Here is a 144,179-nt window from a genome sequence, read left to right as displayed (position 1 = left end):
TGATTAGGAGAGAGACTACATGAAAATCCTGATGATGAGAAAAGGCAACGCATAACCTGAAGGAGTAAATACCACTACTAATAAAGATACCAGGTGGAAAGCAAGACCAACCAGACCAGCAGAGAGAGGCTGAAATGACAGGATAGAAGTGAGATGATACAGAAGGTCAGTTTAAAGAAGTAAAAAGAGTAAAAATGTTTTCCTTGAGCAGACTCAGCATTTTCTTTTCAAAATTTGCCACAGTGACAAAGCATGGACTTGCTCCCCTCTACAAAAGACTGAGAGCATAGTGCCTCTACCTGTTACTATAAGAGATGTTATATGACTCCAGCTCATAAAAGGTTCCTCACAGAGGTGTGCCTGTGTCACAAACTGAAGCCTTATTTTCTTTAGAGAGTTGGGGGGGGTTGGTGTTGTGTGTATGTGTCTGTTTTGAGTTGGGTTTTTTGTGGGTTTCTTTGTGGTTTTCTAATTGATTTTGCGGTTTGTTTGGGGTTTGGGTTTTTTTGGTGGGTGTTTTTTTTTTTTTTTTTTTTTTTGTTGGTTTGGTGGTGTTGTTGTTGTTTTTTTTTTTTTAGGGGGGGAAGTCTGTGTTCCTTTGATTTTGGTGGGTTTTTTTTGTGAGGGTGGTTTTTTTGTTTGTTTGTCGGGCTTTTTTGTTATAGACCTTGGAGGAAAGTTCCCAATATGATATTCAGTAGGTTTCTCATCTCTGCATAGTATGATACAGGAAAGATACACTTCTCCTGACAGACCAGGTTTCATATTCATCAACATAGTCTTTGATATTCTTCATATTATCTATAGAAAAAGACAAATTTACTTTCCCCAAAAAGCCTTCATAGTAAGAATATATTAGCTAGCTTTATTTTTAATGACAAATGAAGCAAAGAGATAAAGGTATCCTTATTTAGTTACCAAACTGAGGTATCCATTTTTTTCAGAATACTCCACCAACTAAAAGCAAGAGCTCCCAGTAGTCCCAGATATAGCTCTGAACACTGAGTACTTAGCAATATCAACCTGCAGAACCATAAGCTGTACACCACCTCCCCACAGAGGCAGAAATGCTACCCAAGTGAAAGGTACTCTAGAGGTGACTAGTCCAGCATCACACAAACTCTGACTAATAGTTGTGGAACAGCTTTCACTGTCTTACTTTAGTTATTGCCTTCAATTTCAACAGATAGCACTGCAACATGACAGAAAATGGCCCTCTCCTTTACTACAGTTTGCAAAATTAAATTCTGGACGTTACAAGATGGGAATCTCATTGAGGCAAAATAGCATATAATCATGGGAATCGTATATCATTGTGCCTGCATAGAGGGGAATTAACTAAAGACTATATTTATTCTTTTGCTTCTTAGTGCCTGGCTGCCCGATTCCTTTCATTTTCCTGTGTTTTTTTCTATGTTGTGAAAGTATCGCTTTCTCCTGGAAGCACGGAAAGCCAAGGCTCTGGCGGCAGCGCTCTCCGCGGCTGTGCCGAGCAGGGAGCGCCCTCTGCGGGCACCGCACCGCGCTGCAGTCCTGCGGCACCAGCGCTGCGATCAGGGGACACGGCTGGGGACAGCCCGATCAGGGGACACGGCTGGGGACACGGCTGGGGACACGGCTGGGGACACGGCAGGGGACAGCCCGATCAGGGGACACGGCTGAGGACAGCCCGGCCCCGGGGACACGGCAGGGGACAGCCCGGCCCCGGGGACAGAGCTGTAAGGCAACACGGGGTTAACTGTCCCCATCACACCCTCAGCGCACGCATCGATCACCTACAGCAACTGTTCCTCCCTCCTGTGAAGGGAGCTGTAACAGGAGCTGTAACCCATCAGTCTGCAGCACAGGGGAATGCAATGGAGAGTTCTCACTGCAAGGGAATCCTGGAAATTCAAAAGATTTTTAACACGGTATTTTAAAATTTGGAAAAGCAACTGTAATATCAAAGCATTTTCCTTACACAGAGAAAGCAATTAAGTGTGAAACTGTTATATTTAACATAGAACCTAAAAGATTCCTTTCAGTGAAGAGAGATGTCCAAGCAACAACCCTAAGACTGCAGGATCACAATACTAGAAAAACTATATTCTTGAGAAGTAACACAAACTCTGTACAGGAACAAACTAAATAATTAGCAAAATCTGGTATCTATGACACTGCAAATGGGAAAGCTGCTCTATAAACTAATAAAACTCAGAAAACTTCAACTGAATTTTTGAAAGAGGAATTAACTTTGGAATTGTACTGAAGGAGTTATTTAAGCCAAGTTACTTTAAACAGTGAAGATAAAAAGAACAGCAATGACACGGAAAGGCTTACTTTAGATAAAACAAAATTTTTAGAGCTCTAGATAATCCCAGAGAAGAGTTCAACAGACCTTTTCATATTCAGCATATGGTAAAGATGATCACCCAAATCACCAGACAGATGAGACCTCAGCTTTGTCAGTACTTCAGGAGAGTTATATACATAGTTCCTTGCACATGTTCAACAGAAGAGGCTGAGAGACATCAATTCTCTTCCTGAGCATGAAGCAACACCATTGCTAGAAAACTTTTTTTTTAATTGTTAAGAAGCTAAGGAAACTATCTCTTTTAGCTTTATCATTTTCATATTAAATAATCCTGTTGGTATTTTTTGCTAAAGAGAAAATCCTGAATACTGGTCTTGTTTTCCTTGTTTTCCTAGCATTGCTGGTAGAATACAAACAGGTTTCCTTAAAAGATGATGACCACCTTCCCTTTTCCAATACAAAGCACAGAGTTCTTCACTGTCTCTTCCCATCATGTACTCTGGTTTTAAACACTAAAAAGTTACCTATACGCTTGTAATCGTCACTTATAAACTAGCAGTCTACTCAAGTGGCTGTATCACTTCCAAACAACCTGCATAGCAGCAGAGAAGTTCAACAGCAGCAGTCATGAATCTCCTCCACACCTTAACTAATAAACCACGACATGCTCCAGCTGGCACTGAGCATCAACAGCTCAAGTGTTTGTGCTAACAACAAACAATCCAGAACCCAGATAAGTTATTCACATACAATGAATGTCCTTTTCTTTTATTCATTGTTACCACAATTTAACATCCATGAATACTGGAATTACTAGCACTTGATTTATGAGAATAAATCAAGTATCTAATACCTTCTCTGATTTTTCAGAACACAAACATTGTTATGTCTTGAAGACAGCTCTGGACTTTGATCAGTCCAAAGTGATTTATTACTGTAGACGCCAATACTCAGAAAACTGTAATGAGTTTATTGGTTAAGTACTGAAAATATAGAATTGTGAAATGTGCCATAAAGAAATCTAAATACAGATCAGTTGAATGGAAAGCAAGACAGGAAAGGGAATTCCTGATGTTTCTGAAGTACTGTATTTAGCTGCTCACATAAACATTTGTGACACTAGTTGTGTGAATGCACAGTGGAAAAATGGTGCTTCACCCAGAGCTTTACTTTTGATTTCACAGATATATTACACTCACAGGGGAAATGCAAAACCCAAAAACTGGGTCCATGCTCTAGAGGAGAGTGTTTTCTAATCATGCACTTAGTTTACCTGTGAAGTCTGGTATTTCTAAAACCCTCTTCCAGCTCAAAGCCACTTCAGTCTACTACTTGCCTTCCTCATCTGTCTTGAACCCTCAGCTTCATCATGCCCAATCTACCCTTGTCCTTTAACTTCTGGAATTTCTGTGTTCAGATCTCAACTTTTCTTTCCTAATACAATTCATTCAATCATTCCCAAACAATCCTAATTCCATTCTCAACACTCCAACCATACTCAGCCCACCCCAGACCCTCACACAGTTCATTGACTTTCTCCTGTTCCTTGACTTTCACTGCAGGGTACACTTCCAATATTTTCTCTCCAAGTTCATCCCCCTGGACTCTGCAAAATCTCTAGATTTTCTGGTAACTTGTTCAGTCACAATCTTCTCTCTTTACCTCAGCTGTTCTTTTCATCTGATCTCAATTACAATTTATCCAAGTCAAACCTTTCTTTCTTCTCCCTAACTCTAATTCTCAGATTCTGCTTTTCTTCTATAGCACCACTCTCAGTCACATTCACTCTCTTCCATTCCTCCCTGTGTCATCAGGTCACAACCCACAAATCCTATTTTTAAGCAGAGGGTACTGGAGAGAGATGTTCACTGGCAACATGGAGCAATTTGCTCTTGGTACCAGTACCTACACAGCTCTGTTGGACAGCAACTTGTAGCAGAAATTGAGAAAGTCATGTGTATTTTTCACATCCCTTAACTGCAGCACATGGCATTGCCACAGCATACCTGCTAAGCACAAAACTTTCAGAGATTTTTATCAGTAAGGCCAGTTTCTGCTGGGCCAATTTCAGATTAACAAAGAAGTGGAAAAAATACCCAATTTGTGTCTTGACCAAGGTAAAGATGAAAAGGGTATCAGGATACATAAGTACAACTAGCTGCCTGTGAAAGAATTCCTGTACAGTTCTCTTTTGTTTAAATACAAAGCAGTCATTCATAAGCACTCATTCATACATGGTGCATCAAATAGCAATGAAACCCACTCAGAAGTTTTCAAAAGTTAGCACAACAGGGTATGATTGTAGGAATTTTAGATTACAACCTGATAAATGTTTGAAAGCCATGTTATTCTAGTGATCATTAATAATGATCATTATTTTAACCACTGAAAGTGCACACCATTACTGGAATGATGACTACCTCTCATAGATGGTTTTTAAAGTCAGGTGATCTGGAACACCTTCAGTCTCTTCAAGATGCAGGATAAGCCATGATGTTCTATATGGCCACTGCTCTGTGAGATTGATCCAACTTGCCAATCTGTCCCAATTGAATGTGATCTGATTAGCTCTCAATAAACGACCTAAAAGAACAAGGAAGGAGAAAAGAAAAGGGTTAGGGTTAACTCACTTCAATAAAATTCAGTAAAGAATTTAGAGGATTTTTTCTCCCTTTTGAAAGATACCTTTTTTCCCCTCAAAGTAGTAGTTATTTTACTTTGTTGTTACCTGATCTGTGAACTTCCTCTATTATATTTTTAGCTCAGCAAATTCAAAATCATCGCAAGCTGCATCTAAAAATATCTTTTTACAATCTAATAAAAATCCTTGCAAATCCTGGTCAAAATATGAGACTCTCCAAAACTGTCAACTTCAGCCACAGGTTAAACACTAATTACTATGATCCTGCTACTGGTGAATCTTAACCTTCTACAACAAAATTTAATAAAGAATTTCACAAAGCATTAATTTCTCCATCTAAACACATAATTTCATGCTAATACTTTGACAGATCTTCTATGCATTGGCATATGAAATGTAGTCAAAACAAGTTAAGCATACAACTGCCAACTTTGATGGCCAATACAGTAAAATTCAAAGCTATAAAAAAGACTGTTTTAAGTTAGTAAGGCAAGGTATACATTACAAATAAAGTTATTTTAAAAAACAGAAAAAGTTAATGATTCAATTTATGTATTTGAAGTTTCAGCAAATTGTCTATAATTCCTTTATTAATATCAGTAATGGCATGTGACCTACAGCCTGAAGGCTCTGTTGATAAAGCTGTTTATGAAATCACATCCAACCACAGATTATACTACACTAAAAGTGCTCTTGACAGGTCTTTTTTTAGTTTAATTTTACAACTAACATTTTGTGATTTTATTATACTTTCATAACTGCACTATAATTTGTCAAAGCAAGATAGGTTACATGCTACAAATAGCAGTGACAAGCTAAGAGACAGCACACTTATTTAAAACATTAGCCCAGAATTTGAGTCTGTTGCAGATTTATGCTCTTAACTATACACAGTGTGAAAAGTAACTCAATTTCTTTGTTCTGGGTAGATGTAGGGCTATCCAGTGCCTTCTAGTGTCTGTAACAGAAAAGACACTAAATAATCAGTCCTCAGCCACTTACTACATGAAACAAGTTTTTATTAAATCTCCATAAGCCCTTTTCCAGTCATTTCCAGTCTTCAAACTTCAGAGATACCAATATCTTGCCTGTGTTTTGCTGAAGAAAAACAGGTGAGAAAATGCTTTCATCAGCCTCACAAAATCATTTAGGGAAAAAGGACTCCAAATACTCATAGCAAAAATGAGCAGGATATATACCTGGTTTTCCTCTCACAGCTTACCTTTTCAGATGTCATCACTACAATCTTTGTTCACACTACAGGAAAATGTAATTTTCTTAGCCTGTTTCAAAATTTAAAAACACAAAATTCCCTAAAAATGCCGACTAGAATAACTTGCCTCTCAACTGAAGTCAATGAAACAACAAATATTATGTATCTTTTAAACTCTACGTAGAATGGTCTGTAAATTTTTCTTACATTCTGGAAGAGTTTGCTTCAGAAGGATTTTCAGAAGCAACACACAAGACTGACTTGTTCCACTTAGCTTATATACTAATAAATCTGAGTGTAACTACAAGCAGCCAAAACACAATCCTGTTTACTGCACATGGGCATGTCATGCTTACCCGTCACTGAAACAATATTTAGCAACCTCCTCATGGTCTGAGGGCTGATATCACTGAACCAATCCTCTGTAACCAACAGCTTGGTCAAATCAAAAGACATTTGGCGGGTAATGGTCCTCTGCATCTGGCGTCTTCGGTAAGTATCCTGATAATGAAACAAAAACCCAAGGAATACTGATTAGCATCAAAAGCTTTTATGTATTTTCAGTTCCATTTGATAATCAAGTTAGAGCCTTTGTGAGTCAGTCTGTGAAGCTGACAGGTAATATCAAACGTACAAGAATTTAATTCTGACTTAGCTGTGTAAAAGCTCAACATTATTTCCACAGAAGCCAAGAAGTGGGAAGAATTACACATTTTACTTCCACATCAATTCTGACAGGGTAAAATAGAGTGACATAGCAAAATATTTTGTAAAAAGGTTACTACTTTGAGCATTTCCATTGTTGCTTCCTACTGTCTCTCCAAAGGGCTAATACCATCCATTCACTGACTACATGTAGAAATTACCATCAGGTTCCTCTGCTACAAAACTCCCAAAGTCTCTACCAATGGTAGCTCAAATATCACAGAACCCTCAGACTCTGTGTCGCTTTTCACAACTTTCTAGACACCTTTTACCCAACCAGTTTGTGACTCTATGTAAAGATGAAAGACAAGAAAACAGAAAAAAAAAACATGTGGTAGACACTGCAGTACAAGTCTGGTACTTAATATTTGAAATCCTTTGATTTACTCAATTACTGCCCCTTGTTGCAAAATCCTGCAACAGATACCAGGCTTACACAAAAAAGTCTAAAATACACACACATACACAAACCATCGTTCCTACCAGATTTGCTGCATCATCTCAGCATTCACAGAGAGCTGTACTTAAATTTTTGTGGAAAGGAATACTTTGGTGAGCAAGCAAACTTCTTCCTCTCTGACAGAGCATCAGTCTACTGATTTAAGAATGAACTTTTCCGACACAGATCATTTATAAAAATTTCACATAAACAGTTTGATAAGTCTTCCAAGTTGATATTATTGAAAATGTCAAAGAAAAAAAAGCAAAAAAGAAGAAAAGGTTTTACCAGTATCTCTATTTAGACTAAAAATCCTTCTCACCCGCCTGTTGAGAGCAGTTTTGCTACCAAGTTTGGTCATGTCTCCAAGACTGTTCTGAGAAACTCTCCTGTCAACCTCTTCATGCAATCCTACAGAAAGGAAAACACAGACATTTTATCCAGTCATATACATTTGACTGACCTATAAAAACAGTGATCTGTCAATTATTTAAACAGTTTCATCCAAAACACAGATTTTGGATCATTAGTTTGGTAATGCTCATTTCACCCTCCTGCATAACCTTACCTGCATTATCTGCATAAGGAATGTCCCCATTGGTTGTTGAAGCTACCATCAGTTTCTTTGCATTACTAAGCCCTCGGCTGTTCAGAAAAACAGGCAAATGGACAATATTTCGCATGTAATCATGGCCGTTTATGTTTGAATCACGTAGAACACTGTTGAGATTCTGGTTAATTGCCTTGATAATAATGTGTGGGTCACTTGCAAAAATTGCAATGAATGGGCCTTTTGAAAACAAGACTCGTACCTGTAAAAAAGCAGACAGTACACCTTGTTAGTAACAACTAACTGTTATTGAACATTTGGCTCAACACTTCATATTCATTTTGTACAAGAGAAAAAACCTGAGAGAACAAGAGATGTATGGAGATGTCAGCTTCTTCTTTATGAAATATCTAACTTAAGGAACTTATCCACAGAAAGAAATAAGCACACTCAACAACTTAACAGCAGAATTTACAGTGGAAGTCATCACCAAAGAGGCATCATGTAGTAATGTTCCAGTCTCCCACAAATATTTAGCATTTAAGTATTTTTCATCTGAAGTACTTCAATGGTAAAAATATGAAAAACTCTCCAAATATTTTAAGTTTGTTTCAACAGAATAATTATTTCCATAGTCTACCTTTGATTGTTTCCAACCTTTTCAGAAGTACTAACATGCAATTTAATTTTCAACGTTTAAAATCCATCACCCTTAACATTATAGTTATGCCAATGTACACAAATATTAATTATCACAACACAGCCTTGTTTTTACAGAAAATACACAATAACTGTAAGTATCTGAGCTCATCTGTGGAAGAGATCATTCATATAATCCAGAGGTTATCTTTATAAAATGATCCAACTCACAGTATCAAGCATCTGTAAAACCTTGTCCTGTTCACAGGCATCTAACCCATCAATAATTACAACAAGCCTTGTCTGATTCTGAGTGAAGCTGTCAATGGTTTTTGCCATTTTGGCCATCAGTTCCACTTCACACTTCAAAACCTACAAAAACAAAACACAAGGAAGAAAAAGACACTTTTATAATACTTAAAACTGATAAAAATACATATATTTCCTTTTGCAGATTACTATTTATCCCAAAAAATACTTCAGTAAGATTACAAGAATAAACTTACAAATACTCAAAGTGGAAAGTCCTAAAATGTCACTTCCAACATATTTATTTCCCATCTGAACCAATATGTACAGCAGAAACATATATTCTGCTTTGATATAACAAACTATCCTTATTTAAAATCCATTACAATATTATTTAAGATGATAATATTTATGCACAGTAAAACATTATTTAAGAAGTAAATAAAATAGCATTTGTAGCTTCAGCTAGTCCTCAAAAATCGCTCCACATAAAATGTACTGCAAAATTTTCTATCTGCCTTCCAGCCAAGCACATCATGCTATTACTCTAATGCTCAGTCATTGATATTCAAGATAAGCAGCCTAAAGATTTGTTAAGCTTTTCAACATTGTTACACATGTAACAACCACACACAACATAGAAACAAAGGTGGAACTTGCCTGCCCTAACTTCAGCAGCTAACAGCCGACACTAAAATCTGATCTCTTCACCAGTAGATTCATTAGGATGCACACAATAAGACGACTTAAAACAGATTAATAACTCTCTTGAAATACTGACTTCTCTCCTTTGATGGCAAAGGGTGAACCTAACTCCTAAAAGGCTGAAGTTATGTCAGATAAATAGCACTCCAGTTTCTCCTTGTCCTCCCCATTTTCCCTCCCACTGGAGCTGTCAAGAAACACAGCACCAAGACACAGTCAGGTCTTCTGTGCTGCAAAAACATGGCACCAGGCATGCTGGCATAAGAAGGGATTCACCTTCCTCAAAGGGCAAAGAGCCTTTGACCAGAAGCCAGCACAATTAATTGACACAGCTTTAAAAAAGACATGACAGGGGAGGGGGATATTATCAGGGCTTGCCTACAACAAACTGTGGGATGACACACCAAGGTTAGAGGGATGCAGTGCTAGTGAGGGCCCTCATCTGAGATCTGCTGGCCACACTGGAGCATTCTTGGTACTCTTAAGGAGATGAAGCAGAGTCTCCCCAGGTAACAGAAGCCAACAGGGAAACATCACTGATATACTTCAAAGAAATTAAAGGGTCTTCCTCTAAGAAAGTGACACAGCTGACTGCCCAGCTGAGGTGCCTCTACCTCAGTGCACATAGAGTGGGCAACTTACAGGAGGAGCCGGAGGCCACTGTGCTGTTAGAAAGCTATGAGCTAGCTGCCATTCCAGAAACTTGGTGGATAAATCCTATGACCAGAGTGCAACTATTGATGGCTGCAGGCTATTCAATGCGACAGGAGAAGAAGGAGGGGAGGAAAGGCTGTCCTCTACATCAAGAGGTGCAGAGATCACAAGGAGATGCCTCCAAGAAGCAGCCACAAACTGGTGGAGTGAATAAAAATTTTCAAGGACCAGACCAATAAATGACACTTTGAGGTTTGTGTCTGTAAAAGGCCTGATCAAGGGGAGCCTACTAACAAAGGCTTTGTGTCCCAGCTAAAGGAGGCATCATGTTCATGGGCTTGCATGCTCCTGGGGAACTTAGATGACCTCCATCATCAGAAATGTAGCCTCATGAGCTGTCAGCAATCCAGGAGATTGCTGGAATGCATGGAGGATAACTTCTTCAGCTATATAGTAGACAAGCCCTACCAGAAGGGGAGCAACACTGGACCTGATGGTCACTAAAGTAAGTGAGCTATCTGAGGATGTCAAGCTTGCAGGCAGCCTGGGCTGCAGTGATCACACACTGGTGGAGTTTGCAGTCTGAGGGATACGGGTCAGATAAGGAGTAAAGTTAGCACACTGCATTTTAGGAAAGCTTTTAGCTCATCAAAGAGATAGTCAACAGACCCCCTGGAAAACTGCCCACAGGGACAACACAGCTGGTAGATCTTTTAAGGATGCACAAAAGCCTGTAATCCCCAAGTACAGAAAAATTGGCAAGGAAGACTAAAAGCTGGCTGTGCTGAGCAGAGATCTGCTGGTCAAACCAAAGACCAAGAAGTAAATGCATAGGCAGTGGATGCAAGCACAGATATGCTAGGAAAAGTATAGGGACACAGTCTGGTTGTGAGGGGATGTGGTGAGGAAAGCCAAGGCACAGCTGGAGCTGAACTTGTCAAGAGATAAAAAAAAAATAACAAAGGGTCAATGGCTCAGTGTCCTAATGGACATCAGTGACAAGTGCTGTCCCTCAGAGGTCTAGACTGCAACCAGTGTTATTTAATACCTGTATTAATGACATGAATGAAGGGATCGAGTGCATCCTCAGCAAATTTGCAGACGACACCAAGTGGTGCAGTTGACACACCTGAGGGACAGGATGCCATCCACAGAGACCTGGACAAGCTCAAGGAGGGGGCTCATGAGGTTCAACAAGGCCAAGTGCAAGGCCCTATACCTGTGTACTGAACCCCTGGTATCAATCCAGGCTGGGCAACAAACAGATGCAGAGGAGCTCTGCCAAGAAGGACTTGAGGGATGCTGTAGATGAGTAGCTGGACATGACCCAGCCATGTGCCCTTGAAGCCCAGAAAGACAAATGCATCCTGAGCTGAATCCAAAGCATCATGGGCAGCAGCTGAGAGGGAATTCTGTCCCTCTGCTCCAATCTGGTGAGACCCCACCTGCCGTGCTGCATCCAGCTCTGCACCCCTCAGCACAGAAATTACACCAATGTATTGGAGCAAGTCCAGAGGAGGCCACAAAGATGATTAGAGGGATGGAGCGCCTCTGCTGTGATGAAAGGCTGAGAGAATTGGGATTATTCAGCCTGAAAAAGATAAGATTCTGGGGTGATGTTTACTGTGGCTTTCCAGTACCTAAAGAGGCCTGTAAGTAACATGAAGACAAATTTTTAGCAGGACCTTTTGCAAGAGGACAAGGGGGAATGGATTTAAAAACCGAAGAACAGCCAATTTAGGTTAGATATAAGAAAGAAGTTTGTTTAAAATGAGGTAGTAAAACACTGGTACAGATTGCCCAGAGAAGTTGTGGATGCTCATCCTTGAAAACATTCAAGGCCAGGTTGCACTGGGCTCTGAGCAGCCTGATCTAATGGAAGATGTCCCTGCTCATTGCAGGGAGATTGGACTGGTTGACCTTTAAAAGGTCCCTTTCAACCCAAACTATTCTATGACTGTATGAAAAATATTTGTACAACACATTCTTATACAATACATTGGCTGTAATCTACAAAATTAGCAACCATGATGCTACGTTTTACTTTCAAATAGGAGCATACAGCATACCTGATGACAGCCTGAGAGCATATTTATGAGTTTATAGATATAGGCCAGCAAAACAATAGTATTTTCTATAATTTTTCATTAAATACGTGGAATGTTTTGGAATATTCTTTCAGTGCTACAACTCCTTTCTTAGCAAAGAGGTCTCACAGACAGAGAAAGTTAGGCTTGTTTGTACACCTTTAGAAGATTTTCAAAGATATTCTTTCTAATTTTATGATCTAAAGTAAGCTTTTACTAAATAATGGTAATTGAGAATTGTTTTCCAAGTATTTTCTTCCTAGTAAAAATAAAATCAGAAAACTGAAACCCTAAATTTAACCATTATGATTAAGCAGATAGATCTCACATACTAAGCACAATTACCAGTGACACAGAAGCGTTCCATTCAGTAAAAACTCAGCAAATCTCATTCTCCTGTTGTGAGACTTGGCCTGATTAAATTAATGGTGCCCCAACTTAATAATGCTCCATGTTTGGGGGTTTGTTTCAATCCTTTTAAGGGCCAATTCATATAAATGCTCACCTTCATGAAGCCCTCACTCTTCAGCTTGTGAAGCTTGGAGGCAGCACTGTGAAGACGTTTTCTCTGAGAATTCAGAACTGAATCCATCACCTGCCACCATGTGCGGCAATTCAAGAAAAAGGCCAAACCAACAATACAGGTCACTGTTATGAGAATAACGTTCACTGTCATGTTGGCTGATTCCACATTGAAAATTGCCAACAGGGCAATCGCAGAAACAACGCAAGACAAGATGAACAGGAAAATCACAAAAGATGGGAGGCAGCAAGTTTTCTTCCATTTCTTTTTACCTAGGAAACAAATATTGCTGTTAGAATTAATGTACGATGTCATGACAGGCAAGTGCAAAATCTATTAACTTGCATACTTCTCATAAAACACTAACTACACAAAAGCTTACTGCAGTGTTACCATCCAGTCACAAACCAGTGGAAAAAAAAAAATCTATTATTTGCCAAAATCCTTAGAAATTACGAAGCAGAGATATTCCTTTAATCTTCAGTTTATTTCCATCATTTCAAGAAATCCACCCTGGATGGAAATGACAATTTTGTATCAGTGCTATCACCCCTTACACTTGTAAAGTGTATTTAGATAAATAAATTGTAGGACAACAGTACAGAGACTACTCAGTTTTCAAGTGGAACCTGTACTTACTTAATCTAATAGTAATGGTACCATTGAAGAACTAAACCAAAATTGCAAGCTGCAACCTGAGGCCATCCTTTCTTGCATGCTAAAACACACATTAACGGGAAAACTGCAGCAAATATGGTTTGGACAGTCAACAAGGAGAGTATAGAGCTCCTGACTTCAAGTGGGCTGATAAGAAAGAAGCAAATACTGCAGTTGGAGCTTAGCAGAGCTAAATCAGTGACCAAAGAAACAGGATTTTCCAAAGCAGCAGTCTCTGCCTTTAGGAATTGTACAAATCCAGTGGTACATCTAGAAAATTGCTATCTTCTGGACACATTTGTTAATAACACAGAACAGAATTTGTTGATAACAAAGAACAGAATACCAATGATCTGAAGCAAAATTATGACAGCTAAAAATCAGTATTTGAACTGCAGGGGGAAAATCAAATTTTTAATATGCTAAGTACAATGAATACACAAGGTTTATATGTGGCCCATATTATTCTCTACACCCAGGTATGAGCTGCAAAGGTTTTTCACACTGCTGACATAAGTGACAATAAGGATTGTGCTGCAGGACAAAGCAACAGAAATGCATAATGACAGAAGTGAGAAACAAAGGGGAACAGCTCAGATATAATTAGATTCAGCTCTAGATGTAAGTAGAAATGTAAACATCATCTTACTAGATAAAGATAAAACTGGATTGAAGACACACTAAAATATCATGAACAATGAAATGACAATTGAAAGAGGGGTGTCCGCAAGTTTACAGACATAACAGAAATTAAGATACAGAAGGCTAAAAATAAACCTCTATGTAATTTCTGTAAACATCTAGAGGTACCAAACCTATGTCCCTGGACCTGTAAACAACTAAAGAAAAGGAGAGAATGTGCAAAATCATCAAATAGATAAAATAAATTTTAAAAATCAATTAGATAATTAGGTAGAGCATAAGAAGGCAACAGAGCAAAGAATTCAAGTGAATATAAGATTAAAATGATAGTGTAATTTTTCCTGAAGGTGTCTAGGGAATGGCAGTGTAGTGCTGGCTTCTTGTGATTATTTGCAGTAATTGTATTTTCCCTATCATGAAAGCTGTTTCACTGAGATTAAGGAGAGGAACTGGAGAACCTAACACAGAAAAAAAGGGTGAAAAAATCCACATATCCCTTTCATAAAGAACACTTAGTGAATTTGAAAAAGAACAATGAGGAGTAAGTTGTGTTCAGCACATAGTGGAACACAGCAAACATAGCATGTCTTTTCCAGCCTCTGCAGGACAGAAGAGTTGAAGCATTTCACATTGTGAGAGTTGACAGATTCCTCAATTTGTGGACAAAAAGAAATGAGAAGTAACTGACACATACTGAAAGTACAAGTAAGTCCTCAATAAATTCAAAGTTTAACTCAAGAGCTCCTTCTTTACAATATCATACTCTACCCTGCGTATTTCTTTTTCTAGAAATCTACATATGAAACAGAATAAAAAAGCTTGTTCCATTTGGATCAAATAGTTACATTTCATCCCATCTTACTAGTACTAATCACAGCAATTTGTAGGATTGGACCAACATGTTCTACACGTTTATTATTTCCAAGAGTAAGTAGTGGTCACTTACCAAAGATCCAAATTAAAATTTAATAAACTTAACAAACCTATCATAGCATGTATTTCCCTTTATCTGACTCAGACACAATTTTAATTGCTATGGAAATATGCTGCATCTTTAAGGATGTAACGTAAATATACACTTCCACTGAAAACTACACATTTCTGAAAACTACAGTTCAAAGGATATTCCTTCATTATATTAATAAAATCAAGATTAGTAAATAAAATGGAGCATTTTTTCTCTTTCAAACAAAGAGTTTCCCCCTCTCCATAAATTTCTGCATGGCTACAACAATTTCTAAAAAGAGCTTATAATGCGAAAAACAGAAGCTCTGGTAACAGTGCACTGAAATGGAATAATTGGAAATGTCATTCAGGTAAAAAAAACAAACAAAAACCTTGTGTATCTTCTGTCTTGAAAACTCGAAATAGCCTTGTTGCTAGGAAACCAAATTCCCTTTCACATGCATCAGAGAGGGTAGCAATCATCTCAGCCAGTGAAGTCTCTCCACCTACACTGGACAGTCTATTGTAGTCTGTAAACAAAAATCTGAAAGAGACAAAAACATGTATTTGGTATACTTCAGACAACTTTAAATATTTTCTGGAAACTAAAACAAATGTCTTGCTGCATCTCTGCAGTTAGAAGTTTTTTCAAGTGGTACAAAACATTGTTTTTAAAAAAAATCTACATGGAATGTAACTACTTCTTAGCCATTTATCAACTTCTTCTTTGCCCCACTTTCTATTCTAAAACTTGATTTCTTAAAAAGATAAAAATTCTCACATCACTAATAGTACCTCAGATGACAGTAAAACATGAAAATATCTTTTAATGCCGAAATGTAATACTGAGAAATATTTTCAAAACTGCATTCTGATCTATTTTTAAATACTTATAGAGGATTTAAAAAATTACAGAAACACAAGATCACATATAAGCACCATGAGGCTAAAATCGAAGTTTTTGAACAACAGAAGTAAATGAAATTTTCAAACACACAGCATAAGCTTTGTTTTCAGGTAAACTAGAATTTTGAACAGTCTGATGCTCTACTTACATGGAGGAAAAACTCACCAAACCTTAACAGAAGTAATCAGCGGAACAAGTATTAAACATACATAATACACAATAAGCTATACCAGGAAATTCTTATTTTATCTGGTATGAATTTTCATTAGTACAATAGCCAAAATCCCTAATTTTAAAAAGCACAAACTTTCACCAACTCTGGCAGATAGTAATCTTTTCAAGAAAAACTATCTTCTTCACACTGAAAAGTTTATGATCTTCTAGGGCTACTGTTTTTCAAACAAGAATCTCAACAACTTTTCATATTAAGCTAAACATGCACATTATTATGCAGTTTGAGAAGTATCAGAGTGAGCCTGACTGATTTATTCAAGAGTAAATAAATTAAATAACTAACCTGACAGGTAAAGCTTTAGTGGTTTGCTCTGGTAGTTCTGGTGGGTTCACAAACATGAGTTTGAGAAGCAACTCTAAATATCCAACATGTCTTGCCAACCTTGTACTTAACACCCAGGCCCAGTTCCATCTCTCCCCTTCTCTCCGGCCACCAAAGTAAATTACAGCTAAAATATAAAAAAGATGTTATGGTTTTAATTTAGTCAACATTGAATCATAAAATTTGAAGAGATAAAGCATAGAGGTCTGTAAAAAAAATTTATGAACTTCTAGCAGTTAGGCTAAAAATGAGAATAGTAAGAGTAACACAATGAAATTAATAAACAAAATCCTTCTTTGTTCTCAAGAATGCCGTCTCACAAATTACACGCGAAACAAAGGGTCCAAAGGGTTCTTACTGTCTACAAAAATATTTAGCATTTTTTCTGAATGGCAAAGCATATCTACAAAGCAATATTTAATTCCAAAAATAGACAAAAATCTTCATGAATTCCACATAAGACTTACTAAAGAAAATGTAGAGAACAGCTAATAGGCTGAGTGACACTGCTATTCCAAGCTTTGCGTCCACTGTGAAAGCAAGCAATAAACCCAAACCTCCACACAGCAAAAGCGTGAGGAATACAATAAGCCAGGAGAACTGAAACAGAGGTTCAATCTGCTGTCCTGCAAAAGTCTTCATTTCATCTAAAACAAAAAGACAAAGACTAGTTAACATATTAAGTCACTCAAAAAAGATCATTTTTGAAAATAACTTTTTCAGCAGACTATATAACTTATCCCAAGTATTGATCGAAAAAAAGACAATGATGCTTGAATTCTTCAAACATTAGTGAAAAACCCTGTTTTCATCCATGCAATGAATGAAAACATTTAAATACACAATACTCCCATTCTTTATGCTTTCTACTTTTGAAAGCATATAAAAAGTCATGCCATTTCCTATCCTCCTTTAAAAGTGTAAAACATATTTTGTGACACTAACAAAAATAAATCCACCATATCTGTCAAAAAACCCCCAAAATCTCAATCAGAAACATGGACTGTGCTCCTCAAATAGTCAGATATAAGAGTACAATCTGAAGGCTGCAGTTTTATTTCTGTTTGTTGATTCTTATATACTAAAACAGGAATTCCTGAAGGAACTTATTTAGATTCTACAGAATAAGAAATAACAGATACACAATCCAGAATAAAGACAGGAATGTGGAACAGGAGGAAAACACTGAGAAAGTGTTTTAGAAATGTAAGAGATCATCAGCAATAAATATCACAGTCAAAGTACATAAACTTTTTGTTTATGACATGGAACAGGAGGTGAAAAAACGAATGCAGAGATCCCATTTTGGCTAATACAAAATCACAGAAAGTAAGAAATACCAAGACTGGTAGAACTATTTTTAATTATATTGAAACATCTCAGAAAAACACCCTTTATAAGAAAATGCTCTAACTAAATATGATTTCCACCAGGAAAATATTGATTCATTTCATATACTGCATTTGCCTTCTTCTGTCATTTCAGAAAGTTCAAAAAACTCGAAGAAATAGGAAAGGGGACGAAAACTAGATGCAAAGAACATACACTACAGAGAATAAAATATTAATAGCCTGATAATGGATCTTAAGCACTAAAAAAAAAAAACCCACAGGATGCACAATAAATAAATACTACTGCAGAGGAGGTCTGACCTGATCAGACACACAAACACGCCCAGCAAGGCATATTCAGGCAGCCAGACTTTCTGCACTACATGAAGGGTAGATTCACTGCTGCAGGAAACTCACAGGAAAATAGACAGAAGCACTTAAGGACTGTCTTGACATTGTATAAATGAACAAAGCAATCTATGGATGAATTGACCACAGTAAAATTTAAATCCTTTCATCATAGAAACAGAGACCAGATAAAACATCACATGGACTAACAACCCCCACAAAAACTAGTAACTCTAATGTGATGCTTTTCATAGATAGATTGGAAGTACTCCAAAGACTAAATCAAGTTTTTACCTTCCAGTTTCTTAAGCAGGAAAGATTTTCCACTTCCCCACTGTGCATACAAGCCTACACAGATGGGTGGCTGCATGGTTGGTTCACTCAGAATATCAGCCAAAGCGCTGCTGTACAGGTCATAGCCCAGCATGTCACCATCAGATTCCGTGGGAGACAAGTGCCCTGCAACACAAACACTGTGCTACACAACTTTGCTCTAAGAAAGCTCTTCAATATGACTATTTTCGTACATAAAGTCATGACACATTCACCCATATTTGTATACATGTACTCTTGCTATATAACAGCTGTTATAATTTGTACGTTCCTGTTCAAAGGAATTTTAAATCATCTACATAAATGATACATAAATATCATATTAAAGCCTACTACAAGACTCAAAATCCCAAAATACAGGAAGTCAAAGAAAGTAATTCCTACAGAAGCAAGATGCAAATAAAAACGAAGTGATCAACAGCAGTCCCAGAGTATCCAAAACCCAAAACCGAAATGAAAGAGATATTTGACGTTTGCCAGGCTTTTAAAGTCATGGGTTTTTTTGCCAAATAATTATTTTTAAGCCTTCCCATTAAATGCAACATTAAAACATTAAAAATCTGTAGCCACTTTCCAATATATAATCAAATACTGGATTGCCAATAGTGATTAAAAAAATAAATAGTTATACTTACTGGCACCAAATATCTGCGTTAAAATACTCTTCTGGTGGCTACAGTCAATATTGTAAGGGGTTTCTCCTGTCTTGTTGGGTCTATAAAGCAATCTACCATCTTTTGGATTTCTTAAGAGTAATTCAGCAAGTTTACGGCTTCTTCCACGAATAGCAATGTGAAGTGGAGTATCTCCTTTCTGCAATTAAGTGAAAAGCTAGTAATATCTAATATGAATTCCTAAGATTATGGACAGACCATATGTTCAACACTGTTTCAGAAGCATTATTTCTTTCAAATAAATCCTAGAGCACTTTCAAAAGCATCAGTGCCTTATAGCAAGCACTTTTCCCCTTGAAAAAGCATTACAAATCTTTCAGAGAAGACATGTGGAAAAGCAGTTCTTAGAATGCTAAACCTCAGACACTGCCTTCTATCTTAAATGCTTACATTAATATCCTAAAGTTCATGAAAACAGTAGTCTCTGTGTAGTAACAAATGTCCATAAGCAAACTCAGAGACTTGTTTGGAACAAGAGACAGTGCTTGTTAGAATTGTTTCAATGTCTGCTCAGACTTTCCTAAAAACTTCCCTGTAAATGCTCTCTTATTGCATCAAATCAACATTATAACTTATTTGCTCTAAATATAGCAAGAGATTTAAAAAGCATCAAATAAACGTTGCTGTATTTAGAAGGTTTGCAGTCAAAGTAGGTAATGCATAGGAAGACAGCAATAGCCAGTTGTATTTGTCCTTGGCATCCCATTTGATTAATGTCTATTAATCAAAAACTAACATCAGTGACAAGTAACAACCATTCTCTATGCTCTTCTTCATGCAGTAATAAGAATTAGTTGCTTTATCCATGAAAGTTTTGTTCCTCGCCTGGATTTTTTTTCCAAGTTATTAAGAGCACCCTAACACAAAACAAACCAAAATCCGACAATGTATTAATGGTGGAAACAAATTTATGATTAATATTCTGATGCATTTAATTATTAAACATATGGGAGACTAAGCATTTAAGTCTTATGGTCTATTTAATTATTAAGCACATGGGAAGCTCTCTTTCTGTATTAGCCTCAACAGCTCTCTCCAAAATCCTGCTGCAAAACTAAAATGATTAAATATACTAAAGTAAACAAATAAATAATTCTTTACCTTGTCTACAGCAGAGACCTTAGCTCCTTTATCCAGAAGAAGCTCTACTATTTCAATATTTCTCATTTTGGTTGCCTTTATTAGTGGTGTTTCTCCATCCTAAAATAGAAAAGTAGGACTAATATAAAGATCTCTGTATACCCAAAACCAAGAAAAAAAAAAAGTGATAGGGTAACAAATTAAAACAAAAAACTTTAAGATAATTAAAATTAAATATGCTACTGTGCAAACAACAACACTTTAGCACTTATGTCCGTGAAAAAGTATCCCAGACCCAGTTTTCTACATTGATTAGAATCAAGAAACAAAATACATTTCTGTCAATAACAGTGACAAACAGGAAAAGACAAAATTAAGATAAAATACAAGATATTTAAAAATATTTCATTCCAACTACTGTGCCAACTACTCTTATTTTTTCCTTACTGCTGCATATGCCTGAACTCATGCCTAGTTATATCAAAAACCTATTTCGTCTGGTTTCCAGTAGCACCCACTCTTTATTCATTATTGCTGGTCATGTCAATGATGCTGAGGTAAAGAATCCACATGTTCCCTGCTATCAAAGATTTAACAGCAAATCGTATTTATCAACAGCGGGAACATTGCTATTGCTGAGAAGCCTTATTTCAGAAAAAAAATTAACAGTGTTCAAGGTACCACCACTTAACAAAACCAGAATTTGATATGATTTTCACATCACATAGGAGCTGAGAAAAGAACAGAGGTTAAAAAAAGTAATTCAATTAAAATTCTAAATTGTTACCTTGGTACATGTCTCAGTATCAGGGTTGCATTGCAAGATATCTCTCACCATTGTAGCATTTCCTTTCTCAACTGCCCAATATAAAGCAGTTTTATTATCCTAAAAATAAAATAAGAGTATTAAACACTAACAGTATTTTCATTTAGATGGATTAATTTCAAAAACAGTATTTAAAGTACAACCATTATGTATTGAATATTGCATATAATACAGCAATATTTAGCACAGCTCAAGGTAAAGGTCAACAAATCTAACTGGCACAACAGTAGAATTTAGAGGGGAGGATGCAAATTTGGTTGGGGAATATAAATCTTTTTTGAAAATCTTTGTGAAATATATTAAGAGCTTTAAAAAACCAAGAAGACTCAACCTGTCTTGTCTAACTCAAATATAGAAATTACCTAATGAACTAAAACAACTTTTTGTCAGAGCCATGCAAGCTGGGAAGCTGTAAAATTAGATGGACAAGAATGTCAACACAAAGAACTAGAATGCTGCTCAGCCAGACATTTTATCAGTAAACCTGGGGGAAGGTTCATAGCTGCAAATCTGCTTCTGTCATCTTTTTTTTCCCCAGTGATGTGTGGATGTGTGCTATGAAGAAAGTCTTCACATATGGTATCTTTCTGTAGCCTAGTGACTGCACCATAACTCGTTTCTGTTTGATGCATATTTATGTAGAAACATTTAAGAAAAGCCTCTGAACACACACCTGTTTCTAAGCAGGAATGGTCAAAGTGCCCTTTGCAGCCTTCTACCTTGCCTGCTTCTTTGCAGCTCTTCCTTCTCCATTCGTGGGTTTCACAGCAAACTGAGTTTAAAGCCTTTCTCAACAGTTTAACAAGCCCAGTCACTAAGATTCCCCTCCTCTCCAATCACTTGGGTTTCATCTTCTCTCTCCTTCAGTGATATGGCTTCCAAGACATCAGCCTGAGCTGCACATCAGCCACACAGCCATGAACAGGTCTGCCAGGTGCTCCCAGCTGGGTCCTTCCCCCTTGCAGAAGGGCTGAGGAAAACACCACCTGAGCCCTCACCTGCCCCAGCTCTCACTCTCAAGGGCCTTTTTATCATGTTTTATTTGCTGAAGGTATCCACGAGCTAGTGACCATAAGAATGAATGATCAGCAAGGACATAATTGCTGGAAGGCTGGACAAGACTCAGCAATACTTATGAAATGTCACAAATTTGGGCAGTCAACACATCTCCCCAGAATCTGGCCAGCAGGCAGGTGCTGCAATGCCAAACAGCTGGGAAGTTGCTCCCAGTAAGGAAGGAGCACTCATCTCCAATTTTGATACTGCTGGTCCTAAACGATGATCTGAAGTGCAGAGCCAGAACACTGCTCTGATGATACTGACTCCTGCTGTGCCTCCTGTAAGGCTGCAAAAACATTCTCTAGATCAACCATGGCAAATTGCCACTCAAGCAACCTCACACTGCCAGAAGTCACAAACTTCCCTGCTACCAAAGACATTGCATCCTCTTGCTGTTTTTGTATTGCTTCAGTCATAGCAAGATGTTGAAAAGCTTCAGATTTTCAAACCTGTCACAGCCAGAAGTTGAGACACATGGGTTGCCAATGGCAGGTTAGAGGAAGAGAACCAAATGCTACTTTTTCTTGAAAATAAAAACTTGTTGGCTTCTCAGAGAGGATCTGCAGCAGCAGCAGGCACTGAACCTTTGCAGCTCTCAGTGACTAGTTAGTTTTGTGTTCAAACTTGGCAGAACACATGTGCCAACAAAAGCAGAGTGATTTGAATAGCTTGAAGCAAAAGACAGCAAGTTGAATGTAACAAAAACAAGTACCATGCTGAGTGAGAGAGTTTCCAGTAAAAGAGTAAAACTAATACCTTAATCAAAGGGACAGGTAGAAAACACAGAAATCGCTGACAACAATGAAACAGGAAGCAACACAAAGTTGGCAGAGACAAGCATCAACCAAGCACAGTGACAGAACTGCTCTGACAACAGATATAATCTTGGGTGCACATTTCATTGATATTCTATTTAAAATATGATTAAAATAATTACATCAAGTGTCTTTTAAAGTATGTCATTATTTTAAATCTGTTCAGTAGTGCAGATGAAATCAGTTTACATCTTTTACTTTTCAACCATTATACAATTAACTGAAAAAACTGTGTTTAACAAACCATTACATTTACTTGTATCTTAAATCTTAAAAGCTGCACAGCAATGTGATATATTTTACTGTTCAATGGAATTTGAGTTTCCTGCAGAGTAGACAGAGCAAACTTTAAAGCCCTGTTTTCAGGAATACAGTGTAACTATTTGGTGTACAAATTCACATCCTATTTAAGAAGTGCTCTAACATTTACAATGTTGTACTTACCTGACCTCTTATATCTATATCAGCATATTTATGGAGCAGGGCTCTCACAATTTCAACATGACCACCTCTAACAGCCCCAATCAACACTGTATCTCCACTCTAAAAAAAATTGTAAAAGAATAGTGAACATGATATTATTATTTACCAACAAGAAGTGCAACAGAGAACGAATTACAGCTTCCAAATATACACTATGCCTATCTACATTAAGAAATCTCCACCCATTCTAAAAAAGAAAGATACAAAAACAATAGAACTATCTCTGAAAAAATGGGTATATAATAGAAAAAAATTCTGGACTTTTTTTTTATTAATTGTTCAGGAAAACAAACACTGCATAAACAGGTCTAGCTTAAACCACTAGCCTATAAAACCCAACATAAATTAGTAATAAATATGAAAAAAGCCACTTGTTTTCTGTTCATAGGAAGACCAAACACTCATACAAATAACCTACTTACAATCAGACAAAGATATTGTCTGTCTCCTTGAGATGTTTCACAGCTGACAAAAGCTCCTCAAGAATAAATTAATGCCCTTTTTTAATGCAGATTTGACTGTTACCTTGTTTACATACATTATGTTATTACAAAGAAAAAAGCAAAAGGCTGATTTCATCTCAGATCAAAATAAAAAATATTTTGGTGCAATAAATGGAGTCATATATACATAAAACAAAGTTACAATTGTGCTTAAGGCTTCTGATTTTAACACGCCTAAGGATATGCCAGAATTTCAGAAATTGCCTTATACTCCTGAAACTGCTCTAGTACTCCTTTCTTGATGAAACAGGAAAAATAAAAAAAAAAAAAAAAGTATAGTAAAACCACAGGTGTGGAACTCAAGAGTGCTGAGCAGTAGAAAATGCTTCATAAACCAGTCATTATATATTTAGCTGTGAACCAAGAAAGTTTCTTTAACAAAACCTACTCTAGGATCTGAAACCAACAGTACTCATTGTTAGGTGTATTTCTGGAATGCAGTCAGCTGTGCTGAAAGCTGTAATTTCTCCTTCCTGAAAAGCACAGAAATACAGACCATTGTAGAACATTGTGGCAGAAGAGGTGCTAAGAGGGATTGCAATGTTTTTTCTTAAATATTTTTAAAGTTTGCTTTGATATGTGCCTGAGGTCAAATTTGTTGTGACATGCAACACTGTAACTCAGTACACTGCCATCTGAGAAATGCACTGACACTTAAAATACAAGAAAATGCATCCAAAAATCCTTTTAAATTTATGAGGCAAGTATTAAGAAGCTTTCCTCTATTTTCTGCAACCCCAAGCAATCCAACTTGGGGATTGTGAATGTAGCCTCAAAAATGTATTACTGTTCAGAACTAAGTCCTGAACTTGAACTGATGTCTTGATAGAGACATCTAAGTTTAGGTATCTAATCAACTAGAGCCTCAAGGTTGCAGTGCTTGACCTGTCTTTGACACTTCAGAAACTGACTATCAAGAGGGCACTGCAGACAGTCCAAAGCACCTGTAAAAGTAACCAAATAAAATCCTGAGCTGCCAGCAAGCAGATTCATACTCTGGGCACAGTTCATGTCACATCTCTACTGAGTAGTGCATGTATAGGTGAGGAACACAGCGTTACATTTACATCTCTTAACCCAGACCTGAAGTCTCCCTCTCACATATGCAAGTTTTCTAGTAAAAAGTTTCACTGTAAAAGATAAGGGTACATTCTGAATTAAATACATTCTTTTTTACAGAAGCCATGGTTTACAGTTTTAGCAGCACTACCCCACCCCAAATCTACAGATTAGTTCAGTATTAGTCTTATGTTACAGATATGTCAGATGCCCTACATTCTCAATTCAAGCATCTCAAAGAGTAGTTTCAGTAGTTTATCTTTTGCCTTCACATAACAACGTTAACCGCTTAGCGTACTTGTAAAAGAGTAATACACAAAAATACCCCTAGATGGCAGAAAAATTAGAAAGTCAGAAAAATCACATATTTACAAATCTGCATGCACTGGTATTTAAACATAAACTACATATATATAAAATGACTATTATGATGAAAATTGACTCACTCTGTCAGGAATGTTCACATAAGTTCCAGCATCAAGAAGATCTTGCACAATTTCAGTATGTCCCTCCTTCGATGCAATCATCAAAGCTGTATTTCCATCTTTATCTGTTAGGTTTACATTTGGGTTCCTTTTCAGTATTTCTTTTACTGAGTCAGTATAGCCTCCCTTCACTGCTACAATAAGTGCAGTCATAGAATTCTTTAAATAAAACCAAAAGATTTTACTGTACAGTGGATATAGCAATCACCATTAGATCAGCAGTTCAAATAATGACAAAAATAAAATTCATTGTCATCACTCTCTTAATCACTCGAATGCTACTTCAGTGTTGTTTTAAAGTGCACCAAAAAACATGCTTTTTAAAAACAAAGAAATAAACTAAGAACAATAGTAGAGAACACTTCAAGTGAAAAAAGTAAAGTTCAGATCAGTTTATTCTATCTCCTGAATGCCACATATATAATTTTCTCGTCATATGGGAACATAGTATTAGCAGAGTATCTAGATTTACAAATACTGTTCACAAAGAGGATTTTTGAAGAACTTCAGAAAAAAATCATAAGAATACCAAAAGTTTTCCTCATCTTCCACTTAACTTTTAATGGATTTTTCTTTTGTTTTGACAAGGAATTAATTTATGTCCATTAAAATTTACACATAACATATTGATGTGTTCACTGTCAATATAACTCCTTAGTTACATCATAGTTTTATTAAAAGGCACAAAGAAAATTCAGGAACTCTCACATGCAGTCTGCAAACAGCTGGAAAGCAAAACACTCCAGCATTTCATCTTGTTTCATGTATTTCTTGGTATTTGTTTTATAAAAAACCCAAACAGGACACACAGAAGTACTTATCACTGGAAAATGCAGTTACTTACAGCTCCTTCCTGATCAACATCAGCTCCCATCTGCAGCAGGTATTTCACACACTCCAAATGACCTTTCCTTGCTGCCCAAACCAGTGGAGTGGTTCCATACTGAAAAAACATTCACAACATTTTATCATATTGCTTTCTGTACTTAGTATCCCATATAATCTAGTATTTATCCTACACTTCATTGCTTTCATTTTTACAAATATATAATTCAGTCTTGTGAATTAACACAAGCATTTGAAAAACTGCTTCAACTTTTCTTTTGTAGACAGATGTAAGAATTATTTTTCTATACAACCTAGGATAGCAAGGTTTCCAATAGCTCAGAAAATAGAAATATTTTCACAACCATCTAGAGCATACTATGGAAAAACTTCTTTCAAGCATAAAAACTTACATTAACATAACTCTAGCATGCTAATTCTAATCTTATGGGTAAAATAGAACAGCAAGTGTTTTTCTAATCAAGAATTCTTAGATTTCCTTTCACAAGAAATTTATCAAATATTACAGAAATTAAATGTTATATAGGTATAACTTACTTTGTCAGAGCAGTTCACTTTAGCTCCATGCTGCAGTAAGAGATGGACTATATCTGAGTGGCCACGTCCTGCTGCCCAAATAATTGGATAAACACTGTATTGCTTAGAATTAAAAAAAAAAACAAATAAATAATTTTAGTCTTATGTATTTTAATTATTTTACATCAGCAAAACAAGTCTCAAGAGAAGTTAAACCCATAGAAGAATTAATATACAGATATAAATCCAACCACATTATCAATAACTGTTATCTAGTACATTAGGTAGATGATATCCAGGAAGATGTGCATTGTTTTGAATCAGTTTTGATTTATAACTCTTTAAACAAGGTTTGTAACTTCACAACCTTGTCTTAATAGTAACATTTGTAAGGTAGAAAGGAAGCAACAGACAGCTATGCAATAACCCTGAGTAACCAGGAATGCAGAGAAGTTGTGCCATGCACACAGAGACTGCATATGCAAACCAAAGAAAATCAACCACCACAAAGGTTGTTCTGGCCACTGGGATTCTTCCTTCATAGGTCATTGCCTCAAACAGCAGAGAACTGACAGTATAAGCAAATCATTCAGTGCCTACACTTATTAGAAAATGCTTACAAATGAACTAAATCTCAAAATCTTATGGTTTTTTTATTCTTCAACATGAATGGTATATGTTACATGAACTATTATGAAACAATTAAAGCAAATTATGGTTTCTAAATTGTACACATTAGTTACTTCATTAACTTCTACAGATGCAGAAAAATGACAGTTGTTATACAAGTAACATTAGATACACTACTTATCTTTTCTATTATTTCCTCTCCTGATAATTTGAATCTTAGTATGAGCTATACACCCATTTGCTTCAATTTTAAAAAATTCAAAATTATTAAAAAAGCCAAAGGCAATCACACAGATTATTAAAGCAAGCCCTTTATAAAGTACAGTAATTAATGTCATATGGCAAAAAATGCAAAATGTTTAATCAAGATAATGAGTGTACAATTCAGGACTTCAAACATTTGGGAGGAGCAGATGTTTATGACTAAAACTTACCATGCCTGTGATGTTTGGATTTGCTCCTTTCTCAAGCAGCAGTTTAGCCACTTCAGTACGGCCTTTGTATGATGCCCACATCAGGGCAGTCCATCCTCCCTAGCAAACACAATTCAAAGAAATGTAAACACTGAAAAATACTTAGAAATATAACTGACGTTTATTTCATTTTGTACTTGTCCTAAGATATTCTGCAAATTCAAAATGTAGTAACAATTGACCACACAATGATGTAACCATATTTATTTAGAATAAATCATAAGCTCCTGCATGAAAGTAGATTTCCCGTTATATGCAAAATTTGGGAAAACATAATGTCCTTAATGTTGCTGAACATTGAATTCAGATTTCAAATGAATACAAATCCAACTACTGTATTTAAAAAAAAACAAAAAAACCAACAAAACAAGAAACACACTGCTATCTTAAAACAAAGTCTAGACTCCAAATCAATTAACATGGAAAGCTTACTTTTGATTTCTGTAGCAGGGAGTAATAAGAGCAATTAATTTAAAATTACTGGTGTGTTGCATTTAAATTTGTAAGCTAGGAGACAATGAGGCTTCACTGCCTAAGGCATTTGACAGATCAGGTAAACAAATTTCATTTTAAAATAACAGTATGCCTCCAATAACTGTAAGCACAATTTTTATTTATTTCTTTATAACACACTTTTGGAGATGTGAAAGATCCTTCTGACTGGCATAGGTCTAGAAATCAAGCACTTGGCCATGTGAATGTGCTTAATGTTAAACAAAAAATCTTGGTTAGTGAAGATGCCCCAGCTTTCAGACAGAGTGGAACTTGAACTCAACCCTAGTGGTTTTCCACATTTTAACTTAAGCAGAACAAAATTAGTCCTTGCAGGTACCTAATTCTATCTTCTGTCAATGGAGACAGTTTATAGCTCTTCAGGGCATCTAACCTTAGATTCATGTCAGCAGCTTTTGTAACTCTAGATGGGCTGGACTGTAGCATCCACTTTCCCGTATAAAAATTTGGCAAGATCAATGAAAGCAAGTGTTAGGAGACTGAAAGCATGGACTGCTGTATGAATAATCACAACTGCCCAGAGTAAAAGTAAATACAGATAAGTATCTTCTGGGAAACATAATGCTTATTTTACCAGAATACTTAAAAAAAAAAAAAAAAAAAAAAAAAAAAAAAGGCACTACCATCCAAAAAAACCTCCAACACCAAAAAAAAAAAAACAAAAAAAAAAAAACCCACAAATGAACCCTCCTCCCACAAAAAAACTCTCACCCACACAAAACACACCTAAAAATCAAACTGTTCTACCGTTCAGCTTTTTTCCAGAGCAAATTTAGGAGGGGAAAGCAGCCCCAGTAAATCAGCTGCCGTTTTTAACACTAAAGTAATCATTTTACAGGTATAAAAAGCAATATTTAACTACACATTCTTTTTCATTTCAGCAGCACTGGGTATATTATGTAAAACTGAAAGATCATTCCTTAGTTTTATGGAATTGAAAATCTCCAACTCACAAAACTGTTTTTCTATTTTATTTTTACACTAAGACAACACATACCAAATCCCGATGCTCCAAACTGACATTATAATTGAGTAGCTCTGCTACAATAGCTGCATGTCCCTCTTTAGCTGCTGAAATAAGAGCAGTCCAGTTATCCTAGGAAAAAAAAAAAAAAAAGTTATAAAGTAATATTCAGCATTTCCATAAAAGTAACATTGTTTTTCAAACTTTTAATCCACAACAGGAAATACAGAAGCCCTTAAAATAGCTGTCCTTTCAAAAAAACAAACTAATAAATTCACAGTGTGCCAATTATTACCAAACAACTACTCCAAATCTCCCCTCCAATTATATGCTCTCCTACTCAATATCTAGCCCTTTCCACTCCCCAGTCCACTGCAGGTTATCTTAATTAAATATATAGAGGAAGCAGCACCTACAAAGAATTAGAAAACGAGGTCAAGACATCAAAAACTGCTGAGAGGGAATGAGATGCTAACCAAGACCACAGAAAACAGTGGCAGTGGGTCTCCACATATAATATGTGACATCACTCAAGGGACTGATCTGCAGGGTAATCTGGACTACAGCTTTCTGATCACTCCAGGAAAATACATTTGCCCTTGCATAATGCCTATTTCCACCCCACTGCTCAAAGCTCATCCAGGTGTGGATTGACTTTTTATATGCTACATGCTTATAAAATATAGCAATAGTTTATAAGGTAGCTGTCTTTCCTAGAAGTACAGTAATTGTGGCAGTTATAGCAATTTTAATAAAATGTCTCAAAACAACAGAGACTTGGTTGGTTGGTAGGTTTTGGATGTTCTGTATTTTTTAGATGACAGATTGCACAGAAGACCTCTCCTGGATGTCCATACTGCTACATCTAAACTAAATGCAGAAGTGAAAAAAACCAACTAAAATCCTTTTCCTGTTTACCACTCTTCACTGGAATATACAAAACTTCCAAAACTTTCTAACAATATTTCTGTTCTATTTGCACCTTTTGGGCATCTTTCATCTGGAGTCAACCTCTGTTACTGAGGCAATGAAGACAATTCATAAATTTGAAACCCCTCTCTGCCACTGTTCTGGCATTCATCTGAAATAATCCTTTAACCTAAATTCTCCCTAAGTATTTACTGAAAAAAACACCAAAACCAAATAAAAACCCCCAAATAAACAAAAATTCAACCCACTGGCATACCTCAACAACACTGAGATGAGCAAAAATCACTTGGACCACACGTTTGATGCTGTATTTCTCTATTCTAATTTCCCAGCAGAAACACCAGCAAATTCAGCAGAGATCAAGATGTTTTAAATATCTGAGGAATACCCCTACTCTTCACGAGGGCTCAGAGAAACACAAAAGTTAATCAATTTTGTACAAAATTTATCTTATATGTCATAATTTTCCACCTGCTCTTTTCCTCCCTGAGCTCAACACTAACTTAAATTCCCTTTCTTTGTGGGCCCCTTGAAATTTCTTGTTCCTCCTTTGTTAGGTGCCATCACATAAAGAACTAATACTTACTGCATCTTCCAAGTTGCAATTAGCTCCTTTCTTGAGAAGCTCCTGGACAATTTCTAAATTGCCTTGCTCAGCAGCCAACATAAGTGGAGTCTGGCCATTCTGAAATCAAAGTGACAGGAAAATACATGCACTGGGAAGTGATGAAAATGACACACACATCACTCAATAAAAACCCAGAAACTAGAGAGCAACATTGTTTCCATTTTTAATTGCAACTGAGAAGCAGTAAGAAGGACTGGTGCTGAAACCACACAGCATACTTGCAATAAAAATGGAGAATATGGGTATTAAACCTTGTCTCTAAGAGATTAAGAGATAAAAACCAAAAAAAATTCAGACATTAAAAAGGGCCACTAAAATAAAAAAAGTTACATTATAAATGTCTACCTTTGTGAATTATTTGCTCACTGAAGACATCTCCAATACATGTTACATCTTTATAACTTGGAGCAACTCAATCATATTGCTAAAAATTAATAAAGAAATATATCTACCGTAGGAACCACAATGCACACTGATTCAGAGGAACAGTTGCTCAAGCCATTCAGGTTATATACCCCACTTTTATTTCATAGCATGGGAAATACAGACATCCCTCCTATCCTCTGCAACATGGGTTCTTGGCAGACAGTCTCATCTCAGGGAAGATGAAAAATAGAAAAGCTGGTTTATTTGCCTTCAGAAGTATTTTAAAAGTCAGTTAGAATCTGTCACACTTCCATCAGCCTACTTTTGTGTCAGCAAATTTCTGAGATACAATTGCCCTGGATGCTGAAAAGTAAAATTTGCTAAATTTTACAGTAAATTTATTAATTACAAGTTTAAAAAAATCAAGATAATTTTTCCTGACCTTGCTTCTGTTTTTTTCTGTCCACCGCACAGAGAACTCAAATTATCTAGTCTTTAAATAACGCAAAAGCTACATGTTAGGAGCTATATACCAGCAATTTCCCTGGAAAGAATAAAAATCAATGCAGAATCACTAATCTTTATAATTGAAACTATTAACACTATGATTAAATAAAGATACTGGGTGACTCCTTCTGCTCTTGACTAACACAAAATCAAAGAAATGCATGGATTCTTTCAAAAATGCTTTCTGGCCCATCAGCTGTTCCTTATGTTATTAATCTATAAGGTAATTTTTCACAATGAAAAATTGTGCTCTCATGTAAGCTTATGTTGTTATAACCGTACACTGTATACATTCAAAAGGACACCATTGCTTTTAGATTCCAAAGTAAATTTTGTATCAACAAGAAGTACCTGAGTTTCAGGTCTGGTCATAAAAAAAAAAGAATTAAAATGCTCAAAAAATCAAGAGAAAATTAAACACTACTTATTAGAAAATAACAACTCTCTTTGGAGGAGAAAACAGCCTTAACTTTTAACAGTTTTGCTCTTTAAGACATGCAAGTTAATAAGCTGGGAATACACATACTAAGTGATTTCAGAAAGCCTTCTCTGATGACATCACTGGTCAGTGGATGCAGAGCTGAGACACTGCTTATGCCGTATCTAGCAAGGATTTCAACACTGTCTCCCACACAACCAGGGACACTAATGAAGTACAAGCTAGACAAATGGACAGTGAGGTGGACTGAAACTGGCTGCAGTGCTGAGCTCGGAGCATTGGGATCAGCAGTACAAAGTCCAGCTGGAGGCCAATCACTAGTGCAGGGAATCAATACTGGGATTCTGTTTAACCCTTTCATGAAGGACTGGGGCAACGGCACACAGTGCACCTGCAGCACCTTCGCAGCCTGGACAAAGTTGGGAGGAGTGGTTGATGCACCAGATGTTTGTGCTGCTGCCCAAAGGGGACTGACAGGCTGGGAAGACAGGAACCTTACTGCACTGGGTACAGTGTCTGGTTGGGATGTCCAGAGGGAACTGCTCTGAATCTTTGTGAAGAGAGGCTGGGACTGCCCTGCGCCAGACACAGGCAATTCCAGCTGGCTCCAACCAACCTACCTCAGGGCACAGGACCAGATAATCCCCAGGGATCCCTTCCAAAAACTGCTTTAGCAAAACACACGAAACCCCCTGCTTTAGCGTGATTGTTCTTCTCACCTCTTTCTGAACAGTTACTATTGTTATCACTCTGATTGTCTTCCACGAGTGGATAGCAAAAAAGGATAACACATTCCAAATAAAAGTATGTCTGGGCAAGAAGAGGCTGTGGATGGTAAAATTACTCCCTCCTGTAAGAGTGTCATACAGCTGCAGACTGGCTTTGGCTTTCTGAGACACATGTAAAATTTTCTACAGGGGTACTGAGAACATCCTTCCCTTTTTGCTAGAAGATTCTCATATGTAAGTATAATGTTATAATGTTTTAGCAACCATCATGAAGATTTCACCAACAGAAACAAAAGATAATTACTACGTCTATGATCTCCAGATTAATTCTCAAAAGTTGTCCAAAAGATTAGACACTCCACAAATAAATGCTCATTTTTCTCACACACACATCAAATACTGTCTACCTGTACATCATAGCTCAATCTAGAGTATTGGAATAACCAAATTATAAAGGAGCACACCTGTATCTTTTTAGAGAAATCAATTAGTGGTTTCCCCTTACAGGTTAGCACTCTCACAGTCTGTGAGAGAACAGAAGACTCAGAACTGAACATGCAGAAGCTCCTTCAGTACCACGAGAGAAAGAAAGGCACATCAAGGGGAAGCGAGGCTGTTAGGATCAAAGTGTATCACACAAAGCAAGCATCTATCATTAGTTGTTAATTCATCTGTCTGGTATGAGAGAGAAAAGATCATACAAGCAAAAGGATGTGCAGAGAAAAGGCAGAGGCTGAGACTTGCCCCACTTAACTGAAACTGACGGTGTTAATACTATAAAACCATCCATACACAAACTGACTAGGACATCCCAGCTTTTCTGGGAACTGACCACAGTCAAAATGAAAAGGGTTGGAATAAGGGTTGGTAACAAGGTGGGTGATCCTACCATTGGACAAGTCACTGCTGCCTGGGAGGTCCTGGCATCAGCAAACCTTAGCTTGCCACCAATCTTTTTAGATCTCAAAAGGCACTCTCCTTTGGGTATTTTCTTTTTACCCAAGAAGAAAAGCTATCTTGGCAGGTCCAAAACTAGAAACTGAACTGCACTCAAAGCCACTGAATTCCAAGGAAAAGCTATCATTTAAACAAAACTCCTACCATTATACATATGGGTTTAAAACTGATGCAAACCACACAAGTCTGTCTGAAGAAATGACCCTCTCCAGTGCAAGATAAGAAGACTGAAAACAATAGGTATCAGGGAAATGAGGTCTGCAAAAAAGGCAGTTAATGAAACCCAGGATTTAGTCCCATCAATAAGTGAAGAAAAATTTAGAAAAGAAGGTAGTGACACTTGATAAAATCAACATGATCATCTGATTTCGACCATGTTGTTGAAAGGAATTGCCAGCAGAGGGAACAGACATTTCCCTTCTCAGATATGCTACATGCCAGGTGGTGAGGTTCATGTGTATGCTCTGAAACTTAAAAATTCGCCCATCTGAAATACCTCAGCATATGTGCATACACAGCATGGAATGAATGTGTCAACAATGAAAGAAAACTTTCTTAATTGAAACCAGATCTAATAACTACAGTAAGGCTAAATTCTGTACATTGTTTTCACATTTGCATGATGCTTTTTGAGTTTGAGCAATATATGCCATTGGACTTCTTTGCAAAAAAATATTCTTTCCATCTTATACAGATTTGAAAAATTGAGCAAAATAACAGATTCTGAATAATTTTCATATAAACTCCCTACTGTGTATCAAGGCTTTTGTGTACTCTTGGTAAACTCTAGACTTGCCTCTTAGATACATATTTTTTCATCTAGATGAGCATATGCACATGTAAGTTGCAATACATGCTCATATTTGGATTGTATAACAAAGTATCTCTTGACTGAAAACCAGGATGTGAGGCAAGGGTTATCATCATACCAGGTTTCACCACAAAATGAACAGGGCATATGCAGTTGGATCTGTGAACTAAGAAAGAATTCTTAGCCACAGAAAGACAGATATAAGCTCCATTCACAATGTAAGAACAGAGCTGCAATTTCCAGCTAAGAAGAACACTCTAGAAAGTAAATACTATGAAAGATGCTGTCTGAGACTGAGCACACTGTGCTCAGGTTATGCAAACGCAAGCAATCATTTAAAAACAAAACTGAAATTTGTGTATTAAATAACCAGTGTGATCTCACTAATTATTCATTCTATAACTAATAAGCTGCTGTGTGAAACTGACTTTTTCAAAAATAATCTTACCTCATTTCTCTCATCAACATCCCTGCATTTCTCAAGAAGCGCTTTCAGAGCAGGAACATTTCCTTCTTCGACGTAGGTCAACAGACTCTGACTCATCAGACTCGCCATCTTCACACACTATTTCAAATGCTTCCAGATAACAAAGATTACCTGTATTTCAGGAAAGAAAAAAAACCAGCAAAGCTTAAGTAACAGCTATGACATTTGACATTAGAAATCATGAATTGTATATGCTAAAAAGTTATTGACTGGGAATAAACACGTGCCCTTCTCCTCAACAAAACACTTTGGAGATGTGCATTAAAAGGCACTACATTTCCATGAAAAGTCTTAACTCTCTCTAGTTCTTAGAAAATTACAGAAATTATTCTGTTATGTGTTATCTAAATATATATTTTGAATGGAATGCATGTATGCATATACAGCATTGTAGGAATATCTGTTTATGTTACATACTTTATATTACTAGTTATTTACAATATAAGCCTTATCCTTTATGTGTATAAGAAGAGCATTGAGACTAATCAGCATTCCAAAATACCATCATTCTATCCAAACTGCAGCCATATGGAACTCTGAGAAACATGATTAGTTATCACCAAATTTATGCAGACATGCCTGCATGTGATGGCATGTTGTTAACTTGCTAGTCAAATATAACACGGCTTCTGTCAACTGATTATGTTTTTAACCTCTAATATGCAAGATAGCAAAGGTTTTTCTTTCTTAAGGCAGACCACTAAGAACCATTTCAGGCTTCCTAAAAAACTGTGTCCAGTAAGTTCAGAGCATCAGTAGTACTGTGCCAAATTTATATACATATGGCAACAGAAGTTGAATCAATCACTGCACCTAAATTAAGTTTCACTGGATGCAGAATAGGTCATGGGGATAAATAGCACCCCTCCACACCTTTCTCCTCACCAGTGGCTGACATGATCATGCTCTCTGGCTTTGCCTTGTACAGCAGAGGAAAATCTCCAGTTCAGTGTTAGCTAAAGCCTCCTGCTTAGGCTATTCTCTCCCAGGGAGAAGCCAAAGACTAGTGGCTTTACCAGGCAAATATTCTTACTTTTATTCTCAAATCAAAGCAGACAATTCTTCTGTGCTTCCAACTGAAGTGGAACAAAAGAGATGAGAGGAAGCCAGCAAGAACTTCACTGTGCTTAGCACAGAGAAGTTAGTTTAGATTTGGAGATTTAAATCAAATAATCCAGCTCCACTTTAAATTGCTCACATAGTCTGTTACACCATCCTTTCTCCTTTACCAAGTAAATGTGTATAGTTATACACACTGTTGTCAGGACATGTTAGATACTACCTGAGCTCACCTACAGCATTGCAGCCATCAGATGACTCACATACAGAAATGCCTTGTTCAAAATAATGCCAGTTAACACCTCAGTTAAGATGACAGCAGCTCTGCTTACGTACAAATGAAATTTAGGTGCACATGAATGTCTAGTGACAAAAGAAACTACAAACATTGTTTAAAACCCATACCTAAAACCAGTAAAAAAAAAACAAACTAGATTGACATGTTAAGCTCAGCAGCAGTTTTCCTAGGCACTGCCCAAGTAGCCACAAGAAAGCTATAAATAAATAAACTAAGAACACAAAAGGTCTGTCACATTTACTGTACAGTTAAATTACCATCAAAGGGGGTGAGCAGCACAACAGTGGTGGTATATATTTGTCTCCATCTTTTTCAGTAGGAGGAAGAGCTAATTAAGAGGTTGCAAACTTAAAAACAAAAAAACCCACTAAACCACACAAAATGTGAAAGGTTTGAAAAGAAACAGCAATTTAACTGACTCAGTGTGGACACATTGGCTCCTACTGCCATTTCAGACACAAATTATACCAGGAAAGTTAGCATCTTGCCAGGCATCCAGCTGCCAGTCCATAACAGCCCACCTCCCTTACAGCCTACAGCAGCATCTTACAGCCCTATGCAGGTGGCTCAGATATTCTCAGGCACTTAGAACGACATTTGATATTCACATACACCTGTATTCCTCCCATTACTTTTCACATATGACAACAGAAATCCATGAAATGTGATTTGCTGCTAGCTCCACTGCCACCACAGGCATTTTCTGCTTTTCCTGTGCTATCTCCCAGCTTCTCTCCTGTAGCTGTACCTTCAATCCCCATGCTATTTTCCATACCAAATACTAAACTGAAAACTGTATTAAGAACATCCCCAAAACATGACTAAAAATGTCTCATCAAATGATTTATACTCTGCAGTTGTTATTAAAATTTCACCAATTAATTCTTAGCTAGTGTGAAAAACAAACTATTCAGCACAGCTTTTTCCTCAAAGTAAGATTCTTCCCTTGATGTTCCCTGTGGGCATATTTCCAAAAGGCAGAGGAAGCCCTGCTGCTCAGTAGATAAGCATCCTGCTTCAGAAATCCCAGCTGGCAACAGTGCAGCTTCTGCCTTCATGCAGAGCTGAATCCTTAGAGACAGCTGAAACCTCTGATGCCAATGAACACCTCTAGAGATTTGTTTATAAACTCCATGTTAATATTACTTTTATAAAATGATAAAAGATTTGTACCAGAGAAACATCTCAAAGAATATTAATATTTCTTGTCCCCTATGCTTCACTGTCACATAATATCCCCTTCTCAGAATTAATAGCAGTCTATTTTATAAAAACAAGAATCACAAAATCAAATACTGTATTTATGCATTTTATATCATCATGCTTTTATTTGCCCTTTTTCAGGCAAGCTTCTTAAGAGCATCCAAAAGATTAACATCACTGGAAGGCTTAGGAAAGTGTAGTTTAGAGACAACAACCACCAAACAAACAAAAATCTCCCCACCACTCCAGAAACAAATATGAATAAAAAACAGTGGTATTAAGATTTTTGGAAACTTTGCTTTATTTCTTCCCTACCAAGAACAAAGAACATGACCGAAATAAGTCTGAATGGGTCTGTTCACAATGACAGCAACTCAACATCAGCTGAATACAGCCACAGACCACCTTTTTATTAAACAAAATATATGTTAATTTGTTATGAAAACTAGGCACTGTACTCAAAGTCCACATGGGTGCTGATCCCTAAAGTGTGATGTCTTCCAATGCTTCAGATTTTTTTTAAAAAATAATCATAAAAGCTGAATACTCTGAGGAACAGTCTCTGGCTAGAGAAGTAATCCCACTCTGGTCCCTCTAATGAAAAAAGCTCCTGAAATATATTCATATCGTTTTCAAACAATCCTGGAATAAAAAGAAAACTCTAAGGCTTACCCTTGACCAAATTAAAGGATAAAAACTTAATCCCTGCCAAATTTCATAAATACAGTGCAAAACCAGTATCATTCAAGAACATCCTATACATAAATGGCCCTTAATTGCTCAACTAACATATTTACTTTCTTTGATGGAGCAGAAATATTTTCGCAACCTACAACAAAAATTTTAATTAAAACCAGGATTCTATTTGGAAACCAATCCCCTTTCCAATAAGTATTAATGCTATTATTTTTCTCTCCCACCTAAGTGAGCTAATTTCCAGTGCAAAAAACCTGCTTTTCATTAACAATCCAAATTTTCAGGCTTGGAAATCTCACAATGTCCTTACGCAGCAAATCCTGGTATTTTACAAAACTAGCAACACACCAAGAACTATAAAAACATATAAGTGCACAAATGCTCAGGTGAAGGCAATATTTGCACAGGGATTAACCTGGTTTTGTAAGGCTCTTGCATCCTGAGCTGAAGCAGACAAACATTATCACTGGTTCAGAAAGACTGCAAAAATTTGTGAATTTCAAAAAAAATAGTTTCTCTCAGCAGCACCAGTATTAAAGACAGAGGTCCTGATAACTCAAATTTGCAGGTATTTTATGCATTCTCAGAACTTCTTATCTAACTTTTATTAACATTTAAGAAATACTATTACTCACTAAATTGTCCAACTATCATAATTTTTACATAGATCTTCTGCATGTTTTTTTATTGTGTAAACAGTGATCTTTTATGAATAAATATCAAAATTGGCCATCAACTCTAGCATTATTGAGAATACCTATTGAAAACAAAAAAAGAAAAGAAAGTCAAGATAGTAATGATATTAAATTAATACTTTTCATCATACAAAGGAAGAACTGTTGCCTACTTTTTAATGCCTCCTTCCTTTTCCAGACACAAAAGCCACCTTCCCAACATGCAACACAGTGGCAGATCTTCTGTGGTAGAGCTAACTATAAAAGGAAATAATTACTATGCTGCTGAAATCTGAGCACGTACAACTCAAATGTGTAAATGCACAGCACTGCACCCTTAAGAACTGGAAACGCCATCTTTTCAAATCAGAATTATAAAAAAGTGAAACATATGAATTGTACACATGAAATCCATTATAAAAAACTAACATAAGTCAGTTTCATATTCTCACACATTTTTATGCTTTATGATGGCATAAAGAAATTAAAAGCATGCTGAAATATCACCTTTACTTAGATCACACAGCATCTTACTAACATAAGCATTGCCCAGCCTTTACAACACCTTATTGTAATCCCTTCCTAAATGGATATACTTCCTAAATATGAAGAGATCACAAGTCAGGCATCACATGAAGTGGCAAATATTTTAAAATATTCTTTCTATTGGGACTGACTGAGTCAACCAGGATCCTGTTTAAAGAACAAATTTTCAGAACAGCTGAAATGAGTCTCTAAAAATATTAATTTCTGGTATTCAGAGAGAAATAACAAATCTAAGTTTCCATAAGTAGTCTACACCCACACTTCTTCTCTAGTGTCTGAAATTCCAGTGTGACTAATGACCTTATGCTGCATGTCTGCTTTTCCCTATTTATCTGGAAACATTTATTCTCCTTCTCTTAACCACATTTCTGTTATCCAGGTGAGAAGAATTTTTTTTAAATTACCTTACTTTTTGTTACTTTATCAAAAAGAACAAAATTGTGTAACTCTAAAATATCAAAAGACACAAAAAGTGAACTACAGCTAGATACACAGGCATTCTTGTTTTGAAACCTGAAAGAAATATAACTAAAAAAATCTCCACAAAAAGAGGTCTCTATTGCAACCATCATAACTGCTCACAGTAAGAAGGAGGGGAAATTGGAAATACACAAGTCTTTCTTTTCTACCATATGCACTCAAGGCAACAGCCATTCCCAAATATTGTAGTGATGGATTTTTCATTAAGTTTTAATAAAACAAAAGACGCTGGGAATGACATATAAATGACATATGGAAATATGCAAATTTATATTTAAAATGCAAGGCTGGTTGTTAGATGACAGCAGCTATCAGACCTATGTTTCACCCTGGTTAAAAAAATCAGTTAAAATAAAGTGTAAAGGACTTATACTTTATCAGAGAAATCTGTCTACCTTCAAGACAAAATTTTAACATGGTCAATGAACAGTAACATATTGCTAAGAACATCTGAATTCTATGACAAAATTCAATTCCTAAACAAAATACAAGGTGCTCAGACCTACAAATCACTGTCTCGTGTTTTAAATACATCAGATAAAAGAAAGAAAAGAGAAACAGTTGCCAATATTAAGAGGTTTCTTGAAATTATACCAACCAACACAAATCAATTGTCAAAAACTGTAGAAAAAACATAACAGCACAAGAAAGACTGCAATATCATGTTATACAGTCTCATATGGCCAACACATTTCTCTGTGTCATAAACCCAAGGGTTTGTTAGTCAGACTCAAGTTATATGACAGAAATCTAACTTTTTGAGTGTTTCCATTTAAAAAGAATGGTGTAATGTAGAACTTTAAACTAATATAGCACCATTTCATAAGCTGTGGTCACACAATTTCAAGCAGATACTAATTTCTCAATAACCAATTTATTTTAAATAAACACTGTGGCAGAGCAAAGCATGGATGCTTATCCAGTAGACAAAAAGCGTTCTCTTACATGTTCTGATCTCAGAAAAAGATCTTTTGTTTTTCTGTCCATTTCTTTATTATTTGATGGCAGGAGGAGTGTCAGGTGATTAATCAGATAATGATTTGAACGCTTTTCCAGCAAAAGACATATTACTGTATTATTCTACCATTAATCCTCTACCAAAAGTTAGAGAGAGGAAATCACTTTTCCAACCAATTTTAAGCATACATGTAAAGTGGCAAAGCCCCACTACCTTTAAGACATTTTGCTACTCTTTCAGTGATGTCCTGTGGCAGGACCTGAGACAATTGACAGACGTTGAAACAAAGAATCAATCAAGCTGGAAAAAACATCTGACAGATCATTGACTCTAACCTGAGATTGAATGGCACTAACTGGTCTTTCCTTAAACACCTCCAGGGTCAGTGATTCCAGCACGTCCCTGGGTAGTCCACTGCCATGCCTAACCACTGTTTCTGAGAAGAAATTCTTCCTAATATCCAACGTAAATGTCTTCGGGCACAGCTTGAGGCTATATTCTGTTGTCCTATCGCTTGTTACCTGGGAGAAGAGGCTGATCCCCACTTGGCTACAACCTCCTTTCAGGTAGTTAAAGAGAGTGATAAGGTCACCCCCGAGACTCCTTCTCTTCCAGGCTAAACACCCCCAGCACTCCCTCGGCTGCTCCTCATAGGACTTGCTCCAGATCCTTCACCAGCTCCACTGCCCTTCTCTGCATTCAAAGGAGTCTGTCCGAACATCAGGAAACACTTTGTTACTGTGAGGGTGACCCAGCACGGGCACAGGCTGCCCAGAGAAGTTGCATGGTCTCCGTGCTTGGAGACACACCAAAGCCCTCTGGGCACGGTCCGGGACATCCGCTCCTGCTGCCCCTACTTGAGCAGAAGGGCTGGACCCTTATGACCTGCGGAGGTCCCTCCCATCCTCCACCGCTCTGTTATTCTTTACCTTGGAAATTAGATGCCAAAAACTTTCCTGACGGGTCGAACCCTTATCTACCTTTCCGAGTCAACAAGAGAGAAACAGGGCACAAGAGGCTCCTCCATGCCCGGGACAGGGTGACAGGTACCCCGGCCGTGCCCGCGGGCCGCTTCACCCACGGGCGGTGCCCCCGACACCGCACAGCGGGCCCGCTCCGCCCGCACTCGGCACCGCCGGAGCCCCAGGCTGCCCAGGGAGCGCCGCCGCTCCCGAGCCGCGGCCCTGCGCGGAGGGGAGCGGGGCGTGAGGCACCGGGCTCCCGAGCCACGGCAGCCACGAAACGCCCGAGCACAGCAGTCCCCGGGGCCCCGCCGGGAGCGGCCCCGCGGCGCCCTTTGTTTGGCAGCGGGAGCGCCGCCTCCCCCACAGCCCCGTGCCCTTCCCCTGCCCTTCCGGGCCGGCTCGTGCCTCCCGCCTTCCCGCCGCTACTCACCCCACGGCCGGGCGGACTCGGCCCCTGCGGAGGCTGCCTGGGCCCAGCCGGAGCCTGACACGGAGGGAGGTGGCGGCGCGGAGCCCCGCTCAGCTCGGCCCGGCGGCGCCCGCCATCTTCCGCCGTGCACTCCGCCCGCCCGGGCCGTGACGCGCGGGGGCGGCTCCGCCCGGCTCCGGCCGCGCCCATCGCCTCCGGCAGCGGCGGCAGCGGGCACAGCCCTGCCCCGGAGCCCCGCGGCTCCGCCCGGCTCCGGCCGCGCCCATCGCCTCCGGCGGCGGCAGGCACAAGCCCAGCCCTGCCCTGGAGCCCCGCGGCTCCGGCCGCGCCCATCGCCTCCGGCGGCGGCAGCGGGCACAGCCCTGCCCCGGAGCCCCGCGGCTCCGCCCGGCTCCGGCCGCGCCCATCGCCTCCGGCGGCGGCAGCGGGCACAGCCCTGCCCCGGAGCCCCGCGGAACCGCCGGCCCGGCGCGGAGCGGGCCTGCCGGAGCGCAGCGCTGGGTAGCCCAGAGGGTGACACCGCCCTGGAGAGGCACCACCAGTCACACCCCGGCTGCTTTCTGATAGAAAGGAAGGGGAGAAGGGTAGTGAGCATTTGCTGCCTGATGTACGGACAGGCTGGGGAGCGAGAGGCTGGAAAGCAGCGCCGCGGAAAGGGACTCTCCTCGAGCTCTGGGGGCAGTTTGGGGAACCACAATATAAAAAGACATTGAACTGCTAAAGAGCGTACAGAGGAAAGCAACGAAGACTGTGAAGGGAAAATACGAGGAGTGGCTGAGGTCACTTGTCTTGTTCAGTGTGGAGAGTGAGGAGAGGCCTCACTGCAGTTCCAATTACTCGTGTGGAAAAGAAGAGGGGCAGACCCAGATCTCTTCTCTCTGGTGACCGGGGACAGGACCTGAGGGATCAGCATGAGGCTGAGTCGGGAGGTTGAGGTTGAATGTTAGAAGGTTCTTCACCCGGAGGGTGATTGGCACTGGAATAGGCTCTCCAGGGAAGCTGTCAGCACCAAGGCTGAGAGTTCAAAAAGCGTTTGGACAATGCTCCCAGACCCATGGTGTGACTGTTGCCTATACATGGTCAGGAGTTGGATTTAATGATTCCCTTGTACTAGATGGATCCCTTCCAACTCAGAATATTGATATTTCTGTGGTTTATACGCAGAAGCTGTGTCAGTAACCACCCAAGTGTAGCTTCTACTTTATGGCCGAGTTGTAATTTTCATACAAGTTATATACCCCCAGCTGACTTCTGTGTATGCTCAGGGGATGGGTCTTCACCTGAGCAGGGTCTTTTTGAGCTTTATGAGTAGTAAATATTTTTTAGTATAGCAATGAAGATAGACCAACTATAGGATACATGGACCTTGAGTTTTTTGCCAAGGTGGCACAATACACATATGCACACATCAACATCTTGATTTACTGCAGCCTTATAGCTTGTTAGCTCCAGGATGTCCTGACAAAAGGGTGCTATCTGTTGTACTGATTAGGTGTCCTTTCTTGCTGATTTGACTTGAAAGTATATAAAAAACAAATACCAAGTACATCCTGATTGAAGATAATTTTAACATAATGCACATTTTGCAATACCATTATATACCTTGAGACCCACCAGCTTCTCTCAGATGCCCCCATAGCCCAGATGTCCAAGAAACTTCATGGGTATTCTGAAAATTCCCCTCTCAGCCCAGGCCAGGGTGTGCATGGCTGCAGCCACCTGATTCCCAACATTTTCTTCAGCTCTTCCATCAATGGTGGAAGAACTTTCAGTGATGATAAAATGCACTCATTGACTGTAAAATGTCATTTTCATCTTCCATGATAATGGATGTGTTTAATTCCTCTGGACAACTGGATGAGAGGTGATTTCTGATGACTAAAGCAGTAACATCTCCCCAGGAGATCACAGAACCTTGCCTAAATCAAAGATGGCAACAAACCAGCCAGGGAAAGGAGCATAATCCCCACAGTAGTGCTTACTTCTAAGTTTACTAAGTTTCAAGTGTCAAAGTGTAATTCTTTACAACATGAAAATCTTCAATCTCAGTAAAGAACCATGACTGACACTTTCTTACGGAAACATCTGACAGGGCCTCTTCTATACCCTAAGTACTTATAAACTAGAAACTATGTAGTAAGGGCTTTACTCACTTTTTTAAGCATTAATTTACCAATGACCTTAAAGTTATCCTGATAAAATATACAGCTTCCTTACATGCTCTAAAGTTGTTAATAACAAATAAATAAGCAAATAAAGCAAAGGCACAAGCTGAAATTCAAAAGCTAAATCCACCTAATCTTGCACCAAAATATTGGTTCAGCTGAAAAACTGGGAAACATTAAGTACATAAAGCACATTCTCCTTCTTCACATTTACTTGCAGAAATTAATTGTGAACAAATGGAGGATGAGTCCCTGCAGTTAATGTGGGGCTAAAAAGGGTACTCTGTGCCACCTGAACATATGCATAAGGGCCATACTCAAGGAAGAGTAGTCCTGATGCTTCAGGCACCCTTATAATTTGTGTACCCAAGAGAAACCACAGTCTGACAAGACTACCTGTCTTAGCCTCTTAAAGTTTATAGATTTTGAAACACTTTCAAGATACTACTCTTTTTTCACACTTTATACAAAAATGCTTATTAGTATCTCATTTCATAATCTCCCATCACCCAAATCCTTACGCCCGTATCATAGTGTTCTCACCATGTAGTTACAAATTTCAGACAGAAACAGTAACTCCTTCCCTCCTGCTTAAAAATGTACTACCACTATGAACATGGAGGCAGAAAAAGCAGTTTTCTATATGGTCCTTCAGTATTACCCACTTTTGCTGCAGATGGATCCAGCTCCTGACATCCTTGTGCTCTTGTAACTTTTTCCCTACACTTAGATTAGGAGCAACACGTTCCCACCAGTGACTAATACACGTAGGTAGTGAAACATGGGCAATTGTGGTTTATTGTTTGGAAAGATCATGTGCAGCCCCCATGGAGAAATAACTCCTTGGCTACTACTACATATACCACCTTAGAAAGAGCTGTAAGATGTACTGCCAAACTCTGGACAGATCTCCAACTCTCAACTAGTAAATAGGTTGAAGACATCTCCCCCTAGAACTACTTCTGTATTCCATACTGAAACATCCTGCATGTTATCAGGAAATTACTCAGATGGGACTAAGTTAATTATAGGCACAGGAAAATATCTGCTAGCTCCAGGATACTCTTAATCATGACTCTTTCTGTGCAGCAACTTAACAATTTACAACACTTAGTAGCAAAAAGCTGTGTTTTATTTAAATCTCTTAAAATTATTTTTTTTCACTAAATGCAGCAATGTTTAGTTCATGAGGACACTTCATACTCCTGAGTGACTCTGTTGTGAATGCGTATTTGAGAAGGCAATTTCCTTTGCAGTCTAACTTCTGGTTAAAATAACATTCACCAGAGCTTCTAAAATTGCATCTGAAGTCCTTTGTGTTGGAAAGGCAAGTATTTTCATCTCCTGTGATACAGCTTGCTAAAAGAGAATTCTAAACACAAAAAGCTCAAAAATACCATTGCTCCAGTAGGGCCTTTCAAGAGAACAGACATATTCCATATCCCTCTATGGTGGGACTCCTGGCAGAACAAGATCTGTATCTCTTCAAAAAGTCACACTGTCTTTACAAAGTTTGTACTGAAGTGGAATTAATACCAGATCAAAAGAGAGAAAATTATTCACTGTGAGACAGGAAGTGATGGAAACAGCTCTTCTTTAGTGGTGACACATAATATCTCTTCTTTGCTCCAAGAATCTAAACTCGCACTGTATAAACCTGCAGGTCCAGGAATTTCGGCCAGCTTTGACATACTTTCACCAGCCAACAAAAACTGCCTTAGAGTCCTGGTAGCTGAGTGGGAAAAAAAAAAAAGAAAAAGTGCATGTATGGGACACATTTAGCCGTGCTTCTTTGGAACCAGCAATTAAAGCAACAGCTTCTTCAAAGCACCAAATTTAATTTCTCAGTTATGAGGTTTCCATTTCTCAAGCTAAAAACACCCCAGTTGTCATATCCAGAAGTAGTGTTCATTGGGTAGCAATATGCTCTGAGATGGAGGGCTTAAGTTGCTTAAGCACCTTTCCCAAGTAACAAGAAGCTAGATTCAAAATTTTGTTTACTAGCTCTACTGAAAAATAATTACATACATATACTCGTATATAAGCTCTAAAAAAACAAACTAAAAGCAATTTTGAACTAAAACATTTCAAATAACAGTGTAAATGCATGCAATGTATATTTAGCAATTGAAAAGGAGAAACTGCATTAAAATAATTTTGTTCTTCACCACTCATTAAAGACAGACAGCAAAGAATTTAGAAAAACAAGTTCACTTTTTTTTAAACTACAGTTTAATCAGATTTAAAGACACAAATTAGAAAAGAACATTTATAGGCAAGTTAAAAACACCTTTAAAACATAACAGCATGCTGCTTCTGCAGCACTGCTGAGGCAAATTAGAAATAAGTAATTATTAAAATATCACAATCACAGTGTAACTAACAGTGGTATTTTAATTTTACCATACACCAACACTTAGTTTATGGATCTGTTGAAAAATAACACTTTTTTAAAAATATATATTTTGGAATAATAAAAATGAAATTCACTGACAATGTAGTATAATCTGAACCAGGAAAGGCAAATTTAGGAATACTGTAGCTATCCACTTTTAGGGGTGTTCTCTCACCTTTACATATGGGTGGTTGGAGGCATAACTACTTCTGCATTGAGGTAAAACTATTCCTTTGAATGTGTAACCAAGGCAGGAAAGAATAAAGTTCCATATTTTAAATTCTTAAATTGAATAACTTATTACAACATCTTTGAATAATGCTATATTACCCATCTTAAACTATTTTTCATCCAATGCATTTTGAATGCTCTCTTCTAACTCATCTAGAACACATCTGAGGTCTGGGATTTAACAGTAACTACCTAATTACAATTGTAGCATTTTGACACCTTTGTCACAATAAGACACATCAGCAGATTCTTCATAGAAATAGTCAACACCACTGGACAAAAGAAGGTACAAAGAAGGATGTAAAGAGAACTGAAAAACACAGAGAAAGGCAAAAGATGCATAGGCAAATACTCCTTAACTTACTGTAGTAATTGTTGCACCATTAATAAGCACTGTTGCACTTTTCTGACTACCAGTCTCTAGGCACCCCATTTTCTCTATTTTTTTTTCTTTCAGATTAAACTGTCCCAGTTTTCAGGTCTCTCTGGCTAGAGCATGGACCACAGCTGTCTATTAAAATGACATATTGTAGAGAAACCTAAATGAAAATCCAACCTGGGGTACCTTCCCCTTAAGGGAAAGGAAGAAGATGGTGCAGAGGTCTCTTTTGCCAAGAGGTTTGTTTGGAATAAGGTGCTGGACTGAGCTACTAGCAATATAAAAACTTTCCTCCAGAAGTAGCCCTATCTCAGATCTCAGTCTGAAGTCACACAGTTTTTCAATCCAAAATTTATGCAATGTTTATATGGATATGCATGTGGGTTCAGAAAATCTAAATCTATCTACAACCAAGACCAGGTCTAAGTCACTGGACACACAGCTAATGCACAAATGATGATAAAGTAGCAACATTTACTTTTGCACATTTATATACCTAATGAGCAAAACTGTGGTTTAAATATTTAATATGACAAAAATTGATATATTTGATGGTTAGATTTTGTAAAAAAATCTACAAAAAGTCCATTCTGAAACAAGTTTGTAAGAAATTGTTTTTTCATTTAGCTTTGACCATAATAAAGTGTTGCAGTATTTATAGTTGTAACTTTGCAGGGTGACTTTATGGATGCCTGGATTTCATGGTGTGTGCAAAATGTCTAGATTAAGACAGCAAATATGTAAAAAATCCAGCCAGATGTAACAGAGCAGCTGCAGCCAGGGTCACAAGCAAGCAGAACCTCTGCCAAGCTCTGCACAATTCCTTTAGGAATTGTGGGGCAAACCCTTCCAACCACAGATGGGACACATTCTGATTAGAGACTTCACTGCCATCCTTTTCCACCAAGACTGTGAAGATGAAGATGGACAGTGCAAACTAGCTGAGATGCAGACAGATCTGGTAATCTTATGAGAGGAGGCTCAATTCACTGCTTACTTATTCAGAGTAGTCATTGTCAATTGATTTTTAAACAGGTAAATTAAAAAAATACATCAAGTGCAGTTCAGAGTATTATTGGACCTAAAGAAATACATAAAGGTCAATTATGGAGTGAAATGCTGTGATAAATCACTGCAGAACTAATGTGTATTTTTTTAATACATAGAGTCTGCATCATATTATCATCCTTGAATTTATTTCTATTTTCCTAACACTGATCACTTTACTACATAGATGGTAATATTTCAAAATTTTCAATGAAAAATAAATTCTCAAGCTTGGTTTCAGAATTCAGTGAGAAGTAAAAAGTGAAAGAATTAAAGATAAGGGAAATAAAAGACCTAAATTATAGTAACTTGTGCTTTTAATTGTCTTTATCTTTCAAAGCCAACTTATAAAGTTGAACATGTGAAAGTTTACATATAAGCAAGTTACACATTTGTATGCAAACGTGAAGACACATTTGACCATGTATTTAAACAAATTGTCAACAATTTGTTTGCAAAGCTTCTGAGAGGAAAAAAAACAACTAGATTTTGTTAAAATTACTTTTGATATGAATTGGACAGGAGGTGATGATCTCAAACATCTCTGCATCAGAGGACATTTTACCACTATCCAAATCAATGCCATCAAAAGAGGCAAAACTACCTAGTGTGCATCCTGTAATACAAGCCTAGCATTTATATTAATATTACTTACTCCCCTGGGGGAAACAGAACAAGCTCTTCAAGTGTAAAAGTCCTCTAATAAATAATTTACTACATTGGTAAAATACCATATTATACCATATGTCAGTGTAGAGCAGGAAATATACCAAGATCTCTTCATAGTCTTCTCACTAAAGTGTGATTTGTTATCAAGAGCATACCAATATTTTTACATGTAATACATTTTCAAATTACCAATTACTGAAATCTTGTATACATGTCAACTTAAGGAATGGCCAGGGAAGAATAAGTTTCCTGAATAAGAAGGGTGTATCTATAACTGCAAAGCTAACAAAGCCTTTTGATTACAACAGTAGTGGGCACCACCGGAAGTATTATTTAAATATGTAATATGTGTCTCTCTCATTAATACAGAATCATAAGAGTTAAAAAACATTAAGCAAGCAAATAGTTACTATCAGGGTGACTACATTTACTAACATTAACTCATTAAGTGCCTGAATGAACTGTTCACAATAGGCAAATATCTGCAAAGCACCATAAAATTACGAATGATATGTTGCATTTGCTTTTCATAGTGTGCTGATCTGCAATACAGGAAACACTTTTACCTTTTGGATATACATTATTTAATAAGTGAAAGAATACTTAAAACCATGTTTCCTTCATGTCCAAAACATTTATAGGAAACATACTTTCTACAACTTTTGTCAGGAAGAGCGATGGTAATCACTGCCATCCTTTCAAATTCAGCATCATCAAATGATGTGTGTAAGATCTAAAAATTATCTAAAGCATTGGGGGGCTGGCTCTTGACTTTCAGATTGAATGGATAAAAAGGATCCAGTGTGATAGTGAGGCAGAAAATGAGTAAAGCAGAGGGAAAGAAACATCAAAACCCCAGTCTGATTAAAATCAGAGTGCTGCCATTAAAACAAAGCAGTTCTTTCCATAGTCTCCAGGAGAATGCATTCTCATGAAGAGCAGATTTTTGTTCCAAGTACTTTTACATTTAACAATGGCATTTAAATGTAAATTCTAGGACATTATACTTAAATTCTGTGCAGAATGAATTAATTGTCATAATTTTCTTGTCTTTCAATTACTTAATGAGTTCAAATCATGAAGAAAAAAAGTCACATCCAATTTTGAAGCCTGTATTTTGCCCCCTGTACTCAATGAAAGCCTGAATGTACTTTCTTAGTTGTTTCAATTTCTCTATATATAAAAGTACTGAAGAAAACTGTATCTCTGAATTCACTCACATTGAGGTACCTGTCTGTACTACCCTAAATCTGCTTATTTTCTGGGACCCTTTACAACTGTTTTCATATTTCATTAAGAAAATTAGTAAGCCTCTATAGCACACTTGGGCACGCGTGCCAAAACAATAAAATGAGACTATAAGAACATAAATAGGAAAACAGCACATTGTACTGGCATCCAAAAGTGTTTGTTTGAATAGATTTGGAGACTGCACCAATAAGATGAATTTAAGTTCAAGAGTAACAAATGCTGAAAGAATCAACCCTACCAACATACCCACCCAGAAATATGCAAATCTAATTTTTTTCTTTTATGCAAATGTCCCTTCAAGTATAGAAAACAAAAAAGAAAGTCTTTCCTGATTCCATATCTAACAAGGATGATCCAACAAACTAGCATGTCCTTACTTATAAACAAAAGCAAAACCATAATGTGGTGTTAAAGAAGCATATGACAACCACAACCCCATGTTAAGGGGAGGTCTACCTGGGCAATCAAAGTAAGGATTTAGAAGTCAGATTATTTTATCTTAAAGATAATACAGATGTCACTGAAACAATGAACATCCCTGCTCATCTAAACAGACTCATCCACTCTCATTTCATATTCAGTTCCCCCTTTCTGAGTAGATTAATTAGTGCTAACTAATATATGAGAAGTTATGTTCTCTTCCTCCTGGAGTTTTAGGCAAGGAGCCAAGGGCCAGACAGTTATGACAGCAAGGAAACAACTCTAACCTAAGGGTCTGGTTCTTCAGGGAGTTCTGTGATTATTTTTGTGTGGCAATATCCCCAAAGCTGAGGACCACCATTGCACTTCTGGTAGTAAGAATACTCATCTAACTGGAGATAGATATTTGATGAAAACTTTAGGTTTCAAAATATTATGACAAAATTTCCTCAACCATTTGTTAGTTATTAATCAACCAGCTGCATAATTTTTCTCTGGCATTATTTTGTATCTGGTTTAAAATTAAAAATAAACCCCACATGGACAAACAGCTTGTGTTTACTTAAAAAAATTGTATGAAAATACAGAATATATGCAATTAAAATGTAGCCCTTTAACAGTAGTACTCAAGCACTAACCATGATCACAATAAATGGTCGGGAATAGATATAACCACTACATTGTTTCCTTGACACATTTCCATAATTCAGACAGTCAGATATTCTGAAGGATTTCTCTCTTTCATTATGTTAATCAGAAATATGACATGAAATTTGCATCTAAAATTCTAATTCAAAGAAAAAGCTTTTCCTCAAATTCACACTTCTTTGGATAAAGGTTCATCAATTATCAAGCATACAGAAATTGGTTGCGATAGTCATTTCATATTTGACTACCTATGTGCTGGAGCTTCAAGGTAATTTTGCTATTTTATACTGAAAGCATCATCAACTAACTGATGCCTGAAAATTCAAAATAACTTTAAGTATTAAAAATTACTTTTTGTAAAACAGTTCTATTCTAGAACAAGTATTTATGGTATTTAAGGGCAAAACTGCACTTTCATTGAAATCCCAGTGCTTGCACATTGTCTTCTGTGCCTTGTGGCTGCCTTTCCCCCTCTGGCTGCAAAGCCCACTTGGCAGTGTTTTATTGGGTTTAGGTACTTCAAAGAAAAAGAAACCTACATTAGCGCTATCAATCCCTGGAAAAGGTAAACCTTGAGGTGTTTTTAATCCATTCAGAAGGACCATTTTAATCCATTCAGAGTAATTATAATTATACTCTTTATCAAAGAAACCTAACTATAATTTGGCATCAATGTTTACAATTCTGTAATGTACTCTAATAGTTTGAGATACTTTAAAAAAACCCTCCAAATACTGAGATGCTTATTGCAGTTCCCTTTGAAAGATTCCAAAGTCTTCTAGTGACTTGGCATTTCCTATCATTACCTTTATAGCACATAGTGTTATATATTTGAAATACTTTCCACATAAAATCAAACTTGAAATACCCAGTTAGAAACAATATTTCAGTAAATAGAGGGTTTAAGGCAAGTCATTCAGTCGGAAAGATTAATTTCCATTTGTTAATCCTAGACTGACACAATTTTATTCCACCCCATCAGTGCCTTGGGATACACAACGTACATTCAGCAAAGGGCACACATATGACCCCATGGACATACGTTGCAAGTCCTGAGTGCCCATTGAAATAATGGTAATATCTTCATATAAGGCGTGACCCACAGGGACATGGCATGGGAGGGGTTAATTTGTTTTGTTTCCAGTCTTGCTATTGTATGTGATTTTCCTAGGTAATGCATTCTTTTCTTACTAAATATCTTTGCAAACAAATACAAACCCCTTTAAAAGGTGCTAAAAATGGGTTTCTGAAAACATACAAAATATATTCATTACAGTATTTCCTCAATCACTGTTTTAATGCTTGATATCTGCAGGTTATTTCTTGTTTCTGACTGAAACTATTATTTGTTGTGGGATAATTGTTCTTTTGTAAAAGACTTTCTTCTTCTAGTTTTCTGGACCACACAGGCTGGACATTTTCATGCTTTTTACTTCCTTTTTGAGTTCTTTTCAATGGAAATACCAACAACACTAGGATGCTGGCAATATGAAGACAGAAATAGCAGGAGCTAAAAAATGAACAGAAATAATAAATCAATTAAATTCTTTGCACATAAGATATGAACACATTAATACTTCCTTTAAGAAGAGTAAGATAAGGGGAAAATCAGAAATTAAGTCTTCCCTCACATTATTTAAGACTGTAATAAGGTATAAAGCAAACAGAAGTCTGCTTTCAACTCTTTTCACAAGTTATTTCTGGGAAGTCAATATCTAGTTTTGATATAAAATAGTTCAAGGGCATATAGTAATTTCAAAGGTATCCTTTGATTTAGTTTTTTGTTGGGTTTTTTTCCCCACCCCCTGAAAAATAAGTCTGCTATGACAAGAAAATGTGAGCAACACAAGTCACACTATGTTCAAGCACTAGATATACGTTAGTTCTGCTACAAATTGATCTTAGAATTATATCACTAAAATAACTTCAGAAATATTCTGCCACTGAAAATATTCCTATTCCAAGTTAAAGAAAAGGAAACAGGTAGAACACGCTTGCTTACCTGTAAAAGGTGAAAGAGGGTTTTACAGAGAGCAGTACAAATGGCACAACTGTGTAACTTATTGCTGCTTGAGTTGCCATCCATGTTACAATATCATAACATAGTTTAACAGCAGGAGATTCAACAAAATAATGTCTGATATTGTTTCTTATCTGAAAAAGCAGGTAATACTAAGTTAGCTGAGGAATAAACTTTGAGAGCTCAGTTTGTTGCATTGACACAAAAGTCATAGGATGAATTTGAATGCTACAGTTTGGTTGAATATCTTGGAACTATTCAAAATGACCATCAACTTCAACAGGAATTGGCTCAAATTCCCTCCACTTCATTCAGCATGGGAATTTAAGCATTTATCAATTTAAACATAATTTAAGTAAATTAATCCTACTCTAAATCCAATGCAAATTTGCACCACTTTTCTGAATGAGGCAGACATTGTATCTTATTAAGCCATTCTGTAAATAGAGGGTTGGAGTAAGTGTAGGCCAGAATGTTTCTGATGAAAGCTTCTATATAGTAATCCATTTTCATACACTTCTTAATAATATATATTTTAAGGCAAGCAGAGTATATAATCAGAATATACAAAATATCAGTTCTAATCTATGTATTTCAGGAGTCTATCAAGTGGGATTATTATAAAATTACTCAAATCTCTATGCTGAATCTTCTTTTGTTCTACAATTCTGCTCAAAAGATTGAATATCAGAAGTATTTAAAAAACCCAAATCCAAATCCCACACAGGGCTGGGTTCAGTTTATTTAAGCTTACAATTATAAAGACATCAATAAATCTTTGTCTTTCTTTCCTTTGCCTGAACTGTTACCTTTGATCACACTCTTGTGTGCAGACAAACCAAGATGGGCTCAATTCAGCCTTTGACCCCAACTTGCTATCACAGTTGCCACCTCCCTGCACTGGAACAGTGCTCTCTGGAAAACTGCACACCAGAGTACACTGTTCAGCTTCCTTAACCCTCAGTTTCCTTAGAACTCATTCCAAAGAACGTATCCAAGGCTAGCTCCTGCTGATTTAATTCTTTACATTAAAAACCCTTTTTGACCCTTCTTGCTCTTCTTATTCTAATTGCCCTGTAGATACCACATTCCCACTCAGTCTTTGCTTAGTTAAGCTAAGTCAAACAAGTAATTCTACATACCCTTCATTCTGTCATCTCCCTCTAGTTATTCCTATGGTCACATGCAAGGACTTGTTCCTGAGTTCTGTAGAACTCAGATGAAGCTTCACAAAATTTCTTGTAATCTTGTCTTTTAGGACTTGGAGAACAACTTTTAACACAAATCTATGACTGCCACTAGTAAACAACCGGTTATGAAATCTGTAATGATTAAAGGCAGTAAAGTAAGTTGGATACATGCTTAGGAATAACAGAACAAAGTGTGGATCAGTGTTGCCTAACTTTGCAGTTAAAGGCTAGTAAAGTTAAATAACAAATATGCTCTAACAAATCTTAGTTAATATTAAGAACCTATTGATAGAGAAACTCAAAATATTTTTTTACTAGTTTATTGATTGATACATATGAAACATGAATACAATGTCGTCTACTAGAGAAGCCCAGGATGAAAGGCAGTGAGCACTCCAATTTACTGGACTCATCTCACTAAGTAAACAACTTTTATCTGTGAACTGTCCCAGAACCTTGGCTTTTGCACCAGCCCCTGGCTGATAAATGTCAAAAGTTCCCTGTGATAGATCTGGAAGAAGAAGAAAGCTGTATCTATTGTAAAGAAAGGAGCTGGTTCTGTCAAACAAGGCCGATACCCTTGTGAACAAAGAGACACGTTTGTTTTATTGATGTAGTAACAACCTAAATCTGAAGTACCACCTTCCCCTAGCTATTATAGCAGCCACAGAGCAGTCTGCTTCATTTCTCACTCTCCTGGTTCTTTCAACAAAAAGTGCTCTGTTATGCTGCTCTGATCTGATGTGTAATTTGTTCCTCTTTTCCACTGAGTGACTGATAAACCTGCCTCTGTTCTTACACAGCTTTGTCAGGCAGAACTGTGAGAGATTTCTTGGCAGATTTGCCATTTCCATATGGTTCTGAATAGTGTCTGCAAAAGCTTGTTAATGTGGCTGCACTACTGGCTTGGCAACTTGAAATAGTAACTGCACTAGAGACTTTTATGTGCTGCTTGAGGGAGAACAATCTTTCATTATCATCATTACAACAGTACTGGAGAGAAATTAGGGATGAGGCAGACTCTAGAAAGATATAGCACTGACACCCAAATTTTAAGCTATCCATCGTCACTGATTTTTTCAAAATTATTTTTAGGTAACATCAACCTGTTCAGCATGCTACAGCAACACACTATCCATAAAGGATATGCTACAAAGATGCTATAGGCTATGCATAGTCTTATTTCCACCAATAAAGCCCTCCTTTTAATTAATCATTCCCATTGCTCTCATAACTAAAAAAGTAAATACCACTATCAGATTGTGTATCAACAGTAAAGTGCATCTTTGGAGCAAAGAACATGATTAATTTGCTTTTACAAAACTTATTATTTAAGAAGATACTTGGTTGGTACTTACAGCTCGTGCTGCTAGTGTCATTAGTACTCCTGTTAAAAATGTTAAATAATATCCTGGATAAACCCCATGCCAGATGGCAGAAAGAATGAAGGTTTGGATCGTTGGGCTGAAGGTGGCTCGCTCATAGCACACTCTAGCAAGTCAGAAACAATTCAAGATAAGTAACATGAAGCATATCACCCACAGTCTTCCCAGCTATCATTTATACATTCACCAGTCTCATCTCCAACATTGAAACTTCTATGTAACTGCAGTTTTCTATTATTTAATAATGTTGTCACTGTATTATGGCTTACAGAAAACGCTTAAAGCTATTCACAGCACCTGATTCCAGCCCTCAGTGCTAAACTTGTGCTCAGTGCCATCACAAACAGTCCTTATTCCTAATGAAATGATACACAAGCATCCAAAGATGAGTTTTGGCATTAATAAGGAATCTTGAGCCAGCAAAGAATGTATTTGAAAAGCCGCACTGGAAGGCACAAACCATCCCCAGATTATTGGGATAAGAGCAGCTTATGGGAGCAGGTGAAAACTAAAAACTACCTTCAATTTTGAATAATAAAGAAACTAGAGTTGAAAATGTGTCTGTGCAACACAATTAGGTGAGCACGATGATGAAATTGTAATAAATACTCTAGTGCTGAGAGAATACCAAATAAGGAGAATGCTGAACTCTGTGTTATTTTAAAATGGAAACTCTAAATTACAAGGCAATACTTCCTATAGTAAGGAATTCTAGAAGGAAGAAGGGAAAAAGGAATCCAAGAAAGGTGGTTCTAGAAGACAACATTATATGACACAATGACAAACCATCATGATGTGGAAGAATGATAGGAAACATGGTAAGGTCCTGATATGGCTTCATCAAGAGTTCTTTAATGATCTGAAAACCAAAAAGCAATAGGAAATATGGAAATGGATACAAACTAACAAAGCAAAAATAAACACCACAAGCATGCATGAGCACAAATCTACGGCTAACGCCCAAAAATGAGTTTTAACTAAAAAGGCTATAGACACCAATATGTAAAAGGTTTTATAACCACATAGCAAGTAACAGAGAAAGAGAAGAGAATGCACATCTGTTATTTGAAGATGACAATCTAATGATATCAGGAGCCACAACATCCACTACTAATCTAACTACTTTACTGCAACTTCCACATGAAGAAAATATTACTAAAAAACCTACTGATGGAGTAATTGTTGAAGAACAGAAGGTAAAAAGACAAGATCTGAACAGGGGAAGATGAAAAGTGTAATTTGCTAATTTAGTTTATTCACATCAAATAGATGCAGTAAGTTTTATCTTACAAGGTCTTCAGTGGGATATGCGCACAACTCCTCCTCTTGGTAAAGGGTTTCACTCACAGTGGCAATTAAGATGAGAACATGGCCTGGCATAATACTCAAAACTATCTAAGGACAGTTGCCCAAAACAGATCACCTTGAAGAGGAAAGCAATATTTGTCAGGCTGAATAGTAAACAGAGACATTTTTGACAAAGAATCTATCAGCCTCAGGAGTAGCAAAGCATTAGGAAAATTTGCACTGAGTCAGGGAGACATCTTGGAGCAAAATACTTTTCATCAAAACCTTGTTTGACACCACCAGAAGTCACCCCACCAACAGCATAACCTCTGCCTAGGCCAAGACAGAGCATCCCTGGTAGACACAGAGTAGCTGCATCCAGATAGGGGCCCATCAGTGATGTGCACTATGCCAGGGAGCAGTGTCTCATCCTGCCAACTTCAGGCGCATGGATTTGTGCCAGCCTTTTCTAGGGGGCATGTGAAATCAGCAGATTCACACCAAGCTGGAGCACCTACATCTCCCACAGGCAGTGCATGCAAGCAGGGTTTTGTATCCCACACATCCTTAGGAAGGGAGGTGCAGTTTGCATGTAATTGTGCACATGGATGTGTGCATTTTAATCTGCTTGGGATTAGTTACAGAAGACTGTCTAAAAATGTTTATTACACCAAAACACAAAACACACGCAAAATGTTATGTGTTCTAATACTGCTATTAATTCTAAATGTATATGACTGGTGGCTAATTATGTCTCATTAATAAAGTGATACATGTCTTTAATCTTTGCTTGGTTTAAAGTACTGAAATTGTCCCTGGAAAGCTTTTGGGAGTGAACAAAACTCATTGAATTAACTGTTAAAATTTCAGCTGTATCACTGCAAATGAGGTAAAATAGTACCAAAAAAAAAATCCTCAGATTTCAATCTCAAAGAGTAAAAAGTAAATTTAAATGCTTCCATGGATTTGGCAATAATAAATCATGTCCAAATGCTTTATTTTGCAATCCTAAAAACAAACCAAGGAAACAGGTCATCACAACAGGTTGAGAAAATCTATTCAAATATAGATGGTTCAGGTCATTCATAATGCTCTGAAAGTAGGAAGATGCATCAACTGTTCAACAAGGTACTGTCTTTGGTCTGGTTCTATAATTTCTTTACTAACTTAGGTGGTAGAATGAGAAGTATTTTTTCCACCTTGTCTTCCCTTCCTTTTTTGAGGTGGAGGGTGGGATGGATGAGATTAGTATTGTTTTCTTAGTAGAGAACACTAGAATCCAAAATGATCTTGGTAGACTTGAAGGATGTTCTGAAATCAACAAGATGAAGTCCAAAGCATAGAACATCTAATAAGAGAAGTGTAAGACACAAACCAGTACCATTCCTGTAACATTACTGAAAAAGTGTAGCTGAGTATGAATATGGATTAACAGTATGAAACACTGAGTATCAGCTAAGCATGAATCAACAGTAGACTGCTGCTGCAAAAAAGATAGATATAACACCCTAAGGCATCACAGTATTACCCAAATAAAATAATTATAATTAATCCACTCAAATTAATCAACTCTGCCTCTAAAAAGCCAGGGGAAAACCTTGAAGGTCTTAGCAGAAGTACTGTATCTATTCTAAGACAGGAGGTTTGGAAAGATGTCAAAATTGAGCAACAAGAACCACAGAGGTTTTGCAGACATGACCAAAGACAAATGGGATGAGATGGTTTATTTGGAAAAGAGATAGAATGGGCTGAGGGGGGACATAACAGCTTTCCCAGCAAAGAAACATAATGATGATATATATTGTTGATATGTGCTACTATGTAAGTACCTACTTGAACTTACGTGATTGTAACAATAATACCTTTAAATTGCTGTATGCTATGATCTACATGAAGTATTCACTAAACCACTTTGTGATCTCTAGCTCCATTGACCGTGTTTTTTTACAAGTTTGCTTTTACACACAATCGGGGTTTAACTGATGGTTCAGTTTCTAGCAATTAAGGGAAAAGAACAGAACAAATGCTAATGTCTGGTATTAAATATGACATAAAAGGCTAAAGTTTTAGCTACTTCTATATATGGTAAAAAAGTGAAGTATTAAAAATGGATGTTTAATGTAATCCATGAGCTTGTCCTCTACACAAATTGTTGGAGCATTGCAGCTAACCATATAATTAGTAACAAAATATATATTCTCTACCAGTATTTATGGACCTCATATATGATCATTAAAATAAGTTTTTACTTGCAACAAAACTTTCATAGAACATCCACCCTTCCACACCCTTTCACTTTGATAGAATCAATTTAGACTATCCCCAAGGATTCTTCTGTTATTGTTTCAAAAAATACTTTTAGAAGGAAATGCTTTAATTTTTCTTCACATCTTCTTTTATTATCACCCTGAGTAATTGATATGCATTCTTTTCCTTTCAATTTTTAACAGAAATATTATGCTTCTTCACTAAAAATTTTTGTTTAGAATCATTCCATTTAGGAGATTTGAAAGTTGGCTGAAATATAAACTTTTCGTCTTATGTTTTAATACTATTAAACTTCTGTTCTCTTACTAAATCAAAATAGCTAAATTACATATTTGGTTTTTGAAATGCCAAATTTCAATACCCACAAGCATGCAACTTATTGTTGATTGTCCTAGCAACAGGACACTGACTATTGAGCCAACCAGAATAATCACATAAAATCCAGTTTCTTTTTTAAATTGGGTGAGCAAAATATTTAGGGATGAAATTATGGAAGAAAGAGAACACACTATGAAGAAATTTGATGGAAGAGACATTCTGTAGCCAGCTATCCTAGAATAAGGGGTAAAGTCCTCTAAGTGATCCCAAGATAGGGGTCTCAGTTAAACTTGCACCTGTGGATAGGAGATCAACTCAACAGTCTGACTGGAGAAAGGGAAACAACATCCATGCACTACTCAAGAACTTTTCTACTTTCTCCTTGCCACAAAGAAGCAGAATGATGTAGTTCAAAGTCCAGGCAAGGAAAAAAAGTGCAGCTGAGAGAGATTAATTTGGAATTTTTGCTGACAGCACATTCTAGGGTTTGATGTCTGTCATGCACTCATAATGGAAGGAGCACAGAAAGTTCTCTCACAGAACATTTCCTGTACTGCTCTGTGGCTAAAAGCAATACAGAGCTCTCACAGGCTGAGCTGTACACTTTACCTGCTGCTCTCAGCAGCATGCACTGGCTGAATGCTAAGAAAAAGAAAAAAGATGTCTCTGCAGATTAACAACTTCAGGTTTGCTAATGGCCTGTGAAGAAGAACAGTTTCTATCATAACCTGATAGTTTACTCTAAGAGAGAAGTCCTAAACTCAGAGGCTTTATTTCAAGTATTACAAGAAGAATCTCCCGCACAGTTGCTAAACAAGTGATGTTCTGTGGGTGCTAGCTTTAAATGTTATACCATCTTCAAAGAAATATTTATCTAAGAAACTACAGCGGAGAAAAATTTCCTTTAAGAAATAAATACCTTTTGAGCCAAAGAGCTGTTTGGATATTCCAGTTATCAAGAAACATCTTGAAACTTGTGGAAAACTGTAAAGTAAAACAAACTAATTATTTCCATAATTGCAGAGTGTCACAATGCGTCTCAATACTCTTGTGTATAAATTATAAATCCTCCCACCCAAATTTGTCATGAGTTGAATTAGTTATTTACTCAACTACTTATAACCACAAAATATTTTGGAAGTCAATTGACAAGTAAAACATGTTCAAAACAGGCTATTTTCCACCCTTTCTAAAAGTGTGATCATACCATTTCTGACTTAGAACATATTCACTATCTAAAGGAACAAATGTGTAGGAAAAGTTACTGAAATTAAGAGTAGCTACCTACATGGGCATGTAGGTTTTTTTGAAAGAGCCAGAAACAAACCTCTATTTCCTGGATTCTGAGATTTGATATCAGATCCCAACGTGTAACTCCATTTTTATCGTAGCCTCTAAAACCAAACCCTGCTGCATTATTAATTGCATCTGCTGCAATGAGACAAGAAGAAACAAATTAATTATAAACTGTCTGGATTACAAATTGTACACCACACAACATGTAGCTTATTCAAAACATTTATCACATTTTAAAGGCTACATTTATTTTTTCTTTTAAATACTGAGGATCACTTGTACAAACAAAAAACAATCCAAGCAACACTGGCTTCCAATTCAAAAACTTGCACAAAAGCATAAGAATGAGAGGTAGCACTAGCTACTTCACAGTAAAGATGTTCCCTGTCTCCCATACCACCTACTTAGTCTTGCTTGAGCAATCAGACAGAAAAACAAGCTCAATGAGATGCATCAAGACTACGAAACAGTGGCTGGTTTTAATGATTTGAGACAGCAGCTCAATGCTCAGATGCATATCTTTGGTCTTCATTATGCAGCAACACTGATGCTTAAAGCATAAAGATTAAATTGTGTGATTCCCTCCAAGCAGGTGCACGTTCACAGCACCTCATGGAGAGCAGCACAAACCTAACAGAAGAAAACAGAAAACATTCCTTAATTTTTTTACGGGATGCAGAGCTCAAACTTTCACTAATGGCATAAGGCCACTGTTACACCACCTTTGAATGTGAAGTGTTTACAGTGCATGTCAAAAGTCAGCTGTTCTAAGCAAACAATATTTTTCCCTAGGAGAAAAGCTGCTACTGTCATCTGGACTACGCAGGAAAATAAAAGGGATCTCTACTGCTTGTCACTTTAAGTCATCACCTTTGCCTCAGCTTTGTTAGCTCAGAGACTAACATTTCCTCAAGTTTATTTTTCAAATCAGGATGGCCACATACAAGGAAATCAGGTGTTTTTCAATTTATAATATTTTTACCTCCTTGTGACTTTGTTTTTCTAAACATCTTTGAAAGTAACAAAATTTGCTGCTTTACATCTGATGTTGCTACACCAACTTCAAACACTGGGCAATAGTTCTATGCTCAATTAGAAACAGCTGGAGACACAAACTCCATAATCTTTCACAAGATGGAATGCAAAGACTGTAAATACAGCAAGTACTCATTTTATTAACTAGCATTTTAGTATTCATTGTAAGTAATTAATTTCATTAACACTTTCTTTAAGTGTAAAGAACAGTAATGTACAACTCAAAGGTGTAACATCCAGTAAAATTGTTAAACCCCTCACATTCTACTCCTACCATTATAAGTTTAGATGAGATAAAGTGGAAGGAAGAAGGCTAACAAACTACAAGTACACAGTTGGCATAGTTTATTTTCTTTGGTATTTACCAGAGGATGCTAGATCTACACTGCTGGCAAGTGCATAAGGAGGAATCCAATCAAAATATTAAAGGCAAAAAAAAATCCCAACTAAAATTATTCACTTTTCAGATGACTACTACTATTCACAGATGATGATATGGGTGTACAAGAGCACAATATTCAAAAGTATTTCTTTCCACTACAAGCCCCAGCACTACTATATCCAGACAAGCTGAAAGCATTTAATTCATTGACCAGGAATGAAACCAGCAGCTGTAAATGAGTCATGCTGCTCTGCTACCCTAAAGCTTTCTTTATTGCATTGTTCCCACAGATTTTCTCTCAAAAGAACTGAGACAAATATGCAAAACTGGAGAGGAGGAGGAAGCTGATGAAATCTGTTGTGTGAGCCACTTTCAAGATGTCAGCTTACTAAAATAAAGCATCTTACTGTTGTACACATTGTTTTTTTTTACAAGTAACACGAAGGGAAATGCAAAATATTCTTTAAACTACATAATCTATTCAAGTGTCTTAAATAAGTTACTAAGCATGGTATCCTACCAGTCATTCAAAATTTCAGTAAAAGAAGACTAAAACTGAAGTGTCATTCATCAAATTCTGAAAATGCCATCTATTATTAACAACAGTATAATGCATCTGAATTCCAAAGCATTAATTTTTCTTCATGGTTGAATAACATCAAGCAAATTACTGACAACTAACCCCAAAAAGAGGTTAAAAATTAACTTTGAAGATATGCCAAAAATAAAGGTATCAGAATTAAAAAAACTACAAACAAAAAGAAAGATTGTGCAAAAGACTAGATTTACTACTATTTTTTCCTTTTTAATGTTCCTTTAAACACTATCAGTCTCCAAAACTGTTAGTCTTCTTTACAAGTCTGAGTGAAACCTATGATCCCATTTGCAACACTCCCCCCACACTGCACTTACATTTCTGGTAGCTTTGGTTTCTCAAAAAGAGACACTATTCAATGTACATAATACCTTGAAAGACTTAAATGCAATCAGGTTTTCCTAAGGCCTCAAGAGGGCACTGCCACTTCTTAATACAGACTTAAGTGTTCACATGTCAGATGACTCAATACATGCTCTTTCTGTTATTATTATATTTTTAAACATATACTTACCTAAAGTCCATGCAAAGTAATACTTGGGTCTGGCAGCCATAAGAGACACATACAGGTAGAAAAACCTTACAGGCCATGATGCTGTAGCTATGAAGTTATCATCAATGTTGTATTCCACAGGCAAAGTTTTTGTAATAGTCATGTGGAAGAGTAAGGACAGTCCGCAGATCAAGAGTTTCTGTGCCACGGCTATCTGAAAATTGAAGATGGGAGATTCTGTAAGCTTCATGTTTTTTGTTTATCTTCTGGAAAAGAAGGAAAGTTATAATCTTCCTTCCCTATACAGATATATACATATGTTAATTTTTCAGTAATAGATATACTAGCAACTTTTAAATAGTTTATTTTAAAAAAACCTCTACTTTATAGAGACTCGAGGAATACTGTTCTATTGATCAAGTTGTGAGCATCACTTCTCCTGGCCAACACAACAAATCCAGTCTAACTACAGTGAGTCTCTAAAACCTCTTAATAACCAGAGCACCTTTTGCAACTCAATTCTTTTTCTTATTTTCTTATCAAATTACTGAAGCAATTAAATTGTTAAGATATCATAACACAAAATATATCATCTAGGACAAAGTAATATTATTACTGCATTGATTCCAAAACAATGGCAAAACTTCAGTTTCTTTTCAGGACCCTTTGGCATAATGAAGGTGTTCAATTGCTGCCCAACTCAATACATCAGTCATCTCTGTTAGATTATCACAGCATCTAAACTCTAAACCAACTAAAATACTGAAATGATTTATGAATTTCAGCCCAAACTTCAGCCAATCAGTTCCAGATAGACTTGTCTTCCCAATCAGAGTGATCAAGCTACAATGGGACAAATAACAGGCTCACACAAGTATGTTCTTCAGATGGGACCCACACAAATTTTCTCAAAACTCAGCTTTGCTATAACCACCACAGTAGAGTATGTACTTTGAATAGAACTTCTCTAAGGTTTTATTACAAAACATACACAGCAATATATGCCTGATACTAACTGCCCTAAGTCACTGGCCTGATCTACATCCCAAGGGCAGATACCATGTTTTGTGAAAGTCCCCACTAACATACTAAACCAACCACCAACAAAAGAAAAGTTTAAGATGTAATTAATTTAAACGTAATTTTCAAGCTTTTATTTTATGTAAACTCCAGTTTTAATTTGTGTTACAATTACACAGATAATAAACTTGATGAGAAAGCAATCAATCTACTTTTGTTTGAAGCAACAGAACAAAAATATAACCAGAATCTATCTGTCTTAAGCTGCTTCCAGTACACCCACCCAAACTTTTAAAGATAACATCCTGCTTCACTGAGAGTTCAGCTCCACATCTAGTTCCAAAATAAAGGGCAATTATTTTCAATGATACAGAATGGAGCAGTAAATGTCCAAGTGAAAGCACACACTTTGGCAAGACACACAGTTTGTCAAAGACACACAGTATCAAAGATTCACCCAGTTGCACAGATGCAAGAAGTGCTACAACCTGATTTAAAAGTTAGACTTGGAAAAGCTGTAAAATGGTGAGGGTATTTTTGGATATTGCATATATTTCACTTCGCTCATCTCGGAAGATATTTCAGAGAGGATCAGGAATCCCAGCTATAACAGCCAGATAATTCAGGAGGCAACTACCTATTAATGGTTAAAGCTTAATTATTTGTTTCTACTTGCTTTCTAACAAACTTCATTTCAATACTTTATTCTATTACAAGAGTTCAACATGAAGAGCATTAATTTCTAAAAGCATTCCTTTGTTATTCTACAACTATTAATAATCTCTGTCTTTGCTACAGCAGAAGGAAAGTTCAGTTGGCTTAACACCTTCAGAATCTTAAATAGAAATGAATGTTCATAAAATCAGTTCCTGCAAAAACTAATGAATCTTTAATTCTGGTATGCAGCATCTGACAAATGCAAAAGTCTGATATTTGTAAGTATTAGAAGGCATCACCCCAAGTTCTGAAGACATTTGCAAGGATTTAACTTTAAGGCCAAAGCCATAATTACAAGTCATGGTCAATTCTGCAGGAGAAACAGTATTTAAAAAGCTTGTGACAGTAACATGCAAGTTAAAACAGAAGTATGAATATATAAAATAGGTTCTTTCCATCTGAAGATGACCACAAAGTCTCAAAAAACATTTTGGCCACTCAATGTTATCTGTATTCAATGACCTGCTTTGTGCCACTGCCTCTATTTGCCAATTTTTCTATTAATAAACAGATGTCATTCACCTGCTTATTCAACACCAAATATGCTTTGTATTTCTCTGAAGGTTCTTAACTAAATTGTGGAGGTGAAAACACCTGTTTACAAAAGAGCATCAGAGTTTCAATAATACTCTGCCATAAATTAAACTATTTTTTAAAATTGCATTACTTCACTCAACAATTATAAATCCCAGCACATTGATACCCCTTACAGGGATCAGAATTAGGGATAATAGTGTCCTTAGAAAACTGTGGTGCAGATAAATCTCCCATCGCTACAAAGTCAGGGAGCTGCAGTTTCCAGACTGGTTTAAGCAGAGTTTCTGAAGGCCAAGCCAAACACAGGCTGCAATGCAAAGCAGAGTCCTGCCCTGCCTCCACTCCTTCACTGCAGGTTTGGCTTGTGCTACTTAGGCCGAGTCAGATTAGAGAAACAAATCATTTTTCTGGTGGGAAGGTGTGGTGGTATGTTTGTTTTTTCCTGACAAGTTAGTTTCAGACTAATCAAATTATCTGAATCAAGCTACAACACTGTGCACTGACACCAACAGAATCATTGTTCAATTACCTATTGAAATGCATTGGATAAAACATCCATTCACTTCCTATTACTTAATTAACCACTGTTATTCCAACTTTCTTTGCCAAGGCACAAATGAGCAATCACTGAATTGCAGAGTCACATAGGAGGGTTGGTTAGTTTTTACAAGGATGAAATAACTTGAAGTTTAATTTCATGTATTCTTTAAGGTTTTCAACATGCCAAAATAACTGTTAAGGAATTAAAAGACAGTAACATGCTGGATAACTTTGACCTCAGAAGAAGCACAAAATACAAATTCTTGTACAATGAAAAGGTAAAAAGACCTGTTTCATCTAGTTTTGATGAACTACTGGGCATACCCATTTAAAAATATCAAATATGATCAACACTGGGAAGGAGATACTTAAGCTAGAAGACAGTGCCAGGATAAAACTAAATGTGCTTAAATTAGATGGGAATGTAATTAGATTAAAAGCTAGATACCTAATTGGAGAAAAGAGCAGCTTTCTAATTGAAATAATAAAGGTGAAACACTCACAGACATCAGAAATTTTAGAAAAAAATTACTGCATAAACATGTATATAAAATAGATTAAAAAATAGAGAGGAATCTTCAAAAATTTTATTTGAATGAACTTGTTCTTGGGTTGATAAAGAATCAGTACATAATACATAATACTGAACAGTATTGAATACATTATTCTGGGGAGGTTGGTTCCTCAGATAAAAATTATAGATAACTAAGCAAGAACATTATAACCTGTAGGAAGATTCTGCATAAGCAATAAAGCAGATATCTGCTGACAGGAATCTTGTAATTTAAGGGTAGCCATAATAAAAAGAAACTTACAAAGACAGATATTAATTTCTGAGAGTTGACACCACTTTGAGCACCAACAACTGATAGCTTGCAAAAAGGCACAATAGGAGGGATATAAGAAGTAAGTTTTAACATGATGACTTGATTCATTTAACATGCAATGAACACAGCAAAAGTACTATTCCAAATTAACATCATGCAGTCAACACACAGTATAGAGGAGGAGGCTGGCATGAACTACTTTGGTTATGTAATTATATTTAACAAGAAATTAAACTTACTGTAACTCAGCTCAAGGATTCTCTTTTATCTATGACATTAACATTTGCTGATCCCCACTACATTTCAAATTTTTTGAGTTACCTAAAAATTTATTCTTCTTGAAATAATAACAATTTTAAAGTAGTAATATAAAATTAATGGTATTTAAACATTCTTCTAGAACAAGACAATGAATATTTTAACTGATACAGCAAATGCAGTAAAATTGTCATTCATCTTTCTCCAAAAGCACACAATATTCACTGGTGTTATAAAACACAGCCAGATTTCTCAAACACCAGCTGGGAGATGAAGTACCAGGAGCATAAACAACTTCTTTCTTTTTACGTCAAAAGCTAATGCAGCATAAATTGCAAAAGTTTCAAGCATCATAAGAGCAATTAATTGTAAGGAAAACCACTTACCTGAAAGAGGAGCCCATGGTAGTTTTATATTTATTTCTATTGACCTTGTCCATAATACTAGCAAGATTATGTGGTAAAAAACCAGGAAGTCCTATCAGGCAATCAGTAGATGTATGTCCAGAAGTACTACAGGCAGATTTGGTTTACCTCCATTCATTTTCAATAATTTTACTACATAACACTTTTCTGCAGAAACAGGATTTTTTTGGAAAGTCCCCAGTAATGTACTACACCAAGCACCAGCAAAAGAGAAGTTTGAGAGCCTTCACTGGGCCAAAAACAATGTTTAGATACAAAAGTGCCTACAACAGATCAAAGCAGAGCATGGGCCTTGTGATGCTGGTCTACACAAAAGAAATTTTCCCTTGTCTTTCACCCTTCCTAACTTGGTTCCACAGCTCACTTGTGTGAACTCATGTGCTATGTCAACTTGTCGAACACCTTCAAATGTTATCATCCTCCAGCCATGAGTTTAGATTCCAGTCATGCAAGTTACTACAATCACACAAGATGGGTAGAATGGAACATGGAAAGAATCCTCACTCACTTTCCAAAGATGGAAGTGGTTGGAGATGCCCCAACTGAATGGGAAGCACTCTCCGCTGGCCCAGCTGTGGGGCCATAACATCTAGATGGTAGGACAAGACAAGCAGCTACATGTGGGAATGGCTTCATCTGCTCCAGCAACAGCTGGTCTCAGAAGATAAGCAGAACATGGGCAACTGGTGCTGGAATTAGCAAAAGCCATCCATGTGAAGTGTTCCAATTGACCCCATGATAATTTTGCCTCTTATGTGAGGCAAGAATTATCTTAGGCACATGTAAATTTAAACACCTGAGGCATTACTATTTAAGACAACATGAAAAAAGTGAAAAAATAATATTCCATACTCTGGGCATTAACCTAGATGGACTAAATTTTAAAAGAAACAAGTTTTGTAAACTTTGATTTAAATTCAGGTCATACAAACTCTCCTTTAAGGCTTGATCAACTAGATTATCTTCTCTATGTATCTGGTCTCTTCTCTAATAACAGACCAAAAAGAAAAAATACTTGTGTCTTGGAATATTGTATATAGTGTTGTGGCTAGTACATCTTTTACTACCTCTTCAGATCAAAATCTGTCTTTAATACCTCTCTATATGACAGCAAGCATAAAAAATGAAACTATTTCTATTACGTTTTCAATTTGTTACACATGATTAGGTTTTTATGGATAGTATATGCTTTGAAGTGAATATGCATGAGCAGTTTTAATTTAAAAATGGCTTTTTACCACATAAGCTTGTTAGGAAGCTCCAAATTCATCTGCTTTTATCCACCAGATCCAGATTGGAAACCATGGAGAAAACCTGCCTTTAAAAAATAAGCATATAACTTTTTGAACTATTCTGTTGATGAATGAACTCCAGATACAGCTCAGCAGTTATGCCTGTAAATGAAGAAAGCAAACCAAGCTTTCCATGCAATGGTTCCATAAGCATCAGCACTGCAAGAGTCATACATCTTACATTTGGGGAAGGATCCGTTTGTTCATACTTTGTATCTTCCTTCCCATTTGCTTCAGACTGTTGCAGTCGGTATGATCTGCCTTCAATGAAAGTAATATAGTCTTTGTAAGAGCATAACGGGCCTGCCAGGATACCCATGAAATTACAGTTGTAACTTAAATACTCCAGTAGACTTGGCATGCGTCTGTAATTCAAAGACAAGCAACTCGTGAGATGGATTGTGCAGCTCTTCAGGATTTCCACAGTAGGAAAAGTCATACTCCATGCTATCCCTCACTAACTGCAGTAAAAACCATATGGACAAGAGCAGTTTGTCTCTCTTTTGTAATCACAGCTTGAAACATTCGTCACACAGCATTTCTTTCCAACCCATACTGAGCATTTTCAGGCAAACCTCCTGAGTCTCTCCTTGCTCAGTAGAAGTGTTTGACTGAAGCTGAGCCCAAAGAAAGAAAGGGAAGGCTGTTGTCCTAAGTGTTTGTTCAACTGTATCAAGTTCTCTATTTTTCCCTCAACAATTGAATCAATAAACAAAGGTTTAGCTTAACTGGCCAAAATTTCAATAAAAGCAAATGTCTCAACACTCTCTTGCCCAAAGCATCATACTATTTTCAAGTGTCCTGAATAAAGAAACAAGAAAAGGCAAGTTAAATACCGAATTTAACAACGTTTCTTCCCCAGCTACTTCATAGGTGTGCTGTTTACTAGTCTCCTATCTGATATGGCATTCATTTGCATAGACTGAATAGAACTTAAAATATTTTTTCTAAATAACTATAAAATCTACACCTAGCGATAGATTTCAGAAGCACAGACATACAAATTAAACTACAAATATATAAAAAACATGTATCTGTTTCACATGAGCTTGTAGACTCTGTCTTGAATGTGAGCTGTAGACACTGCACAGAGAATTAATAAACCACACAAAAACATCCCCAAAGCAGAATGAAAGCCTACCTTACAGCCAAACACCTCTGTGATGGAGTCAAGTCTTCATTTTTCCGAAACATTCCTAGTGAAGAGGACAGGAAAAATAAAAAAAAATAAAGAAAAGCTAAATCCCCCCACATTTTCCTCGGCAGAACAAGCCTCATGCTGCAATGTAATTTCTTAATGTCTCAAGCAATTTCAGAGTTATTATGTCACATAACATTTTTGACAGAGTTGGATCAAACAATTCTTACTGACACAATTACAAACTCTCATATCTTCAGTTACATCCAGTGCCAAAATGTGAAATCACGTGGATTTCAGGAAAGCATTACGACAACTTGAAAAAAGTTTTAACAAAAACAATTCTCCTACACTGGTCGAGACTTCAAAGTCTGCAAGTTTTAAAACCCTTTATTTCCAATTCTGGAAACAGGACAAGCTCCAAATATTGCCATTAGTAAATGGAGTTCTGATGCATAAAATGAATACAGTCCAAGAGAGATTTCAGCAATTCAAAACTTACAGCAGACCTCAAGAACAGCTTTGCACTGCAAGTAAAGGTTGTGACCAAGGTCCAGTGAAGCAGGCACTGCAGTAAAGGGTGCCACAGCCTTTTTCCTGAGCCCTAACAAGAAGCTCTAACCCCTGCTGGCAGAAGGGGGCAGTCCAAGTCTAAGTTCAGCAGCAAGACTGAGCTCACCTTCTTGCCATAGGTGGCTATTTCTGAAATGTTGACGACCTATCCCTGAAAAATAGTCTTCAAAATCTGTATTCCCATGAAAAAGAGAACTAAAAAATAAAACTTTCAACGTTATCATTTATTATGAAATACACTAATTCAAGGGAACAAAAAAAGTAGAGCTCTCTCCTTCAGACAGCCCTGGCTAATACCAGTCAGCACTGCCTGCCAGAATGACCACTTCAGCTCCTCCTGCAGCCTTCTCTAGTGGCTTAGACATTCCACATGCAGCCATTTCCCGCTGCTCATATTTGCATTTTTTCTGTATCACAAAGTACTAAAACCTTTATGCACATAGCTTCCTAAAGGAAATCAAATTTATGGTATCGTACTTCAATAATCTTCCTCCACAGCAGTGTTTAAACCAAACAGCCAATTTCTAATCAAGTCTGACAAAAGAGCAGGGCAATATAAATATGAAATCATAATGTGCTTTATGAAAACAGGTGCTCCTGTAGAAGATACTCCTCCTCTCATAGAAAGCTTGCTTTCAACCCTACTCCTTAATGCCAGTAAAACCACAGAGGGGATTCTTTATACTTGATCCAGGGTAAGTTTCAACTGGAGCCAATTTTTTTTAGATATTAAAATCAGTCAGCCTTATGACAAAAAAAAAAAAAAAAAGATTGAGAAGCTGAGGGGAAGTAAATTTAGCTAATTTAATTCTATGACTAATGGAAATACTTGTTATCTACAAAGAAGATAATTCTGTTGTCTTAGTGTTAGTCCAGTGTGGCCACGGTCTACACACACTTAAGACTTCAAAACCACACTTTTAGTCTTCAACAAAACTGAGAATACAGAGGGGTTACCAACATGCCATCTCCTCTCTTTCACTATGATCTGGGAAAATTTCCTTGGTCCTGATCCGTCACAATCTAAAGTCATCCACATTCATAGTCACTCAAGGCAAGAAATTGAAGAATAAATTATCACCCCCTAAATTCATACAGCACCTTCTCTTCCTCATCATTACATTTTCACATCTTCTTCTTCATTCTGTAGCAAAGATTTTCATGCTGATAAAGGTACTGAATAAAAAATGTGGAAGAAGCATTTTGAAAGATTCTGTAACCTTTAAGGCCATAATATCACAGTTCTCAGGTAGTGAATCTCTGAATTTAACACAAACAGAAATTTAACACAAAAACACCTATAGATGGATATAGATTTTACCACATGGCTAGAGAAATGTCCTATACAGAGCCTTCAGTCTCTTACGGCCCACACAATGCAAACTGACTGGAGCAGGAGCCTCCTTTGCCATTATACTCCACTATACTCTAATAAGTATTTTACCCTTAAGTTAGAAGGAGGAAGTGATCACCCAGTGTGTCCAAATGAACTTGCATAAAACCAAATTAGCCACTAAATAAAGGCCATTAGTCAAATGAAATATTTCAAATTACTGGCGTGGTATGAAAAAGGAAGAAAGACTCTCAAACCTGAAATAGAAGAATCTAATCACTGAAAAATGAGTCGTGGTTTTGTAGAGGTAGGGGTCTATTTAAAACAGGTTTTAGTTATATACATACATATATATGAAGTCATTTAAGGCCCAAATAACTTAATGAGCAATGCACTTGCTGCCTCAAACATACTGCATCCCAGTAAGCCTCCATTAAATTTTCATTTCCCTATCTCACCAAGGTTTCCATCCACCCAGCAGATTCTTTGAGGTCAGGTTAGTGGCTTTCCCTATGTTGTTTTGTTGGGTTTTTTTAAAATGCCTTCTCAGTGCCTTGAAGCTATTTATCATAGCAGAGCATGCAAGAACATCATGATCTCTGTGATACTCTTGAAAGCTTTTAGGAAGCTATTGTTAAAATAAACATGGAGAGGTGCTCTTACATTGATGCTTATTCAATATGAAATGAATCAATATATACATATTCACTACTTCCCAGCCCATGGGAACACTGGAGATGAAGAACTCCCACTTCAAGGCAGCACACTGCTGCTAGGGACCTCATGAGGTTTTGGAACATTCTTTGGGGATTTTAAGAATTGCTTCCTTCTGTCCTAAAGCAGGAGACTACCACAATAACTGCAGCTCTTACTTACTACCAAATGACACAGCAGAGATTAGAGAAAATGGGTTTTATCGAACATATGTTAGAGAGGTGAAACAATTTGGTCACTCAGCAACTGTAACTCCGTTTTCTCATCTGTAAAGCAGGAAATACTCCTATATTCCTTCCTTGGTAAAAGAATTTTGTAAATCTTCAGTAAAAATTTTCCCAAGTGGTCTAGATCACGAGGAAATTATATCTTTACATTACTTCTCGAGAGCCCATATCCTAATGGTAACAAACTCAACACCCTTAGGCACACACCACAATCCTGCCACATAGACTTTATTATGGGATATCATTGCTGCTTCTGAGCTCTCATTACAACAGTGTTTATAAACATATCATGGCATCATCCCGGCTTTGTGGTTAAACTTATCCACTTCTGTATTTATATAGAAAGCTGGCTAACCAGTATTTAATAATGCTTAGCCATAGGATTATATAATAAACATAGATCCTATTGCAAGCTCTGTTGCAATTACAATAAATTTTGTGATTCTAAAATGAATCACCAGCTGAGCCCAAACGCATGTTGTTATTAAAACATTTTAAGATTCAAAGACAGGCAGATAATAACAGTTTTAGTTGTTATTACCACACTGGCAGCAACAAAGGCAAATAGGTAAGAATGCCCACTGAGTAAAATTGAAAAAAACCTACAAAAAAAGCAAGAAAATTTACAAGTCTTAATATCTAGAGAGCCATAGAAGCAAAACACAGGCACAAAACTACATCTGAAGACTTAGAAGGGGAAGATAAAATATAATTCCTTTAACCACTAAGGACAAAATAATTTGCTAACTGCAACAATAATCACCATGCCATCACTATTATAAGAGAGAGCACATTAAAAAATAAATTCTAAAAAAATCAAGATGTACTTGGAGAAAGAGAGCATTAAAAGAAACTACCAAAAAAACTCCCAAAACAGCACTACACCATGATATAATTAACAGAAATATTAGAAAGCAATGGTTTTTATTTAACAGCTGCAAATTTTTTGTTCTCATACAAATTAAATTCCTTTTGCTCCCTTAACTCTGTTATTTGCCTGAAGTGTTGCATAAATAAATCTAAATCTTGCCATAAAAATTAATATGGATACCAGCAGTTTCCAAATTACATAAAAATATTTCTGTCTTTAGAACATACACGTGAGATGCCGGGATAATCAGCAAAATTACAAAGCAAACCTTAACACACTGACTACTCATTTTTGGTACTGCTCATTTGAGTAACAAGGAATTGCAAGGTAAGAACTATCAAAGACTGAAGTTCAAAATGTAAATCAGAATACATGAAAGGCATACTCCAAATCTCTTTGGGTGTTTCTGATCCATGTAAACTTCTGAAAAGTCTATTATACAGCAAACTTAAAGTTCAGAATCACAGTTGGAAGGGACCCACAAGGATCATCAAATCCAAATCAGATACAACTTGCATTTAATTTCCCTGCTTAAAAAAAAATCCCTCACAATAAGAGCACAAAGGTGTAACAATTATAGGGGTAGCTGTTATTTGTGCATAGCTTTCAACTTGGAATCAAGCATATCCATTTAGCTACACACACACTTGAATATGCAGCAAGAGTGAGTGGCCTTTGTGGCTACATTTAGTTCAGTCCAGGACCTTCAAGCGAAATCAGCTGAAGGCAACAAAGTGGCTGCCATGAAAAGATCAAGTCCAGAAGACTGGTCTTTACCAAAAATCAACCTAGCTACCACTGGAATCTTGATGTTTACCAGGAACTTCCAACACACCAACACTTTTTATCAGTTGTTTATTTTCATTACACTCCTTGAATGTACTGGTAAAAAATGAGGGAAGAAAATAAAGTAATTGATGATTAATATAGCCCAACTGATGTGACTAGAGGCTCAGAGTGCCATTAATCACTTAGAATGATTTCCAACATCATCTGCTCTCCTGTCACTATATCTCTATGTAATTTCAAGTAGAAGCATGGACCCTTGTAGAGCAAACAAAAGTCCACTGACAGCAGGGCTTGTTTTCATTAATTTTTCATGAAGGATCTCTTTTAGGTTGTCTAAGGTTAAAAAACTTTGCTTTAATGCAATCTTAGTCTCCCATGTACATCTTTTCTTATCTCATGACACCAGACTATCAGTTGCTCCTGAATTCACATTGGTCATATCAACTTTTTGAAAGTCATGATCACACCACAACTGTGACCATCCAACTCAAGGTATAGACTAAACTGCAGACACAACCAGAGAGAATTTTTTCCAATATACTGTTAGCTATTCCTCAAGGGCTGACTAACAATTTAGAGGTCAATGAGGAACAAAATTTCAAGATGTACACTATTATTCAGTGCTATCTATAAAGAAATCCAGAAGAAAATATAAATAATCTGAATTAATTTAAGTGGGAAAAAAATCTAGTCTAGCTGGTGATGAAAGTTAAGAATAGACCTAAGTGAAACATTTGTCTCAAGATTGCCAGGAACATTCACATGCTTGTTCCATACCACCATTTCACTATTTGGGCATGATGTCAGCAAATTCAGAATAGCTCTTTCCCCTAGCATAATAATAGTAAGAGGAAGCATTCATACTTGATACCAGAACTATTACTTCCTCATAATAACCTGTTTCCACTAACTTGTGTACTCTGTACTTCAGTTGATTATAGCTTGCAAGATAACTACTTCTGAATATATTTTCTCTGGAAGTGAAACATCAATGTCTTTGACCAACTAGATATGCCTAGTATTATTTATTTTCATTCATACAAAAATACTTTTAAAAAGTCTTTCCCCAACTTCTAATATTCCTGAATGGTTTTGCCTACAGGCTTCTCTAGACAGTGCCACTTAACAAGAATTAAAAAAAACCAAAAGGAACACCAACAGCACTAAAGCTAGGATGCATATGAGACAAAAACACATTAAACTTCACACACAATGTTAATAAGCAGTATCAGAACAGGTGTCTTAATCCAAGTGTCTGGAGCTACATTCCCAAATCTTCAACTGACATCTGTAGCTCCAAGTGATTCAAGCTAATTGGATAGATTTATTAGATGACATTTTCAAACTTTAAAATGAAAATTACTCCTTTGAATTTCAAGGTATCTGAAAACCTAACTATCCTACCCATGAAAGCCAGCATTAGGATTCATTGTCACAACTAGGGCCCACTAATCTGACAGACACATCTGACAGGAGAAAAGACATAAACATAATTACATAATCTTCCTGTTCACAGCAATCTGTTAGCTGTGAGTGTAATTATGATACTAAACAAAATGTAACACATAAAGGTCTTATAAAAATCAGCATATATGGCACAAACTAAGAAAGTGCTCAAGAATTATCATTTTAAAACAGAAGAAGGTGCTCAACAATTGAAATTACATGTGCTTTTTCTATCCATCCATCAGCAACAGAGATGCCAGAATCAGGAAGTTTTTTAATTTAACTCTCACAGTCAATACTCCAGCCCAAAAGAATATCAGTGCTCTTTAGACACTGACTCCAGAAGTGTCACTGGTCTTCTGATAAGTTATATCTTCTGCACAGTATCAGCATTTTTAGAGCTTCTGTAGAGTCCAACCAACACTTCCCAGTACTTTCATTAAAACGCATCAATGAAACAATTGGGACCCAGTAATTTATTTGGCCTTGAAACACAAAACTGGTCAAAAGTAATTCACTGACTCATGATGAACTTTCCTTAAATTTATTTTGGATGGAAAATTAAACACAGTAAAGAAATCTTACCATCATGAATCTCAAATGCCAAACTAGTGATCTTCTGTGTAATTATCATCATTGGACTGTCACAAAAAAAAAAAAAAAAAAAAAAAAAGAAAGAAAGAATAATTTAGATACAAATTCAGGACTTTCTTTCACTTATAAATACCAGTGGAAGTTTATATTAGGAGTCCAAGTTAACTACTCTACATCTTCAATGCATGAACAAAGTGATTAGCTTTTTAGCTCAAACCATTGCAGAATTTTCAATGCAATGAGAAGAATTTAAGCTTTAAATGTAGTATTTCATATCACCTTTCTTTTATTGCTGCATTAGGTTTTACAAATACAGATGAAGTGTTTCACATGTATTTTCTACCAAAATAGTTTGGCGTTTTTTAGAGGAAGAAGAATAAAGGACAGAGCAATTATATTCATTGTAAGTTACAGCAGCAGTAAGCAAATGACAAGAAAACTACAGCAAAGTTGAATATTAAAATAAGCTATTTAGCTATGCAGACCACTTCCATGGTTTTTTCTAACACCTGATCCTATCTTTGATTTTCCCATCAAGAATTATTATTTGCTTCAAGTGAACATATCTGGAAAAACAAAAACCCAGCATAATTATGCTGACTCAGAGTTCACTTTGTTCTGAATTTAGTACACTTGAGTGAATCCTAAGCTGTCCAAGAAATATTCTGCCCTGGCTAGCCAAGTCAGTTTTGTACTGAGAAATTATACCATTCTCATAGTATCTAAGAGCTTTTGTCTGATGTGAATCTCAACATTATAAACCCCCTCACTGGGTAGGAAAGCAATAGGGAATGCATGAAGAAAACTACTAGAACTAAGAAATTTAATTTTGAGATCAGATCTCAAAAAACACATTGGAGTTGAATTGACCTAGACATACCTGAGCTGGAGATAGTAAAATCCAAACCAAAACCCACCACTACCAACAAAACAACAAAGAAACCCCAATAAACATAAAACCCCTCACAATAAAATAATCATTCTGTACAATGGGCACTTAGTTTTGTTCATGTCTTGTGTGAACTTGGCATTTTTGTAACACATTAAGTTGGCACAGAAACACAAATCCAAAAGCCATCAAGTCCTCCTTCATTAACAGGGCTACACCAGTATTTTGCTGTATAGTTCAGTCCATCAAACTGATTTTTTTTTTTTTTTTTTTGGTAATGGTTAAAATGGTTTCACAGCACACAATTATTTCCAGTCCTCAAAATGCAATCAGGGGAAAAATTTTCTGTGGTACTACCAATGCCCCAAAATCCTGATAACAAGACTAGAGTGACATAGAAGGGTCATAAAGAAGACTAAACAGATAGTCTGGTAAATCCCTCATACCTTTTTCTAGCATTTAATCTGTAGGCCTGTCTGGTGCTGGCAGAAATCCCCAACTGACTCTAAGCATAACAGGTTTTCCTTCTGTAAGCAGACATGTGACAGCATGGCTCCTGCCTGGTGGAAGGATGGAGTCCAGGAGGAACTCAGTCAGCCCTTACATTAATTCCACCTGATAAATCTGTCATTGCTATCATAGCAGACCCTGGTACTCTAATTTTTTTTTTCTCCTGAAGCAGCTATTCCAGTATCATCAAATATTTGGCTGAGGAGCAAAAATCTAGAGACTAAAAGAGGAAGAGTCCTTCCTGGCACAGTGAGGCTGTGAAGCAGGATTTTAACAATCCCTTTTAGGTGCTGGCAGAAAGGCAAAGGAGGCAGCTGGGATCTGTTAATACTGCAGCCAGGACCACACAGCTCTGCACAAGCAATTGCATCTCCAGTCCAGCATGAGATGTCCCCAGCTTTCTTCACTCTCAGTGCACTGAGACCTTAAAATTTTGAGCAGATTTTCTCAGCTGGGGCACCTCACACAGGCACTGCATACTAGGAGAAATATCTAGGTAAACACATTTAATGCTCTTTTGGGGCTAGCCACTATATGAATCCATGCCAACATCTTTTAGAAGAACTTGCTGATGATGGAGTTCAATAGCTGGTTAGGAAACTTTAGAGGGTTTTTTTTTTTTTTTTTGACCCTACTCTTTTCCCAGAATCAGAGAAAGTTTTCTTTCTCTGCCTGTTTTGAAAGTAATTTCTGTCTCATCTCATGGGAGCATATGCAGTGTATGTCAGAGATTTAATGTGATACGCACACATCAAGCTCTCAAATTGGTGCATGAAAGGGTGGTTTAAATCTGCCATCTCAAACATACAATCCAAGAGTTAGACCTAGGCTTCAGAGGAGCTCTGTCCAGAGCACACAACTCATAAATCATGGAATAGTTTGGGTTGGAATGGACCTTGAAGACCATCTACCTCCATCATCCCTGTCCTGGGCAGAGATACCTTCAATTAGATCAGGTTGCTCCATCCAAACTGGCTTTGAACATCTCCAGAGATGGGATGTGGGAATCTTTGGACATGTTTAGACCTGTAGAAATCTGAGCTACCACCAAACCAAAGCCACATCTGAAAGCAGTATGGTCACATTCGAGCAATAGTGTGCTCAAGCTCTACTAATTGTTTTGAGAATGAGAAAAACAAAGTGCAATTACACTGTTTCCACAGTCAGCTCAGAGCTTTGATCACTGCCAAGGTTGTACACTTTGACCCCACAGTGAACTGGAAGGGACAGCATCTGAATTATGGTTTCATTAGTAATGGTGAAATTAAATTCAACATCAGTAAATCTAGTGTCTTTAGGCATATGACTGTGTTGCAAGCTCTCATTATAGCCAGTGGAGATGTAGTCCACAGAGTCAAGGCCATCTGAAAAGTGACCCAGTTCACACTCAGGTAGATACTTAGTAGTGGGTCAGCTGAAATGCCTGCAGGCTCTACTGTCCACATCAATCACATCTCTGCTGACAAATTGGAACTTGGATCTCTGGCTTGAAGGCAGACACTTGGATGTAAAGCAAATGTAGAAAGATGTTTCAGAAGGTAAGATAAAGATGCCACAAAAGATGAACTCAACCATAAGAGCTTTTGGCTTCAGCCTACAAGTTAATTTTCTGGACTGCATGCCTGTTACCAATAAAGACTAAGAAGTAACAAGGCAAACAAGTAAATTCTACCATAGGTTATGCTAAACTACAAAGATCACTGCCACGCACTGTATCCCTGGAAAGTATTTAATTCATTATTTTAAGCAGACTAGCAAATACTCTTCATCTCTTCCCCCCCACCCCCCAATATACAAATTAAAGCAAAAAGCACAACCACAGTAGCAAAACTTGTTTGTAAGAAATGCTGTGCTTCACTTCTCTGTGTCTGCAGCAGAGAAGAATTACCAACATAGTATATTTTCATTTTGCCCATTTAATTCTGTTTTGCTCCCATACAGTTCAAGTCAAATATAGGTACAAGTTCATGATATAAAATGAGGGCACACAGTGACTAAACTTTCTGTTTCCAAGGTCTCCGTGACTACTTCAACATCCAGGTGCCTGTCTCCTTAGCTTTCTCCTTCTGGAACATCTAACATAAAATGAAAAAAGAAAGAAGCTAAAAGCTAAATTCCATAAAATGTTCAGATTTTCCTCAACAAGTGGTATCAGACTGTGCCAGGCAAGCAAGTACACCAGACACAACTCAAGGTTCATCATGCTGTCAAGGATGGTAGCAGACACTTTAATGGAAAAATCAAAGAAAAAATTCCCATAGTCACCAAATCTTTTATGCCATTCAGAAAGGAACAAAGGACAACAGGTAACACATTGTTTGTTTTAACAAGAACTGTTCATAACAATTCTCAGTTTGTATGATAAAAGCATAGTTACTTATATATTTGCATGTGTGCCAATATGCACATACATGCTCAGCTTTCTCCCAAAGTTTTAAAGATTGACACAACTGATTTTGGGGGTGAAAGTGACCAATAAAGAATCCCCTACAACAACAGATACAGTATCATTTAGGAGGAAAGAGATAGAAAGATTGTTTTTCTCCTTACCCAGAAAAATCAGCAGAATACTGTCCATAATCAAAGATATAGACCCTAGTAATTTGGCACACCGTGAGGTATCCTAAAGCGAAAACAAAGCAATACCTGAAAGGAAAATGGAGAAAAGAATTTCAATTAAAAATCATAAACATTTATCCACTGAATAAAGTACCTTTTCAATAGAGTTTAGTCTCCAATTATTTCTACAAAATATTACATAATAGGAAACTGTAATTACACTTTTATTCTGCCTGCGGTTTTTTTGGTAATGTTTATTCTATGCAAGCACATACTTTATTATTTTAAAGTGTGCAGTATAACAATATAAATTTTATTGTCAGTAGGCAAAACACTTATTCACACAAATAAGGCCTAGAATTTATAATTGTAAGCCCCACTGTAAAAACTGGAAGTCCTATAAAGAGAAAATTAATCTGTTAAGGGTTTTTGTTAGTTTGTTTTTTGTTTTGTTTTTTGTAGTTCAGAGTTCATTTTTGTCTGTATGAGCACAGAAGTTTGGAAAATGATATATCAAATAATTTCCATTGCATGTACTGCTATGCATTCAAAATTCACTAACACAAATCATATTGCTGCTGTTTTCAAAGGAACTGGAAAAGACAAGTAATTTTCAAATACACAGGTTAAAACACAAGTGAAAAAGGAACAGGACACATTTGTCTTCTGTTAAGTTGATCCTGAGCAAAGGTAAGAAAACACACATATACAAACCACCTTATGGAAGCGTTATATGCTTGATAAAATTAGTTTTACATACTATTTACATACCATTTTCTCAACAAAACACTAATGAGATTTGCCAGTACACCTCACAAAATCTGCCAGATATTCTTTGAAGTCCAAAAGGACAATGAATGCCAGCAGAAACTTAACTAATCCTTTAGGACTTTAATGTATGAACTATACAGTCTTTATTTCACTTTTACAAGACTGATGAGCAATCCCTACAGTGGACTGTATAATGCATCCAAAATCCAGTTAGAATGAAAATATTCACTTGACAAACTGAAAATCACAGCCAGGTCCTGGAACTGGTGAGGGACACTGCAAGAAAACCTTGGAACATGACTTTCTTTTACAGATACATATTTTGCAAGGACTTGTTAAAACAGGAAAGTCTAAGGTCTTTGAAATTATTCTTCAATCTGACACTCGCTACATAGAACAGCTGCAGTTTAATCTTTACTGAAAAATGTGCTATATATAAACCATTTAGTATTTTAAAGCATCCAACTTTGTAATTACAGATTACCTTATATACCATTAAATTACATGTTTTGGTGTTGCAATACAGGATGTGACCAGAAATGTGTATTTTATCACATCTGTTGAAGCCGGGTGGGGCAGTGACCCTTATCTCCATGGCACATATTATCTCTTAAGGGGCCACCTTTAAAACCAGGTGGGGCAGTTTTTTCCACAACCCATCCTCCCTCCAGAAGATATCATCTGTTGCTGGCCCATTCAGTCCCACTGTATGACTGATAAAATTCCATCATCCCACTGGGAGATGCTCCAGCCAGGGGGAAGAGCCAAGCCTTTCCTACCTAGATAAAAACTGAGATTTTGGACAAGATACAAGCAAGATACCTTCTTTCCACTGGATTCCAGAGGAAAGCTAGACCTTTCCACATCATCACTGGACCTTCAGAGGAAAACTGCACCTTCTACAGGAGCACTGCTCCAGCTGAACCACATCTGCCACTGCAGGAGGATGCAGCCACCATTTAATGGGACTGCTACCAACATCCTGACTGACAGGGTGTCAGGCTGTAGTCAGACTCTGTCAGTGTTTTGGGATTGTTTTTTAATCTTCCTAGTAAAGAACTGTTATTCCAAATTCCCATATCTTTGCCTGAGAGCCCCTTAATTTCAAAATCATAATAATTTGGAGGGAGGGGGTTTAAATTGTCCATTTCAAAGGGAAACTCCTGCCTCTATTGACAGACACCAGTCCTTCAAACCAGGACATGGGGAAAAAATAATTTTAGAGGGTCTGTTTTAGCAGTAGTTTATTTTCTGTTTTCAGAAACATTCATAATCCAGAAACAGTATTATACTGGGTGACTAACTGGTGCAAAAGTGCTTGTAGCAAGAATACGCTGGCACAGGTTGCCCAGATAGGTGACAGATGCCTAATTCCTGGAAACATTCAAGCTCAGGTTGAATAGGGTTCTGATCTAGTTGAAGATGTTCCTGCTCATTGCAGGGTGGACTAGATATCCTTTAAAATTCAATCCAAACTAATCCACAATTCTATGAAATAAACTTGAGTCATCATAACCAACATGGTAGGGGTTTCTCACAACATTCAATTAATATCCACATTGAAGTTAAAGTGCAGAAATGGAAGAAAGAAAAACAAACACCTTAACCTTCTTTATTAGACTTCAGGCTAAAACAAAAGCTGTCTTCTGACAGAGTAGTGAAATTGGCTTCTGTGTTGCCCGCACCAAACACAACTATGAATCTTAACTATCTTCCAGCTATGTCAGCCACAGCTCCAAGTTACACACAGACTGGAAGACTGTAAATTTTTAATTATTGAGTAGAACATAGCAACTTGCAACCCATACAATGCATGGGTTCAACTTCCAACTGCATCTCTGCACATTAGTCATGCCACATCATATCCCTTGTTGATGAGAAACATCATTGCAACAGGCAAAGTGCAGCAAAGTGCAGTTTCTTCCCCTAAAGAAACTTAAAAGGTTTATGACAACTTGCATCATTCCTGTAGTTTCTTCTGAAGGTTTGCAGTGCAACTTGCTGATCATCCTACCTCCCATATATATCCACCTTTACTTAAAAAAAAAATCAAATAAGGTCTGAAAATGTTTTGAGAACTTTTTGAAGTACTCCTATAACATGTTTCTTACTCTCTTCAGTGATTCATTCACCAAAGCTTCCCTTCAATCAGAAAATTTAGTTAAGTTTTGCAGAGCTCAACCACATCAAGTTTTACCCAACTACAAAGCTAATTACAGGCTGCACACAAATGCAACAGCTTCACCCAAGGCTAAAGTTTCTCCAACAGTAGAAAATCAATTGGTCTTAACAGTCAATGTTACTCTATACTTGCTTCTCACTGTATTGTGTTCTTGTGAGCAGAAAGACAGAAGTATTTCGCACTGAACATGAACAGATACAAGTAAGTCACAACACTGTTATTATTACAAGTAACTTTTACACAAACTGACCAGCAATGAACACTGTATTATGTAACAGAAAGACACAAAACCATTCATTTAAAATATGTCTGAGACTAATTCCCAGGATCTTTGTCAAAACAACCTTACTTTATCTATCAACAGATGTAACAAATTCAGACATATCTGGGAGACACTGTAGCACGTACCAGAAAGAAGAACACAGCGATACATTTAACTCCTGATTAAAAGTTAAAAAAGAAAAAAAGGAAATTAAGCAAACAATGCCAGATAGCCTACTATATAGGCTTTTCTTATACAGGTATTCCATATAATATTTCAATTCCTTACAATTTTGAACTTCTCAGAACACTAAAAACATTATGTAATACATTCTACCCATAAAATTTTATCTTTCCTTTAAAAAAAAAAAAAACACATCAAGTAAACTACTCAATGTTTTTTTAAAGTATATTCTAACATATTATAAATGAAGTACCTTTAACTATACACATAAATATTACAATGTATAGAAAATACTAAGTAAGCAGCCTCTCCATGTACTTTCTTACAGAAGGTGTTCATCAAGAGAATATCCATTTAATTCTATTTTTTTTAAAAAGGCAAATTAATCTCTTATTAGCAAATAATATACATTGCCCTATTCAGTATTTTTTAATACAGTCATTTTTTGACAAATAACATTAAGCAACACGCATATCAGGAATTTTTACCTGCACGTATACATGTAAAACCAAAAAGCATCATTCTATCTACATGTGTGTATGCACACACACAGAGATATACAGGGTTTGGTTCCTTCCCATTACATGAACTTTCTTCTAGTCTGCAAACACCCTGATGGAATTTGATATACATTTCCTATTACACTTTCTACTGCTAAAATTATGTAGAATGACTCATGAAACACCATGTCTGCTAATGCAGAAAACTTCAGTCTCATCCCTGTATCACTCTTTTTTATTGTCCTCACAAGTTTAGTACAGCCAACACAATATTCACACCAGTATTGCTCACTTCAGTGCAAATTGGTTGGATTTTGTTTGAACAGCTGATTTTTATTTCCTACAGGCAAAGCATTTTTCCCCAGTGTCACCTTACAAATTCACTCCACTGACACAGCGTCATGGTTTAACTCCAGCTGGCAGCCACTCCCTCACTGCTTCCACCACTCATGGGGAAAGGGAGAAATGGAAATAAGAGGTGAACCTCCTATCATAATAATAAATATACTAATACTAATAATAATAACTGAAATTACAAGGAGAGGTTCTTGTAATAGAACAAGTAATAGAACCCAAGAGAAAAGTGATGCACAATACAATTGCTCACCATGGAGCAGATCAGTCTCCTTCCAGGTAATTCCCCCCAGTTCATACACTGACCATGACATGCAATGGTATGGAGTATCTCTTTGGCCAGCTCAGGTCAGCTGTCCTGGCCCTGCTTCCTCACAGCTGCTTGTGCACCTCCTCACTGCAGAGCATGGGAAACTGACGTGCATCTGGCTTACAGTAAGCATTACCTAGCCACAACCAAATTTTCAGTGTGTTATCAACATTATTTTCATACTAAATCCCAAGAACAGCAATGCACCAGCTACTAGGAAGAAAATAAACCCTGTCCCAGTGAAAAGCAGGACATACAGCAGCCATCCTGCCCAGCACATCATGTATAACTGGAGGACATAAAGGCTCAAAATCTCCACCTCTCCCAGGATCAAGAACTCTGTGTTCCCCACTGCAGGAGCTCAAACACAGACACCCAGGAATGTAGATGAGCAGAACAAGCACAGAAGCTGCTTCCCAGTGTTCTCCTGCACTCAAAAACAACCAGCACTTTATAGACACAGATCCAAAACACATTATCCACGTGCTCAATAACCCTGAGTATACTACATCTCTATCAACTTCTGGCTCCAAAGCATATCTTTATCTCTACCACCCTCTGTTGCTCCAAATACACTTGAGAAAAAGCTGTTAATTTCGATGTCTTCAGCACAACTATACACAAATTTAATAGAACTGAATGAGCCAGCAGAACCTACTTATATAACACTGCCACATATTACATATGTGGATTAAAAGCAGAACCCCCATCTTTTACCTGTGTTCCTCAGAAATTTTGGGTAGCTAGTCAAGAAAGAACATCTACAGGTTAATTCTAAAGCTTTGCATCTGCTGATGAGCAAGTTGAGCAGCACACAGATCCAGGCTAATAATGAGCCAATGTATGTTATGGTTTTGCACAGCAAGGGGTGGGAGCTGCATTTTTATTTTACAATTCTGGGGAACTCAGCATCTTAGTTATAAAATGTATGTTCCTACTGTACCTCTCTCTGTTTGGACAAAATGCAGCAAAAATAGAACTGTGACCTTGACAAAGGCAGGCTTTGAGAGATGTCATAACAGCTTCTGTTATTTTAGGCTCTTCTCATGCAGTAGAAGGACAACAGCACAATATGCTATTTTGCTGGAAGAAAGTTAAATAAACCAATCAACACAGGGTGCTTTTTTACCAGTTAGCTGGCACATACTACAGATTTAGCCTTGAAATAAAAGGTTCCATGTTCATTCAAGATCTACTTCTTCCACTATGTTAGGAAAAAATACTTTTTTTTTCTTTAAATGTGTAATTATTCTGTTTCAAAAGGCAGACCCAGACACCATATAACATTATACTGCATTGATTTTCAGAAAAGGTGACAGAATAGCCTCTGAGTTTTTCCAAGCCCTCTACTGAAAGCTGTTGCCTGGGTTTGTTTGTTTTTCTACAGATTGTGCCAAATTTATAAAAAAATAAGAAAACCTAAAAAAAATTAAACTCTTGCCTCTAGGGTCAGACTTGAACTCTTATTAAAACCCAGCTATATTAATTTTCTTAATTTTAATTATCATAATCTGTTCACACAGAGAAAGTCAACTCTGTGCAGTTAGAACATACAATATCTGATTACAAAACTTCAAAGGGAAAAATGTACATCAAAAAAGTCCAAAGTGTCAAAACTAAGCATCTAATTCTAATTCTAAACATCTAATTCAGCACAAGCCAAGAGAAATGCTGATTAGAATTAGCTTAGTTTTGACTATCTGAGAGCTGCAAGGTATGCTACTCTGCCCCAATCTGTTGGTTTTATACCAAAAAGTTGCTTATTTACACAATTTGTTTATGAATGCATTATTGACATACATAATTGGTATTTCTTAGGAAATGAATCAGTTTTATGATGTAAACAATAACAGCCTCAGAGTATGTATGCCTCTAAAATACAAGCAATATTAATCCTTGTGGCCACACAGAAGCCTCTGATTCACACACTAGTCTGTCCCTTCTGATTACTTCAAGTAGAGACTCAAAATGCATTGAAATTAAGAACAAATAAAAAGACAAAAGCAGACTGTCAATGAGCCCATTTCCAGAGAAGGAAACATTCATACCATCATGCTTTGGTGATAAGCAATCTGATTCCACCCACTTTCAATCCTCAGCTGAAGATTTTTGAGTTTGACAGCCATTTCAAAGCGAGTTTAACAAGTGGACAGAGTTCCCCAACATTTGGATGCAACAGCAGCCTGACACAACCACAGAGGCCAAGGCCCACGGGGGCTCTGCTCAGCCAGCAGAGAAAACTGTTCCACATATTCACGTGGTTTTCTTTCACTGCGTTGGGCTGGACAAAACCATATTCTGGGAGATGATGAATTCTGATGAAGGCAGGTTCTGGTTTACGGGAAGATGGAATTCAGATGTAACTTGCACATCTTGGTTTATGGGAAACTGGCATTCAGATGTATTTTTCCCGATGGCTCTGGTTATTTTAGTTGTGGGTGCTTGTCGGGCTCTCATCGTTTGGGTGTTCCCTGGACAGTCCCTGAAAGAGCCATCTCAGCCTCAGCTACATCTAATTGTTAATCTGGGCTGCCCTGCTTTTGCTGGATGTTACACTGATGTGATGAAGCAATCTGTGTCCTTTTCGTCTGTGGTCCTCTTTTTGGTTTCAGAGTTTTCTTTATTATTTTTATACAAACATTGCTTATTCTACATTACTGTACAACTTTGCACAAATTACATTATATCATATATCACAAACCTAACCTCCAAAGCTTCCAACATCCACAGCTGGGTATGTGAGGCCCAGGCCCTGCAGCCATGGTCCAGGGGGGCTCTGCTCGGCCAGCAGAGAAAACTGCTGGGACCACGCAGCCCCTGGGCTCCTGCACACACACACAAGGCTGGGGACTGAGGATTCATCAGCTCCACTGTCCCAGAACCATTTGCGGTGGCTTGCCTGCTTGTTTACTGCAGATCAGCTGCTGACATTATCATCTGACTAATGTATTTTGATGTTTTGCTACATAATGGCAACATTATGGCTGGGTAAAGTAAATCTTTACCGAGCTAAATTAAATGATCGTTCCAGTTATAGCTACAGGCCATATTCCAAATGCAACATTAATATATGACAAATGCAATACAGATATTCCTGTCAAAACCACTTGAAATCTTCCATATGCACCCTAATGTTACATTCTCTTGCTTTCCAACCACTCCCCCTGCTCCCTTCAATTCTGGAACATCTCAAGGACAAGGAGACCAACTTCAGACTCTCATAAATGAGAGAAACATCATCTAAAACAGAAGACAGGCAGGAGGAAGGATGCTTCCATATTTTCCCTGGAATGGAAGAAACATACTGTGTAATTCATTCTTTCTGTAAGACTCCAAACGGAGCACAGCACTAGGAAAGGTGAGAATTAAAAAAATTTATTTGATCCCCTATAAAACTCAAAGCTGAGAACTGAAGTTGACTATGTCCAAAATTTAATGTTAAACTGAGATGAGACAGGAAGGGTCACTTAAGTTCTCTCTCACTTGAAAAACCACATTGTGTCATATCAACCCCTATTTCTGCAATCACTTGAAAGTATAACAGTAAACAACACAGATAAGAGCACCAAGTCTGACCTTCGCATTTGAAAAAGTTGACAATAGTGCAGAACACTTAAAAACACAAAGAAAGCCTAACAGCTTCACAACACAAAATCTGTAAAGGCAGAACTCCAATGCTGGAATCTGCCTTACAAAGTCCTGATGAAGGAAGTAGAATCTTGAGATCTTCTGACAAAAATCAATACTCATAACTCAGAAAACAAATAGCTGACATGCTGGTGCTGTGAATGTTCATCTGTTCACTCATTTTTCTACATAATATTTGCCTAGCTACAGGACGCTTCAGCATCATAGCATGCATGCAAGTGATTTTATGCTCTTTCTTCTATGTGATACATAAGTAACTTTTCTGCAAACCAGAACTGTACCCAGTATCATTAATTTTGCAAACCAGCAAAAATCCACAGACCACAGTCAGAAAAGCATCTCCTATTAGGAGCCTGGCAGCAACACAACTTCTGAGAGTATTTTTAAGGTAATAAAATCATCATTGACAATAATGGGACTACTGCAAGTGCTATCTTAAAGGACAGGCCTAATAGTCATAATGGTTTAGAAACAGCAAACAAAAATTGCTAAGTACAAAATATTTTGCAATAATTCTATTTCAGTGGACCAGTAAGCTTTATACAAGAACTCACAGGTAGTTTAACAGGACAAGTTCTCTGATGGCAAAACAATAGCAAGGTCAATCATTAAACCTATCACTCCTGTTAACTCGGCACTTGGCAAGTATCATCTTGGATGAAGATAAGAGGGAGCTGTTGTTTCCATTCACCCACTCATCACCCTGCTCCAGCCACACACCCCCTTGTGCTCCATGCACATCCCCACGTTCTGTGGGGAAGGAACAGACTCCCAGCTGCTTCAGCCCTCCAACCTCTACTGCAGCCCCACATCTTTGCCTCGAGACACAACACCTGAGGCAGAGGACCAGTGTGGCTGCAACACTGCCAGGAGAGTGAGGAGAGGTTTGCTCAGTCATGAGGTGATGCCAGCTGGAATTTCTGTTCAGCCAGCCAGGAGACATTTTCTGCATGTGTTAAGGACGGCAGCAGCTGGGGAACATACGGGATATGATTTGCTGAGAAGGTGGTTGTGCAGCCAGAATCAGTATGCAGGGCAGCCAGCAGATTAATAAACAACCCAACTCCCTGCAAGCAGCAAGCAAAACAAAAGGCCAAAGGAATCAGATTCAGTTACAAAAAAGAATTTTAATGATTCCAAGACCAAAGGAAAGCCAGGAGTTTGTGCTAACAACCTAACACAGCTGCATTTCTTTTAAACTATTTTTCTAAACAAAATGCCCTTCAGAGGTATTTTATCAGAGGGGATGATAGTATTTATATTCCCCACCCTATTTCTTGCTTTGCCTCTAGGAAGGAATCAAACAATTCTTTGTTTTCAGCAGGATACTGAATCAACTGCAAGCACCACAGCTGGTCAGACCTGCACCAACACCACAGCCCTATACCTTGCTGAGCTATTTACAACATTTTGAAACCAGACACACGTCTCAAACAGCACAGTGGCTGCAATAAAACACTTCTGAAACAAATAAAACCATTCCTCAAAATACAATTTGCTTAAAACATAGCATAATTGAAATGCCTGATTTTCTCCAATGCTTAACATTCCTGTAACATGGCAAGACCTCTCCTGCCAGATGACTTATTTCATTTCTGTCCAATCCCCATCCCCCAGCTAAGTTAAAGCACCGCTACAATGTCCTATCTTCTGCATCCTTTAATCAATGCATGCCGATGTATATAACATTCACATGATGCATCAACGTCACCACTGTCACAGTATTTGTCATATGGTCCTGCAGAAACACACGCAGAGACCTAAATCAGCTGTTTCCTGCTGTCAGTCAGGAGAAAACCTGTGGGTAGCTCCATTTTCTCTGCTCAATGATGAAGCCTCACACAGGAATAGAGGATGGCAACTTCTATTTTTGTATAGATTCTTCTCCTGCATGTGAGAAACTCTAATAACTATTTCTGGGGAATTTGAGATCCTCCACAAAAAAGAATGATACACAATACACGAGGAACCCATTATGATAAAGCCTTGCATTTATTTTTGAACCTTTTTCATGCTTCCAGTTAGCAATCGAAAACAAAAAGAAACCCCAAAACAAAAAATCCCAATAAACAAATAAAAACCACACACACAAAAAAAAAAAAAAATCCACAGCAAAATAAATACCTACTCAATGACAGTCCAAGCCATGGCACAATCACTTAGGGAAGTGACCTACTTCAACCACAGGTAAACAATATTACATAAAGATGTATTTATGATCTTTAAATTAGAAAGTAACTACGTTGCCCAAATATGTATGCACATATTACGCATATTTGTATTTATAAAACACATACCTTTTAAATTCTTGATTTATTGAAATACTGTCTTGATCCTATTTCATGCATATTTCAATTTAGCAGCGCCTTTTTGGCCTAGCATAGCCACTAAACTGCTTGTACCTTGGTTTGTCACTTCCCTGCTCTTCAGTAGAGAAATACAAACCACTCATGTTTATCATTTTTTAATATGCTTCAAAAATTTCCCTTTAAATGCTCAGTGCAATTAAATAATCTCACAATTTATTAAAAATAAGAAAATTTTTTAAAATTAGAATGGCTCAGGTTATTCCAGACAAATTAATCGTATGACCTCTGCCCCTCACGGTAAGTTGTGTGAAGTCAACTAATAGATACTTCTGGGTAGATTGAATCACAATATATGCTAGTGGAAGAGGCTACATTTCTGTAAAAATGCAGTCTTCATGTCAATGCTAAGAGGAATAAGGAACTTCAGGTTGTTCATAAGTTATCCTTTGATATATGAGATTAAAATAATGAATTATTCACCTATATGTATACCCATATTACTGCTATTTGTCAATCACTCCTCATCAAGGTGTTCCATTACCTTCCTGAGTTATTCTCTCTTGTATTTCCAAATGTAAGAACTCACTATAGACCTCAACTTTCAATTCACTGAACTTACATAATAGAGAAAAGCTACTCAAGATTCCCTAAAGAAAATAAATAATCAACCTTACTTCAACAATTTCTTTCTCTCAGCATTCAATCACTTTTCATATTCAGTGTCTGGAAATTTCCTCATACTGCTGGTTTCTTCTGTTTTGTACAGGTAGGGTTATGACCAAACACAATGAGCCATTCTTTATGCAGGTTAAGACCTTTTTTCTTTTTCCCTCATCACAAGCAGGGTGTCCAAACAAATGAACTTCTCACTCCCAAATCTTTTGCAACACTGATTTATCAATGAAGAAAATCTTCCGCTGCTAGAAGGACTGTCTAGAGACAGCAAGTTACACACAAAGAAGGCATCTGCAATCATTTTCCCAGCTCAAAGCCTCCTTTGTGAAAATTTTTATTACTTGAATTCTTTTATCTACAGGTAACACAAAAGTCAAAGAGAATTCTAAAGATGTGCATGAATTTTAAATATGAACTACAAAAAAGAGACTAAGAAGGGAGTTCATCTTGAGTTACTTTCCACGTCTGGTACTATTCTGAATTAGGAAATATGCTCAAATTTCTTTTCCATTACAATTCGAGCCATTATACACTGAAAAACTCAGTATTTTTTAAAAGCCAAGTATTATCAACTCAGAGTTTGTTAAACTCAGAGCAACAGTCAAAAAAGTAACTTACAAGAAATAGTTTACACCTTTTTGTTCATAGCAAGAAATACACATTACATAGATATAGAAGTTTACTATGATTACAGTGGCAAAGGTCCCACTGCATGTTACATAATTCACTGCAACACCACTGAACAGCCAGCACAGGCAGGCAGAATCAAGAAAGAGAAGTGGACTCCAGCAGCCTGAGAAACCTATCACAGACTCATCATATAATTACAAACAGGTGATTTAAACCAAGATCCACAGATGCAATGTTCCTCTTTATACACCTGTTCTCTAGGCATTCAAATTCCCATTGTATAAATCCACAGAACCTTGATATTGAGTTGCTAAATTTACAGAGCTATTTCAATCTTTCTGACTGCCCCATCTATATAACACAGACAGAAACACCTGGTGCACAGGAGCATTCCATAAGCAAGTCTGTTAGAGATTACAACTGAACTGAACTACAGGATTGTAGAATACCAGATTGGAAGGGACAAGAATCACCTGATCCAACCTTTCCTGGTAAAAGCACAGTCTAGACAAATGGGCCAGCACCCTGTCCAGCTGACTCTCTAAAGTGTCCAGTACTGGGGAATCCACCACTACACTGGGGAGATTATTCTAATGCTCGATTGTTCTCACTGTGAAAAATTTTCTTCTTATGTCTAATTGCAAACTCACTAGGAGTAACTTGTACCCATTACATGTCATTTTTCCCCAAGGAATCATATGAAGTCTCCATTTTCTCAGTAGCCACCCTTTAAAAGCTGGAACATGGTGACAAGGTCTGCCCTGAACTTGCTTTTCTCAAGACTGAACAAACCCAGCTCTCTCAGCCTTTCCTCATATGGCAGGCTGGCTCTTTTACCTTTCTTATTCCCTTCTCTGGATCCTCTCCAGCCTGTCCACATCCTTTTTTGCAGAGCAGGGACCAAAACTGAACACAGTGTTCCAGATGTGGCCCAACAATCACTGAATAGAGTGGACAATGATTTCTTTCTCTCTGCTGGTGATGCCCCTGTTGACCAGCATCCTGTTGGTTTTCTTTGCTGCAGCAGCACAATGTTGAGCTGTTGTCCCTCAGGGCCCCCAGGTCCCTTTCCCAGAGCTGCTCCCAGACAGGCAGATCCCAGCCTGTGCTGCACTCCTGGACTTTGCTGTTCCAGGACCTTACACTTGCCCTTTTTGAACTTCACTAGATTCTTGTCAGCCCACTCTTCCAGACTATCCAGATCTTTCTGCAGGATGACACTCTCTTCCAAAGTGTCCACTTCTCCACTCAGTTTCATCTTATCTTCCAGATAACATCAGAAGACATTGAAGTGCACTGGGCCCAATATCGAGCCCTGGGGGACCCAATTTGGGACAGGCTGCCAGTTTGAAGAGGAGGCATCTACCACTACCTGGCTGAGAGTGCAGTTTCTCAGCTACTTCCCCATCCATTGCAAAAATCACTTGTCCAAGCCATCACACATCAGTTTCTCCAGGAAAAGACCACAGGAAATGGTATTGAAAGTCTTGGAGAAATCTAGGTAGACAACATTCACTCTTCACTCCCCATCAACCAAGCAAGCTGTTTTGTCATAGAAGGCAATCAGGTTTGTCAAGCACCATTGCTCTTGGGCAATCCATGCTGGCTTTTACCAATCACATGCTTCACCTGACTTGGCATAATCTGCAGCAGGATTATATAGAAAGAGATATTTTGCTCTCCTAACTGCATCTCTGCACACCCTGGCAATGCCCTTATAATTTTCAACAGGTGTTCATCCACCTTTCCATCTGTCACAGCTCTCTTTTGCTTTTGAATACAATCAGAAGCTCACAGTTAAGCCAAGGGGATCTTTTTCTCTGCTTACTCTTCTCACCTTTGAAGGGGATGGACTGCTTTTGTGCTTCCAGGAAAACTTGCTTGAAAAACTCCCAGCACTCACTAGCTCCTTTATCCTCCATGGATGCCTCCCAACTGAGCTCTGAGTCAGCTGAGGTGTGCTCTTCTGAACTCCAAAGTTTTAGTCTGAGTACTGCCTTCAGCATGCTCAGCCAGATCCCAAACACCACAATATTGTGATCACTGCCACCAAGGCATTGTCACTTCGGACACAACCCCTCAAGTCCTTCACTTTAAAACCTGCCTCGCCAAGTTGGTCAGTCTGCTGTCTAAGAATCCCTCACCTCTTCCAGACAGGTGGATCCCATCCCTCCATTGTCATCAAAGAATGTCCCATTACTATAAAGCCCAAGCCGTCATGAATGGCATCAGCCACGAAGTCAGAAGTTAACGCACATCATACATCCATTTCTGGTCACACCCTTTCCTCTAAACATCAAAACAGAAGAAAAACATACCAATACTTTTAATTTGGACTCCCAGGGCTCTGTAGTTTTCCCTGATTTTACGTTTATGCTGAACTGCTTTATGATCACTATTAAAAAAACACCTAAACACTAAACTTGTCTACTCTCCAAAACAAGTTTTTGTTAGAAAGAGTGGAACATATATTGTGTTCAAGGCAATCAAAATCACTAATTTCAAGATAGAATAGAACTTTTAATTTAATTCTAGGCATGTGAAACTCTACACTGTAAGCCTTCAAGCCTAAAAATAGTGTGATTGCCAGTCAGCCAGAAATTTAGAATGCATCCAGAAGCTCCTACGCTGCACTTGCCAGGAATGTCAAGACTTTGAAAAATCACATATATTATAACAGTCAAGACAAACTAATCTGTAACACAAGCACACAGAACACACTCTGATTTTTCATTATTGTGAAGCCTGGCAGCATCACTGCAGTTCAGCTTCCTTCTGAACTTTCATTATAAACCAAATTTGAAGAAACGTTTCAGCTAAACGTGCATGTCTTGGTCCACATGCCTTAAAAAAAAATACAATTTAATATGTTTGGGGATTATGACATTTAGTAGTGACTTCAGAATATGAAAGGAAATCAGCTCTATCTTTTAAGTAAACAATTTCATACTGTTTTGGTGACTGAAATCTAGAGGTACCCATGAAGTCTCAGACCACAGTGATGAGAACTCCATGAGGGGTTTGGATCAGCTGTATTCTATTTATGTGAAACAAAACATGGTGAGTTTATGTGCCTATGTTTTGTCTCTAGCTATTAAATTAAATTATGCTTTCACAATATGAATAAATCTCATTGGTTGATCTTTAGACCACCAGGTATCTGTACAGCCAGGGCTAAATTTCAATTGCTATTGAATACTTGGAGTGCTAGCTCTTAAATATTTTATAATGCTCTTGTGCTAGTAGTAATCACTCACCTCTGACTTTTAGCTGTTGGAAGAGTTGAGAAAAGATTCTGTAAAGACATTACTAGTCTGAAAGCATGTTCTATTTAGGCCTTTCCGTTACTTGGAAAATTTCAATCACAGAATGGGTCAGTTTGGAAGAGACTACAGATATGATCCGATCTCCCTGCCCAAGCAGGGTCATCCTAGAACACATGGCACAGGATTGTGTCCAAATGGCTCTTGAATATCTGCAGGAAGGAAGACACCACAGCCTCTCTGGGAAACCTGTTTCTGTTCATGGTCACACACAGTAAAGAAGCTGCTCCTCATGTTCAGGTGAAACTCCCTGTACATCAGTTTTTGCCCACTGCCTCTTGTTCTATTGATTGGCATCACCATGAGCCTGGCTCCATCCCCTTCACAACCACCCTGTAGATATTTATATACATTGATGATGTTCCCTCCCAATCATCTCTTCTTGAGGCTGAACAGGCCCAGCACCCTCAGCCTTTCCTCATAAGAGAGGAATTTAGTAGCTCTCTGCTGGACAGAGGCATAAGTTGGAAAAAATATTAAAGATGGAATGCTTTTCAAACTTCTGTTGGGTGTTAGGGACAAGTTCTGTTTGCTGTAACACCATTTCACATATAGTCTTATGCCAGCCACCACATTCAAATTAGAAAGAGGCAACAGGAAGAAAAAGGTTGGTGGCAGTCTTGTGAGAAGACAACAGAATTAAAAACAAGCAAACAGACTGTAAGATTCATATTTTGTTTTAGTGATTTCAGCTGAATGCCAGAATCTTGTCATCCTTCATCTCAGGAGATACAAAGATAACAAGTGTTGACTGAGAAAGGATGGGAAAAAAAGAAATGACAGAACCCATCATGAGAAAAAACATTCTACTTGAAGCAGCATCAAGTGTAAAGAACACCTACAAAAGGGAGATGCAGACATGTCACAATTCACAAATAATTATATACTTAATAACTGAACACATTCTTAAACCTTTCAGTTGATGGTTTATTGAAATAGTTTCAGTCGATATGAAGCTCTACCATAGAGATCCAATATTTCAATTATAATTGACAGCAGTACATAAGTTAGCCTTCAGCTGTTAGTAAATTAAGATCAGTGACACAGCCAAAAAAAATCAGCAGTGCACCCCTAAGTTATTTGGTGCCTTTGCCAGAGAAGGTATTTTAGGAGACTGTGAACATATTAGCACATCTCCAGCCTAAACTGATTATTTTAACAAGACACAGACATGCTGCACTCCTGCAATGACAATTTGTTTCTCAAATTATTTCAACAGTGAACCAATAAAGCCTGTGAATGCAGTGATGTATAAAAAAGTGAAAACACATGTCTCCTATAAAATCTACAACTGCAGGAATAAAGGGACAAAGATTTAATTCAAAGGCATAGTTATTCATCATGGCCCCATCATGGCACACTGCAAAACCATTAGACCAGGATTACAAGGCAGAGGAGGAAGCCTCAGACAATCAGAACTGCTGTAAAGTGGGCCACATCTTTGTCTTCGCCTCAGAGATGTTTTATGAGGTGGTAATGCAGGTACTCTTAATTCAATGTGAATGATGGGGCATCAGGTAGTTTTTTATTCTCAAGGTTTACCTTGACCCTATATAGATCTACTCCTAGCTGATGAGCAGCTTGAAAGAAAAAGCACAGAATGACAATGGTTATCCACACCCAACAGGACAAAGTCCTGAGTAACCTTATCTGTCCCCACCAATGACCCTGCTTTGAGCAGGAGGCTGACTAAGACCCTGATGTCCCTCATTCTATGAATTTATTCAGTTTATTTAACTGTTAATAGCTTATTAATAGTCAATTTTTAAGATTACATGAGAAAGAAAATAAGCAATTTCTTTTATTAAAGATTGCCATGACATCATAATATATGTGCATTCCAAATATAAAACAATAGTGTTTAACAGCTCTTTGTCCCAAAACAAGTTAATTTTCCTCGAATAATCCAAATCCTTCCTAGGACTTGAAAGTTGCACAGAAAAATATCACAGATGCAGAGTGAAGCAAACCCTACTGAAAGAAATTGTATTGCAGCAATGAATACTGGACCACAACTAAGATGTTGCCCCATGGGATAAATGTAATAATTATACTTTTGCACAGTTTAATCTGTACAGTACCTATATATCTCCATGTAACAAGTTATAAAATATTGCTGCATTTACAGAATAAAAGCCTCTTACTCTAAAATCCCAATATTTTAACTTAATAGTAGGAACATGTACCTCCTACACAAACTTGTAATTACTAAAATGTTTATTTAAATATTAGATTCTGTTGCACTGTAAGCATCACAGTTAGGTCAGATTTCTCTTGCCACTCTAGCTACAAAACTATTTACTCCCAAATAAACATTTTTAAGTTGCAGAGGCCTGTAACTACAAGTCTAAATGTGTCATCTCAACTTTTAGTACAGGTGGCAGAGATTGTAGAAAAAAAATGAGCGTTTTTATTAAAGACACCAAACATTTGTAAAGATAATTTGAAATAAATAACTGGAAAATGACAGGAGAGTGTCTGAGAAGAAAAGTATCCAAAAATAATTTACTTTAATAACCATATGCTCCAACAGTCACTACAATTTGCTGGGGGAAAACTTGAGTAAAAAAGCCTCCACATGGGAATGACCCAAACTGCTTAGTCAAAGAAGGACAGGACTTATGCAAAGCACCCAGAGTTAGCCACAGTTTTAAAATTGTGTCTGGATTCTCACACCTCACTCCTCTTCACACAGTTTTTGAGAATTGTTTTAGAGGCTTTTAAAATTTTTTCGAGGGGTCGGGGGAGAAGAGACAAAAAGTGGGAACATGAGAGACAATAAAACAGAACAACACACACTTTACTAGAACAAGAACTAGAAGCTTAAATTCCTAACAGAAAAATCTGAGAGCAAGTAGGGCAGCCAGAACAAAAAGCACATCCCTCCCTTTGTTCATTGTGTCCTTGGCAGGCAGACCCATAGTTCCAGCCAAGTCTAGTATTTTCTGAACAGTGGCAGACTCTGCTCAACCACCCCAGTGCCTCAGAAGCTTTCCCTGTCCCCTCTGAGAACTGGCTGCCTGTTCCCAGCTCCTCTCCACAGCCTTGCAGCCCCTTGATGAGCCCTGGGCATCTGCAGCTCTCCTGCCAGACTTCAGCAGTTCCTCAGTCCTTAACCCCTAAGCAAACTCTCATGGGAAAACTACCTCCACCTGTCCTTGCCTTCAAAACAAGAAACTAGGCATGATGCCTTTTGTTCACTGCTATTGATTTTGTTACTTCTTAGGCAATGTTTAGGTTTTACATAAAGGATCAAACCCATGGCTTGCTTAACAGGGTAACCTTGTCACAACAGATACAACAGAAGCACGAGAACCACATGGCACAGTAGCTCAGACTAGAAAACACCTGGTTAGAAGAAAAATGTTATTCTCAGTGAAAGAATAAATGAGTTTTATTGGGGCACTTAGTAAAAAGGCAAAAACCAGGCAGGCATAACAAGAAATAATGCCAGGAATACAGCTCAAAACACTCAGATTAGAATCAATAGAAGTGATTACCAGAATCCAGTTTAATTGTAAACATTTTCTGACTCTTTCTGAATCTTCCACAAAAGCATCCAATCTTGATTTTGAAATACATTTAATTGAACAACTTATTGGTTTAACCATGGAAATATTATGTCTGTGCTACATCAGAAGCCAAGATGAACTAAAAAAATCTCCCTTTAAAAGTATCTCCAGAAGACTTTATCTATCTTTGTTCCTTACAGTAGGAAATCATTTTAGATCCTGACACCTGGCATTTACAAACCTTCCAGAATACTTTCTCTTTAGTAAGGATACTGAGGTCCTCTTGGCATTTTCCTAGTTGAAGTACCAGGAACATCTTAGAAAATTAAAACCTATATTTCCACTATGAACTGAGATAGAAGCAAACACCTGCTCCTTTCGAAAGGAGAATTTTAAAAGCAATTTGGATTTACATTCTTCCTGAGGGAAAAAATTAATAAGCTGACTTTTATATGATGTTTATATGCATCTCCATTCATAGCTAGATCTAGGTATATCCTTAAAAGTAGGTACATGCTTAGGGCAAGAGACTGCCACGAACAAAAATATTTATTTTTAGAAATGAGTAGTCCTGTTGAGCAGGACAATCTCAACTGCTTTTCTCAGCAATAGGAAGATGAAATCCAGGTTTCCATCCCAGATCCCTCCCCAGTCTCCTCACCACTGTGGTACAAGAGAAATGCAGTTTCTCCTACACAGACAAACAGCTTTAGGCAGGTTACAATGTTATATCTCTCAATTTCTGTTCAAGATAGCTAAATCAGATGTCCACAATACCTCATCTGAATTTTCCACACCTACTGTTTTTCTGTTAATTTATCTTCTCCAAATCAATCACAACAGATGTGCAGTACTCCATGTGAAAAAGTCCTTGACACTGGGCTCATAATTACACCACATCCCCTAGCCATATAAAAACATACCTCCTCCCTGTTGTTCTCCACTTCACATAGTTTACTTTACAAAGCTTCTCTTGGAGGTCATCCATGACATACAGATGCCATTCCTAATTTCAAGCAATTGTATTGCACACACAATTGAACAGCATCCATTGAAGTAGGTATTGTTGGCTTCTTCAGTGTTGAATCAAGCCTGTCCTTTTTTTGTCCATTTATTCTTTCCTGTTACTTCTGAAATTCTTCAGAACACTAGTACCTGCCTCATTCAGCCAAACCTTGCAAAGTGTTGCCAGTAAAACAAGGGAGGTGACATACTCCCTATAAAGGGCTGCATAACGAGGCCACACCTGGAGCAGCAGGTACAGCTCTGGCCTTCTCAGCAAGAGAGGAACATGGACATAGTGGAGAGGGTCTCAAAGGGATAATGAAGGGACTGCACTTACTCTCCTGTGGGGAAAGGCTGAGAGAGCTGGGACTGTTCAGCCTGGAGACAAGAAGGCTCAGGGGTTCCTCACCAATGTATGTAACTACATGAAGGGAGAGTATAAAGAGGATGCAGACAGGCTCTTCACAGCTGCTCTAAGTGACAGGACCAGAGGCAGTGGACACGACTGAAATACAGAAGGTTCTGTGTCAACAGCAGGAAACACTTTGTTACTTACAGTGACTGAGCCCTGGCATAGGTTGCCCAGAGAGCTTGTGGAGTCTTCCCACCTTTGAGACACTCAAAAGTCATCTGGGCATGGACCAGATGCTCTGGGTAGCCTGGCTTGAGCAGTGGGATTGGACCAGGCAGCTTCCACAGGCTCCTTCTAGTTTCAATCATTCTGTGATTTTATGGTTATTAGCATCTTTTTCAGATCACTAATCATCATAATTGAGTTGTGCAGTTTCACCCAGAAACAGCCTATTTCTACCAGCTTCCAGCAGCCCTGTATCTCTAAAAAATCCTTAAACCTTAATAGCAATTCACAAGAAGCTGCTTTTTGAGACACCTTTCTTTCTAATAGTCACAATGCATTCAAAAACACACAAATCAAACAGCCTGCAAATCATAAAGGCAGTATGGACAATTTCAGAAAACAAATAGAAGATAAGGTTCAGAAACAATCTGGAAAAGTGGGAGCTGAAAAATCAAAATACAAGTAAAATCCCTAAGATATTAAGCTAAATTATGTTTAGTCATATTTAATAATTATCCACTGTGAAAAATTTAGCATGGGTAAGATTTCCTTGAAACTGGAAAAAAGGGCTGGCTACATTTCTTTAGAACATTGTACTTAAATGTAGAAATTCAAAATTAAATTTAAATGTAGAATTAATAAAAAAAAAATCAAATACCCTTGAAAGTAAAATCAAATACCATAAAAGGTTTTGTTGGCTTTTTACACAGTATTTATTTATAAACACCTAGAAGATAAACAGTGCAACTCAACTGAATCAAAAGCTTGTCCAGAACAAGTACAACTTAATTATATGCTGCAAGTAACAGATGTGGCCTGCCACATAAGCATGACTGCCATCCATGATCAAACCTATCCTTAGCATAGCCAGTGTGAGGAACAGCTGGGACAAAGTTAATTTTCTTCCCAGTAGCTGGCACAGTGCTGTGGTTTGGATATAATGAGAATAATATTGATAACACACTGAAGTTTTAGTTGTTGCTGAGCAGTGCTTACTGTAAGTCAAGGACTTTGCAGTCTCATGCTCTGCCAGCAAGGAGGTGCATAAGAACACAGGAGAGAACATGGCCTGGGCAAGTGACAAACTAGTCAAAGGGATCTTCCATACCACAGAGCATCATGCTCAGGATAGAAACTGGGGGGAACTGGCTCCAGGGAGCAATCGCTGCTAAAGGACAGGCTCATTGATCAGCAGCTGATGTGCAATTTTATTTCTTTGTCTCCCTTTTTATTAGTACTGCATGGTACTTAGTTGCTGGCTATGGTTAAAGTTATGCCTACAGCCAGTCAGCCTGTCTTTCCTAACACCTGGGCTGCTGAAAAGTACCAACCCAAATCCAAACTGTACCAAAAAAAAAAAAAAAAAATTGATGAAATACCATCAAATCACAAGGATGTATCATATCACTCTACTAAATAAAACCAATGAAAACAGGAAACATTTAAATATTTTGGTAACAGTAAGCAGACATTACATTATAAAACATAAATCAACATTCAGTTGATCACAAGATCTTGGAAAAATATTAAAAATTAAGGAAGGTTTGAAAGCCTCAAATGGATCTGAATTAAGTTACACACAAAGCACAATTTTGGCTGTAAATAATCAACCATATAAATCTGTAATGGAAACCAACTATTAGGCAGCATTAGAGCAGGAAAGGATCCATGGAAAGTAACAGCATTGCTAAACAGACAGAATAAACCTTTTACTCTGCTTTGCATTACAAATACCTCAACCTGTTTTGAGAAGCACATCTCCAAATGACATAGAACAACTGGAAGAATTCCAAAAACAGCTACACAAAAAAAGGAAAGAGGCCTTGAAAACACAAGCTAAGGAGGGATTTAAATGGACTTGTTCAGGCTTTACTGGACTGAAAGAAGACAATATAAATAGAAGATTCCTGTAACACAAGGGAAATACACTTCCCTACAAAGGGCTCAAACTACAGATGATTTAGCTTGGGCTGATTTCTAGGGCAATCTAACAGCAAGCATAGTTAAGCACCTACAGATTGTACAGATTGCCAAACAAGACCAGAAACTTTGTAGAATTTTAGAATTACTTAAAAATACTTCAGACTGACTTCGATCAGAGGTCCAGATAAACACTCAAATTCCTTTCAGCCTCCATTTCCAGAACTCTATACTGGACTTTGTTTAGCAAAGGAATATTTTTCAAAATGAGAGAAAAGGAGTCTGCCTAAAAATTTTTCCAGTACACAGATGAAGAATCATGTGTATTTAAAGTATTTATAATATAAATTCTGTTAGAGATCAGATGCAATAGGCAGGAAAAACAGCTGTGGGAGCCAGTCAAGATACTGATGATCTGGCAAGACAAACTCAAGTACAGAAACAAGACACACCCACGGGAGTTCTTTTTGTGTCATACCATTCTAGTACTACCCAAACTTCTTTTAAATGCTTCCAATCTTGTCAAACCAAGGTTACACTTGCTGAAAAGATTTCACATTATAGTCATGTACTTGGTTTTGAACATATTCCATATGTTAAACTTTGATTAGGAGTTCAGCAATGCTGAGAGGGCGGACAGCCTACACCTTCCTTATCTCCTGATCAATGTAAACAAATATTTTCAAATGAGGATGAGCCTTTAGCACCAGTAAATTCAGAAACCTCTGTCTGCTAAGAGAGAAGTAACCTACAACATCTTTTTCTATCTTCTAATTTACAGATTGTTCAAATATTTTGTGTATTAAACTTGTTTGCAGTCACAGAATGAAAGTAAAAAAAAAAAAGAAAGCAGTGTAAAAAATTGAACTAAGCAGAAGTTCTCACCCACACTTTTTCCCTTCTATATGTATTGCCTTTAGTCTACATGCTTGTCTCCTTGAACAGCCAGATGTAGCATTTCTTATTAATTCCTTTGGCAAAGCAGTGACTGCAAGAAAGCAAACAGAATCTCTGAAGAAATACAGGAATCCAAAGCCTATGCTTAGAACAATGGATTTCTTAACTTCCATAAAAGGGGAAAAAATGAGCAAGATTCAAATCTAGTAATAGATCTCTAATTTGATTCAGCACCATCCCAAATGGGGATACAAAGCTCATGGCCAAAAGCTACATAGACAGCAATCCACTGTAAGAAGTTATTTCTAAAATTTTCATTTAAAAGACCCAGTTGTGCCATATATATGATGGGGACAGGTGTAGAGAAGTTGTGGATTAAGAATCTGAGTTACATTCCATGAGAAGCTTTCTCCCTCCTCCTCAGGCAGAGATCTTGGACTCTGCAGCAGAACTGCACCCACACATTAATTCTCACAAGACATGTCCTAATGAGCACCAGTAAAAAACAGGAAGACAGACAAGCATGAAAATAGATGAAGGCTTCTTCCTTCAGAAAGGCACTTCCAGAAGTGGTAATCTGTTGACAAAAGTCTTATTGTTTTCTCCTTTCCAGCAACTCAGAGAAGATGGTGTAGAAGAAAGTGGAATACTGTTTCTAGTCCACTCCTTATACCTGCTGGTTTCTTCAAAGGGTATAAAAATCTAAACCATAATAAAACACCTAAATACAGAAACTTTCTTTGCTTTTAAGGAGACAAGAAAACAAAACCAAAAACACAAACAACTTCCCTATATTAACATGAAAATACTTTTGATAGTCTCTAGTTCAGAAAAAAAGCCTTCCTTTTTCATTTAACATTTTCATACCAACAGACCCTGAAGAATCAATCTCTCTCTTTGAAAAGTCTACGCTTTTCTAAAAGGAAAGTGGATATTTGTTTCACTTAAATGGTAACTTACACATTAGTAGTAGGTCAGTAGTCTTTCTGCACCCTGTATTTTGGACAGCTTGGTGTTCCAGTGAAACAAATGCTCTCTTACTATCTAGAAATGTTTCCTACGGATTTGGAGCTCTATTTATCCAATCTCTGGAAATCATATTTCATTGTATTTATCTAGCTCAAACAACAAGACATGAATAATAAAGCATCTTTCATTACTGAAGCCAAATAATCTCCAAAATAGCCTATGATGTTTAAAGGGTAAAGCTACCAGCTCTCTTTGAGAAATTAAATCATCTCTTCCTCCAAGATTTAGTCAGAAAGTACGATGCAAAGATTTTAAAAAAAAAGACAAACCTCACAACTATATTGGTAGAAAATAATAACGCCTACCAAAGTCCATACGTACACTAAGTAAGTCAGAGGTCCTGTTCCCAACTTGTTTTTCATGCTGTCCTTCCCTCTTCTCAGAATTTGGAATACTGAACTATGTCAGACTATAAAACAACAGTAAATGCCCAAAGATTTGTTTGGGGAGATTTGGGGCTTAGTTCTAGGGTGAGGCCTTGTGGTTGGGGTTTTGGGGTTTTCATTTGGTTTTGGTTATTTGTTTGTTTGTCTGGGGTTTTTTCACAATCAAGATACCCTAGCAAGAAAGATTATCTGAAAATCATCTTTTAAAAGAAGATCCCTAAAGGAAATTAGACTCTGATAAGTGCTGTGACAGCATGCTGTATTTGAGAGAGTAGTTAATCCCTTGGAAAACAACAGGAGCATTAAAATAATTTAGAAGTAGCAGGCTCTCTAATTAATGTCATCCAACACAAAATCCTGGAAGAGACATACAGAAAATTCTTTCCTATCTGAAGTTGAAAAGGCTGTCCTCTGCCCAGACTTGAGCAGATAAAAAAAAACACAAGAGCATGCAGTACAAAACAACCAGATAAATATCACCACTTCAACTTTCCAAAAAAAAAAAAAAAAAAAAATGAACACACCCTTCAAGCTGAAAAGCACAGAAATGTAAGGTAGTTCATACAGAAAAGGTCATGGCACCACACAGTTTCTCCATAGAGGCAAGAGAGGCAGGCTGAAGGAAAACAGCAAGGAGTTGCACAAGTTCACAAGAATGCAACAATTAGCATGTACTTGGAATGGAAATACAAGGTCCAGCCACCAAAAGGGAATCCTGAGTGTACAGAAGAATGGCAAAGCTTGATCTGCAGGACACATCAATGTCCACAAGAAATGAGTGAATGCTTTGAAACCATAGCAGATTTAGAATGATGGTAATCTCTTCACTCAGCTTCCAATTTTCATGACATGAAAAGATTATCTTGAAAAAAGTCAAATTTATGCCCAAGCTGATTGAACCAGTCAGCCAATTTCAAATGCAAAAGCACAGCATTAGCTTCTATTTATTCAGGGATTGAAGAAAAATAAGATGAAACCAATCACATACAGCCCATCACGCTCTTCCATTTTTAAGAATCAAAAGGAACTGAAAAGGGACTGAACTGCAGAAGAACAATACATGGGATCACAGAATGGCTTGGATTAGAAGAGATCATAAGGATGATCTAGTTCCAACCTCCCTGCCCATGGGCATTTTTCACTAGACCAGGCTGCTTAGGGCTCCATCCAGCCTGGGCTTGAACACTTTTGGGCATGAGGCAGCCACAACTTCTCTGAGCACCTTCTCTGGTTCCAGGACCTCATAACTCTTACAGGGAAGTATTTCTCTTATATCTAATCTAAACTTTCATTCTTTCCATCTGAAGCCATTCCTCCTTGTCCTATCATTGCATGCCCTTGTGAACAGTCCCTCTCCTGCTCTTTTGCTGGCCCCCTTTAGGTACTGGAACATGCTCTAAGGTCTCTCTGAAGCCTTCCCTTCCCCAGGCTGAACAGCTTCATCTCTCTCAGCCTGTCTTCATAGGAGCCTTCTGATGATCTTCACAGTCCTCCTCTGGACCTGCTCCAAGAGTCTGATATTCTCATGCTGGGGACTCCGGATCTGACTGCAGCCCTCCAGTTAGGGTCCCACAGGAGCAGAATCAGCTCCTTGACCTGCTGGCCACACATCTAGTGATGCAGTCCAGGATACAGTTGGCTTTCTGGCCTGAAAGTCCACTCTGCCAGCTCATGCTGAGCATGTCATCATGCAACACCCAAGTCCTCCTCAAGGCTACTCTCAATCCACTCTCTGTACTTGCTTGGGATTGCCCCAGCCCAGGTGTATTTCCCCCCTTGCATTTGTCCTTGTTGAATCTCATGAGGTCTGCACAGGCCCACTTCTCAAGCCTGTTCAGGTCCCTGCAGCAGTGTTGATTACACCAGTTTGATGTCATTGGCAAACCTGCTGAGAGTGCACTCAGTTCCTTAGCACTGGTCCCAGTACAAATCCCTGAGGAATATCACCCATCATGGGTCTCCACTAGGAGACTGAGCCAATGACCACAGTTCTTTAACCCCATTAATATTAAAACAGACACCTGATCTTGGAAATCTACAAATGTCTCCAGGTATTGCTTTATAATAAAAAGGTAAAAGCAAAATCAAGTGAGTTAAAATAAACCATTATAGCTTCAGATATAGAAATCAGGCAAATAAATAACATGGCTAGAAACACTTTTACAAAAGCAATTTGATATTTTTTGAAACTGGTAGACTTAAGTAGCTAAGTAGCTTTTCTTAAAGAAAAATACCCTTGTGATTTCCAGAAGAAATGTTCCTTGTACTTAGAAAACAGCCTATTTCACACAGCAGCCAGCTGCATGCTCTTCCCACAAAGACTAACGGCATTCCCGGCTGCATCAGGCAAAGCGTTGCCAGCAGGTCAGGGGTGGTGACCCATCTTCTCTATTGGGCACTGAGTGAGGCCATGAAGAATGCTGGGTCCAGTGCTGTGTTTTCCAGTACAAGGGGGCATGGACATATTGGAGAGAAATCAATAAAGGGCCACTAAGACAAGAAACTGGAGAATTCTTCTTATACAGAAAGAGCTGGGAGTGTTCAGCCTGGAGGCTCAGGGAGATCTCACCAATGTGTGTAAATACCTGAAGGGAGGCTACATAGAAGACGGAGCCAGGCTCTCTTCCACAGTATCCAGTGATAGGAGTGTGCCCATAGGCAATATGCACAAACTCAAACACAGAAGGTGCTCTCCAAACAGCAGGAAACACTGGCAGAAGTTCATTGTGAACCCTTCCTCCTTAGAGATACTCAAAAGCCATCTGGATATTGTTTTGGACAACTAGGTCTAGGCCGCTTGAATGGAAGATGATCTCTGGGAGGTTCCTTCCAACTTCAACCAATCTCAAATTCTGCAAAGACTCTTCAGGCTGTTACAATTAATACAAGAAATTCTCAGAAAATGCCTATCAGAAAACCAGGACTTGCCCCCTTAGGAGTTAATCCCAGAACCCTGAGCCCAGAACTTTGCCATTAGAAAATAAGATGCTGATAGAGCAGACTAAGCAATCAGTTGCTGCAGGGGAAGGGCTCAGCCCTGCTGAGCCTTTAATGAGAACTGTCTGACTGAACTGAGGCTACCATCCATTTTCTCCCTCTGCCTCCTGAGATCTCTTGGCATCTAAAGCATCCACCAACCAGCATCCATCTGGCAGGAGTCCTATTCTGGAATCCCTCAGGCTCTCAGAGATAGGGTATTCTGAACTTCTCTGGCAAAATAAACCAATATTTCCATTTGCAGAAGATTCCCTTTAACAGAGAATCCTTAAATGAGCACACTGATAGTTCAAGGATTGTCTGCTGAAGTTACCCAATGACAATGTCTGATTACTCAAGTATAAGAGAACAGGTCAGGACAACCATAAACACACAAAGTTTGTAATTCAAGTACCAGTTATTCTGTTTGGGTTGTTTGGTCTCCTCTTTCCCATTTCATCTTCTTTCAACTGCATAATGAACCACAATCTGCATGAGTTACCAGTTCATCACTATCTACTAGAGTTCTTAACACACAGAGGCAGACAGGAACAGAGCAAGAATTTTCACAGCCAAGGAGAGAAAAGGAAAGCAAGCTAATACAGGTTGCTCAGGTATCTGTTCAGTGACTTGATCAAATGCCATTTCAAACATATGTCATCACTGTTCATGCCCTGTGGCATGAAAACTGAGGCAATGTATCCAGAACAAACTGGACAGTGTCACAATGCTCCTATGTGTTTGCAGAAGATGGAGAAAAAGCATGATTAAGAAACAGAAGCTATTTTCTGATTGATCACATATTTTCACTCTATGAGAGAGCAAGGAAAGAAAATCCAATATGCAATTATGAAACACTGGAGAAATAGACTATGGACAAATAATGGCTTCATTTCACAATGAACAAAAGCAAACAGCAGGTCATCACTATCTTGATAATATACTTTAAACAAATGTCTCTCAGTGTTAACCTGAAGAATAAGTTTACAAGAACTATATTGAATAATGGATGTTCTTACATCAGTTAACACCTACAGCAGAAGATTTAAAGGATTAAGAACGATTTTATTTTTTCACTGATTCTGCTCATAAACACAATGTGGTATTGCTAGTAAGGAACTGATGTATTAGCAAACACTGGCATTGCTTCTACCACTGCCCATTTTATCAATTTCAGAAAGCACCACTTGCCTAATTTCATTATTATTAACTGCTAAAATATATGGGATTTACTACTTCCAGCAAAAGGATTTCTTCTATCATAAGAACTGGACAGGGACTGCATATGATATTTGCGTTTTGTTGTACCTTGTATTTCAATTTTCATTCATAAGGGGATGATGTTTAAGAGCAAAAATCATTTCATATTCCTGAGGTAACTGCACTTCTGCGCTGCAAAGGGAACACTTTTGTAGGATCTTTGAAAAATGGACTGAGTAGTTATATGAGTAGCAAAACATAGCTGGCACAACAAACCAAACATTCTGTATCTAGATGTCTTAGGCTCCTTTATTTAGACCCTTCTTCTATTAATATACAGATTGTCTCACATATACTAATTGCTCAAACAGGAAGTATGGAAAAACACCAGCGAAACCAACCAGCCTCCAAAGTCACATACTTTACATCATACCAACATCAGAATAAAGTTTTATTTTAACACACTTTTCAGAAGCCACCCATGAATCAAGTTTTGTTCTCACATCCAAAAGCCTTAGCTTTTTTAGTTTGAAGACATCCTGGACACGGATGTTGACACTTCAGACATTTATATAAAACAGCAAAAGCTGTTATTCTGCTCTCCAGCAGCTAGGATTGATGAAGCCATTGGCTTCTGACTGCAGCTCTGATAGAGCTCAGTAGTAAGGCCCTCATATCATTCTGGAAAGGTACACTAATAGAATATACCACATCACGGTCACATAGACCAAATTTTAATTTTGTTATCACATAAAAAGCTAAGAACTTACTGTGGGGACAGCTCTTAAGTAATCACAATCACACTGCTTACAGGGATTTCTGAAGCAAGCCTTTAGCAAACTTACTGCAGTCAGGACAACAGAAACTAACACCATCAAGACTACAGGTTTCTGTGAATGTCCTCTCTCTGCAGAAGAATGTACCTACAGCATGAACCAGACAGCTTTTCAGAGCACCATGGTCAGGCAGAGAAAGAGACCCAGAAGTGTCTGGACTTGGTTCATTAGAGCTGGAAACAAGTAGATACCTGATACTGGATACAATGAGACATCCTTCCATTTTGTAGGGGAAAAAAGGCTCTATAGGTTTTTTCTTTTGTTGTAACACATTTACCAAGTTTTAGCTGACATCTGTTCACCTTATGTAGGGAAATGGTAAAATCTTACTATCTAATCTCACTGTATGCATACCACCTCATTTATACATCACAAGATATCCTTAAAGCATTCAAGAGATTAATATTATTTGAAGACAAAGCTTTTTACAGAAACAAAAAATATATACCACTAAAAACAGCATTCAGTATCAAAGTCAGAAGACAGTGATTAGGCACATGGATGATGACACAATATATATTAAATGTCTTATCACAAAGGGACTCTGGTAGAAGGAAGTAAAAGAAGAAACCCCAAAGAGCTGAAAAGTCTGACACTTAAAGAGCTTCCAGGATATGGGATTTAAAACTCCTAGAAAGAGCAGAATACCAAGAAAAAGAAAGCTATCCATATGACTCTTGTTTAAAATGCTGCATTACTTGTCTGCATTTTGCATTTCCATGTGGTATGATCTATTAATAAAACAGATTATTCACTCTTTAAGTAATCATACATCAAATTACCCAGAGCTTCCTTTTGCAAGCCTACTGACTTCACAGTTCCTGTTGTGCCTGTGATGAGTAATGACTGCAAGAACTGTTTAGCACTTGGCTATACTAAGTATTATTTCAGTTTTATTATTATCCAGTTTTGAAAATTAACTCCATGCTACATTGTCTAAGGTACTTGCATCCTCTTACCAGATGCAAATACACAACAAACCTGCTAAAGTATCACATACCTTAAATTTCCCAGAAAATAGAACACCAAAAGTTCAGATTTAAGATAGAAATCACAGTACTCATCTTTAATTTACCCACTTCTCTTCCAACATACTTCAATGCCACTTTTAAACAGAAAGTTACTGTTCTAAAATACCAAGCCAATTAAAAACAATGCCAACCAATACATAAAGAAATTTCTTTCAGGAGGTCTATGTGCAAGAAATGCAATTTGTCCATAATTAAGAATCCAAGTAAATCAACTGCATGCCTTCTTATAGCATCACAGAATATGGTGAGTTGAAAAGGATCCACAAGGATGACAGAGTCTCTCTCACCCCTGGCTCTGCACAGCACCATCCCCACAAGTCACCATGTCATGTGAGCATTGTCCAAATGCTTCTTGAGCTCTGTCAGGCTGTGACCACTTCCCTGGGGAGCCTGTTCCAGTGCCCAAACACCCTCTGGATGAAAATACTTTTCCTAATATCCAACCTAAACCTGCCCTGACACAACTGTAGGCCATTCTCTCAGGTGCTGTCACTGTCACCACAGAGAAGAGATCAGTGTCTCCTCCTCTCACAAGTCTCCTCCAGGACCAAGTGACCTCAGCCACTCTTCATGGCTTCTCCTCAAGATCCTTCACCATCTTTGTCAAGAAGAAAATAAGGAACTTCTTGGTTGAAAACCAGAAGAACATCTGTCTTCAAACATAACTGAAAAGTTAATTCAAAGTAAAACCAACTTGCAGTGTCAAATACTCCCTCTGACATTTCTTCATTACTCAGCCAGGCTTCCATCTGACTGTCTTTAAGTCAGTAGAAACCTGCCTGGTTTCTACTGACTTAAAGACACAAGGCTTCTGTAATTTACTTGGCACAGTCTTTGTTTCAGTGTTTTGCCCTCACCTCTCTTTTTATTATTATCTTAAAAAAATGGAAAGACAGACATGCTACTACTTGCTGCCTAACATGGTCTCCTCCTATCAAATTAACTGTCTAAAGTACAGCTGGTTTATTTCACTCTAATTTGAAACGAGTCTGATCAATTTAAGTTAATAACAGCAAATCTGGACAATTATTGGGTGGGGGAAAATTAAAGCATAAAAAGCTTTTGTGCAAGTTCAGATCAGATGAGAAAACTAAGTTGCATGAAGTCACCTCAAATAAATTTGAAGCTATAATAGACATTGAAGCTGGACACCAAAAGGAAATGGCTGGCATTCTTATAATAACTGGAACTATTCATGATCATGACAGTATTAAGGAAGACTTGGGTTTCACAGAGCAACCTGCCCTAGCTGATCCTGCTTAGAACAGGCAGGGTGGGAGTCAGAAACACTTCCCTCCACAGCTATTCTATGATTCTATGATCTTGTCTTTAAGTTCCAGTAAGTTCCATTTGATCTGCAAAACTGATCAGCTTTAAAATCTATATGAAATTTAACATCTTTAATTGAGACACTAGATTTTAAAATTAAGATGTTTGTATTTTTTAAGTATCAATGCTTTTTATTTACATTCACTCTCCCTTATAGGAAAAAAACCCAAAAAACCACAAACAGAATTTTTATGGTTTGCAGCGCATTGTTATCAAGAGTTATTTTAGCTCCAACCCAGACACCTCACACACCATCACCTGCAGTTCTGCAGGCAAAACTGACTTGCCTAACTTACAGCCAGCAGTTTCATTAAGAACAATGAAATTATTGTTTGCCGAGCTTGTCGTAATGAGTCACGTGAAATTTGTCTCAAATGCAAGAAATTTCACTACAGAATAAAAAAAAAAAAAAGGATAATTATGCTCTTAGAGAAGAAAATTTACTGTAATGCATGGTACTCTTCCACATTATCTCTGTATCCCAAAACACCACTGACTCAATTCAGTCAATGTCATGCAACCAGAATTTTTAATCTGCTCTTATTAGCAGCTGACTTTGCCAGGAGCTGAAGAAGAACATAGCTTTCACTGAACTCTTCTAGGTACAATTTATTCTGCCACTTCATTTTGTAGGGAGCCTGATTTATTTGACATCAATAGTTTGTTGAGGTAATAAACCATGCAGCAATGATACCATGACTCAGAGCTCATTTGCTAACAGTCAAGTTTCTTGGCAGCATGACAGGTGGAGTAATGTGCCTTGAAGAACTATCTGTATAGATGCTACAGAGATTACCAAACAAATACAGAGCCCCAAAACACAACTTTGTCAACTCTGTTTTGATTGATTGTGCTCAGCTTCACTTTGAGCACAAAGATTTAATTTAAAAAAAAAAATAAAATTATAAGATCTATATGCTAGCCAAAAAGCTACTCCATCCCAACAGTTTTCTAAGACACCCAGGCAATTTTACTACTGCTTCCTTCCAAGACAGGGTTGTCCTCTACATGCTAACAGAAACCAAACACACAATGTAGGAATTAAGAGAACCCTCCTTCAGGTAAACATCAATACTCAAAGTATAGCTACTTCCCACAACAGAAGTCCAAATTTTTTTTCACTTAACTTTGCAAGTGTGATAGAAGACTTGTGCCAATGGCATTATTCAAAAACACTGTTCTACTGAGAACTCTATTCTTTTGAGTAACATCAGCTATCAAGCATAAAATAAAATTTTTAAAAAAAGGTGGGGATTTAAGAAAAAGACTGATTTAGACTCTTCTCTCTAGAAATACAAAGTATATAACCAGATTTTTTTCTAGTTGCATTAAGGTAGCATATGCTTTTTTTGTACCAAACCAACCGAGAAGGCTACAACACTTTAAAAATGTCCATGCATTATCTTTTTCAGCCTCTCTACTTAAACATCAATCTTTACAAATCTGCAGCTACTAGATGATTCTTGTCCTTCTTTCTCCCTATACCTCCATAGGGACACTTCGCCCAAGATTAAATAAATGCATTTAATCTTTATTTAAAAGTACAGCAAAAAGTGATAGGCACTCCAGGTAAGAAACCGGTAGTTCTCTTTTACACTCCATTCCTGTAATTACAAAATACTTGCTCATTAAAGGCCTTTCCATTCAAACATTCCAATTTTAGGAAGGATAATACATCAAGTTATTTTTCAACTTAGACATTCATTGTTTGAAGTCATGCACTGAGTTCTATTCAGGCTCAGCCTGGAGCGTTATAGGAAGTTATCAAAATGGATAAACTTGTAATAGCTATTTGGAGCAAATATTTTTAGAAGAAATTCACAATGATTACTAGGAAATTCCTTCACAGCTGTTAACCTCAACAAGTGCTTACTTTTCAAGTAATTCTAGATAGATAATTTACAATCCATTTACATGATTATTTTTGTAATCATCAAATCTCCAGCACACAGAGAATGACTGCCTGGTGCTAGTCAGTGTTTCCATTCACAATCTTCAGAATAACAAGTCTGACTTCTAGATAAGCGTCAGAAAAATCATGGCATTCTGCATTATTAAACACCTTACTGACAAATTAAGTGCTACAATTAATATGCTAAAGGAATTAGTCTACTCAGATGATCAAGATTTATTTGGCTCTAATCTGAGATTTTTAAGAGAAAACCATCAAGTCTCCTCTACACCTCCTTTGCCACATCTCCCATTGTTTGTCTACCCCATAGTAAAGAGTGAAGGCAAAGGGGAGCCTTCCCCTCAGTCCTGGCTCTAGCTTGGAGCATAAGGGAACTTGTTGAAGACTAACATTCCAAAATTCCAAGAAAGGTATGACCAGGAAGCACCTCCACAGATACCAGACCAGTTACAACCAAAGTTTGTTTACTCAAACTCAAATATCTCTTCACATTACCATGTTCAAACAGCTCACATATTTGGGCATAGGAACAGTACAAAGAACTGTATGTCCATCAAAACAAAAGAGAACCACAGAATAGCAGACATAACAGCTACCATAAAAAGTAAAAATGCTTTGGAGAACGCAAAAGTTAACCTCTAACTAGGACTGCCAGCCAGTGGGTCCCTCTACAATACAGCAAGTAAATCACAAACATGGGGCTATGCAGGTATATAAAAGTACTATGACTACACACATCCCCACTAAAACAATGACATTCTCCAGTCCTGGGGCCAGCTGGTACCAGCTGCACTCAACTGTACAGTACTTAACCTTTAATCTCCCCTGGGCTCCATGAGACACATTCATAGCCTGAAGACAAACACTAAGGTAGAGAGAAGAGTAATTCACATCAGTTTTTATTCAGACTGCCAAACAAAGCTGTAAGTGGCATTCTCCTGACAGAAAATTAAGTGCACCTGGTTACACTCCTTAGCTAAAGGTACAAGCATCATGACTTCTGGAATACTTCAGCAGTGGAGGGAAGAAAACCTGGTATACCCTTGCCTGTATCACCTACTAGAAGAGGCTCCTGGAGATTCCCATACAGCATCCACACATTGTTCATAATTTAAAGTAACAAATGACTCTGTTACATTTTTTTTCTTCCACTGAAAGAAGAGGTTTTTAGGTTTATCCAAAGGCAGACTAATTCATATGGTGACAAAGCAACATAAGCTCTGTAATCAGATCTAGGTTTCCCCTCCCAGCTGTGCAGTAACAGCTGTGTATAACACAGCCAACATGTCAGCAGATCAGGCCATGCAGTTAAACCAGCTAGTATGAATTAGGAGGATCAGGAATTAGTGTTCCCTTGCACAGTGCAGGAAATTTGCCTACCTGTCTCACGCTATTAGTAATGTAAACCACTGCTGGATTTCCATTTTCAAGAAACCTACGTAACTTGTTATGATGAAGACCAAAGTGCTCCTGAGGGGCACCTCCCTGTGCTGCATTTAACCACATCAATAATTTCTTTTAAAATATTAAGCAACATAACTCATAGCTTACATTGTTGAATGTCTAAAGAGAAATTTACATGAACAAGTTGCTTTACAACAACCTGTAATCAAAGAAACTGAGTCTATAAACCAGCTATCCAACCACATGAGGTTCTCTCACATCCACATTAGCTTGAATATAAGAGGCTTTGAAGAAAATCCTGAAGATAAGAGCCTAATATGGGATATTTCAAAAGAGAATAAAATTGCATTCGCTATCACAGTCCAATCCATCAGAGTATTCTAACAGGTAGGATCACGAATTAAGGCCACCCTGTCTATGTGATTTCTGTGGAAAGCAATTTTCTTCTTTGTTTCTTCTACCAGGCATCTTTTCTAACAGCCTCACATACTTCAGGAACCTATTCAAGCAAGGCTTTGCTATTTTACTGAATATTTATGCAGGAATTAACACAGTGGGAACCTAATTTGATTCTGATCTCTAGGCTACTGGAATAGCAAAACATACACATACAGTAATAAAACAAACGTCTTCCCCACTTTTGAGAATGACTGAAAAAGAAAAACAAGTGTTATTCTATATGGATTCAGATACTGCTAATATAATCAAGCTTTCAAACTCAAAATAATGTCATATGTATTTTATATATGTATTCCTAACCTAAGACAGCATTCATACCAATATTAAAAAAAAAAGGAATTATAAATACTTAAGAGAAAATTTCTCACACAAATTGTCTTCCATTCAGACATCTTCCTTCTACTAGCACTGGCTGTTTTCAAATTACATTTGTCATTTGTCACCACCTAGAAATACTTCAAATCAAGCAACGATGAAAAAATAAGAATATGTAGAATACAAAATACATCTCAGTGGGGTATTATTTTAACGAGCTTTAGATATTTCAAAAAAGCTGGCAAAAATTCCCAAATAAGCCATATTCTCTCCTGAAAATAAAACCATGGTTAGATAATTCAAATACTGAAATGTTATGATACAACTAGAATTATGGTATTATATGCACCGTTACAAAAAAAAAACAAAAAAAGGGAAACCCAAAAACAACAAAACACCTCAACAGCACATTCTTGTAAAAGCAAAGTAAAATAAATTTTATAATGGAAACTTACTTGTGCATATTTTCCACTCCTATTATGATCATGATATAGTAGGAAATTCCACTTTGTATAACAAAATGTAAGGCATACCTGGGGGGGGGAAAAAAGTAAACACTCATAGCATTTTCTTCAATGACAATCAACTGCATGCATTTATTGTCAAATTAAAGAGGTTCAAAGTTTTAAGCCATCACTGCTCCCAAAGAAAAACCCTTTTTATTCTATTTAGGTTTTCTGCTACCCTTCCTTTTGCTGAGAATTTCTCCCTTTAGCATAGCACAGAGAGCCATAATGAACAAAAACTAGACACCTAGCCAGAATGCTCCAACTCAATCAAGGATATTGCAAATGCTGTTAATCCTTAAAATACCAAGAATATGTCTTATAATACTTCCATTTGGCATTATTCCCTGAGTAAATAACTGTAAACAACAGGAAAGTTTTGTGATTTAATTTCCATACTCATCTTTCAACCCATCTACAACAATAGATATTTCAGATAAGGCCAACAATTTCTTAGTATCCACAACATTGTAAGATTTCCCATTCAACAGAAATGGTGACTGTGGCCAGCCATGCTTTGTCCCTTTTAAAGGGATGATGGTGATGGTCACAAAAAACACACCAATAAAAGCCCTAAGCACCAACAAGCCACAGCTCTTTTTGTTTGTTTTCCAGAGCTTAAAACCACAGCTATTCCAACACAATTGCTTTCGGGGTTTGCTTTCATCTTTTAAGGAGTTGCACTTCAGGAAACTGTAGAGCACTGGTATCAGAGCAGTGCCAGTGAAAAGGGAAAAGAGCTGATCTTCAGTAACTTGATTTTTTTTTTTCCATTCTGGTACCTTAAGTGCCCCAGTACCATGCTTACATGAGTGACACAACTCATCTAATTTGGGCATTTCTTTTCACCTAAAAAGCAGCTATTATTTTGCTATAATGATGCTGTTTCCTTTCAGCTTATCACCAACAATTTCCTAATTTCACTCCTCTTCTACCCACAATGAAATGACTTTAAAGACTTTCAACAGGAAAACCGGTTCTATCCAACTAAAATTCTTCATCCTACACATGATAAACTGAGGCAAAACAAGTCACTTTGACACGAATTAACCTTGAAAAATCTTGACTTTTTATGGAATATCCAATCTGTACATGCTCCCATGCTTCACTTCTAGTTAGTCTCATTTAGGATAGGACTACCTAAAATTCAAACGTGCATTTTAATATAATAATTGTCAATTTTAAAAGTATTTACTTGCTTTTCTTACCCACTAAGTATTAGCAATACTGTGTAGCAAAGACAGGCATTAGTGAAATGACAAAAACTTAAAAGGTTTGCTTCTTTTACAGAGAAAAGATTCTAAAATATCAAAGCCTAAAGGAGTGTGGATTGACATGGTATATCATATCAGGATTACAGCCACTGAAAAGATTTCTCTTTCAGAGCTGTTAACAATAGCAATATGATTGATCTTTGATTCAAGCATTCAAAGGGACATATTGAAATACTGCATGAAACAGTAGTTTTTAACTACATACAAACAGTACATATTCTGGGCCTTTTATGCTATTTGCAATTATGTCAAGGGAATTATTGCTTCTCTTCCTTTCCTCTACCACCATCACAAGTATTAAAAAAGCAACTGAAAACTAACACACTTGAAGATGACAACATAACTAGTACTAAATGCCCTTAAAAGGGCGCAGATTCCAAATTACTTCCCACATTTAAGTTTGCATGCCCTTATCTACAAGTTACTACATTTGCTAGTAACAGTATATAACAAAATAGTAACAGTTTCCTTCTTGCTATATATATATTTATAAGACATGTTACAGCACAATCCAAGAGTCACTGAAGATGTATCAGGGGCTTGTAACCTGTATGCATACTAGATTTCTTGGGGAGGGGAACCAAAAAAACCAAAACTCTCAAAAACCTTCTTGTATGACATGTACTTAAGCAAAAGGAAAAAGCATTGGCAGAAATATAACAGAAGCACCAATTTCTTAAAGAATGTAAACTAAGAATATGTACTTTCAGCATATCAAATTATGTTCTTTTTGTCATTATTTTGTTTTTAGCTCCATAACTGCAAAATAGAAATTAATTGCTAATAGATTCAAGTATGATCCAAAGCAAACTAGAATAATGTGGATTTCTACTATGGCAGAAAACACATCATTTTTTTCCAGGGCATATTGCGAGTGAGAAGTTTCCACAGATTTTTATGTCTGTTGGGAGTAGAGGTTGTTTCTTTCCAAGATCTCCCATACCCAAAATTCATATAAGAATTTATGAGCAACCCTTTCTAATTACAAGTTACAATTAATGATTTTTGCTTCTAAAGCAATGGATACAGAATGTGCTTCTAAGCTTATAGTAGCTCCTATCTCCCATACCATCCTCTTCATCTGTTGTGCTAAGACTGGAAGTCTTTGAGATCAGATCATTCCCTCAAAGCAGAATACCACATCTATATGTTTAAGGAATGGATTGGAGTAGTAGAGTTTTATAAAAAAGTAAATCATACAAGTAAATCTAAAGAATAAAGGTTACTGATTTCTTTTCCTAAAATTTAAAAACCATATATATCAAATGTTGGGAGATCTCTGCAACATGCCAACACAGAGGCCAACACACTCTGCATGTGCAGAGACAGATACACACACTGTGTGCATCCTGCCACCTGCACAACAGCTTAAATAATTTCCCCTAGTTCAGTAACAGTCTACAATAGTCAGCATAAGTAAATCTTTTATACACTTGAAGCTAAGTAAGCACCTTGTTTACAATGCAATAAAATGAAACTGGCACTTAAATATCTTGGGAAGATGCGAGTCATTTGGTAAGCTATTTTTTCAAGGAAAAAAAAAACTTCACCAAACTAGGTGCATACCCTTTTCCAACTTTATTAGCATCCTGTCTTGCTACACTGTGAAAAGATCAAGATATGCAAGCAGCAGTCACACAAAATATGTGTTTGAAAAACAACCACATCTTCCCACCAAATCATTAAAGAATAAAAAAGAAACCATGAAACAGTCTGAAGCCAAAGTCAGCTCCTTTCCAGGTGTTTTACACTACAAGGAGTGTCTTTAGATATATTTTACAGTTCCAGCAACTCTTCCTAAAAAAAGTCACATTATATTCAACATTCAGAAAAAGACAGTTATCTAATGCCATGAGTATTTATGGGGAATTACCCTAGTCACCACATCTGTGCTGTGCCTCAAGAGAGTACTTCCCCAGCAAGTTTACAGAAAAAAAAAAAAAAAAACCAAAAAAAAACAACAAAAAAGCTGTACAACTTAAACTGCACCTGCTTCATCTTCCCAAAACCATAAGCAGCCAGTATGGTAGCTATCAGCCTGCAAACAGATGAACTTTCAAAATTTGTGCACCTCATCAGAATATTTAAGCTGATTTCGGTACATTTGTAGCAGCTAAAAACCCCAGTGAATTAGGCAATAAGGTTCTTCATAACCCAGAAATAAAAATTTACAAGTTCCTGAAAAATGAATTTAAGTGCAACTTACCATCCAAAACAAAAAAGTGCAAGATAAAGGCCCAAGAGTGTTGCAACAACATGTCTTATAAATGGGCTAGTTTTGCTTGAATGAAGGTATGTTCGAAACCAAACAGCCGCAAGCAAGGCAAACAGTTGGCACACTACAAAGTTGACCTGCATAAAAAAAAGAAAAGAAAAAAGATCTCACACAAGTGTGTATTAAAAATTAACAGAAATACCCACACATTTTTAGCAATTTGCAGAACCAGTAGCTTTGTCATGGCTTTTACCATAGTACATCTAAGAGCTCCCCCCATAAATCCCTCCATGGCTAAAACACAACCCAGAGCTCCTCTGAGCAGCTCAGAGGAAAAGATATATCGAACACAAGGCAATTTGTGCATAAATCAAGAAAAGAAAATTATGCATTTTGCTGTAGATTTTCTAAATACCAAACCACTATCAACCATCAAATCACTTCTACTCTCCCAGTAATGTGAAGATCTGAGCTGCGGTTTTATTTGTGTTTTTAAGTGAGCAGGACTCACAGCTACATATCAGCTCCAAAAATCACTGACAAATCACTTCAGTAGCCTGTGCAGAAGCAGGGCTCAATGAAGTGCATTTCAGTGCTATGTAATCAGATAAACAGTTTGGTTGCACACTGTATTTTCTTCCTGTACATTCAAGTAGGATAGTTTCAGAAATTCTTCCTCCCTTCAGGCCGTTTATTCTAGGAGATAGAAAATTTCTTGTATATTAAATATTTAAAAGACATTAGCACTGAAAGCAAAACCAGAATTAAATAAAACTAAATCAATGAGTAAAAAGAATTGTTCTGATTGTGGCCTTAAAAAAATTTAACAGTAAGGGCACAATAAGGAAAGAAATTCCTCAAATATAGCAACCACTACCAAAAGTGACTAAAGCAACAAAAAGCTGGATAAACTATTTTATTTAGAAAATACCATTTCTCACTTCATAGATTTTATTTTTTACTTGCATCAAAAACTGCCTAACAATTTTCCATGTCTAATAGTGGCATCTCAAGTCATCACAAGCAACAGCTTGGGAACCACTGCTTCAGGTCATAAACACTTCAATATAAGGAACCTGCACATACTACATACTTGACTGGACCTCTGCACAACAGTGTTTTAGACTTTGATGGCACTTAACTGAAATGCATGCTTAATCTTAACACCACAGGGTACAATGCAATATTATTTTTATGGTCCTGAGAGCAAGCCTAATATTGATATTTGCAGCAAATCAGTGCACATTTGCAGTACCAAAATTCAGCTTGACCATTCCTTTATCATTTTTCAACCAAGTTTCAGGCCATAATAGGTAAGGGTCAGGGTATGCAAACATGGTCATCTTTAAAGTAGCAATTAAAACAACAACTACAGAACTCTCATTTGAGCTACTCCAAAACCTCTAACACCAAGTTAAAGCATTGAGTGCTAGAAGGGAAAGAGACTCAGAAGGTAGGGCTGCACTTTTTAATAGGAGCACTTCCCTAAATTAAACTGTTCTGTAAACCGTCATGTACACTTTTCCATCCATTCTCTTACTCCCACATTTCTATTATGCTTTTAACAGTATTTGAAAAATCCTAAATAAATGAGGATATATTCTTTCAGGGCATAACTTGACCTGTTTTCTCTCCTTTATAAGCAATGATGCAAATGAAACAGAGCGAGGTTTATTACTCAAGATGATTCTATGGATTTAGTGGAAAAGTTTCATACAAAACAGTCAAGTGAATCACTGGAAGGGAAACAAACTCAATGTTTTAGAAAAGAGGGCAAGAAAGAAAAATTAAAACAAAAACAATTATTAATTCAGTATCAACATTTGTATGAACATTTTTTACAAACATTATGCTATGTAACCCACAAAGCATATTTCTGACCCAGAGAACTCACATCCTAGACAGAATAGAAGGGGAAGGGAGACAGAGAAGGTTGCACATTCACAGATATGTAGTGAAGCTGAGGTAAAGAGACTGAGGGAAGAAATCGGCATGAATACCTGTCTTGAAATGGACACACTTGCACTGCTAGTTTTTTTGAATGCCCAGACATTAGTACTTTGACTGCAATACAGATAATTCACCAACTGCTATCAAATGGTGTCTTTTTTCAGATTACCACTAAAAGCAAGCTAGCAAGACCCACAGAAAAAGCAAAGTCATCATCCAGTTCCTACTACTATTATGAAAAGGGTAGAAGTGCTTTCTGACCTGTATCATCAACTCTGTAGGAACAGAGTAAAAAAACAAGCCTTGAATTTCACAATTCAGGATGAGCCTGCAGGGTAAGGAATGTGTAAAATCCTCACACAAAACACAAGAAGCAAACCTGAGAAAGGATTCAGCAGGTAGGGTGTAAAAAGAGGGTACCTTTCTTGGGCACCTGCTCTTAGTTTAGCTATTTACTCAAATTATCCAATCTGTATCAGAAAACAGTATCCCATTAATTAAAAAACAAACAAACAAAAAAAATTCCCACAAAAAAACCAAACCAGAACACCTTCCCCAAGAAGAATATTTTGAGAACAGCAATAAAACACAGGATAACATACCTTTAGATCAACTCCACAAGCCAACTTCCAGGGATGTGAATTAATTATTTCAGTTTTTCAAACACAAAACTAAGTGATCCAAGCATCAGAAATCTTTTCCAAAAGCCTTCCTCACCAATGAATCCAAAACTGCCAAGTAAGTATTTTTAAAGTGCTCTCCCCAAAATGCTTGGAAATCTAAGGCATCACAACAATGGTCACAGACAGCTCTGCATTTCTTCTCTATGCTTACCAAACCCATCCTTAACCTTGTCTCAGTGCACCAAAATGCAGATTACAAAGCACCAAGAGCTCTGTAGAACTTGTAAAGCTCCCAAGCTTTAAATATGTGTCTATAAAACCAAGCTATGCAGCAGTTAAGGTTTTGAAAACCATGCAACTTCAGTTTAGCCTTTATAAATACCTACTTCTGACTAAATTCTTTCTGCTGCTATATTCTATTTTCCCCAGCAGTATTTCTGATTCATTCAGCAAATGGACAATTGCCCAGATTTTGCCCTCATCCTGTGACCCATTAAATGCTTACCATCTGCATTCTACACTGAACATAAAAACTTTACATTTTATGCAGCTCTTTCTATATTATACAGACATATATAATAGACATAGAAGTCTATATTATATATGTATTTCAGACCCTCAGTGCCTAGTTTCAGTCAGTACTTTAACAGAACTTCAACTGGAACTGTGTTTTGAAAAATATAAATTCAGCTGCTATTCTGAATTCTATCCAGCATGCCTATAAATCAGGCCCAAATATCTCAAAACACAAGCAAAATTTAAAATCATCACTACAATCTATTTTTTCCCTATTGTTTCTCCAGCTCACAAAAAACCAAAAAAAGATCTGATCTACTAGTGATTTGCATTCAAAATAAAGGAGCTCATATGGAAAAGTTTGTGAGCACTTCTGGGCAGTGTTAGAGTCACAATATTCATCTGACACTTATTCTGACTTTTGAGCATCTGCTATCACAGGTTATATATTCACTTGGTAAACATCTTGAATACTTACACTTTAAAAGAAAACACAGAATTGCTACCACAAAAATCAAAACTTACCCGTTTGCCATTACCTGTGGCTTTCAGTCCACAGCACTCATTTCTACCACTTGTACTCATTTCCACATGGAAAGAGGTTTCATCCCTTGCCAATACTACAGGAAGCAGAATGAGAAACAGACTCTGTGGGACCCCAAATTCCAACACATGCCCTTCCAGCTCCAGCAGTGAGATAATACATGCATCTACTCAGTGTTTGAGTTCAGATCAGAGGGGAATCCTGAAGCCTCCCAGTTATCTGCACTTTATGTGCTCTGGCAAGTGCTGTGCAATGGTGTCTGGATACACAAACCTGATTTTTTTTTTTAAACTAAACTGAACTAGAATATCTGCTCCAAAGGCAAGTGAACATTTAGCCCACGGACTAACCTAGACAAAAGCAGTATTTACCCAAATTATTACAGCACCCATGTTGGATCCTCAGTGCCAACCCCTTCATCCCACAGAAACACTTTTCCTGCACTACTTGGTTTTGTTAAATTTTGGCATTGTTTACTTTCAGCCTTTTCCTAACTCCATCTCCCATCTTAAGCCATGCTGACCAGTGTGGAATTGATAGACAGCTTCATTGTAACCCCACACTGAGACAGATGAACTTGCCTTCACATACACAGCTTGCCTTGAAATGGTGACAAAAATTATCTGGCTGCCTAGGAGACAAAAGGAACAGACAGCAAATGAGCAGGAACAAGAACAGTGCTGGACATTATCTTGAAAGCTTCCATGAAAACCAGGCATTCAAACAAGCAGTGATCTTGTTGGCAAATGTTACATATACAAACTTCAATAATTGGGAATAGTATACTTATGTACCTTTTGAAAACTTATGTCAAGCTTGTATAACATTGTGAGTATGGGCAAAATACAACTTCCTCAATACCATATGACTTGGTCAGATGTGAGCAGAACACCCACAAAGAACAAAGACAGCATGTTCCCTAAAGCTGCATGATGCACTCTTCAAACCAAATTGTAATGTGCCTCCACAAGGTCATAAAACCTATTCTAATAGGCAGCTTCAATTTTACAGAAGCAATTAAAAAAGAAATGTAACCAAAATCTATTTAAAGCTGAGATTTCATGGTGGTGGGGGGTGGGGGGGAATATCTTGCTGTAGAGTGGCAAGCTTCATCCTGAGCAGTTATAATTTAGCACATGAGACAAACAGAATCTTTTATTCCTCCCCAGGTACAGGATACCAACAGCTCAGCCAATGAGAGTAACACCTCAAAATCTTACAGAGAGAGCAATGTGGAATGGAAAGTTATGTGCACATAAGAATAAAACACATACAACTATAATACAAATTATAACCACTGCTTATTCAGCAATGAATGATTTGTGTTAGACATACTAAACTATTACAGATCCTGCTGTGTGTAGCCTAGCAATTTCAAAATTAAATCCACTATTTTAGTTCAAAACTAGTCATACAAGCCCTGCAGTTTATAGGCACAACCCATGCCAAATGTAAGGGTAAAACATGAACACAAATTCAGTTTTAATATTTGGACTGGCTACACAAAATACAAATCCATTGTATCATTAACTGCATTAAGCTATCTACATAAGAAATTCTCCATTTGCATGACCTCTGCAAAAATCAATAGAAAGTATATAACTTTTAAAGACATTTATTTTAGTATTTTAAAAGAATTAAATGTAATTTATCCCATGCTTTTGTAAAAACAAAGTTATTGCTAAGGAAAAACTATTTAAGGATTCAATTCTTAACATAAAGGAAAAAAATGTCACTGTCACATGGATTTTCATCATCAAGAGGGAGTTCTAGCATAACATTGGATCTGAACAGCTAGAAGTCTCCAAATTTACAACACAGACAGCATCTTTAATAAATCGTTAAAGAAATTTCAGTCCACATTAAAAAGAAATACAGAAGCAAAGTTTATTTCTTCTACAAAACCAATTTTAATATATGCAAATTTTATCTAATAATTCAGATTTGAGGCTAAGCTTCCTCTTCATATCAGCTATATTTTTATATCAAAAGCCAGTTGCTGCAGTCAAGGCCTCCAGAATCCTGCTACTTCACAGCACAGAAGGCATTTGCCTCATTCATAAAACCAGTCAAAGCAGAGAGGGAATTTTACTGATACAGATAATTCCTAACTGGATGGCACAAGTTAATCATACAGGCCCACACAGCCTACTAATAATCCACTGAAAAGCAGCAGCACAATGGCACAAAGTTTTTCTTACCAGCAAGGTACTGAGAGATACCCAAAGAAAAACACTTACAACAAAGTACCTCACAAGAGAAACACTGGTTTAGTAGGTAAAGTACCAAAGATGACTCAGGAATGTTGCATTTTACTCTTTCTGCCAATGAATCACACAAACCCTTTAGAAGCTATTTGGTCTTTGTGCTTCTCTATTTTCTCCTTTTTAACAAATTTTCTCAAATAGGAAGAAAAATAAGTATTCAAACCTTTAAAATATAATGAATGCCTGTGGCCTCAATAAAACACTGGATGAGTTAAAGCTGATGTGGAGGTTTTGTTTGGGGGAGTTGTGTTTTCCTGTGTATTTTTGTCTGGTCGTTCTTTTGTGGGGCTTTTTTAAAAGTCATTCTTAAAAAAAAAAAGGCGGCACTTCTGTTCTTATTGTTGATGAATTAGACTTTGAAAAAAGATTACCCAGATAGAAGCAGAAGCACTGAAGCCTACCTGATCATGTGCAGAGCCTAAAATAAAAAATTTAAGATGCAATATCTTTCACAGACAACAGTCAAGAACCTGTAGATAAGGCAATTCTGTAGACAGAGATTTAGGAGTACTCCCATTTCCCCCTCTCAGCCACACTATGCTACATATCCCCCCTGGAATTCAGTTTTTCTGAAGTGCAAGACACCAGCATTACTTGTCTCCCTGTTATAGTAATTTTTGGTCCTCCATTCTAACACAGAACACTTGTGCTTCCTCCTTTATCTGACAGGGCCACTGAGCAGGTGCACTAAGCAGCATCCCTCTCCTCCAACCTTTAGCTCTTCTTTTCAACAACTATGGCTATTAGAGAAAAATACTTTTTAGGAAGAAAAAAATAGAATATGAACTACAAAACCACTTTGAAATGAGTTATTCCAAGAGTTAGGAGATCAAGACAGAATAAAGTACATACACCTTAAAAAGACCTTAATGCCAAGGCTTTGATGCTTTTTCTACATCTGTAGGGCCACTTTAGCAGTAGCTTTTTAAACACAAACCTCTTCAAGCACCACATTTGTTGACACACTTGTCAAAAATTGCCAAACCTTACCAAAATTAATGAAGCATCAGATGTGCCTTGTTCTTTAAACATCATTATTTTCTTGTTCCTGCTCCAAGTTAAGCCAAAACTACTTCCCTTTCTCACCAAAACAATGAGCTGAGGAATGAAAAATATCTACAAGAGTTTATGAAAAGCTGGTTATAACATACAGGGAAGTTAATGTTTCTCCACAGCAACCAGAGAGCAGTATTGATGGATACTCTTCTGTCCAATTTCTAACCTTTGTCAAGTATAAAAACCACTTGTACAATTATCCAATAATTGCTTAATGCCAGACAGCTAAGAACTGAAAAGTGACTATTATTTGAAACCAATGTCAATTTTCCAACTACTGCCTGGAAGTTGCTGCACTAATATTAAAGGGGAAAAAAAAAAAAAAAAAAAAAAAAAAAAAAAAAAAAAAAAAAATCAAACCGCTTGGTAATTTTCTTCAATTCATTGGAAAATCTCAAGAAGAGGAGTTCAGAGATACTGGCAAAGGTATTTGATAAAGTTGACAAATACTTAAGATTAGATCAGAGAACCTTTCTTGTCTGAATGATAGGAAGAAACAAGATTCCTCTTTCAACCTAAAGGATTACAAATCTTGCAAAAATGCTTTCAAATGCATTTTTTATTCAATGAATACTCAGTGTCTTACATGATGAAAATATAACTGATTAACACTCCTGCTGTGAAGTCTCAACCTTGCTTCATATGGTTAAAACATGAAGAAATGGAGGATAAGCAGCAGTGATTATTTTGAAATCATACCAGTATGGAAGGTGTTTGTATTAAGGCACAATGTTGTTTGTAGTAAAGACTGTATTACTGAGTGTTTATACAGTATCCAGTGTAAAGGGACACTTTTTCAGATGAAAACTCCAAGCACAGCCTTCTAACACCAGCTACTTCCTTGAAGTGCATGCTCCAACCACTTGTGTTAGTCAACATCAACATCACTGGCAAATGCTTTTTAATATTGGACACATGCTTCATCTTCCCATTAATTTACTGGCAGCCGAAAGGACTCACACATAAGATCCTAAATATTTTATTTCCCAGCTGGTTTCAGTCCAAAACATCAAATCCAGTTATGACACAGGTTAGCAATAGTATTTCTGTTTCCAGTATTAACTCCCAGTTTCCAGTTTGCAATTCTTAAGTATGCTACAGAGAGCGAAGCACATCACGAACAACATGATGTAGGCAATAGTAATCTGGTTTGTGCAACAAATGAGCATCAAATCCAATAAGCTTTTTCAAAGAAACCTTACTTAATCATTACTCAGAATTACTCTAAGATAAACTATGACTAAAGATGTATAAGGAAACATCAATGTACATTTTATAGTGAAAACAACCAAAACTAATTAATTAAGGTTAGGCAGATACTGGCCGAAGGGGATTCTCACTCATGGGCTCTTAAGATTCACCATTATAGATCACGAGTAGTCAAGAAAAGCTATTTATTCATGGGAATACCCAAAATCTAAGATGCAAGTTTGGTTTAAAGGTGCAATGGGACTAAGAACATTGGCGTGGGTTTTTGTTTGTGTGTTTTGTTTTCTTCTCTCTCCAGAAACAATAAGGACCTAAACCACTTTCCTCTGTTAAGCAAAAACTGGTTTGGCCAGTTAAGGATTGCAGATCACAGACTACCAGGGAAAAATAGTTTCCAACATCAAAACACAACACACAGCCTGGCATTATGTTGGCAAAACACAGTTCCAAACAGAGACCAACTCAGTTACTGTGCTTTAAAATCATGGGTTTTTATCACACACTCACAGTGTACATGCACATAGTGAGATGAACTCAAAATCTCTACTCTGTCACATCTATCAGCAGTACACTAATAACAAAATCAGCTGGAAAATAACACAATTTGAAGTACTAGAAAGCAGGCATTCTTTATTATAGCACTGGACACTTTCAGAGAATATCTTCTCTAATCAAACGTGTGTGTGAAACATTACAACAGGGTATTTAATCCATCATGATCATACATATTCATTACAGAGTACTTCCTAGCTAATAAATAAACAACATTTTTCCTAAAACTAATTTGCATGCATCTGTCTCCTACTGGAAGCCCTTTTATGGTCCTAGAGGTTCATCTGAAGGCATCTCTCAAGATCATACTCAATGAGTGCCTCAATATTACAGGTGACCTTTCTTTGAACTCTTTCTTTAGGCATGTGCTGTTGCTTCTTGAGACAGAAAACCCACTATATTCCTCATTATCTGTTTATCCAATAGTTCCAGCTATGTTTATCACCCTGTGTGCATACTTTTACTTTCCTTTTTTTTGCTATTTAATCTTTAGGCTCCATCTAGCAACTCCGGGGGAACTGAAAATTTTTATTGTCTGTGTCATATCTCTGTCACTGATAAATACAGGGTATTCAAATTTGTATTTAAATGACAAATTCTTATTTTAAAGCCCAGAGAACTACAAAAGTATCAGAAATTTTGCAAAAAACTTTACAAGCTACTCACTTTCCTAGGCAATTAAAAATAAAGCAAAATAACCAACACCTATGGAGGTATATTTCTCAAATGCAACCAGAACCTGACATTTTCTCAATTAAGAACTACTTCACTACAATTATATTCTCTTGGTATGTGAGAAACCAAAATACATCTTAAAATAAGCAACAGGCATTTAAAGTAAGTCTCTTGTCCACACAGAAAGCACAAATTTGGTAATGACAATAGTCATTCCAACCAGCAAGTAGAACAAATATTCCCCATTTTTAAAATGGTCAGCTTCTCAGTGCTCTCCATAGGAAGGAAAAAAGTAGAAGGCTTCACTCCACTCTCCCTCAAACAAACTACTACCCAACACATTGGATATTCCTCCACAACACATGTATTCCACCCAACACCTGTATTCCTCCATGTCTACTACCTTCCTGCCTTTCCCAGTTCAGGAATCATCCCCATGAGATCAGGCAAGCCTCATCTCCAAGCACCACAACAGCAGCCCTTTAAACACCTGAATTATGCAGCAATCCATACAAGCAACAGATACTACTTTGAGATGTTACACCTTTTCAAATTAATTCCATTTCTAATAATATTTTAGTAACATTTAGAACTATACTTTTATATTAAAATATTTTACCTGTCTCCTAACATTCAATTCCATTAAAGAAAATTATTTGCTAATGTATTCTAAGGATAGACCTTCTATAAATCTCACCCATCACTGAACTTCTAAAATTCCTGCAGATTTGTGATGACCTCAAATTCTTTCTAGCCTTTCCACTAGGAAGAATAAAACCCAATTCAGTCCACTTTTTCAATTACATATTTAGTCGATTGAATGATTGAGATTTTATAGATGTGTGTATTTATATATACATATGTAAGATTGAGAGGAAACAATAGAATCAAGAGCATTACTCAGCCAAAAGGCAGGTCAGAAAGGTTAAGAATTATCTCTACAGGTGACATTACAGTATAGAATATGCCACTGCAATAATAGTACCAGTATGCTCAAAAGCCACATTTCAGAGTAAGTACACCTTCTGCAGCTGAGGTCACCTTAACTGAAAATAGAAGAAAACACCAAAATCCCAACTACAGAAAATCACAACACAGTAGCCAAACCAAAATAGCTTCTTCACCTTTGGATATATTATTCTAGAATAAAAAGTAGAGATATGGAATTTTTTCCTTTGTAAAAGGTGCCTGAGTTACCAGAACGATCACTTAAAATAAGTAGGCATAACTAGCACTTATCTAAACTTGCAGACAAACTGAAATTCTCAAACCGATCTGTTCACTTAAACAAGTGCTAGAAGACAGGCAATGTTGGTTCAACTGATGTTGAATTTAAAATACTCCCCAAAGGGAAGAAGGAAAATGAAATATCCATACTGAAAAGCTACATCAACTTTCTTTGTAACACAAATACTGTGAAGATGCACACACCAAGCAAGCAGGTTTTCACTTGGCTATGTGTAGTTGTTCTCACTTTTCAGGAGAAACTAAAAATCCAGTCTAGACTCCCAAGTTCCAGGGAAACAAAGAAAAAAAATGGGTACATTACTCAGGAAATGTGCACATTAGTCAAAATTACAAATGTGAAGAAAGCATTCTGTAATCAAGGCTGCAAAGGATGCATTGGGTCAACACAGGAGCAGGTAAACAGGAGTTAAAAGTCAACAAATGTCAGGACTACTGAATGATAAAGATGACTCATCTATTTCAGTTTTATTGGCTTTCAGAATTTTCGCTTAATGTCAGCCCAGTACTTAAGAAAAAGCCCACAGAGAGAAAAGATCAACACAGCTGTGGTACAAGAGATTTACAGCAGAAACCCTACAGAAACAGAAAGCACCAGTGGTAACCATGCACTCTGTAAAAAGTGACTCTTGTTATCTTCCTTATGCCTTATTCTTTTTTCTTTATTAGACTGTTCTTTGAGCACTCCACTGTTTCTTTTCAATATCCCAGAACTGCAGTATTTTCATACCAATTTCTGAAGCCCATTTTGGATTCTGTCATGAGCATAGGTGAGTGTTCTTACACCACCTCAACAACTTCAAAAGGATGTGAAAAACAATGTGACAAAACAAAGCAGGTGACTATAAACTGTTTAGGTAAAGAGTGTTTACTTTAGATGTTTACTGTAGAAACCTTAGGTATAATCATATCTGAGTCTTTCCACTGCTTTGCAAAAAACGGAAGGAAACATACCCAGTATGAAACGCGAGATAAAATTCACTGCTGCTTTCGTATTAAAGAATTAAAGCAGCTCTGAAATTTATATCCTCACAATAATACTAATGAACCTGAATAACATAGATGTATTCCCTTCTTGCACTAAATCTTTTTATCACTTAATAAATGGCCCACCTTTTCTAACACTATAAGCAGTGTCTGCTTTCTTTTCCAAATCTGTTCATGACAGATTTCACCTCTTCCTTCAAGACAGTCACTTTCTCTTGTGAATTTTTCCTCTTACTCCAACCCTTTCATCCTTCTTTACGTATATTTCATTGCGGTTAACTCCTTACCTATTGTTTCTTAACTAAGTCAACACCTAACCACTAACAGCAAAATCTGGAAAGGTGTCACTGCAGAGGACCCTTCTGATGATACATCCCCTCCTTTCCAAGAGTTCAAAGGGGAGATAAGAAACCACTAAAAACTTGGCTAGCAAATCCAAACAATTCAAAACATCCAGTCACTGAGAACAGCACATACAGAATGAAGAACAGAACTTTATTTCCAGCTTTTTTTCCACCAACTATAGTCTCTATCACCACAGAAGATCATATTTTGCTATCCACCCTTCATTCACCCAACTGCTGCTGCTAGCAGCACATAAGGAAAGTACAGGGCAAAGCAGGGGCACAATTTGCTTATCCTACCACTTCCTTGCCTTCAGTGTTTGCATTTTACACACTCATGAATGCTAATTTTACTCACATCTACTACTTCTAAGTTTCCTGGGTCATATCTGAAAAATCAGTAATGAGCTGCTCTGGTTCCACAACCATACACAAGGGTTTAAGAATCAATGATGGAAGAAGGAAACTTCGGACACTCTTCACTTTATTCTCTTCTAGTTTGATAATGCTTCCGTCAAATGTTAGGCCATCTACATTCTGGACAGTTATACAGGACAAACATTTTGATATCCATTCCATGTTTAGACAAAAAGATTTTTATCAGACTAAAACATTTCAGCCCTCAGGAGGCTATGTAATGTTGCCTTGGCAGAAAAAAAAAAAGAATGATAAGGCATCACTGAGGCTCAAAATTTTGTGAAATTACAGACATCTAACTAGGAGACATATTCAGATGTACCCTGCAGGCAAATCGGGCACATAATGCTTCTCAGCAGCATTCCCTACCCCACCTCCAAGACTTGCCTTTTCCCCAAACTACAGCTGTGCCCACCTCCAAGGCATCAAAATAAAGAAAGCAAGCTAAATTGCTTTCTTACATCATATGCATGTAAGAAATAAGTATTTCATAGATATATACAAGGAAAAAATTCCTGCCCACTCTCCTTGAGGGCTTAAAGGTGAAACACTGGCTCGACATACAACAGTGCTTTTATGTGGAACCAAGTGTGTTAAGGGCATGATGAAAGCAACCTGGGTAACTGCACAAGGAAGCATATGCAGAAAATTATGTAAAGATACAGCAAAGTGGCTTATGATCACTAAATGAAGGAAGTTTGTGTGGTTTATGCAATACATGTTTAGGAAGACTTGGATTTTTATGTCTATTCTTAATAACAAAAGTTACTTTAGATTCTTTGAAGACTGATGGCACTCATGTAGAAAATTACATTTATTCTACACAAATGAGCAAACTTAACCAAATAAAAGCTAAAACTAGATTGAAAAAAAAAAACCCAAACCAAAAACCAAGAAAAGTGTGGAAATACCACAGAAATATTTTTTCTTCAATTGAAAAAAACACCACTTATTTTTACATTCTGGAGCTCAAGCCAAGTATATAATCATAAGCAAGACATTTTATTCTGTCCACATATCTTCACACAGTTATACTGTTCATAGTTGGAGCCACATTCTTCCTCTTCTTATCTAGAAGATTATCACTGAAGTTCAGACTGATAATCACTTAGTTCAGACCACATTCCAGGATCTCAAAATCAATCTCTTAGAAAACTCGTAAAAAAAGCTGATGCTCACATACTGTCATAGTCAGTCTCTTATCTCCCCTGCTCTACTATTCCTCTACTACAAATTATCTACCTCTACAACACATGAAGGGCAGAAATAATCCCTACAATTTCTGTCCATTTTAAGTAAAAAAATTTTGCTCCCTCTGGTGGAAGCAAATGACTATTCTCTGAACTCCCCTAGCCCCACAGAGACCAAAAAGCCAAAAAGAAAGCTCTGCTCTCCTAGAATCATTGTCAAAGCAAATTTAAATCTTTCCAATCTAATGACAAGTAAGCTGACACATAATCAAGATAAATCATTTGTCAATAGAATACCAGCAAGGTAGTGGTAGAATTGGAAACAGACCAAAGTCCAACACATCATTTGTCAGGCTTCACCTTAAAGAAAGGAGAAAGAAGCAGAGGAACAAATACAACATGAGGACAGGAAAAACAAAGCTAGGTGACAGATGTAACTACAACAAAATAATTCATGTTGCAACCTCAATGCATTATGCAACATGTGATAACTAACAGCCAAGTTCTTATGGTAAACCTTCCCATACTTCTCTTGGAAAGTTGTCTAGGTGGGAAGGACATGGCCACTTTTATTCCTTCTGTCCCATGAGAAGACACAAGGGACGTGCGGTACATTAATATTTATTCACTCATTCATTAACTTTAAGGACCTAACGTACCACAGCTGTTGACAGAATGCTTCCTTCCCTGAGTAGCCACCTTACATTCTCCAAGATGGGAAAAGGAACAGTTTTTCACTCCCAAGCAGTGATTTCTTTTCCTACTACAAAGTACAGAAGAAAGGTAAGTTCCCTGTAGGTTCTTGCTCACATTGAGCATCTTCCCTTTCATCAAATGACTGAAAAATGCAACAGAGAAATGGGCCCAAGTAGCCAATAAAGAACACATTAACTTTTCCAAGCAACCATTTAGGTTACCTTGGTGCAAGACAAAACGAGAGCTAAAGGAAAGGTTAACGCAGCAACAAGTTACTGCACAATACCATGTTGGGGGATATACACAGAAGCAGGAAACAAGTTCTTCTCCATTCCTTTAGCTACCTGGTACTATGGTTCCAAGAAAAATTGTCTAGGAACAGCAAATTGTTAAAGAAACACAGTTGGGCACACAGAGTCAAATGGTTCTGATGGAGCTCACCCTTCACCTTCTGCACTGACCTCCAACTAGCACATAACCAGTATCATTCTCAAATCTCTGCCTCTAGTTCTGCCAAGCATTAAGTAAAAAAGTAATCAATTTCTGACACTTGATCCACACAGAGATGTGGATCCAATTGATTAATCTTACAGACAGCAACTTCACCTTGAAATTAAACTTCTACTTCCATCCACTGCCAAATAGGGAAGGTTCTCCACTCATTTGTTTGAACACCAGAGAGTAAGGGAACATGAACACATGCTATCTCAATTTGTCTTCCAAGAGTTACGTGACTTAGCAGGATAATCAGATAGTAATGGCTTAAACCTAAATCACAACTTAAGCAACATTTTGGATGAAGATTATTATTGACTTGTGGTCAAAACTAAAACTGAGTGGAGGAAAAAACCCCTACTGATCTCCAGCAGTTCTGGGTATTATACCAGAGTGCCTATTTCAAGCAGCTGCTACATTGGTATGACAGTAGTCATAGTACAGATTTGGAGCAAGTAGTAGAGACAATGTACTAACCAAAAAACCTTCGTTCTTCTATTATTTTTTTCAAAGCAGTACTACATTTTCATTCTGAATATGCTTATAGTATCACCAAATGTCATGCATAATCTCTGAGCAAACACACCAAAGAGTACCAGCACTTTCTTTTCCTTCCCTGCCCTCATTATCTCCTTCACTCCCTTTGATTTCATTACACTGAACACAATTCACATTCTTTCTGTATTACAAACTTACTATCAAGATAGAATCTTGCGCTGAGGTTGCAAACAACTTTTTTTTTCCATCAGGTTTTTTATAGATACATTCTCCTCAGTGCAGCATAATTTTGAAGCTCTCCAATTCATACTCCAGTCACAATCAGTGCTCTTCATACACAACTGGACCTACATTATGTACAGACCACTGATGTCCGAAAACAATGTATGTTTGACTTCCAACTGCCTATAACACATCTTCTAAACTACATGTTTAGCCATCCTCCAATATGGTTACTCTCAAAAGCTCCAACAGAGCTCAAAGTGTACTTTATAAAAACTTCTACAGGAGCATCTGTTGCAAAACATTCAATATGGGGAAGTCTTCAAGGCTTTGATAAAAAGTAACCTCGTTTTCATCAAAATGCCATACCTACACTATTAAAACAATTTTGGTAGTAGCCACATCATAAATCTATGACTCTTAATATGAGTAGGAAATTATACACCACCAGCATCACACCATAAAAAGACATTCAACTCTGATGTGTTTTAAAGTACCCTGTTGAAGCTGCTCATTTTATGGAAATAAACACATAGCACCTGGCAAGAACAGCTTACAGCAGCAGGTATGAGGCACCAAGCCATGAGGTGCCATCGATCCCAGCCACAGGTATCATTGCAAGGGGTGCCCAGTATCTATTCCATCACAGCAAGCTCAATTTCAACTTGCCTGTTTTACCAGTTTTCTAGAAGGTACTTTTTCATGTATACCCTTAACCATGGTTCCATTCAAACAAATGGCTGGGGAATGGGGGAAGAAAAAAAGAAGAATGATAACTTAGTCACTTGCAAGATACTTTCACTAGGCATGCCCCTTCCTCTGTATTTCATTTCCAGTTACTTCTCTCACTTACTAGGTGTATTTTGTAAAACCAAGGCATCAAAGTCTCCCTCTACTGAAGCACAGACTGTTTTCTTTGGCATACTTCACCCATATGTACGTGAATGAAGCATTAAAAAAAAAAAATCCTATCATTAAATTTCTTGGTGCTACAAAATTTATATGAGGAGTTACTTCAGATTATTTTTCTTATATATTTCTAAATACATAAATATTCTGTAGATTTAGGCAGTCTAGACCACTTCCCTCATAAACAAATATTCTGGTCCAACTTCAGTAATTACACTCAGCAAACCTCAGTTTCCCAATCTTATTTTGTCATCTTCTGATGTTCCGTGAAGACACCAGGACTAACAGACTTCAGGAATTTTTATATCACTTGGACAATAGATACCACAGAAAGGCTCTGCCTACAAAGCACACACAAATTCCCAGCAGCATTGTGTGCGGCGCACATTATTTAACACCGCGTGTGAAGCCCCCTGGCAGGCGCATCCAGGCGCAGGGCGCTGCTTTGCATTTGCAATTATTACCCAACCTTTGCATCCCTTGAGCTGACACCGGACCCATTCCAGCTGCGGCTCCACATCTGCCGCTGACGATGCCAACAAGTAGGGGCGAGGCAGGGCCGGGCAGGACAGGGGTGGGTGCGGGCGGGATGCTGGACCAGGCGGGGCGGGCACGGAGCGGGCGCACCTGCCCGCCAAGCGCGGCCGCCGCCCCGGCGCCCCCCCGCCCGCGGGTGCGGGAAGGAGCCGCGGCCGCCCCCCGCTGCCGGCGCTGCCCGCCCGGGCCCGGCCCCGCGGATGGACGGAGGGGTCGCGGGGGGACGGGGCGGGGCAGGACGGCGCGGAGCGGGGGCGCGGTGCGGTCCCTCCCCGGCGAGCCCGCGGGAGCGGCGGCGGGGCGGGCGCCTCCCCATCCTCACCTGGTCGACGGGCAGGCGCACGGCGTTGCTGAGGGGCTGCAGCAGCGTGGAGCCCGTGGTGCTGGCGGCCATGGCGAGGCCGGGGAGCCGCTCCCCGCTCCGGCTCCCGCGGCGGCGGCGGTAACAACGGCGGCGCGAGCAGCCCCAGCCCCGCACGGCGCCGTGACAACAAGGGGCGGGCGCGGTCCCGCCGATGACTGACAGCGCCGGCGGCCAATGGCTGCGCGGCGCCGCCGCGGAGTGACGGGCGGGCTCGCCCAATCCCCGCCCCCCGGCCGGCTGGGCGGGACGAGGCGGCGCCGCGGCCGCCGCTCCGCGCTGAGGGAGGGTGGGAGCTGCGCGCAGCGCGCAGGTACCGCGCAGGGCCGGAGCTGGCTCGGCCGGTCACAACCTGCGCGAGGCTGCACGTTCCGCGCAGGAAGAGCTACTACACATTGGAATGGGCTGCTCAGGGCGGTGGTGGAGTCACCCTCCATGGAGGTTTTAGGGAAAGACTACTCAGTGCTAATCTAGTTGACATAGTGGTTTTTGCTCATAGTCTGGACTCCATGATCTCGGAGTCTCTTCCTACTTGATTCTGTAATTCGGAGCGTCCAGTTGCGCGGGGTGAGCGCTGAGGGTGATGGATGCGGGCAGCTGATGGGAAGTGGCGCTGTCCCGGACAGGGAGCGCAGTGCTGGCCGGGCCGGTGCCCAGCGGCACAGGTGGCCCTGAGGAGGTGACTGTCACTGAGGGTAGCGCCGCACCGGGCGCTGCGGGCCCGGGCCCGGGTAACTATTGCGGTAATGAAGAGCCCAGCCCACGTCCGGCTCCGAGCCCTCGCCCCTTCGCCCCGACGGGCACATGGGCGCTCAGCAGGGGCGTACACAGAGCTGGATAAGTGACGGATACACACAGGGCATGAGGATGGCCTGGAACCCTGAAGAAGTGCCACAGGAAATGGGTAAAGAAATCCTGATCTTAAAGCCACTCATGGACTTAAGGAAGTCTGTCTATCATGGCTGTAAGGTACAGTTTTTAGCTTATTATTGGTCTGTTTCTTAAATACAGAAACACGAAATGGTGAAAGCACCAGTACTTCTTCAATGGGTTCAGTACTGTTTCCTCAAAGAAAGCAAGAAGTGACGTGGAGATGGCAATAGTGCTGAACTGGTGCACAGCACAACTCTTCCACCCGTCCACTCAGCACTGTCCAGTGTGAAACAGAGTAGGCACTTCAGTGAAGGCATCACATTAGGGAAGTGCAGAAATCTCTACCAGATGAGCTTCTTCATTAGGCTACATATTAAGCCATTCTGGTTTAGTGCCCTGCCTGCCTATTTACATTAGAGCTTTCTGTAGATTTTTTTCCTATGAAATAAATGAAATATTAATTGTGCTAAAAGTCTTTGTGAAGGAGGATCCAAAGGAATAATCAGGTCTTATCTATAAAATTGTTCAAGAACCCTGTGTCTCTTGAGATAGAACTGCAAGTTATTCCTTGTAGTTTACCAAACATTTTTTATAATTTTTGTATATTGCACCTCTAAACCACAATACAGTCAGAAATTTGACCTCAACACAAAAAAAAAAAAAAAAAAAAAAAAAAAAAAAAAAATAAAAATCACCATTTTAAGCATATAAAAGACAAAATGTATTGCCCAATATCATACTAGCAGTCTGAGTGTGTCTTGGTTAGTGGGCAGGTGTAGTGATTTACATAGTCATTTAAGTTTGTGGTTAATGCTAATTGGTAATAGCAGGAAAATGGAGGTAAGTGTAATTATCTGAAAACACGCCTTGTTTCTCTTACTGAATTGCAGACCGCACTCTGTACTTGTTTTAGCTTGTGGTAAGGTCTTTTGTCTGAATTTAAAGAGACTGGTTAATAGGTGCAAATAAGTGGTTTTAATTAGATTTCTTCACTGCATGACAGGCAATTACAATTGTGGTAGCATCTGCAGCTGCAGAAGCAATAGCATAATATTCTTGTAGTAAAGAAAAAAGAGCTGCTTTCAGAAAGGGGGAGAAACCCCCAAACTTTTCCCAATTAATTCTAAATCAGTCTCTTAAATCTAAACCTGCAAATTATATATATGTGTGTGAATAACTTCCTAGGAGTGCAGTGTCACTAGGCTCAATACAGGCTGCATTACTCTATACTTATGTATATATGTATATGAAGACTCAGCTCAGTTTATCTGATTTTTCTTTTATTAAGAAGATACATATCTACTCACAGAAATCCCTGGAAATCTTAACCTAAACGTTCTCAAATGAAACCACAAAAGAGCTGCTTTAGAAAAGGCTGATACCAAATTCTAAATCAGTCTGATGACAAGGAATTATTCTGGTGCATCTGTATAAATCCGTGGAGATGCCATTACTGACACTTTGATGAAATACTGGCAGCAAAGAATTGACCTACTGAACGAACTCCTTATTTCCAATTAACAAAATGCCTGAGAACAAAGTCATATCACAGCAGAAATGTTGGTTGGATTTAAAACACAAAGTTTTATTTTTCTGGTAAGATTTTGTTCTTTTGTCAGTGTATGTATTTCTTGCAATGCTCAGAAAAAAGCAAAGATATTCTTTCCTGTATGACTCCTAGGATCCTAGGAGTTCATCTGTCAAGGATACATCTATATGGTGTATGACAGTATTATTATAAATAGTGCTCACCTATGGCATTAAGTTACATAATTATGCTTTTCACAACTTTTCAGAGGAGAAATATGTTTTGAGAAGACTTAATTTTGCTCTTATTTAGGAAGGTGTGTGTTGGGGAGCACAACATCACAGAAATACATCTTGGAAACAGTTACAAAATAATAGTTCCTTTGTTGAAACTCTCCTTTGATGGGGGAGATTGGTTACATGGAAGAACAAAAGGTGTTCTGCCCCACAGAGCTGAAAACCTAAGTTTGCAATTAAAAGTGAAGTGTACAAATGTTACTCGAGAAGAAAGTAACAGGAAAATAAGGGATTTCTGACAGAGAAAATGTAGCTTGTCTTTGATGTCTGCTGTATAAATATATGGTAAGGGCTGTCACTAGCACTGCAGTAAAACTAGGTCTTCTGCTTTTCCTCTTTTTTTTTTTTTTTTTTCTTACTTTGAAAGAGATGTTTTCAGAGAACCACCTGCCTGTGTGAGAATACTGAGTGTGGGAAGGTGAAGCATTGTCTCGTGACAGGTAGTGTTCTACATCACATTGGCACAATGACAATGCAGTTGGTCCTGAAAGGTAAGTGATGCTATGGAAAAGAAGGCTGGTGAGTGATACACAGAAGTTGAAGTACTGATGATAGTGAATCTGTAAAATTTCATGTGAATTGGACAGTTTTCAATAAACATGACTTACATTCCTACTGGTTTAAATATTTTCGTGTAAGAGAACAAGAAGTGAAACTTCCACAAGGAAATTCTTTCCACCAAAGGCTGTCAGACAGAATGCAGGAGGGTGTGGTGATTTAAGTAATTCCAGGAGAGTGGCTTGGCATACCATGAACTACTTCTGATTAAGTTTTTATGGTCCCATAAATGCTTATAGTTCTTGGGTACAAAAATAATCACTAAGGCATCTCATCTCTACAAAGATATCTCAGTCTGTCAGAACGAAGTAACAAACACCAGAGGCTTCCTGTAAACTTTTTTTATTTGAATGACAATATGAGATACTCAGGTGCTAACAATACCAGTCTTCCCATATGACATTCTACAATAAAATAATAAGAAGCACTGTGGCAGAGGACAGGAAGGGATAAAGTTTCTAGATGCACCATTGTGTACTGTTCTAGTTCCTCTTTGTTTTATAAGGCTGTTCTAGGAACACATTCACAGTAGAAAATAGGAACAATTACTGAAACTCCTTCTAACAAAATAAATTAAAAGGAAAATGAGTTTCAGTGTTAGAGAGTCGACCATTTTTGCACAGTAAAGTCTTATTTTAGGCTTTCCTATCTAGCTTGCTTGGCCTGAAATATTTGAGACTTTGTTCCAAAGAGCAGAATGTTTCTTTAAAAACTGATGCCAGTCAAATGAAAATACTTTTAATTTAAAAAGTTACTCTTAAAATTTAGGTATTTCTATTATTGTCTCACCCTTCCTGCAAATCAGTCTTTTGCTATATCTTTAAATATTCTGCACAGCACAGTAAGCCTTACATGCATCAGCTGTTTTCTGAAATGATATAATCTTTAATTAGCTATTTTAGCTATTTTAGTAATTTAAGTGCTCTGTGAGATTCTTTAATATTTGTTGGAATTCTTCATGATGATACTGTTGATTGCTAGTTCAAGTAAGGTTTGTTTGTCTCTCTCTCTACTTATGAGGAAAAATATAAATACCTTTCCACAGTCAAGATACAAGGTAGATAAAGCCTCCTTTTGGCTCTTATAGCAGAATGCTTTGGTTTCAGATTTTTGATTTATTTTAGTCTTAGAGCTGCTCTGAGAGTGAACAATCTTCTCTGCTATTAAGGCAGCAATCAGTTTCAATCATATAATTGATTCAGATCAACTTTTTTCTTCTAAGTGCTTACATCTTGGAAATTCTCTTATGGGGAAATGCATTGGTGTCTCTTGAAAACATAGAGTCATGTTCTGCTCAGACCATTTTGGTTTTTAAATATAGCACAAAATCAGGCAGAACTTCTAAAGAAAGATGAGTGAAAGCTGAATAAAGCTTACCATTCAGCTGTAAATGTCAACTCTTATGTACAGATCTTAGAAGTTGTAATTTCTTTGCTAAAGAAACATCCTGCTTTCATGACAAGGTCAAGCCAACTGACTTCAACAGGGAGTTACTCTGTTGAAGGGTTACCTTTTAAAAGCAAATTCTACTCAAAAATTCTTTATGGAGAAACAGTCCAAACTGACAGTGTACAGCATTTCAGAATGTAATAACCAGTGCCACAGGCAGTTGGGGTTTTGTTGTCACTCTGGTAATTGAAAAGTTTAGGGAGCAGAAGCCCTTTTTTCAGAACTGAAATAAAAGCAATGAACTTCAAAGCTAGGTTATGAGTTTAAGAACAGCTGTTTTGAGCATAATTATTTATTATAGACTGCGGGAGATATAGTGGATGGGAGAGGCTGGTGATAACTTTTCAAGAAGCTATAAAACTAGTAACTAGAACTAGGAACTAGGAACTATAAAACAGTACTAAAGAACTGGCAAGTCTTCCTTTTCATTGATTTAACTCTTGAAAAAACCCATATTCAGATGAAATGTATATGAAAAAGTGTGCATTGAATATATAATTTAGTTTTATTTCCTGTCATACTTTATCAGCAGGGCATGGAAATACCAGTTTTTACAAGTTTCTCAGGTTTCTGGGCTGTGTATCATGTCTCCTTGGCTGAAAGGGGAGACCTGACTTTCCTTGATATCAGATATTACAAGTTCTCAAACTGATCCTTGCTGCTTAGAGAGGTCAGTTCCCGAGGTTCCTCCCTCTTGCCAAAGGTGAGTGCAACAAGATAGGACTAAGATTCCTCTTTATTTTAATTAATTGCTTTTCAAATAATAAAATACCTTATTCATCCCAAAGTTGCTTTAGAGTTGCTTTTAATGCCAAGATAAGCTTTCGGAATAAAAAGAATTTACTCTAAGAACAAAGGTTGAACTGTAGGAGGGGATGCAAAATAAATAACAAAAATGCAATTTGAAATTAGGCTTACCAAGCAAGTTTTTCTTTCAGTTACTTCAAGTTCCCAGTTAACTTAAAGGAGAGAAAGGGAGAAGAGCTATAGCATTTTCTTTTTCTGTATCCCAGG

At 37.6% G+C, this 144,179-nt stretch overlaps 2 protein-coding genes across 4 annotated transcripts in view; both read right to left on the bottom strand.

Annotated features, from left to right (window-relative positions):
• KIDINS220 (kinase D interacting substrate 220) overlaps positions 1-42,676 on the bottom strand; it is a 74,834-nt gene extending 32,158 nt beyond the window's left edge. Inside the window, exons 1-24 of one of the 3 annotated variants that reach the window (XM_056486869.1) lie at positions 42,506-42,661; positions 41,632-41,819; positions 39,300-39,384; positions 35,158-35,307; positions 30,860-30,958; positions 29,377-29,475; positions 27,828-27,926; positions 26,785-26,886; positions 26,246-26,344; positions 25,363-25,560; positions 23,316-23,414; positions 20,959-21,057; positions 20,193-20,291; positions 19,053-19,230; positions 18,379-18,543; positions 16,873-17,052; positions 16,367-16,532; positions 15,335-15,486; positions 12,681-12,970; positions 8,712-8,852; positions 7,860-8,103; positions 7,614-7,702; positions 6,504-6,648; positions 4,714-4,876 (exon numbers count right to left, since the gene is read on the bottom strand). In XM_056486869.1, the coding sequence (XP_056342844.1) occupies positions 4,714-4,876; positions 6,504-6,648; positions 7,614-7,702; positions 7,860-8,103; positions 8,712-8,852; positions 12,681-12,970; positions 15,335-15,486; positions 16,367-16,532; positions 16,873-17,052; positions 18,379-18,543; positions 19,053-19,230; positions 20,193-20,291; positions 20,959-21,057; positions 23,316-23,414; positions 25,363-25,560; positions 26,246-26,344; positions 26,785-26,886; positions 27,828-27,926; positions 29,377-29,475; positions 30,860-30,958; positions 35,158-35,265 (3,014 nt within the window). In that variant the 5' untranslated portion in view covers positions 35,266-35,307; positions 39,300-39,384; positions 41,632-41,819; positions 42,506-42,661. Of the gene's footprint in view, positions 1-4,713; positions 4,877-6,503; positions 6,649-7,613; positions 7,703-7,859; positions 8,104-8,711; positions 8,853-12,680; positions 12,971-15,334; positions 15,487-16,366; positions 16,533-16,872; positions 17,053-18,378; positions 18,544-19,052; positions 19,231-20,192; positions 20,292-20,958; positions 21,058-23,315; positions 23,415-25,362; positions 25,561-26,245; positions 26,345-26,784; positions 26,887-27,827; positions 27,927-29,376; positions 29,476-30,859; positions 30,959-35,157; positions 35,308-39,299; positions 39,385-41,631; positions 41,820-42,505 lie in introns of all 3 variants that reach the window. The other 2 variants (XM_056486872.1, XM_056486870.1) reach the window with 2 other exon arrangements.
• A 3,978-nt stretch (positions 42,677-46,654) lies between these two features.
• On the bottom strand, positions 46,655-138,614 carry MBOAT2 (membrane bound O-acyltransferase domain containing 2). The gene is made up of 13 exons (XM_056488190.1): positions 138,423-138,614; positions 121,160-121,305; positions 117,629-117,706; positions 81,230-81,325; positions 77,272-77,327; positions 70,737-70,791; positions 69,777-69,960; positions 64,001-64,193; positions 61,506-61,609; positions 61,098-61,162; positions 56,279-56,411; positions 53,713-53,864; positions 46,655-53,220 (listed from the first exon to the last, which is right to left on the bottom strand). Exons 1-13 carry the CDS (start codon positions 138,492-138,494, stop codon positions 52,998-53,000), a joined length of 1,557 nt encoding a protein of 518 aa, XP_056344165.1. The 5' UTR covers positions 138,495-138,614; the 3' UTR covers positions 46,655-52,997.
• Between the last annotated feature and the right edge of the window lie 5,565 nt (positions 138,615-144,179).

The sequence above is a fragment of the Oenanthe melanoleuca genome, chromosome 3, assembly GCF_029582105.1.
Source record: "Oenanthe melanoleuca isolate GR-GAL-2019-014 chromosome 3, OMel1.0, whole genome shotgun sequence".
NCBI lineage: Eukaryota > Metazoa > Chordata > Aves > Passeriformes > Muscicapidae > Oenanthe > Oenanthe melanoleuca.
This window is presented reverse-complemented; position numbering and strand designations above follow the sequence as displayed.

What these genes read in the sequence shown, in the direction of transcription:
- MBOAT2 (XM_056488190.1), bottom strand. Translation starts at nt 138,494, where the DNA reads ATGGCCGCCAGCACCACGGGCTCCACGCTGCTGCAGCCCCTCAGCAAC. An exon ending in TATTCTGCTGATTTTTCTGG is followed by an intron (nt 77,328 to 81,229) that starts GTAAGGAGAAAA and finishes TTTTTGTGACAG; the next exon opens with TCCAATGATGATAATTACAC. An exon ending in TGACACTAGCAGCACGAGCT is followed by an intron (nt 53,865 to 56,278) that starts GTAAGTACCAAC and finishes CTGCTTTTTCAG; the next exon opens with ATAAGAAACAATATCAGACA.